This window comes from Diabrotica virgifera, chromosome 1, assembly GCF_917563875.1.
Source record: "Diabrotica virgifera virgifera chromosome 1, PGI_DIABVI_V3a".
Classification (NCBI taxonomy): Eukaryota; Metazoa; Arthropoda; class Insecta; order Coleoptera; family Chrysomelidae; genus Diabrotica; species Diabrotica virgifera.
Genome location: NC_065443.1, coordinates 93,420,982 through 93,565,160, shown reverse-complemented (window position 1 = coordinate 93,565,160; position 144,179 = coordinate 93,420,982). Strand labels below are relative to the sequence as shown.

At 33.3% G+C, this 144,179-nt stretch overlaps 1 protein-coding gene across 2 annotated transcripts; it reads left to right on the top strand.

The window, feature by feature from the left end:
* Positions 1–42,302: 42,302 nt before the first annotated feature.
* On the top strand, positions 42,303–103,813 carry LOC126879417 (myogenesis-regulating glycosidase-like). 2 transcript variants are annotated; one of them, XM_050642428.1, is made up of 12 exons: positions 42,303–42,542; positions 45,385–45,504; positions 50,482–50,939; positions 60,853–60,940; positions 67,661–67,815; positions 76,003–76,159; positions 82,041–82,231; positions 82,462–82,583; positions 86,287–86,406; positions 90,828–90,969; positions 98,737–98,899; positions 103,566–103,813. In XM_050642428.1, the coding sequence occupies exons 1-12, from the start codon at positions 42,530–42,532 to the stop codon at positions 103,751–103,753; spliced, it is 1,917 nt and encodes a 638-aa protein (XP_050498385.1). In that variant the 5' UTR covers positions 42,303–42,529; the 3' UTR covers positions 103,754–103,813. The 2 variants fall into 2 exon arrangements, with proteins under 2 accessions (XP_050498385.1, XP_050498391.1); XM_050642434.1 differs by having other exon boundaries at positions 42,514–42,542; positions 82,041–82,235; positions 82,466–82,583.
* The last annotated feature ends 40,366 nt before the right edge of the window (positions 103,814–144,179 follow it).

Below are 144,179 nucleotides of genomic sequence, written 5' to 3'. Positions count from 1 at the left end.
CGATCGCTCGACTTGCATCCTCACCCATTTGTAATGCCTTCTTCTGTAAGGTCAGTCAGCTCCACCCGGTCGCTTCGTCCTCGGACGACGACCTCGACAAGCGTTGCCACCACCACCACCACCACTACAGCCACCACTACTGCCAACCAGTTCTCTTCCTTACATCAGGAAGGCACTGTACCCCCATCCAGAGGTTACAACCGGCTCACGGCGGAGCTGGACCTCGAGACGCTTAGCGCGGAGATGGAAATCGTCCGCGACAAGTATCGCGAGGCCTACCTTCGCATCGAGCAGGACGACGCCTCCAACCCCCTCCTGCAGCGATATGCTAACGATTTTCCGCCTCTAAGAACACCAGCACAGGCTGGTCCTCAGCGACAGAGCGCTCGGAATATTCACGGTGCCATACCAAAAGTCCCAACTCAACCTTCAAAACAAGCACCCAAACAATCGAAACAACAATCTTCTCAACAGCAACCCTCCTCTCAACCACAAGCAACCATCAGCACTGAAAACAATCCTGAACCGAACGATTTCGTCTTCCAAAGAAGACAAATAAGACAAATGTCTTACGCCAATGCCGCAGCCAATCCACGCCCCAAAACCCAAGCCAGAAATCAAAACGTCATCAACGCCATAAACGATCCCACACTGTTCGAATATCTAATCAAGGATCTCCCAAAAGATCTCTGTAACAAACGTACCTTCTTTCGGCAAATAAATGCCACCACTCTTTTGTCCAACAAAATTCATTCTTGTAAAGTTCTCTCACATGGAATCGCACATCTTCGACTTTTTAATCCTATAAATGCAGGGGATATCGAGAAAGCTATCCACACAGCAACTGGCCAAACCATGGTTACGGTCCATAGCCGTAGCAGAAATGCAAACACTTCCGCTAAAGAGCCTACCTATCTCCTCTGCATAACCGGAATCGACGTAGATTACTCCGAGCAGGAGGTCACCGACTTGCTCACAGAACAGCAATTCCCGGTCGAAAGACTGTGGAGAGTCAAAGCCTATAAAACAGGCAAAGACTCTAAAGTGATCAAGGTGGTGACCAAATCCTTGGAGAGATTTACGTCAGCACTGAGCCGAGGCATAACTCTAGATGGCGAAATCTACAATGCCGAACTCCCTCATGGCTCCGACCCTACAATCCCCACCCCAAAATATTGCAGCAAATGTTGCATCAACGGACATTCCATCGACGAATGCCCTCAAAAAGCATTCGTCTGCCCCCACTGCGGCGGTAACCACAAGTCCAGCGCCTGCACCAAACAGCAGGCACCCAAATGCCCGAATTGCGGCGGTGACCACCCCGCATACTCAAACAAGTGTCCACAAAGACACACCATCCCCTCCGCCCAACACGAAATACAGCCACTTACGATCGAAAGATCATTCCCCCCTTTCGAACTCCCTACTGAAACAAAGAACATCTTGTCTATTCAGACTGCTCTGTTGCTTAACTTGTTGCCTGAACTTCGCGAGCATATCGCTGCAATCACGGCTAATCTGATTAGCCAAGTCTACGACCACTCCACAGTGGTCCACGGGTACGGGAGCAATGTCACGGTGACATTCCGCCCCAACCACTAAACACCCTCCCTTTATGGATTTCACCCTAGGCACAGTCAACTGTCAGGGTCTCTCCAAAAAGAGACCCCTCATCAAGAATATCCTGTCGAAGCATAACATCCAGATCCTCGCACTCACAGATACTCTGTCGAAAAACGATCCACACTTCGCAGGATATTCGATCATCCATCGAAGCCGCTGTCAGGTTTCACGTGGGAATGGTATTCTCGTGAAACACGGAATACCGCACAACATACACACATTCCCACAAAATTTTCGTCCACCTGACGTGGACTTCCTGGCAATTGACGTGCACATCCCCAATAACGAAACCCTCACGATAGTCTCTTACTACAAACACCCGGATCAACCACTCAACAGGCATTTGCTAGAGTACTTTTCGAGGCTCGGCAAGGCTGTGTTGATGGGCGATCTAAATTGTAGACACACACAGTTTGGTGATCATCGTCAAAACCCAGAAGGCATCCGCCTCACGGATTATCTACTAGACCTTCCTATTTCAAGAATCACCAACACTGAATTCACGTTTTTGAACGCCAATGGGGCTTCTATTGTCGACCACATCCTAGTTACTAGTAACATTCTGGATCGGTTCGGGGATAGGTGCCACATAGGCGATTCGATTACGTCAGACCACTTACCTCTTCTTGTCGACACCGACATACTCACTCCAAAACAACCAAACCCTCCAAGATCTATAAGAGACTATCGTCACGCTAACTGGACTGAATTCCAAAACTTTATCACACAAAATCTCCCAATGTTAGGCGAACTCGATACTAACGATAGTATCGACACAAGTGCAACCGATATCGAGAACCTCATCACTGAGGCGATCACGCACGCAATTCCACTCAAACAAATAACTTATACATCACCGGCACTTCCACAATACATCATTGCCAAAATTCAACAAAAACGACGTCTTCTACGTCAATACAAGGCCAACAGAAACCCACTAATCAAAACAGAGTACAACCGGATCTGTGCCAGGATAAAGAGGGAGATATCTGTCCTAACGGCTCGCCGATGGGAAGATGCTACCTCAAAACTGGACTACAGAGACGGAGGTAAATTCTGGCAAAAATTCAAAGTCCTAACAAAACAAAAATTATCTCAACCTTCTCATCTGTTGGTCAACAATCACATAGTCAATTCCCCAGAAGGGAAAGCCGAAGCATTCAGAAATTCGCTTCAAAACAATTTTCAAACGCCAGATAACCCGAACTTTGATCGCATATTTAAATTCAACACAGAATACATAGTAAATGTTACTCTCAACCACTACATTCCAGTCTATGATCCTATCATGGACCCCCTCACCGACAGGGAAACGGAGAGCTTTTGCCAAATCGGCAAAAACAGCGCTCCCGGACCTGATGGCATCAACCGAAGGTGCCTCAAAAAACTTCCAGAGAGTATCATTCCTCTTCTAACTAAAATATTCAATGCATGTCTCAAAAACAGCCACTTTCCTACTCCTTGGAAAGTGGCCAACACCATCATGCTTTTGAAAAAAGGCAAACCCCCAACCGACGTGGAATCCTATAGACCAATCTCACTAATCAATACTCTGGGTAAGGTTCTTGAGCTAATCCTAAAAGAAAGGCTCAATAACTTTCTCGAAAACCACAATATCATACCAAAATTTCAATATGGATTCCAGTCAGGTAAATCTACTAAACATGCATTAATAGATTTCACTACCAAAGTTACTCAAACCATCAACGATGGTTCAATCGCCATAGCCACATTTCTGGATGTGCAGAAGGCTTTCGACCAGGTCTGGCACGACGGGCTTGTTCGGAAACTTCTGGACATCGGGCTACCATTGCAATTTACCAAAATTGTACACTCCTACCTCCACAACCGTACTGTCAGAGTTAAAATAGGCGATCAAAAGTCCACCCCCTTCACTCCACAAGCTGGAGTTCCCCAGGGTTCAGTCCTAGCGCCGCTGTTGTACATTATCTACAACAGCGACATCACTAACCAAAATATCCCAGGTACTCGGCTGTTTCTCTATGCGGACGACACGACTCTGCTCTCAACTACCTCTCGATACAACCCAAGACTCCTCTTCAGAAGAGCCCAGGCTCTGTTGGACGGCGTCGGCGAATGGTGTTGTAAGTGGAGAGTCACGCTGAATGCGAACAAAACAACAACAATTGTGTTTCGCGCCCCTTCTGTGTCAAATAGAATCATTTGTAATGATGACGACCAACATCCTCTGAGTCTGTTGGGAGAAAGGCTTGTTGTTAGCCCGACTGTGAACTATTTGGGAGTACTGTTTACCAGGACTCTCAATTGGGACGCAGATCTAAAGGCAACTTTAGATAGGGTAAGGAACAGGGCCAGACTTCTTAACGCTCTCTCGGGAAAAATTGGCAAGACACACAAGAAGACTCTCATTCACACTTACAAGACCTTTATTCGACCCGTCATGGAGTACAAATCATGTATCTACTCTCTTTGCTCAAGACAAAAACAAGAGAGGTTGTTGAGGACAGAGCGGAGAATCTTGCGTAGATGTAACTATGAGCACTGGCGATATCCCTCAAACGAAATCCATAACATCTCGAACACCCCCAAAATCACCGAGAGAATAAACTCTCTGAACAGGAACTTCACAATCAAAGTAATCAACGGCCCCCCTTCCGACACACAAGAATCTCTCAAATGTTCCTGTTCATCTTCCGGCCACGTACTCCACCGAAAGCCCAAACGCAAAAAGATTCATGTACCGTCCGCTCTAATGCAAACATGCACTGACGAACTCCCGGTGGAGTACGAAAACATCCTTGAGGCTACCCCGCTAGCCTACCGTACCCACCTCTAACATTTCCTCTTCCCTACCCCGAACAGGGAGAAGTTGGTTTTTTGCGGTTTCCCAACTTCATTGCACAATTATACCTGTTCGACCCAAGAAAATAGCCGCAACTATTTTCTCCACTCGAACGCTCACTGTCCACGCTGCGCTCAAAGCCACCTCCTGACCGCCGACGAGGGACGCAGGTTCGCCTGTCGTTGTACAATGGTTTCTAGGGAGACTGGTCGAGAGCAAAGCACGGACAGTACACGTAAATGTCTATGGAACCAACAACAACCCACCAAACTTTCTTCTCTGTTGTCTTCTTAGCCTTCTGGACACCACCGTCCGGCATAACCAAGGATCCAAGAACACCAGGACACGGCGCTTGCCCCAGTGTGTTTTTCGGACTGTTTGCTTTTGCTGCCAACACTAAACATTCACCACAAACCCTGAAGAGGACAAAATCCTAAACAGGGACACACATTGTTCGCATTTCTTCTAAGCATTTTTTCTAGACAAGCAAATCAAAACAATGGGATGATGATGGATGATGATTGAGAGTTTTTGTCTCATTAGTGCTGTCAATATTTTGTAGCAGCTATTTAACAGTGTAACTCCTCTATAGTTGTTGCATTTTGTAGTGTCCCCTTTCTTTAGAATCGGAAATATCCACCCAGTTTTCCATCCTTCGGGCATTCTTTCTTCTTCCCAAATCCTTGTTATTAGCTCGTATATTTTCCGTTGTAGTTCTTCTCCTCCTCGTTTTATTAGCTCGTTTGGGATTTCATCTGGGCCTGCTGCTTTCGGCCTGCTAGTTCCACCTAAAAAGTTTTCATATGAAGGCTTTTCGATTTCGATTTCATCATCAAGGTCTGTATCCTCTGTATATTCAAGAGAACTTTCTCTCGCCTTAAATAACTCTTCGTAGTATTTCTTCCATACTTTGGCATCAATCTTAACTGTTGGTTTCTTCTTATTTTGTGATTTTATATATTTGTAAATCTTTACATTATTCTTGCTATTTACTTCCAACTCTTCTATAACTTCATCAATCCATATCTTTTTTTTTGTTTGTACAGCATCTGTCTGAGTCTTTCTTTTTTCTCCTATACTCATCCAAATCTTCTTCTCTACCTGTCTTCAGCTATTTTTTTCGAGCTAGATTTTTTTCCGTGGTTGCTGTTTCGTAGTCTTCGTCATACCATTATTTTTGCCTTTTTATTTCTTTGTATCCTATTACTTTTTCTGCTGCTATCGAAGTGAACTTTATATTTTTATGAGCCAATGTATACATTTTTATTTGCCAAATATTGTAGTTCTCTTATTTGATGGAATCCAGTATCTCCTTGCTGTTCTCTATTCTTCTTAGTCTAACCATTGATACTGGTCAATTGCTCAGCTACTTTGTTTGCTTGTCCTAAATTAACTGATGTCTAGAAGTTGGCGAATAAAATATTACGTAAGTAATATATAAGTATAAAAAAAGGGGTCTGTCTACATCAAGATTAATCTTGATTAATGTATTTATTGCAACGTTTCGCAACGGAGAGGCAGGTTCGGCGAAGTAGGTCAAGCTGACTGCGAATATTTTCAAATTCTTCTTCACAGCAAGAAATCACAGGGTGTCAGGTCACCTGACCGTGTGGGCCATTCGACGATTCCTCGCCTGCCTATCCATTCTCCAAAATGAACATTAAGGTACTTCCGCACACATGCCAGGTAGCTCGACACCCACGTAATACCATGACACTGACACAACTGTCTGAAGCACGAACATGCTTCGTTTTAATCTTTTTCGATAGCTTTGTCAGACTTATGAGTAGTTATGAGCGTTGCCGGACTTCTGCGGTTTTTAGAGAGAGTTGCTTGACTTGTACCAATCCCGTATTAACCGATACGAGACATCTCCTAATGTGGCAGTTCGTAACCCAACAAATGGTAACGGACAATTCGTAACGTGGGAAATTCGTAACGACGACACTTCACAACATCGACAGTTCGTAACTATAACTACTCGTAACGGTATAATTCGTAACGTCAAAACTGAATTATTCTGTTTATTTTGGTTATCGTGGAAATACATTTTTATTATACTAAAATATAAACTAAAATAGGATAAAGATTTTTAACACATTTCATATTTCGCAGTGAAGAATATTTAGAAAATTGTGTCTCAAAAACAAGTGAATTAAGCAAACAGCCCCAGGTTGCCTGAATGAAATAACATGGAGAAATAAAAATATCGGAAAAGAAGTGAAAGGCAGAATTTACAAAACAGCCATCAGACCAATAATAACATCCGCAGAAGAAACACGACCTGATACAGAAAGGACAAGAAATGTTAGAAAAAATAGAGATGATACTGAATATATCATGAAGTACAGGACAACATATCTAAAACTTGACAGGTCAGCTAAAAAAGCCTATTATCAAAATCGTCTGGGAAGCTCTAAAAGTGTTGCAAAAGAGACTTGGTCTATAATAAACGATCTTCGAAATAAAACTCACACAGCTCAATCATTTTCCCTTCCAAATCCTGAAAGTCTAAACGACTACTTCGTTAATGTGATTAAAAATATAACATCAACAATTTTGCCGCAACAAGATCCCATTTCCTATCTTCCTAATTCAAGACAGGTCTCGAATTCATTCTTTTTACGACCAGTCGATAATTCTGAACTTATCCAAACAATCAATTGTATCAAAAGCAAATCATCCTGTAGTACTGATGGACTATCTATAAAAATTTTCTCTAATCTCACAGAAAATGTGTTGGAAATCCTCCTCTCACTAATTAATGATTCCTTCGAAAAAGGTAAATTTCCAGAGTGCCTAAAGACAGCCATTATTATTATTCTTCATAAGGGTGGCGAAAAATCTGATGCCTGCAACTATAGACCTATTGCCTTACTACCGGTACTCTCCAAAATTATTGAGTGACTCATTAAAACTCGACTTATGTCATTTATCGTTGATAACAACATTTTATCACAAAATCAGTTCGGCTTTTTAACAAATAAATGTACCACTGATGCCATGTTTTCTGTACTACATGAGGTTTACCAAACACTAAACAATAATCTTTATACTGCCACTGTTTTCTGCGACTATGCCAAAGCTTTTGATTGTGTAAATCACGACATCTTGATTACAAAACTAAATTTCTATGGAATTCGAGGTACTTCTTTGAATTGGTTCCAATCCTACTTGAATAATCGGAAACAACTAGTTAGAGTAAATGATACTGACTCTAGTATCAAAAACACAGTATGTGGAGTACCACAAGGTTCAGTATTGGGTCCTATACTGTTCTTTATCTTTATAAATGACATCACTAATTTAAAAATCAATGGGAAAATTTTTCTTTTTGCTGATGATACCAGTATCACTTGGAGCAACTCAACTATTGCATCTCTTCATGAAACTACAACTTCGGATCTACTGACGATAAAGACCTGGTCTGACTCTAATTTACTCTCTTTTAACGTAAATAAAACAGTAGCATTATCCTATAAAGGAGCTCTTCAACCTTTGCCACTTCATAACAGCCAGATCAGTACCGTTGATTCTGTAAAATTTCTTGGTATTTTTTTAGACAGCAACCTCAAATGGTCACTTCATATCGATTCGTTAAGTAAGAAACTAGCCTCAGCTTGCTATGCAATACGATCCGTCTCAAGGGAACTCAATTTAGCATCTTCTAAAATAACATATTTTTCGTTGTTCGAGTCTTATCTTCGATATGGTCTTCCTTTTTGGGGTTCTAGTACAGCTGCTCAATTTGATGTCATTTTTAGATTGCAAAAAAGAGCAATAAGATATTTGTTTGGCCTCAGAAGATCTACACATTGCAGAAGTTACTTCAGAGATCACGAAATCTTAACACTTCCATCTTTATATATTCTAGAAACGGTTTGTTTAATTCGTAAACACCTTCATGTCTTTCCATCGAGGCCCAATCATCTTTACTCCACCAGAAATTCAATCTTTGATATTTATTTACCGATTCCATCCACTGAGTTAGTAAAGAAATCTATATTATATTCCGCAAAGAAACTGTACAATCATCTTCCGTTACAATTTAAATCTGCAACATCTTTCCCTAAGTTCCGAAAAATGACAAAAGCCTATCTATCCAAAAGACCATATTATTCAATAGAAGAATTTCTTAATGAATAACTAAGAAAATTGGGTTCCATGCGCAGTAGCATAAACTTGTCAGTTCCTCATGTTGTACCTATTTTATTTTATTTGTTGTATGTTCAATTTGCAATTTATATATATTTTGCAATAAATTGTTTTGTCTTGGCTTTTATATCTTATACTGTACATTATTGACGATTTATCTAATTTTAGTAAATTGTAGTTGTTATTTGTTTTTTATATTATGTTTTTCTTTTGACTGTATGTAAGCTTTGTCCATAAAATTGTAAAAATTTTCAGTGGCAATAAAGCATATTTTTCTATCTATCTATTAACACTTCGAAAAATCGATGGTAAGACACTGTGAGATAGAGCTAGAAGTGCAGGTATGTGACGGAGATGCAAGGCGGACAACATTAATAACTGGGTAAAAAACAGAAGAGTAAAACGAAACGACTACATAAGCCGAATGACGACAAATAGAGTAGTAAGATAAGGACGGCTAGAGACAGTTCCCAATAGGAAGACGATCAGTAGGAAGACCTCAATATCGATGAAATGACAATGAAAAACAGACAGAGTCATGTCCACAAAAAAAGAAGAAGAAGAAGTATTGAAATTGTAATAATTGATATATTAAAGTATGAGATAGACAAAAGCCGTTAGAATTCCATAATCTGGTGACGCATTTATGTATATAATGGTGGTAATTTATAAAAAAGCAGGCTGGCGTCCATTCGTTTATTTGTTTTATACGTTTTGTCGTCGCTTTATATCGTGTACATTATTTCTATTGTATTTTTAAATTCTCGAATTTTCTACAATGACAAAATTCCCTGGTCTAAAAAGGAAAAAGGCCTCCACCGCCTCCTACGTAACGCCGCCAGTGCGCCGTCGAGCTCAGCAGTTGCGGTCGGAGGTCACACTGGGCAATAAAGAAGTTGCCTAGCTGGTCATTCGGGCTTAACTTACCTAAGCTCAAATTATGGTGGAGCGCCGTGGTCTCTGTTTTCTGCTCTACTCGACACGACGTACACCAACTGACTTTTATTTTACGCCCGTTCAGCCCTGCCTCGCGAATATCAATTACTAGGCCAGTCGGATCCGTTCCTTATGTTTTTAAATACATACATCGATGAACAATTTATTATTAACCGAAAATATATTGACATAAAAACATAATAAAAATAATTGTTGGATTTCTACTACATACACAGAGTAAGTTTTATAAAATAGCCAAACAGAGAGCAAAAAAAGCAAGAGATTTTAATCAGATTAGATGTATCCGAGATGAAAATAATAAAATACTAATTCACGAAAAGGATGTTAAAAAGAGATGGAGAAAGTATTTTGACAGTTTATTAAATGAAGAATTTGACAGACAGCCTGTGGAGTTAACGGAGACAGTAACAGCAATGGTTACCAGAATAACAAACGAGGAAGTGGCTCAAGCGCTTCAAAAAATAAAGAAAGGAAAAGCAGTCCGAACAGATGATATTCCTCGGGAAGTATGGACAGCATTGGCAGAGACAGGTGTAAGTTGGCTAGCAGGTCTATTTAATAGAATTATGGAAGTTGGACAAATGCCAGACGAATAGAGAAGCAGTATATTAGTACCTGTCTACAAAAACAAGGGAGACATACAACAATGCACAAACTACAGGGCTATAAAACTACTTAGCCACACCATGAAAATATGGGAGAGAGTAATAGACGGATACGTGAAGAAACCGAAATATCCGATAATCAATTTGGCTTTATGCAGGGCAGATCAACAACAGATGCAATTTTTATTGTAAGGTAACTGATGGACAAATACAGGAATAAAGAGACCAACGCTCATATGGTATTCATTGATCTTGAGAAAGCATATGATAGAGTTCCTCGAGAGATTCTGTGGTGGGCACTCAATAAGAAATGAGTCCCTGTCGAAGATGTAAAGATTGTGAGAGATATGTATGAGGCAGTAACGACTAGTGTTAGTATAGGTGTGGGAGAGACTGATAAATTTCAGGTGAAAGTAGGATTACACCAAGGCTCGGTGCTTAGTCCTTATTTATTCTCATTAGTTTTGGACTAGATAACAGCGAAAATACAGGGTAGCATTCCATGGTGCCGAATATATGCTGATGATGTAGTGTTAACAGGAAATAGTGAAAGAGACTTAGAACAAAAACTGGAACAGTGGAGACAAGCTCTGGAGGAAAAAGGTTTAAAACTTAGTAGGACAAAAACAGAGTATTTGAAATGTTCATTTAAAGATAGAGTTACTACAAATAAAATGGTATCTTTGGATGGTGAAATGATTCTGAAAAGCAATAGTTTTAACTACCTAGGATCGGTATTACAGAGTAATGGAGAAATATATGGAGATGCATGCAGTAGAATTAGAGCTGGATGGATGAAGTGAGAAAAAGCGAGTGGTGTGTTGTGTGACAGAAAAATTCCAATGAAGCTGAAGGGAAAATTCTATAAAAGAGCCATAAGACCGGCTATGATGTACGGAACTGAATGTTGGGCAGTGAAAAAGAAAGAGGAACAACGAATGCATGTGGCGGAAATGAGAATGCTTAGATGGATGAGTGAAGTGACAAAGAAGGACAAAATTAGAAATGTGTATATTAGGGGAAGTCTAGGTGTGGCACCAATTGATGCCAAAATGAGAGAGCATAGGTTAAGATGGTTTGGTCATGTTCAACGTCGAGACGTTAATCACCCAATACGAAGAATAGCTGAAGAGCAGATTCCTGGAAGGAGTAGGAGAGGAAGACCAAAGAAGACCTGGGGGGAGACGATAAGGCAGGACATGTTGGTAAAGAGGATTAACATTGATATGACCCAAGATAGAATTGTGTGGAGAAATGCAATTAGGGAAGCCGACCCCGCATAGAAATAAGGCAAAGAGAATGATGACACAGAGTAAGTTTTATATAGGGAACACCTCAATTATCTCGGAAACGGCTTGCACGATTTTTATAGTTTTCGACAATTTTTTTTGACGGTTCTTGTTTTTATAATTTTGCACGATATTATGTAGGTGTTTACAGTGTTGTCAGATCTTCCCTTTTTCTGGGAATCTAATAAACTTTCTTATTTCAAATGGAGATTATTCGTTGCCTATCTTCGAGATATAGGCAACTAATACATAATATATATGAAAATGTTACTATGATTGTACAAGTAGACGAAAATACCAATCTCCTCCACATTAAGATAGGAGTGAGACAAGGACACGTAATATCGCCGAAGCTTTTCAACTTAGCCCTAGAAGCATGGCCCCCACATTCCATTGCGGGCCCTGTAACCAGGATCAGGCTCGGGCCCCCCTATGTTCGCGTGCTATGCTATGTTTCAACAATTTACATGGTAATTTTTTAGTTTACAAATTTTATTTAAACTGATGATTATTGATATTAAGGAATAATTAAGGCTATTATTTTAATCTAAAAACCAAACTTTATTGACAAAATTGTTGCAAACATAAAGTAAATCATTTATATTTTACTGAAAGTACAGTACATTTCCTTACTAAGTATTTGGATCAGCACTAGCACATTCGTCATTACTTCCCTCACATACAGTAGACGTAGAAGCATTTTGGATTGAAGCTGAAGAAGGTTGGGTCTGTGAGGCTGATGTAGGTTCTGGATTGAAATCCGGTTGAAATTCTTGCAACTCTTCTTTTTCATTACTCTTAAAAAACTTCTTAATATCCTGGCGACCTTTAGCAGATTGTTCTAATTTTTCTTTCTGGAGCTTTCTTTTCAAAGCTCCAGACTTATGTTTATAGCTTGACATCTTAACTTTTTTTTTTTTTTTTTTTTTTTGGGAGGTGAGAATCTTCAAAAGACCGTCTGGGAAGGTGTCCCAGGTGTGTCGGATTCGATCCGTCACGCTTCACCGTGCCGAACCGCCTACCGACTAAACTCACCTCCTCTTCCGCTCTTGGCGAGCATGTCTGACCCGTCGACCTTACTCATAACTCCCTCCGGGCACCCTCTGCGTGCACTCCGTAGATTAAGCGGCCACCCAGCCGCCCCGTCCCGCACAAAGACCGGTCGGTGAAGACGACCGTCCCGTGCAGCCCATGTGCGGGTGGGGCGACCGGGGTGCCCCCAATCAAACATGAACTAGCAAAAGGATACCAGTCGACAGTTACGAGCAACTCCAAACATTCGTGCTTTCATCAATTCGCACTCACACTCATACCCATTCATTCTACAGTTAACAGGAAGCAGTCAGTGAGGTTGGGTGTAGAAATCCTCCCCCACTACCTGATACAAAACCAAAAACAGACTAAAACAAGACAAAACAGAAACTAAACAAAACAATACAAAGGCGGTCAGCATGGGTTAGATGTAAAAGGTCCTCCCCCTGCTGACTACCGCTTACAACACGCAACACATTTGAGTAATAAAATTGATTTAAAATGATAAATATTGTATAAATAAGATTGAAGAAGTAAATAAGAAGATAAAACAAGATAAAATAAATAAATAAGTAAAACTAGTTAAAATAAGACAGACAGCGCAGGTTGGATGTAAAGGATCCTCCCCCCACTGGCTGCCATCTGCGACACAAAATTAAAAACGTTAAAAAAATAAATAAATAGACGGTCATCCCGCTTGCAGTCGCCTCTCTTTCTCCTCTTTGTGCTTCATTGTCTTCGTGACAAAAGCAATGATCAGGTCGAAGTCTCTGACATCTTAACCTGAAACAAAACACGACGGATAAAATCATAATAAGATCAATGGTTTTCGATCCTAAGCATAAGCATATAAATATTTGGATCTTTTACCGTTACCTAAAGTAAAGTTATGTGCTTTCCCATTGTATACAAACAAAACAATTGATTAGGTTACATGTTTAAGTTGAAAAAGATACAACTATTGTTTTCCTTTAAATTTGCTTTTTTACACTATTGTGACGATCGGCTTTCTCAAAATGTATTAAAATTAATTATTATTTTTGTTTCGGGACGGCAAGAAAGCCAGATTACAGTACATATACAGTATGTCTAAACACTAATCTCTTGAATACCGTAACAAAAAACCAAGACGGCTTTAATTGTAAACAAACACAATTTTACTGTTTAAGAACATTTTAAACAAAGATACATTCAACTATATAATTACCTGTCAATAGTAATAGTAGAGCAGAGCACAACAATTAAACAATTCCGCCCATATCAAACGGAGTCAACAGACGAACTGACGAACTGATGAGAAGTGTTTATTTTTAGAACAAAGCGGAGAGACAAAGATGGACTGGCCGCGGAAGTGGGGGCGGGGCAGCTAGGCGCCTGGGGGAAGGGGAAGGTAGAGAGAGTGTGTGGGGCCCGAGCAGGCTGTTGTACACTAATATACAAACAACAGTAACTAGCATGTACGGTACGCACCTAATTCCTAATTATATCGTAAATAACCAATAACCTAGAATTAATAATTATTTCACAACACTCTGACTTTGTAATAATTATATAGGCCTATTTGAGTTTTTAATCTATGATCCCCTGTAAATATTCTGCAATTAAAAAAAAACAGGGCTAGGCCTGGGCCCCCCAGGAGCCCGGGCCCTGTGACCAGAGTTGCACCAGCCCCACCCTTGTGGGGGCCATGCCTAGAAGACGTCTTCAAAACTACAATTGGTCAATTGATTTTAACGTTAATTAGACCGGGCCCTGGAAGTATTTGAGTATGCAAAACCTGAAGATCGGCAACTATGTTCAGATTATTTTACCTGAGACCTTGAACAATGAAAAACTGAATCTTGGCAGAAGGTGCGATGGTGCTTTGTTACCCCCTCACTCCCCCCTATGTTACGGACTGATAAAAAGCGATTTTTTGCAAAAAAAGTATTTTTTGTATTTTTTGGGTCATTCTAAGCAAAAAATATTCTTATAAGCTTTTTCGTAAAATGCATATTTTTCGAGATAAACGCTGTTAAACTTGAAAAAAGTAGAAAAATTGCAATTTTTGAGCCCGAACAACTTTTGATTAAAAAACAAAATAGCAATTCCGCTTGCAGCATTTGAAAGTTGAGGTCAAATTATATCGGTTTTGATTATTTGTATTGCGAAAAATTAATTTTTTTATTGTTAAACAAAGCTATAAACAAACAGTGTTTGAGCGTTTTGTCGCATGTCCGCAACGCGCCAAGGATTAAAACCGAACGGAACCGGCCATAAAAACGACCAGTTAGGGCTTCCTTGGCGCGGTGCGGACATGCGACAAAACGCTCAAACACTGTTTGTTTATAGCTTTGTTTAACAATATAAAAATTAATGTTTAGCAATGCAAATAATCAAAACCGGTATAATTTGGCCTGAACTTTCAAATGCTGGAAGCACAATTGCTATTTTATTTTTTAATCAAAAGTTATTCGGTTTCAAAAATTGCAATTTTTCGATTTTTTAAGTTTAACCGCGTTTATCTCGAAAATTATAGATTTTATGAAAAAACTTATAAGAATATTTTTTGCTTAAAATGACTCAAACAATACAAAAACATATTTTTTTTGCGAAAAATCGCTTTTTATCTGCCCGTAACATAGGGGGAGGTAGGGGGTAACAGTCACCATCGCACCTTCCGGCAAGATTCAGTTTTTCATTGTTCAAAGTCTTAGGTAAAAAAATCCGAACATAGTTGCCGGTCCTCAGGTTTTGTATACTCAAATACTTCCAGGGCCTGCTGTTATGTTGGTATTGTTACGTTGTTAGATTGCCATGATAATCTTGCGGGGGTTGAATGTCGAGTTGAAACACTGACTCTAACTTCATAACTTTATTTACGATTTACAATATCAATCAACATAAGGTTACTAAGATGTTGTTTCGCGGGGTAGTCCTTTAGGACACCCTTCTCGCAGGACAGCTCACTAGCATAGTAACGATCTGAATAATAACAATACTACAATGATTCTATCTCAATCCCTCTGTGAGCTACTTATATCTCCTTATAATTTGAACTTTGAAAAGTAAAACTATACGTGATCGTCTACGAGGTTACACAAACAAAGCTGTCTTAATAAGCCTTCGTTTTGTTTGCATATTTAGAAACAATATCTTTTGTAACAACTGAAATTATTTAAAATTATATACATCTTTTGATACATAATATATTATACAGTAAAGAGTTTTTTTCCTTTACTGTACACTGCACTAAATGGCAACAAATTAAACCACCTCAGATTCGCTGACCACATTGTGATTATAGACAGCAAATTCGAGGAACTGCAAACTATTATGATAGAGAGGAACTCGCAGGCAGCACCCAATACGTCGGCCTAAAAATGAATATGAGAAAAACAAAAATAATGACCAACACAGATGATCCATAAAGTATAATTATAAATGGCAGTGAGATGGCAGAAAAAGTCCAGGAATATATCTACTTAGGCAAAATCCTAAAATTTGACAAAGAGAACCAAAGGGCGGAAATTACTAGGAGATCAAGACTAACATAGACAGGCTTTGGCAAACTTAGTTGGATATTTAAGAACCGCAAAATACCCCAATACTTGCGAAGTGTTCAACCAGTGCATCCTATCATGACATATAGATGTCAAACCTGGAGCCTAACCAAGGCAACTATGAATAAACTGGCCACAACAGAAAGAGAAATGGAAAGAGCAATGTTATGTAGACAATTGTCAGATAAAAAGAGGAACGACTGGGTAAGCTCAAAAACAAAAGTCGAGGACAAAACAACAAAAGTTGCCAAACTTAAATGGAGCTTCGTAGACCACATTGCTAGACAAAAAGACCAACGTTGGAATGCAACAATGCAACATTGGACACTTTACCAAAGTAAACGACCGAGAGGAAGACCACACACATGAGATAGGTTGATGATATAAAAAGAGTAGCCGGAACAAATTGGAAATATGTTGCTCAGGATAGACACCGATGGAAGGAGTTGGGAGAGAACTGTGTCCAAACCTAGACGATAGAAGGCTAAGAAGAAGAAAACCATTTCAAATGGAACTCCCTATAAACTTTTTAAGTTTTGAAATCCTTAAGAAATACTGATTATTTTTCATGTAGTGTTCACTCTACCTATTATTAAAATCAATTTTTTCGACCCGAGCAGCTATTCTTTTCAATGTTAATTGTATAAAATTGCGTCTATTAGTTGTAATTTATACAAATTTTTTATACTATACTATATAGGTACTATTTTTTATAGCCTTTCTTCTCTGTCAGGCCGTCCCCTTCTTCTTCTTTCGGTTGTTAGTCATATAGAACGAAGCAATATTTTAGCAAAGATTTGGAAGCGGAGGAGTCTAAAATTAAGGATGAATTATACTAAAGATGTCGGGGAAGTCGAACACTGCCAATTGAGCAGACAAAAGTGTTCAAATGGAGAGGCGGCGGTGTCAGATGGGGATGCGGTGGTGGCCAGATTTGATGGGGAGGCAGTGGTGGCCAGATGAGACACGGAGAGTCTAACATTGTCAGATGCGGAGGCTGAATAGCCAGATGGGGAGGCATGGTCTAACACGGTGAATTGGTGAAGCAGGTGGGTCTTACCTGGGCAAGGGTGTAGCATCTAAACGTCTTAACGTATTGAGAGGTGCAAGGTGTCACGTGATACAACAAATGGAATACGATTACATAGAAAAATTTAACATATTAGTAGATATGCCAAAGAGTTTGACTTTGATATGTATATTTGCTTCTATTGGCCCAATTTGCCGCCGAATCTGACATTTATTTTACATTTGGTACAAAACGCGACATTTTATATAAAAAACGCAACATCAGTTCGCGATCGTAGCGCAGTATGCCAAAGAAAAACGGAGCAATAAACTACATAATATTGAGAGTTGTCTATTAGAGACTATATGTTTGCTGATTTGGACATAATGAAAGATCCGTGTACTCCAGTACAAAAAATTGAATATCTATGTTGAGCAATGGATATTAAATTGGATAATATTAAAATGGATAATATCCATTTCAACGTATTCATTCTACACCATGGTACCATGGATGTGACATTTAATACCCATTGGTCAACATATGTATAATTTTTTGTACTGGAGTACACGGATCTTTCATTATGTCCAAATCAGCAAACATCTAGTCTCTAATATACAACTCTCAATATTTACATTCTCTCCCTATGTCTCAATTAACAACTGACTTATCGATTGAAGAAGATAATACGTATCTGGAGTCATATCGGCAAGATTCAGAATCTACTTATGGTAGGGGAGCCCAAGCGGGGATTTTTGCAGTTACTCGAGCGCGTCAGATTAGCATATGGGAGAAACATGGTACCCTGCAGATGTACCTCTACCATATATTGGCTCTTAACACAGGGGAGTTCGTTAAGGGGGACCCGAAAAAAAAATCTATCCTTAAAAAAACTCGAAATTGTCAGATTAAGATAAGGTAAGTTAAGTACATGCAAAAGAGTGTATATTTCAAAAATCTGACGATTTGAGCCGGGCGTAAGGAAATGGGTGAGTCCCAAAGTTTCACAAGAAAAAAGCGAATATTTCGCGAAATGAATTAGAGATCGAAAAACTAAAAAATATATGCCCAATATTTTTTTAAAATCTATCGAATGATACCAAACACGACTTCCCACGGAGAGGGGTGGGGGGTAAATTTAATATTTTAAATACGAATCCCGCGATATTTCGCGAAATAAACATCCGATCGAAAAACTGTAAAATACACTTATCAATATTTTGAAAAATCTATCGAATGGTACCAAACATGACCCCCAAGGATGTGGGGTGGGGGGTTACTTTAAAATCTTAAATAGGAGCCCTCATTTTTATTGCAGATTTGGATTCCTTACGTAAAAATAAGTAACTTTTATTCGAAACATTTTTTCGAGTTATGGATAGATGGCGTTATAATCGGAAAAAACGATGTTGGAAATGGAAAATTAAATTAAAAAATGGCAAGCGCCCACTAAAATGGAAAAATTTACTTAACTTTTTTTGGTTTTAGGACCTACTCTTCACAACCCAATAGGTCTCCAAAGCGCTCGAGTGACTGCACATTTAGCATACTTTGCTCCCCTACAGAACTAGAGATGATATACTTATTTTAAATCCTCAAGACAGCGCCCAAATATAAAAAAAAAATCGGAAAACTGACAGGTTTGTTGTCCAATTGATATTTAAAACACATTTTAATCATAATACCTACCTACCTTATAGTCCAAAATTTATCTGAATTTACTAAAGCTAGTTATTTCACAGTTGATTACTGTGAGTGTGTAGAGAAACATACTGCGGTCGGTCAAGCGAAACGTAGAACAGGTGGTACTGAGAGCTTATCAAAGTTGCTTACCTGCGGAGGTAATTAAATCTATGTACTAAGGCTGAAAGTCAGTACACACATTCTAAATTGAATATAAATAAAAGTTATTATAGTCGGTCAGCTGTATGACGGGACAGAGCCGTTCGGTCGGCCCCAATGGATGTACAGGGTTATTCACTATATTTTCATTATACAGTGGAACCTCGATTATCCGTCTCTCTATTAACCGTCACCTCTGTTAACCGTCAGGGTACGTACATAAGTTATATTGACTACATAAGTAAAAATTTAGTCATCAATTCATTTTGCCTGTATTACGTGCAGTTATGCCACCACCGCATTTTTTATGTAAATAATTTTTGTTTTTATTCACAGGGCTCTGGATTAAATTTCAATTTAAATAGGTAATGATAAACGATACCCTGCTTTTAGAGTACCATTTTTAGAATCTCAAGCCGAAAATGAAGGGCACAATAATTATTAGATTTGATGATTATTTTACGTCGATTAAGAAATTCAGCTGTAACAAAATGTGAAGTAATAATAAAACTATAAAACAAAGAAAGTTTTCGCAATATTTTAAATCAAATTTATTCGACTGTACTAACATTAATCCCTCTAATATTGTCAAATATAACATACAAATAAAATTTGAGAGTTATATGTACTATGAATTTTTATTTTTTTCATTATTCTGTTAACCGTCTTTTCGATTATCCGTCATACCCTTGGCCCGGTGCCCTGGCGGATAATCGAGGTTCCACTGTATTAAATTAATTGTTTAATTAATAATTCAAAAATTTTTTTGGACACCCTGTATAAATAATGATCTTAATGTTTATATTACTGCATAGACTTGAATAACCTTTCAAATGAGCTAGCACACGACCTCTATTCTCATTTAAAAAATAGTCGTTTACGTTATCACGCCCAGATGGATGACGTTATTAAGTACGATATATCGACGCTGCCAAGCCAAAACGGCATAAACGCCAAAATGACCACTTTTTAGTTAGCTGCACTAAAAAATAGGATTTTAATTTCCGCACCAGACAGTCAACACGAAATAACCGCAGAAAAAGTGAAATAGGTGTAATATAGGTTTAAAATTTTTATAAACGCCAGTCTAGTCACGCACGTGAACATCGACGTGAACACCGATTGACATAATCACCAGTGCCCGTAAGATTATCATTGTGTACATTTCGGTCCAGTAATAATAGTAAAGGTATGTATTTTTACAATTTTTATGGATAAGTAATATGGTATTATCTACCTTTGCAATATTTTCAATTTGTATTGATTTTTGAAGCGTAAACACACTGAATTTCTTTAAAAACTATGAGGCGTTTATGCCAAAACCACATATTTACATCGTGGTTGACACAAATGCCATTCCTCAATGGTATTCTTATGCAGGTTTCTTATTTAAAAATTGCGCAAATAAAAAGTTTATTTTAAAATATTCTATTGTAACTTTGTACTAGTGTGATGAACAATTCTTTTTGTATTACAGCATAGAGTTCAAATCAATTTTATATAGCTAAAAATGGCGATCGATTTTTGGCGTTTATGCCATTTTTTTGTTGCACATGAATAGCAGAAGTAAAAAAATAATGGCCTTACTAAATGAAAATAAAACATATACCGAATCAGTACAAAATGATATACTGACTGACAATAATCCCCCTATATTTCCCTTAGAGGTTTATGACATTTATAATGCCAATATTGCAGAAGCTTTTAGCAATGACATTATCATCTTTGAGGAACCACCAGACGTGGCAGTAGAAGAAGAAATATTTAGTCACGATCTCACATCATGTTTCAACTTAGCAGCAGATAATGGTTTGGATGCCAGTATAAGTAGTGATCAAAATAAGGAAAATACAAGCAATAAAATCAATACGGATGTTGAACCAAATATTGACAGTGATTATGAATTAAAATCCACTACCTATTATTAGATATCCACTTTTAAGTATTTCATCCTAGCACCAAAACATGTTTAAATAATTTAAGGTTTTGTTTTTAACTTAGAATGTATTTTTGAATAATAAAAAATAATCCCTATCAAAAATCTTCGTAATTTCATCATTTTTCTTGTTGGCATAAACGACAATTTTTGATTTTCGTTTCTTTTTTCATTAATGGCATATATCCCTTTTAAGCGCCATTTTGGCTAACCTTACAACAATGCGATCGACACAAACGCCAGAGGTAAGTTTGGCATATTCACCAATGTTATATCTTTATTGGACATAAGCGCCATTTTATAGTTTTTAATTTATTTCAGACAGTATTTTCAGCCACATTAATGTTCACAATATATTAAAATTTGAAAGAAAAATCACCAATTTTTTTGAATCGCTGTGCAGATAAGCAGAATTGGTAAAAATAAAAATAATCAGTTTTTTGTGTTTCCTGAAAAATCAAGTTAATGTCGTTTATGCCATTTTGGCTTGACAGCGTCGATATATGGCAAAAAATCACAATTAAAAAATCGAATAACTTTTGTATTTTACATTTTTTTCTAATTCTGTACATAAAGCAGTTTACAAGGAGGTCAAAACATAGTGAATAACCATAACATTCATTGGGGCCGACCGACCGGCTCTGTCCCGTCATACAGCTGACCGACTATAATAACTTATATTTATATTCAATTTAGAATGTGTGTACCGATTTTCAGCTTTAGTAAATTAATTTAATTACCTCCGCAGGTAAGAAACTTTGACAAGCTGTCAGAACCACCTGTTTTACGTTTCGTTTGACCGACCGCAGTATTTTTCTCTACACAATCACGGTAATCAACTGTGAAAAAACTAGCTTTAGTAAATTCAGAGAGATTTTTCGGAGCTGCCTCTCCGTCTATTATAGAAAAAAAAATAACGGAATCAAAGTCCACAACACGTCGACGCACTACAACAATCGGTAGATCCTGATAACAATAATCTGGAGAGAGAAGTTCAATAAAAACTGACCCGAAATTTATTTTTAAAATACAAAAATGTATACTAAAATCACAATAAAGATACACTAGAAATAAACAAACCAAGACACTTGGAATGTTACAAGGAGCACTCCCAAATCATGATTTACAATGTATTTACTTTGTAAATCATAATTCGAGAGTGGTCGCCGTAACATTCAACATGTCTTGGTTTGTTTATTTCTAGTGCATCTTTATTGTGATTGTTGTATAGTTCAAGTCATTATATTAATTTAAATATTAAAAATTGCTATTTGCAGTTTGTATACCTAAAATTAAATTGTAACTACGACGAAGCACAAAATCTCGGGTATCTCGGATTACTAATAGGAAATCGACGGTACAAGTTTATTAAAATTATAATCGATACAAATGTCAAGGATAAACATAAAATAAGGAAGAGCAAACGGAGCTTGAAAATCTATCGGTGCTTGGGAAGATAGAAGTTCCAGAAAATCACCTCAATTATTCAATTCATTAACCGGACTGATAGCGAGTACACCCCTACATTATTCGGCTTTGGTCAGCATTAATTTCGGACTAAATGCCTAGAACTTTGGAATATAAATGTTTAATTATTGCTATTATTAGTAACCTTTGTTTAAAGTTAAAAGCGAATAATCGAATTAGAAATAATTTCGAAAAGCCGTTGCGGTTTTACTAGACGTTTTAGTGCAATTTTATATAAAACTCAACTGGAAATATACACTCACCTGCACAAAATTCCGCAACCAAAAATTTTTTAAGTTTGATAATTTATAACTTTATTATTTGTAGTCCGATTTTCAAGATTCTTGCATCAGTTTCTAGGTACATGTATTGATATCTTTTTTTATTATACCGGTAACAAAAATTTTTTGCTTACATGGCATTATACTATGTTTATGAGGGTGAATGAAAGTGTTGTATTTTCTCCTAACTTTAAAACATTCTGTGGAAAAATTGAATAGTTGATTTTGTTTTATACTACTCTTGTGTTATCTCGGAGGTTTCCCTAATTTGTGCTTTGAATTATCCGAATATCTCTTTTCTTATAAAAGCTATAAATAAAAGTACTGCTTTTGAGGTTTATTTAATAAAAAACATCAAACGCACTAAAATTAACAACATAATAGTAGATTATACCACGAGTCAATAATGATGGCTATTATTTCCGAGGAATATTTACGAACCGAGCCGCGTTAGCGGCGAGGGAGTAACATTCCGAGGGAATGAGAGCCATTATTGCGAGTAGTATACTATACTTTATCTACGACAAATTAATTAATTTAAGATTTTTAATGAACAACTTTATTTGTTAAAAACATTAAAATTAGTAATAGTACAATTAATAAACTGAATTGGTTGAGAATCATCATTAACTTTAGTAGAGTTTTTAATACAAATATTTGGGATCTCGATTGCTGTAGAACAAGAAGATGGTACATTACTGTTTATCTCTTTAGCGATAGTATCTGCTGTAGTTGCCTTGTTTCTCATAGACTGATCAATGTATCCTTCAGCTGCCTGTGTTGACTTCCAGCCCCCATGACGCTTTAATCCAGTTAAATCGCCTGCTCCATCAATATACAGAGTGGCAGATGATCTGCGATAACAATGGCCGGTATAACTTTGAGGATTTGGCAAGTTTAAATATTTGGCAATCTGCCTACCAATATCTGCAAATTTGTTCTTTCCTATACGTTGTATTGTACATTTAGAATTTTGATAATTTAGAAAGAATGAATTTATTTTCACATGTGACGGACGGAGATCGATGTATTTCTTCACAATATTGTAAAACGTACTGTTTATGGTAAATTTTCGTACAATTTTGGTTTTAGACTTGGGGATTGTTATTAATAAATCTGTTTGGAGATCTTTCACGTCTTGTATATTCATTTGATAAAGTTCGTTTGAGCGGCATGCACCCATAATTCCAATGATCAATATTACCTGAAGCAAATAAGCATATGAGTTTTTGAATAAATCAAATTAAATATGTATATTTACCTTATGTAAAAGATAAATTTCATCAGGAGCTTTGTCAATAAATTTCCTAATTTGCTCTGGGGTTAGAGTGGAAGACTTTTTTGCTTGAAATCCTTCCGATTTTCTCTTTAGAAACGCTCTTAGTTTGCCGTATTTTTCCAGATCAACGTCATGGTTTATTCTCAACATAGATTTAATCATTGAATAGAATGACCATAATGAAGACGGTTTATATTTTGCACTTAATTCAGCGAAATAGGCCAGCAGAACATTTTCGGAAAATGATTTCGCGTTGTTTCGAATACGCCATTCGTTGAAGGTTGCGTACGTTTTATTATAAATGGATTTCGATGTTTCAGGTATTAAGGTAGATGCTGTTGCTGTAGCTAGTTCTACAATTTCTGGTGGTGTACAATTAAAAGAATCTTCATTTTCGTCCATCTCAACACAAACTCTCAAATATACTATTCGTTTGACAGTGACACTTTTTGAGGTTGATTATTTTGTTTCCGTGGTGAATTTTGTGATTGTTGTGCCAGAGGGATTAATCCACAGAGAACGACAGTTCTCACCAGTGGCGCACAACACCCCTACAAGCGACACTATATATACACGAAATTTTCGATTTTCTAAACCTGACTGAATTGAAAATTGGGCCAAATCCCATCTTAAAGTTTAGGAAAAGACTCGTCCATCCATATGTTACCTCTCCATTTTGGTCCAAGGGTGTGGATTTTACGGCCCTTCCCATTTAAAGCCTGTTTTTCGTTCTCGTCCCCAAAACTCCCAAAAATTTCAAAAATTTAAGCCCGATCTTGGCGGCTTCTGATAGTACAGATCATTACCTTTCCAACGCATGTTTAATTTTGAAAATCGGTTATACCATTCAAAAGTTATCGAGCTCAGAAATATGACTCAATTTTTATTAAAAAAATGGAAAATGTTTGTGGATATGTATGTATGTATGTATGTATGTATGTATGTGTGTGGAAAAGTTACACCGATTTGAATTTTTTTTTCTGTGTTTCAAGAAGGTGTGGGGGCCGATTCAGAACCGGTCTAATTTTTGACTTCTGACTACCCGTAAGCCAGCTAGAGGACTAGGTAGATACAAAATAGCATATTTTTTGGGCGTATATATCTTAGGTTCAAGGAAAGACAGGAAAACCGCAAATACACCAAATCAATAGGGTTGAGTTAAGCTTTCAAGTGGCGCCTAAGCGATCAAGCTGAGACATACACACTGCTCGCCATAGCCAAAAAACTGAAAAATTAAACTTTGAAAATTTTGGTTTTTCGACAATTACTCAAAATTTCAATCTACGAATTGCACCAATAACTGAGCGTTTGTAGAAGGACTCAGGACGCGTCTAACGGTGTATACCTCATATCTGGGAAAATTCGAATTTTTAAGTTATAGGCTTCATAAGTATAATCAAATCTATTTCTTACGGGAAAAACGGTTTTTCAAGCTCAATAATTCCTGTAATACGTTCAGTTATCATACTCGATCTTGGATGCTGGTCAGATACTACTTGTCAATACGTTTCAAATTCATGTTTAGTGATCAACATCAGGTAAACCGTTCAGAAGTTATAGAGCTCCAAAAGTATAATTAGTCCAGGAACTGAAATTTTTCACTTCGCAATTTTTACAGAATGGATAGATTTGCTTGAAAATTTGACAATAAGTAGTGGATAGTCCAAGGATCAAAATCTATATGATGCCGAAAGACGCTTTTACCATGGGGTTGTTGCTACTTCATCTCTAGTGTGGAAATTTTTTATTATATTTTGACCGCAAATGCTGGTAAAAATATTAATTATAAGCAAAAAAATGTCCATTATACATTTTTTTGATAAAATTAATAGTTTTCGATTTATTGGTTATCGAAGCTGTTAGTTTTATATCGAAAAAATTACCAGAGAACGGCAGTTCTCGCCAGTGGCGCAGAAATACGCCCCCCTACACGCGACACTATTATATACACGAAATTTTCAATTTTCTAAATCTGACTGAATTTAAAATTGTGCCAACTCCCATCTTCAAGTTCAGAAAAAGATTTACCCATTTATATGTCAACCATCCATTTTGGTCAAAGGGTGTCGATTTTACGGCCCTTCCTATTTAGGTCTGTTTTTCGTTCTGGCCCCCAAAACTCCCAAAAACTTCAAAAATTTAAGTCCGACCTTTGCGGCTTCTAACAGTACTGATCATTACCTTTCCAACGCATGTCTAATTTTGAAAATCGGTTATACCATTCAAAAGTTATAGAGCTTAGAAATGTGACTTAATTTTTATTTAAAAAAGGGAAAATGTTTGTGGATATATATGTATGTGTGTTTGAAAGTTAAACCGATTTGATATTTTTCCTCTGTGTTTGAAGAGGGGGTCAGGGCCGATTTAGAACCGGTGTAGTTTGTGACTTTTGACCACCCATAAGCCAGCTATAGGACTTGGTAGGTACAAAACGGCATATGTTTTGGGGGTATATATATTCGGATCAAGAAGAGCCCGGAGAACCGTCAATACATCAAATTAATAGTATAGCCGAAAAACTGAAAAACTAAACTTTAAAACTGAAAATTTTGGTTTTTCGACAATTACTCAACATTTCAACCTACAAATTGCGCCAATAACTTAGCGTTTATAGAAGTACATGAGACGAATTTAACGGTGTATACCTCATATCCCGGAAAATTTGAATTTTTTAGGTTATAGACTTCATAAGTATGATAAAATCTATTTCCTGTGGGAAAAACGGTTTCTCAAGCTCAATAATTCCTGTAGTAGCTTCAATTTTCATACTTGACCTTAGATCCATCAGATACTACTGGTCAATACGTTTCAAACTCATGTTTACTGATCAAAATCGGTTAAGCCGTTTAGAAGTTTTTAAGCTACAGAAGTATAATCCAATTTACGATTATTCCCGAAATGGTTTATGTAGTTGTAGTGGTTACGACGCTAAATTTGATCTGGCAACGGGTAATCCGACTTTATTTACCGGCCATCTCAATTTTTTTTCAATCTATTTCGAATAAAAAAAAATTTAGTGTATATTCGATGGACACTAGATCATTTGGGAGATAATGCAACAAAGGTGACCATTTATAAAGCTTGACGTGTAATAGAGGAACATTGCATTTAATTTCATACATTTAATTTATAGATAACTTTGAAAAACTCCTGATACAAGAATAAAAAACCGCTAAACGCCGTATAAATGAGTGGCGCATAAAATATTCCAGCTACAAAATATCTGATATGAATATTACGTGGCGCGAAAATGGATTTTCATTTGATGCAAAACAAAATTCTAGTTTTATTTTAAAAGATTTTTCCATAATATTTGCTAAATTTGAAGTAAACGCGCCACAAAAGAGTTTCAAAATTCAAAATGTATCAAAGTTACTCTTTTGTGGCGCGTTTACTTCAAATTTAGCAAATATTATGGAAAAATCTTTTAAAATAAAACTAGAATTTTGTTTTGCATCAAATGAAAATCCATTTTCGCGCCACGTAATATTCATATCAGATATTTTGTAGCTGGAATATTTTATGCGCCACTCATTTATACGGCGTTTAGCGGTTTTTTATTCTTGTAGCTATTAATCCCGCAGTATTAATCCCTAAGGGATTATTATATGGCATTATATTTCAAACACCACAAGTATAATACATATATTATGTATCAGTCCTAGATAAAACAAAATAAACATCAAAACAGAACAATTAGCATCGAAAAAATAAGGTGTTATCATTGCTTGGAGAATAGCCCGATATTATTCTACCAGGGCCATAACTGTACCAAATTTTCTAGAGGCCTAGGATGACGGTGAATAGCTATTTTTCTTTCATCCCATAAATGCTCGATAGGATTGAAATCTGGGCTGCATGCGGGCCATTCTAATCTTATCAATCCAACTTCTAAGATATATAAAACATGTTAATGAGTCAATCATTGTTTTTATTTCCAAAATATTGTGCAGCTCTTATAAGAAAAGATATATTCGCATATTTTCAAAAACAAAATCTTAGTGATGCCTTCATGATAATATGAAAGGACTATGAAACAAAATCAGCTCTTCAATTTTACCACAGAATTTTTTAAAGTTAGTAGAAAATACAACGCTTCCGTTCACCCCCGTATAATGCCATCTAAGCAAAAATTTTTTGTTACCAGAACAATAATAAACGATATCAATACATGTACCTACAAACTGATGCAAGAATCTTGAAAATCGGAGTACAAATAAAAAAGTTATAAATTGTCAAACTTAATCAAAAATTTCTGGTGGCGGTATTTTGTGCCGGTGAGTGTATTAAATATATACAGATAAAATATTAAATATAAACATTAACATGTGAACAATTATTAAAATAACTCAAATTTGAAAACACATATTGAAAATTACACATTTTTTTTGACCGAATCTAAACCTAGGGTTATTAATAAATAAATAAATAAATGAATAGTTTATTCAACTTTTTTGTCATACATTTATAAAGGTAAGTCAATATATGTATAGCATTACATAATGGTATGGGAGAGAAAGCGGGGATTTTTGCGGTTACTCGAGTGCGACAGATTATCACATGGGGAGAAACCTTGTACCCTGTAAGTGTAAATGTACCTCTACCATATATTGGCTCTTAATTCATGCGAGCTAGTTAAGGGGGTCCGAAAAAAATATATATCCTTAGAAAAACTCGAAATCGTCAGATTAAGATAAGGTAAGTTAAGTACATACAATACAGTGTGTATTTCAAAAAGTAAACGATTTGAGCGGGAAATGGACGAGCCACAAATTTTCACAAAAAAAGCGAATATTTCGCGAAATGAACGTCAAATCAAATAACCAAAAAAATACTTGTTCAATGTTTTTCAAAATCTATCGGATGATACCAAATGGACCCCCACGGAGAGGGATGCGGAGTAAATTTTAAATTTTTATACGAACCCGCGATATTTCGCGAAATGAACATCAGATCGAAAAACACACGTATTCAATATTTTTGAAAAATTTATCGAATGATATCAAACACGACCCCACACGTAGGTGAGATGGGGGGTTACTTTAAAATCTTAAATAGGAGCCCCCATCTTAAATAGGGCCCCCAAATAATATATTTTCATATCCGCGACTACTCACTGTCTCTTGAATAAATTCTTCCAAGGAGTAAAATGCATTACTCAACAAAAACTCTTTCAGCTCTTTTTGGAGTTTTCTTAAATTTTTTGATTTTTTAAACTTAGCGGTAGTCTATTATATAGAGAAGGGCCAGTATAGTAAGAGGATTTTTTAAAACCGGCATGGTTACATTTCATCAAACGAATTTTGTAACAGTTCCTCGTAAAGTGTGAATTAGTGAAATTATTAGTGGGGCGGTTTATTTTTATTTTAGCTATGATCTGCAAAAGGAAATATGGCGCTTTGTATTATAAGAGCTTAAAGAATGGAGGTAAAGTTACTAATAGGACCAAAATACATATAAAAAGATACATGGATTGACTTTCTAAAAGAGCTGTATGCAGAGAAAGAACAAATGACGCTAGAACCGGAAACACAAGAAATTACCACAAACCAAGAAGTTAATATAAGTATACAGAACGTTCGAAAAACTCTTGAAAAGCTGCAGAACCGAAAAGCTGCAGGTAAAGGCGAAACACCAAACGAATTACTGAAATATTGTGGAGCACCAATGACAAAACAATTAAAAACATTTTTTGATGAAAGCATTTGACAGAGTAAGACTCATAGATGTAATCCATCTTCTTTATCATAGAGAAGTTCTCTTAGATATCATAAAAACTATTGAAAACATTTACCAAAATAACAAGATAGGAGTCAGAATATATCGCCGCTTCGCAAGAACGTAGGCTTAAGTCAAAATTTGACAAAATTAACTTATTAATGCAGATCTACTAAAAATTAAAGTATATTTTGCGTGAATAAAGACCTATGACGTTAATAATAATAGTCGCTAAGAGATGGCACCAAGTGTCTATATTTGTTTAGCATTTTCGTATGAATACAGACCCAAGTTAGTTACGGCGCAGAATAGCGCAGAATGTGCAGCAATTTGTGTGTTTACTTCTCGTCAAGGACGACCGATCTTATACTTACGATTAGTTTTTGTGAAAATTCTCTCTAAAATAAGGACCCTTTTTTAGTTAGGTCAGCGTTTTAACAAAGTTGAAGTAAATGTTTTTGAGGAAAAAAGACTCAAATGTAATAGGGCTTAACAAAAACACTTTATAAATTTATCTAGTTATCACAGTTTGTATTTAGATATATTTCTAACAAAATTGTATAGGTAATTTCTTTAAAGTAACAACTTATTCGGAGTTATTGTCATATTCATATCCATACAATTTTAAAATGCCTCTCCTTTAAATCGTCTTTTTTGACTTAAGCCAACGTTCTTGCGAAGAGGCGATACGGACAACTTACAGAACCTATAGACATAGGCAGCAGAAATAGACAGAGAGACTCATTGAGCCCTACATATCGCCGCTTCGCAAGAACGTAGGCTTAGGTCAAAAAAGACGAATTTAGAGGAGAGACATTTTAAAATTTTATGGATATGATTATGAGCATAACTCCTAATAAGTTATCACTTTAAAGAAATTACCTATACAAGTTTGTTAGAAATATATTTTTATCTAAATACAAACTGTGATAACTAGATAAATTTATAAAGTTAACCTCTGTTACATTTGAGTCTTTTTTCCTCAGAAACATTTACTTCAACTTTGTTAAAACGCTGACCTAACTAAAAAAGGGTCCTTATTTTAGAGAGAATTTTCACAAAAACTAATCGTAAATATAAGATCGGTCGTCCTTGACGAGAAATACACACACAAATTGCTTCACATTCTGCGCTATTCTGCGGCGTAACTAACTTGGGTCTGTATTCATACGAAAATGTTACGTAGTTAACTAATTTCGCGCCAAACAAATATAGACACTTGGTGCCATCTTTTAGCGACTATTATTATTAACGTCATAAGTCTTTATTCACGCGATAGATACTTTTATTTTTAGTAGATCTGCATTAAAAGTCAATTTCGTCAAATTTTGACTTAAGCCTACGTTCTTGCGAAGCGGCTCTTCAATTTAATCTTGGATGAAATCAGTCCAAATACTCTGTTACGCAGACGACGTAATATTGATGCCCCAAGATGAAGATAGTCTGCAAAGATTAGTCCGCAGATTTAACATAAGAGACAAAGAATTCAATTTGACAATTTCATCTCAGAAAACTAAAACAATATTAATCAGTAAAGAACCAATCAGATGTAAAATAGAAATTTATGGCATCAATTTTGAACAAGTATTGGAAATAAAATACCTTGGAATTACATTGTCCAGCTACGTAAATTTGGACAAAGAATTGAGAAATCAACTACAAAAAGTAAATAGACTGCAGGATGCCTTAATAACACTATATGGCGAAACCAGCATATAACACTGAAGCCAAGAATTTATGAAGCCAGTGCAAGACCAATAATGGCATTGTCATCAGAAACAAGACCCGATACAGCCACAACACAAAGACTACTAAAAAACGGCAGAGATCGAAAGAGGAGTGATGACATTAGCAGAAAAGGTAACGTACAGTTTATATACGAATTTACACTAAATAGAAAAAAATAATGGAATAACTACGTAAGCAGAATGAGGGAGGAGCAAAAGATGGAGCCTTCCATAGAGGTATCAATCCGCCAATGCACAAGAAGAATTGCTTATAAAGAGAAAGAAGAAGTGTATTACATTTGCTTAGCAGTTTTGAAAAATAGAAACTGTGAAATCTCAGTTTCTTATACCGTTTACAATTTCTGAGAAAGTTTGTTGTTTTACTAATATCTTCTAATAGAGCTTCTTTCAGATTATGTTGTATTTTCAGAGTGTAACAAAAATACAGGTCATAAATTAAATCACATGTTCTGAGACCAAAAACAGTTCGATTGAACCTAATTTATTTTAGTACAAATGTGCACATAAAAAAGTTATAGCCCCTTGAAGTTACAAATTAAAAATCGATTTTTTCCAATATATTCAAAACTATTAGAGATTTTTTATTGAAAATGGACATGTGACATTATTATGGCAGGAACATCTTAAAAAAAAATAAAAGTGAAATTTGTGCACCCCATAAAAATTTTATGGGAGTTTTGTTCCCTTAAACCCACCCAAATATTTGTGTACGCTCCAATTAAATTATTATTGTAGTACCATTAGTTAAACAATATATTTTTAAATCTTTTTTGTCTCTTTCTAATTTTTCGATAAGCCAGTTCTTATCGAGATATTTTGAACATTTGTAAAAACCAACACAAATTTTTACATGATAAGCAAGATTATAGACCTGGTAACACTATGAAAACTTTATTATAATATGTGAATTTACATTTGTTAAGTATGTATATTTTGAAACATATTCGAAACATATCTCGATAAAAAATCGTTTATCGAAAAAATACCAAGAGGCAAAAAAGATTTAGAAACATTGTGTTTAACTAATGGTACCGTAGTAATAATTTAATTGGAACGTACACAAACATTTGGGGTGTTTAAGGGAACAAAACCCCCATAAAATTTTTATGTAAACATATTAAAAAAGAAGCCGCATCTCGATAAAAACTGGCTTATCGAAAAAATATCAAGAGGCAAAAAAGTTTTAAAAACATTGTGTTTAACTAATGGTACTACAGTAATAATTTAAAAATATCACAAGGAAAAATTCCTGTACTGGCTGTATACCATAAATCACAAAAAATAAAAACCTTATTTTGTAAAAGGTATATGTATTTAAAATCCCTAAAAAGGGCTGTATCACAAAACGTTTTCGGAATCAATATTTCATCATCAGTGTTATCACAGGTTTACATGCTTTAATCCACCAAAATGTACGGGTAAAAACCCTTAAATTTATTTTAAACAGTTGGGGTTACATTATGTTATCTTATTTTGAAGGATGTTAAAAATATTTCGGGATTAACCCCTGGCATCACATGACATCAACCATATTGGTTGGAAAATTGTAGGTAGAACCTTACATGGCAGAGTTTAGGTGACAACTCAGCGATACAGCCCTTTTTAGGGGTTTTAAATACATATACCTTTTACAAAATAAGGTTTTTATTTTTAGTAATAATTTAATTGGAACGTACACAAAAGTTTGGGGGGTAAGGGAACAAAATGACCATAAAATTTTAATGAGGAGTACAAATTTCACTGTTATTATTTTTTTGAGATGTCCCTACCACAAGAATACCACATGTCCATTTTCAATAAAAAATCTCTAATATTTTTCGATATATTGGAAAAAATTGATTTTCATTTTATAACTTCAAAGATTTGTAACTTTTTTTGAGTTCACATTTGTACTAAGTTAAGTTAGGTTCAATCTAACTATTTTTAGTCTCAGATTATGTGATTTAATTTATGACCTGGTCGTAAATAACAAAATAATAGAACAAGTGATGGAAACGGAATACTTGGAAATAAAACTGTCAAGCTACGGAAAAGTGGAAGAAGAAGTACAAAAACAAGTGAACATGGCGAACAGAGCAGCAGGACGTCTTAACAACACAATCTGGAGAAACAAATACCTCAATGGATAATGACGTACACAGCGGAAACAAGAGCAGATACGGCGAAAACACAAAGACTGTTGGAAACAGCAGAAATGAAAGTCTTACGAAAAATAACAAACCAAACTTTAACAAACAGAGTAAGAAGAAAGGAAATACGAGCAAGATGTGGTATGTATAGAGGAAATAAACATGTGGACCAAAAGAAGAAAAAATTGAAAGGAATCAACACATAGAAAGAATGACAGAAAATAGAATAATACGAATAACAAGAGACAAATCGCCAAATGGAAGAATATTATTGGAACGACCGAAAAAAAGATGGCCAGACAACGTCAATTGAGGCTAAAATCCGACGTAAAACAGGCATGAGCCTATGTATAAAGTAGGAAAAAGAAGAAGAAGAAATTTATATTGTTGCTGGTACATTGGGTGCGTTCGGACGACCACAGCGGCTGGACAGCTGAGCCAGCAGTAGCTGTCAGACGTCACCGCTGGAAGCCAGCCGCTGAGAGATTTACTAAGCTTTCCCTATCACGGCTGGATTCAACCACTCAGCCGACTTCTGCTGACAGCCAGCCGCTATGGTCGTCCGAACGCACCCATTGATTCAACGCATTGGAGATTGCTTGTAGTGCTCCGAAATATATGCTTTTCCATGACAGATTTTATTTAATATTTACTGCTTGTTGAAAAAAAAATCTAAGTAAGTTGTTTTGTACAAACAAATATCTTAGTAACACTTAAAATAAAAATATTATTTATTATTTGTTTGCCTTACAATCTTATCGAATTAAGTGCATTATCTTTAATATTATATTCTAAACTTCACCTATTATTGACGTTATTCAATGAGTTGTTTGTTCCTGAGTGTGGCCAATATAGTCCAGGCTAATAAGACAAAAATATATACTCCATCTAATTTACTTACCGGTGCACGTCATCCGCGTCATAGCCCGTGACGTCACAGGATACCAACACGAAATATTTAGGCGGTAGGTGTGTTCTTTTTTAGAATCGCTTTGCCGAGTACACTGGCATTACAGCCACTAGACATATTTTATTATATACGCGCAGAAATAATATTTAAAGATTTCTATTAATCTTAACTTAAAGAAATACACAATAATATGTTTCATTTAATTTGTATAAATGGATTATAAAGCGTTTTTATGAAGCAGATTTGTTCGGATTACACTGTAACTATAATCGAACGAAGGTGATATTTTGGCATAAATTGGTAACATTTATTTGACAGTTGCGGTGATGACACTTCATATTTGTTTATATTCTTTATTATAAGTATTTGATTTATTATATTTACTCTTTTTATTATTTGCTTTAACGTAAGATTATAACTTAATTCTTGTTTTCTATTTTTAAAGTTTTTATTTATTTACACTGAATATTAATTTGTTTTGCTGTATAATCCAATTCCGCAAAAATTATGTGATGTATTTGATTTAAACTGAATTCAAGAATGTTTTGTAATTGGGCAACAATGTCAACTTAAATCTCTAACGTACATAATGACGTGCAACGGTAATTAAATTAGACGGACTGTACCCTGTTTGTGACTCTTCAGCAGCCAGGGTATTGAAGCATCTTTTCGACAGGTAATACCTATTCGCTCTGAGCGTTAACAAAGTGTCAAAGCAAAATCGACCGACCTGCTCATGGTGGCGGTTTTTTGAAATTTTATCAGGACGCTTTGTGTATGTTTAAATGAGACATTTAAAAAAAATGCCGTGTCCCGCTAGTGATATTATGTATTAATATAAACAGAAAATAAAAACGCACTTAATCTGATATAAATTCTTCTATTTCCAATATTAATTATCAGTTTGATTTTGTATACATAACCTCACTATCGCAGTTTATGTCAATAAATCTTTATTAACGAAAACGAAAATATTTTTGTTGCACTATAAATTACAGTATAAATTAATAACTAATGAATTCTAACAATTGTATTCGGTTATTATCACTACAAAATAAAATATTCAAGTTTAACAAAATAATCCCATAAGACTCAATGTTAAAACGTCCTGACAAAATCTGACAGCGTGTCACGTGACTATAAGTAGAGGGGGACGCACGGAGCCAATAAGAACAAATTGTATTTAACTATTTCCTCCGTAGGTTCTGGCGGCCATTTTTATTTATAAACAATGTAGTGTCAAAATCAGAGATATGTAAAGAAAATAGATCAGGCTAGTCATATGCCACTCAATGCATCGGGGTGTAACGCCGATATCAAGTATGGTGGTCTAGCTATCTTTGTCTGTCGTGCGAGTGTGAGCGTATCTACCAAGAGGTGGGAATAACGGAACGACAGTGACACACAGGCGGCGGCCATCATATGCTAGAGAGAGAAAGCTAAGCGCCGGTAGAGAGAGACAGATAGACCACCGACCCGAACTGTTCCGCGTTACGCTATTTTTCGAACTGGCCTAATCTATTCTGTTATATCTATGGTCAAAATACCACCTTTTTTCCTGTTTTTTCAAATCAATGGAAAACATTAAGACTTATGGTTTTCCTAGTACAAACATCTTCAAGAGAATGAAAAAAGCTTTAAAACGGCGTATTAAATAGTTTGATATACTCATTTATTGTTAATATAACTGCGAAAAAAGTCGAAATTGCAAAAAAATTAATTTTACAATAATTATTTTAAAACTAAGTGTACAGCTTTGAAATCTTTGTTAAATGAGGATTCTTTAGTGCTTAATACGTGATAAAAATTTCAAAGCGATTCATTCAATTGTTTAAATTTTATTCAAATTGTTTATCCCAGAGAGCTTTTTTTTGCAATAACATAAGTCAAAAAAAAAAATGATTCTAGAACCATTCTATAGGTGTCAAATGAAAGAGCATGAGCTAAACTTTTAAATGGGTTTAAAAAAGTAAATAAAAAATGCATTTATTAGTAATAAATAATTCAAAAGTATCGTCAATTTTTCCTTATAAACTTTTTGAATAAATTTTTTCAAAAATATCTATATTTTTACCGTATTTTAAGTGCCCAACTACAAAGTATTGTTATTTATAATATGATAATTGATGAAAAAGTGTAATAAATATATATACAAAATATAAAAAATAAAAAGTTTATAAAGAATAATTATTGAGCATACTTTTGCATAATTATTTTTTACTAATAAATGCATTTGTTATTTAATTTTTATAAACCAATCTGAAAATATATCTCATGATCTTTCATTTACACACCTGTAGAATGGTTCTAAAATCATTTTTTTCTGACTTATGTTATTGCAAAAAAAGTTCTCTGGGATAAACAATTTGACTAAAATTTAAACAACTGAATGAATCGCTTTGAACTTCTTGTCACATATTAAGCACCACATAAACCTTATTTGACAAAAATTTCGAAGCTCTACACTTATTTTTACAATAGTTATTAGGGAGTTTTTGTTGCTACGTAACGTAACGCATCTCCGTATACGTAAAGCAACTAACGTGTCGTAGAGGATGAATGTTGAAATAGGTAGTTTTTGTAACTGCCTTAACGTAACGTAAAGCAAATCGTAAAGTCATTTTTAAATTCCGTTGACATTAAAAAAATAAAACAATGTTCACACAATATACAATTACAGTCGAACCCGCTTATTAGAATCCCTGTTATAGGAATATCCCGGTTTATGGAATATAAATTCAAGTTCCCGAAACATTTCCAATTACTCCTTAATAAATTTATCTGTTTATTGGAATAGGATCTAACTAGATAATACCGCTTATTAGCATATTTTGCAGGTCAAAGAATATTTTTTTTTACAATTTACTAAAAATTTAAATTATGTTTGGTATTATGGTTTGTCGTCAACGGCCGGTAGTGCTGGATTAGATATTATTAGGGTAATAAATATTTATTACTTTGTTAGGAATACCAATTCGATCTTTAGCATAGCCGACAAATGCATGGGTCATAAAATAATTTTTATTTGTCTACACAAAGGCACTGTTGCCTGTTATAAAATTGTTAGAAGCAGTTTAGTTAGAATTCACTCAGAGAGTACCTACTTGTTTGCAAGATGGAATTATGGCTTTGTTAAATTCGAAAAGAAGAGAAAAGAACAAGAATGTAACAATCCATTTCTTGACGCCAATAAAACTTCTATTCAACCAATGGATTAAGGATGACCACACGGATTAACAACGAAAAAGCTATAATTACCAATAATTTCTCAAGAAAAAAAAAGTAATTTTGTTATATAGGTATGCATTTTAATATGAAAATATTTACATATCTACATATTGCATACATTTCATATTAATTATATAATGTATTCATTCACATACATGTAATGTAATTTGGTATTTAACACATACATAGATAAGTACTAGTTACACTACTGTATTATTGACGTAAAAAGACCTAAAACCATTTACATACACTGAATATGTAGGTACATATAATATGATATACATATTGGCATAGTATGTAATAAAACTACATATTGGTATAGTATGTAAAACTACACATTGGCACAGTATGTAAATAATATTATTACGTATATTCGGTAACACTTATTTCGACTAGCCACCAATGATCGGTTATTAGAATATCCCGGTTATAAGAATATTTTTGCCTTGCACAAAGGCTATTCCAATAAGCGGGTTCGACTGTAATATACAAATGTAAAAAAAGATAAATGAATGATGAAATTGTATGGTTTTAATTGATTCTATATAAAAAATTAATTATTCTATATAAAAATATTATTTTTCCTTGGGTTAAAACTTTTTTATTTTTATTTATACCTACTTTTTAGTTGTAAATTATTGTACCTACATCAGAATTCCAGTATAATGTAAATAGTTTGGTAATATTTATTTGAAAATTTTACTGAACTAGGTCATTAGTTTATCTAGTTATTAATTGTGGTGATCACTGTATTTCTTAAATTAATACAAGATTTGTTTGTTTTGCTTTATTAATAGACAAAGACAACTTAAAAACAATAAAATTTTAAATCTATTATGAAGTTCCAATTTCCAATTAAAAAAAAAAAAAAAAGAATAATTTTACTCAAATAGACTAAACCAATAACCAATATAACCTTAAAATGTTTATAAACGGGTAGTACGCTGATGAAATGTTCATTTGGTAGGTAATCGGGCAAGATCCTCGTGTACATTCGGTGACTTTCGTCTCGATAGGGATGCGTTCTCACGTACGTATCAGAGCGTTACTTTAGGTAATACGTATAGAGATACGGGAGTTCAACCATTAATGCGCAAGCGTATATGTCAAAAAGATGCGTTACGTTTACGTATTCAGGGCCCCCGCAAGGCTGATTGGCGCCCGCGTGCGGGACATATTTTAGCGTCCTTTAAATCTACTATACAGGGTGAGTGGGGAAGAACGCAGCAAGTTTTAAGACTGTGTAATATACGTAAAAATAACTCATATGTTATTCGATTTTTATTGTATTCCGAGATATGGGGTGTTAAAATTTTTCTTAGGCTACGGCTCCACGGGCTGGAAATTGACGCTAGCAGTAGCCGCAAAACGAACTTAAGGTTCCACGGAACGGAATAGGAATAGCCGAACTGAACCGACTGCGCACAAGTCCTGTAGTCGGTACAGTTCGGCTATTCCTATTCCGTTCTGCGGAACCTTAAGTTCGTTTTGCGGCTACTGCTAGCGTCAATTTCCAGCCCGTGGAGCCGTAGCCTTACAAAGTGATGATTTATTTATTACTCTAAAACCAGTTGAGGTGTGCAAATGAAATTTGTTGGGTTTTAAGACATAGTTGGTGCACATGTTTTGACACACAATTAAGAATTTTATATTTACCATTGGCGCGCGTAATAGTCTAAAATTTTTGAAACAAGAAAAAAATAGTACGCCACTGAGATATTTCAAATTAAAAAATATTTTTGAATTCCCTGTTCAATTGAAGTCCCTGAAGATATATTTTTTGTCACAAATTGAACGAGGAATTCAAGAAAGATTTTTAATTTGAAATATTTCAGTGGCGTACCATTTTTATCTTTAAAAAATTTCAGACTATTACCCACACGCGCGCCAATGGTGAATATAAAATTCTTAATTGTATGTCAAGACATGCGCAATAACTATGTCTTGAAACCCACCAAATTTCATTTGCACACCTCAACCGGTTTTAAGAGCAATAAATAAATCGTCAGTTTGTAAGTAACATTTTAACACCCCGTATCGCGGAAACAAATGAAAATCGAATAACAACATATGAGTTATTTTCGATTATTTTTACGTATCTTATACAGTCTAAAGTTTGGTGCGTTCCTCCCCACTCACCTGTATAAAACTAATAAATATTTTTGAAAAATTGAAACCCAGAATGAAAGACTTCATTATTACTGAGGCCTAAAGTCCCTGAAAACTTCTATAATGTTTATTTTAATAAGTTACAGGGGTGAAAATATAAAAGAAAATTTAGTGTGGTTTTTAATAAATGCAAAGATTTTATTCAAAAAAAAAACATTTTATTTATTTTTAGGGACTGTCGGCCCTCGGCAATAACGTTATCTTTTATTCTGCGTTTAAATTTTTTTAAAATAGGTACCTTTTAGTTTTCTCAGGATTCGAAAAAAATGAATACATTTAAATTAATACATTCCCCTTAAATTTTTGCAACATTAATGAAGCATATTAAATTAAAAATATATATTTAAGTAAATAAACAATAATATTTTGGTCATTTCAAAGTTTTCAAACAAATTTTATACGGGGTGTCTACATAACTAGGAACCATAATATGGGAAACTGTTTTATTACCTATTAATTTTACGAGAAAAAGTTATTCTTCATAAAAAGTTCTGCATTGTCTAAAACTCAGAATGCAACCATCAAATATCAAGTTTTATGAATCTTATACGAGGTATGTAAAAAAATATGAATTTCGGTCAAGAGCAAAGTATGTTTAGTTTTCACAATATTGAAAAGTTATTATGAAAAGTTGTTCAGCATTAAAAACTATGTTTCTATATGCAATTACATCCTTCTAATTGAAATATATTGTGATCTAGAAAGGCACTTCACTTTTGATCGAAACTCATAATTTTTACATATACATATCTCATATAAAATTGAAAAAATTTGATAGGATTTGATGGTTCATCTTAGACTTTAGACCATGCAAAGCTTTTTAGAAAGAACTTTTTATCGTGCACGTACATTAATTGTAACTTTCAACAACGCCCTTTTCATTCATTAGAAATAATGTGATAAGTCTTTTATTATTAATAATTAGCCCTTTTCAGTTATTACAAATAATGTGATAACTCTTTTATTATTAATTAATTAATTAATTAATCAATAACAATAAAAGAGTTATCGCATTATGTCTAATAAATGAAAAGGGCGTTGGGTATCTGTAATTTGAGAAAAAAAATTCCAATTAAAAGGATGTACTTGCACATTAAAACATAGTTTTTAATTGCATAATTCCAAACAACTTTTCATACTAATAATTTTCGATATTGTGAAATATAAGGTAACTCTTGATCGAAATTTTTATTTTTCATACTCATAAATAAGATTGACACAATTTTATATTTTTGGTGGGTTTGGTTTTTGGTATATTTTAGTTTTTAAGACTATGCAAAGCATTTTATGAAGAATAAATTTGTTCCGTAAAATTAATAATAAAAAAGTTTTTCATATGGTTCCAAGGTACGTAGACACAATGTCCTAATTATTTTCTTGTTTTTTTTTTCAAAATAAATTGTAATTTGTGAATTTTATTATAGGAAACCCGATAACTAGTTAAAATGAATTATTATTATTCTATGCAATGATTATGATACTTACCATTTGCACAATTAATTTAATTTCCACAACCACTTCAAATAACAACAAATAAAAAAGATTGTCCAATATTTTTTACACGAAAACAAAAGTTTAAAATCAGGGCAGAACAAACCCAATGCATATTGCAATAATAGTCGTAGGTAATTATTAACACCAATATAAAATAAAATTTTAAACCTTTCACTGCAGGAAACCACCCATTCACCAGTAACAGTAAATAATGTTTGTGCCTAATAAACGCATAGACGAGAAGGGAAAAGATACTCAAGTCAATTACATATTCATAATTCATAGAGTATAATTTGTTTACTTAAGGGTAATTATCATAAATTAGAGTAAAATATTCACTTTATACAAGTAAAACTGCTTGATCAAGCAAGTTGTGTTTTTGTTGAAGTAAGTTGCGTTTCATGGGTGTTAATTTATGTTTCTACTCGTCAAGGAGTGTAATTTATTGATGTTTATTTGACTATTTTGAGTGTCGCTTTAGTTTACAACATAAAATCGATTGGTTGGTATGCCAAGCGTAATTCAATCTACTTCAAAGAAAAAAATTAGGAAGGAACAACAAAATGTATCACGCTTATATATATTATATTTTTGAGGGAGTAAGTTCAACATTTTAGGACGGGAATAATTATTTTTTCAGTAAACACAATATTTGATTTTTGAGATTTCTCTAGCTGTTCATGAAATAATTAAAATTGTATATAAAAAATGATTATCTCTTTTAAAATAAATATTTCTTATTTACCAAACCTTCGGTTTGGCGCCCCTTTGGGGTTACGCCCGCGTGCGCCGCACGCGTTGAACGCCCGGTTACGGGGGCCCTGTACGTATTTGTGTGCACAAAAACTCCCCATTGTAAAATTATTTTTTTTTTAAATTTCGACCTTTTTTCGCAATTCTATTAACAATAAATGAGTATATTAATCTTTGTAATATTCCATTTGAAAGCTTTTTCCATTCTCTCGAAGATGTTTTTACTAAGAAAACCATACGTCTTACTGTTTTCCATTAATTAAAAAAAAAGAAAAAGGCCGTTTTTTTACACTAAATTGTTTATAAATAAAAATGGCTGCCAGATCCCACGCAGGAAATAGTTAAAATTTGTTCTTGTAGGTATTACCTGTCGAACAAACGCTTCAGTATGCTGGCTGTTGAAGTGTCATGGGAAAAACCTTATTATTACCCTGGACTAATAATTACTAAATATCGATATCTTCAAGTACACACTTAAATTTTTGTTTTATTAATAAAAATGAAGATTGTTTTAAAAATCATTTAGTAAATTTGTGAATATGATACTAAAATGTAAGTACTACATTAATTTATTTCAACTTTTTAGTTTCTGATGGAATTAACAGCACATCTTATATTTTCTTCCAGCTTTCTTCAAACTCTTTTGATAGAATAACTTTCTCTCTTGCTATGCTACTAGTAGAATCAAGTTAATTTTTTTCTGACTTATTATTGCAAAAAAATATTTGCCATAAACAAATTGGATACCTTTTAAACTAATAATTGATGAATAAGTTTGAAATTTTAACTGCACTTTTAATCCAGACTCTCAACGCAATGTCAAGATTGTAGATTCACTTTGACAATAGTTATTATAGTACGGGATCCGAATAGGAAGTCGAAATGTACTCATCTGCTTGCTGGATGAAACATTTTCAACGAAAACTTTTCGTTTATAAATTCGCAAAAGTGTGTGTGTTATTGCGTTGCCGCTCCTGAAATATCTAAAGGCCACCTCGCGATGGATTTCTATGTAGTTTTGTCTTCTGAATCCAAATCTGAAAACGGCATTTCGCTATCTCTAACCATCTTCGAGATATCCGACCTCAAAGTCGTCATTGTGATGTCACAAGCCTCCTTTAAATTGTCATTTTCTTCCGACATAGAAACGTCAACTCTACTTTGTTTTCGTTTGACGCAACTAAACGTCAACATAAAATTGAAATGTCAGAGAAACAAATTTTATTTATTTTCAAGGAAAACTGTTTATTTTGTATTTATTCATTTTTATTAGATATCAAATCTATATTATACAAGGTATGTCAAAAAATATGAAGTTCGATCAAGATTAAAGTGTCTTTATTTTTCACAATATTGAAAAGTGTTATTATAAAAAGTTGTTTGGAATTAAAAACTATGTTCTAATATGCAATTACTTGTACATCCTTCTAAAGATAAAAAAAATATTTGAAAATTTTTCTCAAATTACGAATACCAATATCATTTTCATTCATAACTCTTTTATTATTAATTTTACGAAGAAAAGTTATTCTTCATAAAAAGATTTGCATGGTCTAAAATCTAAGATGCATAATATCAAATTTTATCAATTTTATTTGAGGTATGTCAAAAAATATGAATTTCGCTCGAGAGTAGAGTACCTTTATAGTTCACAATATTTAAATTAGGATAAAATTGCATACTAAAACATAGCATTTAATACTAAACAACTTTACATAATAGAAATTATCTATATTATGATATTAAATACGTAAATAAACAAAGCTTTCGTTATGATATTGCTCGCATTTTCAGCTTGTTTTTATTAAATTTCATACATAGACAAATACGACCAGCATGGGCTGCCTATGAAAATTGTATCATATCTATCCTTAACCTTCCGTTACTCGCGCCAATTTTTTGTGATCGAATACTCGCGCACGGTGCAGAAGACCGGGTCCAAAAATATGGGTCAACAATATTTGAAAATTTTTTTTTGCGAAATTTTGTGCAATTATATTATTTAATGTGTATACTATCATATAATTTTGTAGATATGCGTTTATGTCAACATTATATTACTTTAATAAAAAGTAACTTCATTCATCATCATCTTCATACGTTTCCTCATCAGTCGATACTTCCTCAAATTATTTTAATAATTTTTGCTTCTCGTTCTCGTAATCCATATCTAAATATAAATAAATAAATATATAAACATTGAAAAAAGAAAAATATCTTAAATTACCTTACTAATTAAAACTATCGATGTCTGATTTAAACACAAAAATTCGTGCATAAATACTCGCATCGGTGTGGCGCACCGTGTTGCCTAGTAAGAAAATTATAATACATACTCTTTTTTACACTACACGTGGACTTTACCCATAGTAGACTGACGACTGAAGAGGTATATGCAGCAGCAATTCAAAATCTCCACTACAATCCGAGTTACAGGAAGTTATTTATTGGGCCGGTCTCACACACCGTGTTCAAGTAACGGAGGGTTAGGGGGGCGTAGGGGTTGAAATCAATATTTAAACACATTTTTTTTTGAAAGCATGGTAGAATTATTTTATTTTTAAATTAAATAGGAATATTCAGTATAACTCATAGATTACTCAAGAAAAAATTCAAGGAAAAATACTGAAAAATAAGCCAACGGTGGCAAATTTTTAAAAGACATCTCAAAATATAATTAATTTTGCGGTGGACGCATCAGAACGCATCATTGGATTATGGTAAACAAAAAATTCAAAAAGATTTTATTAGTTTAGGTATGAATTTCTCGAGGTAATTCTGTCTTGTTTTTTAGTTTTATCTAATTTTGACTTTTTGATATCAATCAGAAGTCAAAACAACGATTTTTTTGCAAAAAAGGTGAAAATTAACATATTTATTAATGTTAAACATAAAAAAAGCATGCAACCGAAAATATCTCGACAGCGTTACCTCAAGGAATGTCCAAAGAAAATATATACAAAATTCCAGGTGGGTCGGTCAAGTAGTTTTTTAGTTGCAATGTCTACAGCCTTTGAAAAAAACAGTTTTGAGGAAAACGCGTTTAAAGTATTGTCAACTTTTATTTTCAATTTCTTTTTTGTCTTTCACATCGTAAAATGATGCAGACTGGAATATCTTTTTAAATCGCGGAGTAATTTACTAAAGAAAATGAGAACAGCTGTTGACCGTTGTTCACTACGTTCAAGCGCGCTGGCGTGAATTTGCTGCAAATCGAATCGAAGGTAGGGCTATTCAACACTATCTCCCTACCTCCCCATAGGCTGATCAGACACCAGCATATTCCAGTTTAAGCCTCAGATTCATATTAGAATTTTAAACTGCTGCGTTAAACTTTGTGTTTTTCCGTGATATGATGGTATGAATGATATATAATATTTTTGTTTCTTTTCAGATTTATTAGCCATTGCAATAGCAATAAATTTTGCTACTGCCAAATATACATATAAGCTAGGAGACACAGAAATAGATTTTACAGCAACTAGCAATGGAATAGAAATATACATCCGAGACGGTAAGTGACTATTCTTCCTGAGTTGGTAGCTAAAAGTACACCGATTTAAAATGTAAATAAATAAAAAATATAATTCAGTTTTAAAAAGTTTTGTTTAGCCTTTTTTAAGAAAAGAAACTCTTTCTGACTCTTAACATTTCTTATTTATCTTTAGCTACCATTGTATTACTGATCAAAACGAAAAAGGAGTCACTAACTTAATTTAATGTAAATTGTTTATTGCATTAGGTAGGAAAATATGTACGTCCACCCAGTTTTTTTAAATGAAAGAAAAAAAAACGAATATGTTATCTTCGTTTTTCTTGTATTCAATAAAAAAAAAAACTTGATAACATGTACATAACAAATGCTTGAATAAGATTTACAAAATTAAAAACTGACGTCTCGCATCCTTTTTTCATTGTGTATTAAACCGTAATAAGAGCTTTTCCCACCTACCTCTATTCTATCCAAAGTATACATTTCCTGGCCTCATTGTAGGGAGCAAAGTTGTACTTTTTGTATCTAGGGAGACAAAGTACTTTTATTCCCTAGGGAGTAATAGTAAAAGTAAAAGTAAAAGTGACGTCATGGTATGTCATCGATGAAATAACTTCTTGGCGCCCTATCTATACTTCGTCTAATTTACTAACCGTTGCACGTTATCCGCGTCATAGCCTGTGACGTCGCATGATACCAACACGAAATATTTGGCGGTAGGTGTGTTCTTTTTTAGAATCATTTTGCCGAGTACACTGGAATTACAGCCACTAGACATATTTTATTATACAGTCGAACCCGCTTATTGGAATAGCCTTCGTGCCAAGCAAATCTATTCCTATTACAGGGATATTCTAATAACCGATCATATGTGCATAGTAAAAACGTTTTGGACCTCAAATTTTTTATTCCTTAAACTGGGATATTCCTTTAGCCGGTATTCTAATAAGCGGGTTCGACTGTATACGCGAAGAAATAATATTTGAAGATTTCTATTAATGTTAACCTAAAGCAATACACAATAATATGTTTCATTTAATTTGTATAAATGGATTATAAAGCGTTTTTATGAAGCACATTTGTTTGGAACACACTGTAACTGTAATCGAACGAAGGTGACATTTTAGAATAAATTGGTAACATTTATTTGACAGTTGCGGTGATGACACTTCATATTTGTTTATATTCTTTACTATAAGTATCTGTTTTATTATATTTACTGTTTTTATTATTTACTTTACTATAAAAAGATCCTCTACTATAAAAATATAAATTTCACCTAATTTTATCACGACTTGGAATAATCGAGGTATCTGACAACTTTTTTAGTTGTTATTGTAGACATATATACAAAGAAACCTATCGGCTTCTCCCAAGAGTTCGGAGCCGTTTTATAATAATTATTATTAACAATGCAGTGCAAAAACGCTTGCACTGCACAAATCTTAAATGATTATAACTTAATTCTTGTTCTCTATTTCTTAAATTTTTTATTTATTTACATTGAATATTAATTTGTTTTGTTGTATAATCGACGTTTACAATAATTATGTGATCTATTTGATTTAAAATGGATCAGGATTTTTTTATACTTTGGCAACTATGTAAACTTAGATCTCTGGCGTAGATAATGACGTGCAACGGTAAGTAAATTAGACGGACTGTATACTATATTCTATTCTCTATTACGTAAGTATCTATACTTTTTAACGTTTATTTATAGAACACCCTGTATTTTGTAAAATGGCGAAAAACAGTAAATTGTTATTTTGATTTAACATTTTTTACATTAATACTTTGACTTATATTTGGCAGTTACCTATATACTTTTACAGTTATAATGTACCTACTTGTTGGTAGTTAGTTATATGTGGTTAGTTAGTTATATAAGTAAATTATTTAAAAATAAAAAATTACTTGTTATTTGAGTAAGGTGGAAAAATTATATGTAACATGGGAGTAAATTGCCTTCTCTTCCCTTGAATGATTACTGCCCTTGAATGATTACGCGTCGGGCAGTAAACTTCATTCTCGGGAGGAACAGTAGCACTTTGCTCTCTTGTTATACAATTAGCTATACACTTAGTTTTTTTTTTATTTTTTTTTATTTATTAAATTAACAATGCACCTAATCATAAGACTAACCAGCATTTTACATTTAACTTAATCTACTACTGTACTGTCCTAGGTATTCCCAACGGTTCACCTTAGAATTTAATAATTATTGTTGCACACATCACTGTTGTGGCTAGGTTCACTGCCCGAATTTAAACTGTCACTGACATTTATAGATTTATCACTATCACACAAGTTCAAAAGGTTTGGTGCGTTTGAGCCTGCGGATTAGGTTTTAATTATCAAAAAGTTCTAACACTTCCCTGTTTGTATGGTTGTGGAGTCGTTTTTCGTGACCCTTGGCAATCTTCTTTATTTCTTCTTTGATTGTTGCTATACGAAGTTCCCGATGTAGGTTTTTGTTGCGGACATACCATGGAGCGTTGACTATGTTTCTTAGTATTCGGTTTTGGACTCTTTGAAGGCAAGCATAGTTACTCTCACTAGTACAGCCCCATAACTGTAAACCATCCTGGTTGGAGCATTTGTTTGTAAACTAATACTTTTTTTTTGATTGTAAGTTGTGAGCTTCTACCTAATAGCCAATATAACTTCTTGTACTTCAGTTTTAGTTCTTCAGTTTTCTTTCTGATATGTCTAGATATTTAACTGTTTTCTTGCACGGAACGATTTTATTGTTTCTTCTAACTGGTTGAGTATTTATTTTTTTGTAAGTGAAATCGATATGGACAGATTTCCCTTCATTGATTTTTATACGCCATTTATTATTCCAAGTGTTTACTTTGTTCACTGCATTTTGGAGGTGTCTAGTTGTTTCTTCAAATGTTTCATCGACTGCTAGTATTGCAGTGTCATCTGCAAATGTTGCCAGTTTAATATTTTCTGTAACAGGTATGTCACAAGTATATAATAAATATAGTATGGGTCCCAGAACACCGCCCTGTGGGATTCCTGCTTTAATTGGTGGTAGTTCTGAATTTTCGCCTTCCTGTTTAACTCTAAAAGTTCTATCTTCCAAATATGATTGTATTAGATGTACATATTGGATGGGAAGATAATTTTTTAATTTTAATAACAAGCCTTTTTCAGTGCCACACTTTGTCAAATGCTTTTGCTATGTCTAGAAAAATAGCTGAGCATATTTTATTCTCCTCCAGAGATCTCTCTATAATATCTGTTATTCGATGAATTTGGTCTATTGTTGAATGTTTATTGCAAAATCCAAATTGGTGGGAAGGAACAATTTCCCTGTGGTCGAGTATAGGATGCATTCGTGCTAGCAATATCCTCTCAAATAATTTAGATATAATTGGTAGCAGAGATATTGGTCTGTATGATTCTACATTATTGATTGGTTTCCCTGGTTTGGGAATCACGATTAATTCAGATGTTTTCCACGTTATTGGTACATATTGCAACCTGAATACTGCATTTATAAGGTTTGTGACTTTTACGATGGACTTTCTAGGTAACTGTTGTAGTATTTCTCCTGTTATTAAGTCAAATCCTGGAGCCTTTTTGGGATTGATATTGTTTTTGGCTACGTTGGTTACTTCTTTAGAAGTAGTAGGTTTTATTATGTCTTGATCAGTATTGTTCAAATCAATTTCAGTACTTTCATCATCTTCGTTTTCGGCTTGATTATTATTTCCCCTTTCGTTATTTTGGAATACATTCTCCAAGTATAAAGCGAAAAGATTTAATTTTTGTTTTCCATCTCTTGCCCATGATCCATTTTCTTTTCTAATCGGCGGAATCTGTTGCGTTGGTCTATTTATTCTTTTATTAATTTCCACAACGAGTAGTCAGTGGTTTGGCCATCTGTCAGATCGTTAAAGTATTGGTTTACTGATTCATTTTTGATTAAATCTATTTCCCTTCTCAACTGTTGGGTGAAGTTGTTTCATACATTTTTATTTTCTGCAGTTCTGCTTTTTTGTCATGTCTTCCTGGTTTTTCTTTTTCCTTGCACCAGTTCTCGAATTTCTTTGGGATAATTTTGTCCTTTGGGTTTTCTTATAATTTGTTTGGTATTATTCCAGGCTGCTTGTTGTATATTTATGGTTAGTGTCTCTGTTTCTTCATCAAGTTGTTCATTTAGTTTTGATTGATAAATTAAGGTCAATTCTGTCACTTAACTCCTGTCTAAAGCTAGCCCAGTCCGTTCTGTTATTGGTTAATGTTGGGTTATTTTCTCTTAGTATTATATACTCACTGATTGTGAGTAGTATTAGAGAGTGATCAGAACTGGGACCATCAACTTCTTCTATTTTCATAAAATTTGTTGCAACTTTTCTTGAAATGAAAAAGTCAATTAAGTCGGGTGTTTTATTTTGATCAGTTGGCTAATATGTTGATTTTCCAGTTGAGTGCCATTTGCCGTTTATCTTTTCTATTGTTGCATGTAATTCTCTACCCTTTTTATTGGTTAACCTTGAACCCCATACAGTGTTTTAGCATTAAAGTCTGCACCAATAATAAATTTTTCTCCAAGCGTGTTAAGCAAATGGACCTAATTTTCTTTTTTTAGATTATGTTTGGGTGGAAAATATGCAGCTGCTATTGTTACTTCATATCTTTTTGTTTTGACACTTATACTATCTGCCTGGATGGCTTCAGTCTCGATATTTTCTCTTTCGAAGTGAATTAGATTATTCTTTACGATTATTGCTGCTCCTTCACTAGCTGTGTTTCTAGGGTGAAGAGCTTGATATATTTGATATCCTCTCAGTTTAATATATGTTTGTTTTGTGAAGTGTGTCTCTGATATTAAACATATATCGATTTTTTGGTTGTTAAAGGTAAACAGCATCTCCTGCTGATGTTGAAAGAGCCCGTTTGCGTTCCAATGTAATATTCTTAAGTTTTGTACACTAAGTATCTAACAATATAATTCTTATATCGCTTCTTCTTTGATTGCAGCTGAAATAGGAAGCCAACTCTACGGTACAATTGGCGTTGGTAAAAATGCCAGTTGTATCGATTTTCCCCGATGCAAAGTAGGAGATAATGATGTCGCTTTTAGATTCCTGCCTGGTACTTCACTGTCAGTCATATCGACCACCAACAACACGCAAGAGGTGCTTAAAGACTGTTTCTTCACGGCGTTTCCAAGTGCCTCCACACAATGGTATGGAGGGCCAGAAAGGAGGGTCCAAACGTGGCCGTTACAGCACATGAGGATTTCTCAATCAAGTCCTTATATCAGCAGAAAGGACGACAATCATGCTGTAGCTGAGAGATACTGGTTAAATTCTTTGGGTATTTATATTTATTTAAGTGAAGAGAATCCGTTGTTTGTGAGTCAAAATGAGGACGATTCAAAAGATCAAGTGTGTTTTATATCAAAAGTTCAATCGCCGTATATCAATAGAGATCAGGTAAGATTATTATTTAATGCATTACATAGAATACTTACACAGTACATAAGACAATATTGTTAACATTAAAGTATATTATCATAAAAAAAACTCAAACATGAAGTAAAAACCACTTCTATGTAATTGGTATATTTATTAAAACTTTTAAAAATCCCAATGGATTGAAAAAATGTGTCCAATTCAAAACGTTTTCGGACCTATCGGTCCATCATCAGTGAATTTGATTTAGCAAGTATTCGAATTCACTGATGATGGACCGATAGGTCCGAAAACGTTTTGAATTGGACACATTTTTTCAATCCATTGGGATTTTTAAAATTTTTAATAAATATACCAATTACATAGAAGTGGTTTTTACTTCATGGTTGAGTTTTTTAACTATATGGTATACAGCCAACCTAGGGAACTACCCCTTTTTAGTTTATATTATCATAATTTTCGATTATTTATATCTTTACCAATTTGTATATAAATTTATATCCATGCGGGGTCCACTTCCCAAATTACATTTCTCCATAAGTTTCTCACTTACACCACTTATATCCTTCCATTTTATCTGTAACACTCTACTACTATATGCATGCATCTTAATCTATTTCTCCATTACTCTGTAGTACCGATCCTAGATACTTTTAAAAAATTACGTTTCCCATTTAGTTCACCATTCAAGTTATTATCTAATTATTTGTGGAAGTAACTGCATCTCTAAATAAACATTCTACATACCCTGTTTTTCTCCCATTATGTTTTAAACGTTTTTTGACATGAGTTTATCTTTATCCTTTGAGTCTTTTATCTATATTCTATTCAGCATTTACTACTACCTAATACCTAATACTAGGTACTATCAGGATACAACAAGCACCAGGAAATGATATAAATTAATTTTTTATGGTGTAAGGATTGGCTTCTCAAAAGAAAGTGATACTCTCACCTAAAGTTATTAAATGTATTAATTTTTTTTCAAAAGATTGGCATAATTATTTAAGGATGAATGAAGAATCGTAATCAATGGAGAGGTTATAAATAATATTCGATACGCGCATGGGCGCCCGCAGGATTTTTTTTCAGGGGGGGCAAAATAAAAAACTGTTGTATGTAATACTTATATTTTTAAAACGTTAAGAAAACAAAATATTGCAACTTCTTTTAGGAACAAATAACAAAACCACGAAAGCAACTCTTAAAAAATACAAAACAAAATATTATAATAAATGTTATTAATGCTAAAAGGTAATAAAAGTAATACCTAAAAGTAATACAAAATAGCATGCAATTTTATTCTTAACTAAAAACCAGTCTTCTGTTATTTTGACAAAATTCGTCTAGTATTTTAGTGGAAAAATTGGAAATATTTAATAGACGATTTCGATGGATACTCAACAATGCTACCCCAACAAGTCTATCTTGTCCCATTGTAGCTCTTATCCACGTTTTAATCCTGCGTAAGGTGCTAAAACTCCGTTCAATTGTGCAGGTAGTACACGGCAAAGTAAGTAGAAGAATGCAGCTATCTTTGATAGCAGGAAAAAATTTACAGTGCTGAATAAGATCTTCAATGGTTATGTTCTCAGCTATTTGAGATTGAGATAAATACTCTCTCCAAATATTTAATTCGCTTTCCAAATTCTCAATGTTGTATAGATTTCCTACCTTAATTGCGAAAGATTTAACATCTAAAGATTTTATATTTTTTGGTAAAATATTAAACAAAGAGAAGGCGACTTCATGTTCTTTAGAAAATCTTGTTTTTAAGGCAAGAATCAGATGATCTAAATATGGTATAAATATAGATTTTCTAAAATAATCTTCTGCTGAATCAGATTCATAGTTAGATCTATGAATTTGTCGACCGCAAATTCGTGGTTTTCCCACTTCTATGTTGAGGGTCTCACAGATAGATAATGCATAGGAAAAAATGTCTGCAAAATTTGAATCAACCTCTGAGCGCTGTTTTTCACAAGTCCTGGTAATTAAATTTATGTGGTGATGAACATCTACAAAATTAATTGAAATACCTTGTAGCGTATTTGCAATGGGCTCTAAAATATTTGAATATTTACTTGCCACAACTAGACAAATAACAAACGTAAAGGAATTTAAGGCAGCCCATAACTGAGCTGCTCTTTTTGTAGTAGAAGAGTTCATTAAAATTTGCCCAGTTTTTATATCAAAAAGTGTTTTAAATATTATTTTAAAATTTTCAGCAAAAATCCGCCAAGATTTATATTTAGCTGACCAACGAGTTTCACAAAACAAAGGTATATTGGGAATTAGGTTTCTTCTTAGAGTACTCTCTCTAAAAAATACTATTACGTCTTTAACAGTACCTATGGTATTTCGAATTTCAACTATTTTACTAATGTCGTTTATGACTAAATTTAACCTATGGGAGGCACAATGAAAATATAATGCTTTTTTATACTTATCTTGTACTATCTTCTGAACCCCGTGAATTTCACCAGCCATTGTTGAGCATCCATCATAGCCCTGCCCTACAAGTTTGTCCATGTTTAAACCTGATGTTTCCAAAAACTCCAAAATAGAATAAGCTATGCTATCAGCGTTTAGTTTATCTAATTTCACAAAACCAAGAAACTCTTCTTTCACCGTAAAATTTTCATTTTCTTTGTATACATACCGTATACCAACAGATAACTGTTCATGTCCCGAAATGTCCGCAGTCTCATCAGCCATAACACTAAAATATTTGGAAGAATTTGCTTCTTCGACAATATTTTTTAATATTACATGTCCTGCCAATGAAATGATTTCATTTTGGATCCTGTGAGAAGTGTATTTAGAGTTACCACCTGCGTTCAACAAGTGATTCTCTAAAGTTGTATCACCAGCGTCTATCCTGAATTTTAAGAGATCCAAAAAATTTCCAGAATTTTTGCTGCTTTCTCTTAAAGGCATATCATGAGTTCCACAAAAAACTATTGTTTTTATAATTGGAAGAATTTTTTTTCTATTTTCCGCTACATTTATTTGCTTTCCCTCATCAATCAGAGACAATATATCTAGTTTTTTATTGGACATCACATCAATAAAATTTTTGGAACGGATAATTGAATCTTTATGCCAGGCAGAATTAGAATGGTTCTTGGCCTGCGTGTGGAAATCCCTGTATTTTATAAATGGCCTTGTTATAAATGCGTCTAAGGTACTACCGTGTGTCACAACAGGTGGGAAAACCACACAATACTTACAAAGGGCACCTTTAAGAACTTTGGAATAAACCAACCAGTCATATTGTTGAAGCCATTTGTGTACAAACGGCCGTTTATTTGGATCAACATCTTGCTTAAAATCATAGGTAGGGGACGGCGTATACGGACTTCTTAATATATCGTATTGGTATTTTTGTTTATCTTGAATCGACGAGGAATTTACAAAATTTCCAATGTCTTCTGATTGACCGTCTGGAAATATTCGGGCAATGGTTTCTTGTACATCAGGCTGATCTGCTGTCTCCGCTAAAGTATTTCTATTCGAAGAAGTGCTAGGCTCTGCTTCCTTTACTGCATGTTCATGTTCCCCTTCTTCTTCGCGTGCTATGTCACTACTTGTGCTAGGGATAGGGCTACGAGTTGAAGCCTTATTCTTTTTGGAATCGGTAACTTCCTCGAGGGCGGTTGTTTTTCTTTTAAAGAATGTTCGAATGTCCATTTTTTTCTAAAGAATAAACCAGCAAAACTATAGTCATGCAGTTTAAGGAAAATGTTAATAAATCAAATTACCTGATAAGGGTTGTGTTTGTATTAAATGATAGAAACCGGAAACCGCCCGTAAGGCTAACACGATAATAATAAAATAAAATACACTGCGAATCTCAACGCAAAGAAGATAAACAACTGAGCGGCTTGACGAAAACAGGTAGAATGGTGTGGTGCGTGGCCGGATTATCTATCACCATCACCACCACCACCATGTGATTGTGCTTGTGCTACGACGTTGCCGGTTGCATTCAAAAGGCGCGTAGGTTCGTAGGTATTCGACGTATTATATTTAATATCTTAGACCATGGTCTAAGTTTAATATAATATTATCTCCATAATTTTGTTTTTGGTTTATATACTTGTATAATATACCTTTTATGTCAACGTAAAGGTATTAACTTTTTAGGTTTGAGTACAGAAAAATATACAAAATAGTAAAATCTCAGGGGGGGCCACGGCCCCCCCTGGCCCCTCTCTGCGGGCGCCCATGGATACGCGGAGGACACTGTACAAGTTGCAAGAACAGTAGTAGGAGAATTACGATTACTTACAAACATAAATATTGCTTGCAATAATAATTATGGCATAAATATCAAAATCAAAAAAGCCAAGTACAGGGTGATTGATTAGTGGGGTAAAGCTCAATAGATCCGCTATAGTAATAGATAGAAATAAAAGTTAATAACAAAAATTGTAGCCAACTTTGAGCTTCACATTACAAAATTAGTTAGAATGTTACTAGCCTAATAAAATAAAAAAAAGTCAAAATGTAAATTCGTACAGGTTAAAACAAATTTTATATCAAAGTTTAGGTGGGTACAAAAGATATTTTCAAGAAAGTATCCAAATCATACAAGGGGATCATTGTTTAAATAATTAAAAAGGGGTCATTTTTGCAAAAAAAAAACTTTTTTAACTGCTGAGGTAATTCACTTATCAATGAAGGTCTATGGGATTTTTTTCTACAAAGCTGAAGGGTAAATCTTTCACATAAGACTTACTAAATTAAATTTGACCCCCTATTTATTTAAATAATTGTATATAAAACTTAAAAAACAAATTCGCAAATAATTATTTTTAGCATTTTAAATAAGCACTATAAAATATCTTATTTTACAGACTAAGTTGCGCTATGTTACAAGTATTAAACAAAAAAAATTGGTCAAAAAATATTTAATATTTTTTGAGATATTGAAGTTTTTTATTAAATGTTACTATATTTTCAATTGCAAAAACGCGGTTGTTGCCAAAGAAATATTCACCTGCTTAAGATCTCATTATTTTTATTTTTATATATATCGTCGATAATTGTATGGATACATTCAAATTTCAATTAAACTCCCCCCTAAAATGGCATTTGAAAATCATACAAATTTGTTTATAATTTGTTTTTTTAATAACGTCGCGGGGATTAAGTATTTTAAAATGCCGTTTCGATAATTGGGTTCCTGGGAATTTTTTACTAATTAACACAATTTTTTTGTCGTTTTTTCTTCTTCTTTTTTTCCTTGGAGTTATATTACTACGGGCCCTTTTAGGGTTAAATTTTATTAAGAATGTCGAGTCTATGAGATCTAGATTGTAGACCTAAAAATATTAAGATTTAACTAAAATCTCTTGAATAAAATGTGGCTACTTACTGAGTTACGGGGTGTTTTATTTAAAAATTTAAAAATTATTGTTACCAAGTACTTTAAAACTATTTAACGTATCCTTATCATACTTGGCAGAAAGTGTGGCTATTATACACCCTACTAAATTGTAATTAATAAACGTTTCTAGCTAGTGCCAGAGGCGTACGACAGGGGATAGTGAATGATTGACCCTTCCTAAATTCTACGCCACTGAGTGAATTACTATTTTAACAAAATTTTTCGATTCTCCAATACTTTGTATGTAAATAACTTTATTGGTATCGATAAAGTCATCAGTTTGAGAGATATTGGAAGTTTAAAATGAATAAATTAATGAATCAAAATAACTATGTCGTTTCATTTTTAACGTCCAATATCTCGAAAACTAATGACTTAATCGTTACCAGTAAAGAGTATATTATTTACATATAAAGTATTGGAGAATCGAAAAATTTCACTAAAATAGTAATTCCCTCAGTGGCGTAGAATTTGGAAAGGGTCAACCATTAACTATCCCCTGTCGTACGCCTCTGGTAGTAGCTAGAAACTTTTATTTGTCACAATTTAGTAGACTGTATGGTACCCACACTTTCTGACAAGTATGATAAGGATGCGTCAAATAGTTTGAAAGTACTTGGTAAAAATAATTTTTAATTTTTAAATTAAACACCCTCTAACTCAGTAACCAGCCACATTTTATTTAAGTGATTTTAGACCAATCTTAATATTTTTAGGTCTAGAATCTATAACTTAGAGATTCGATATTCTTAATGAAACTTAACCCTAAAAGGGCCCGTAGTAATATAACTCCAAGAAAAAAAAAAGTAGAGGAAAAAAAGACAAAAAAATTTGTTAATTAGTGAAAAATTCCCAGAAACCCAATTATCGAAACGGCATTTCAAAATATTTAATCCCCGCGACGTTATTAAAAAAACAAATTATAAACAAATTTGAATAATTTTCAAATGTCATTTTAGGGGAAGTTTAATTGAAATTTGAATTTATCAATACATTTATCGAAAATATACATAAAAATTAAACTAATAAGATTTAATACAGGTGAATATTTCTTTGGCAACAACCGCGTTTTTGCAATTGAAAATAGAGTAACATTTAATAAACAAATTCAATATCTCAAAAAATATTAAATATTTTTGGACTAATTTTTTTTTATTAATACTGATAACATAGTGCAACTTCTCCTGTAAAATAAGATATTTGATAGTGCTTATTTAAAACGCTAAAAATAATTTTTTGCAAATTTGTTTGTAAAGTTTCATGTATAATTATTTAAATAAATAGGGGGTCAAATTAAATTTAGTAAGTTATATGTGAAAGATTAACCCTTCAACTTTGCAGAAAATAAGCCTATAGACCTTCATTAGTAATTGAATGACCTCAGCAGTTAAAAAAGTAATTTTTTTTGCAAAAATGACCCCTTTTTAATTATTTAAAGAATGATCCCCTTGTGTGATTTGGATACTTTCTTGAAAATATCTTTTGTACCCACCTAAACTTTGATATAAAATTTGTTTCAACCTGTACGAATTTACATTTTGTTTTACATGTAGTGAAATTTTATTTTACTAGACTATACAGGTTGTTCGATAACACAGTGGCAGACCAAACATATGTTTTTTTAATTGGAACACCCTATATTTTATTATATATTCGAAGTCATGTTAACCTCTCCATCACAAAAATATAAAGGTTTGTTATGTTATACAGGGTATTTACAAAGTTATAACCAATTTTGTATGGAAATATTAACAAGTTCAACTCCCTGTATAATTAAAAATAAGCACAACAGCAATGGTTTATTAATGCCATATTTTTTTATTTATTTTCAAAATTTTCAAGAATTATTGACATTTCTAATTTTCTTTATATTAAATACAGGGTGAGTCAAAACGCAAGTACATTATTTTCTCAGTAATGTTAAATGGAACACCCTGTATTTTATATCACTATTGAAAAGCACATTTGTACACATCCGACATTTCGGAAAGAGAAAAATCCAACTGGCCACATTTGCTGATGATACAGCAGTCCTGACAATAGGAGCAACTATAGAGGAATCTACGATTAACTTACAAAATGCAATTAATGGCATAGAAGGCTGGTCAAAAAAATGGCGTATAAAGTTTAATGAACATAAGTCAGTTCATATTAACTTCACTAACAAGAAAATCAATAATCTTCCAATTATCCTAAACAACAACGTTGTTCCTAATAAAAAACAGCGAACTACCTGGGTTTAAATCTCGACGTCAAACTAAAATAGAAGGAGCACGTTAAAAAGAAGTTGAAGATAAAGTACAAAAATAAGTATTGGCTAATAGGTAGGTACTCTCAACTTTCCATCCAGAACAAAGTACTAATTTACCAACAGATATTGAAACCGGTGTGGACCTATGGCCTACAATTATGGGGCTGAACCAAAAAAAGCAAATACCGAAATTTAGAGACGCTCCAGAACCGAATATTAAGGAATATTGTATGTGCTCCTTGGTATGTTTGGAATGACGATTTGCGTAGAGATCTTAAAATCGAATCTATTCTATCTAAATTTTTGTTATTAATTTTTATTGCTATCTATTCCTATAGCGGATCTATTGAGCTTTACCCCACTAATCAATCACCCTGTATATGGTCTTCAGTAAAAACAGGACACAACCAGTACATATTAGTATATGCGACGTTCAAATTGAAAAAATATTAAGTTACAAACACTTGGAAACTTTAATAAACGAAACTGGAGACCAAAACAATGAAATAAAAAGACGTATTGAAATTGCCAGGGCCACCTTCATTTGATGAGAAAATTCTTCTGCAACAGAGATATAAGCATTCCTCTACGATTAAGAATGCTGAGAGGCTACGTATTTAACACTATTATACGGTGTAGAGGCCTGGACTCTCGAACAGAACAACATAAAAAATATTGAAAGTTTCGAGATGTGGCGCACTGTCGAATGCTGAAGATAAGTTTGGTTGAAAGAGTCACAAACTTTGAAGTTATACGAAGGATAGCAAAAGACCCAGAAATTATGTTAACGATAAAACGAAGAAAACTGAAATATTTGGGACAGCTTATTATAGGACATAAATATGTATTACTTTGAAATATAATGCAAGCAAAACTAGAAGTAAAACGGAATTCAGGCAGTAGAAGAATGTCATGGTTGCCGAATTTGAGAGAGTGGTTTGGCTCCACCACTAGTGAACTCTTTAGGTCAGCTGTAAAGAAGGTCAGGATAGCCTTGATGATTTTTAATCTCCGATAGGAGTGGCACAAGAACAAGAAGGAAGAAATTTACTTATACCTCCTGTCTTTAGTTACCACCGCTAATACAAAAAAAAACGTGACTAAAGAAGCAATAGGTCCTCATGAAAGATTATCTGCATTGGGATCAGTAGGTTTGTATTTAAACCTTGCGTAGGCAGCATTTTTACTTTTTTATTCCACAAGCAAACTTCATTTCTATAGCATTGGATAAACTCTTCCAAGTTCTAACGAATTCCGCTAAAATTTTCTTGCGATATTTTGACGTGCGCAGATGCGACCGACTACAGCAAGACTTGTAAATGACTTAATAATTGGCCCAACTTCCGTCTGCAGTGTACACACTTCCAAAACTACGACAAAACTGTTGATCGACAACTATTTATCGAATAAATTTTGTTCCTACCTGCCAATCTTTTGCACCCACCTAAAATTTGCGCCAATTTTCAAACACACTATCGATAAATTTTCACAAACGAACTGAGCAATAACATCGCTACGATAATTCGTTGTCGTGTAAACCAGGCATTGGAAGGAAGCCTGTACGATATAAAAATTACCGAATAAATACCAGTAAAAAAATTTGTTGAGGTCTGATTTAATTATTTAGCGTATGGCTCTATCACAGTTTTTGTATAAAAATAAAGATCACAATACATTAAAAAATAATAATAATTGATTTTTATAAACGAAAATTTAGTTGATAAATAGATATTGCCGATTTTCACAGTTACCTCGTGGATGTTGTTCTTGGTAGAAGTAGAAATCAAGGCTGCATTTTCTATGTCTGTACGTACGTAAGTTGCTATACCATAGGCTCTGTCGTAGGTAGCACCCAGTAGATCATAGCCGGGATTTTTCCTCTTGAACTCAATTGAAATTCGTTTTCTGTATGCGTTTCTTGTAATGCCACCAGATCAATATCGTTATCTTTTAATAGTTTGTGTAGAATTTGACATTTGGCTCTACTTATACCTTCTATATTTAATTGGCAAACTCTTACATTGGGTCCAATTTCTTTTGTAAATTCTTCTTTGGAAACTCCATTCAATAACTGTGTCATCTTTAATAATAATTATTCTAAAATAACTGTGATAGCTGCCAGGAGATCTTTAGGAAAGATTGTCTGGCGCCTCTTGTGCTAGTTCTTTAGTTTACCCAGGGTGCACGTGCAGTATTACCTGCGGACGCGAACTAACATTACACCCCATTGAGGTCTGAGAAACATACTGTTCATAAACTGTACATTTTTAATATAAAATATTTTTTAGAACATTTTGGAATATGTGATATATTTTAGTGACGATCCTAAAACAGCCCATTTAAATGCTGTAAATACTTATTTAGGAAAACCAAATGGTAAGCTCAATTTCATTTAATATTATTTTATTTTTTCCAGAATTAAGTTTAATAAAAGGATGTATTACCAAAAAATAGGTTATATTTCATTAAATAAATTTGCATAATAAAATCACTTAAAAGACAACCATTGTATTTATTTACTAAGCTCAACAGGCCTTGAAGGCCTGGGGCTAGAAATAAACTTGATATAACACCAGAATATAATACATACTTAGGTATATATTACAAAACTTGTATCAAGTGGGGTGGCTTCTTACCAAATCATGCTCCTTGCCTACTAAATTAACTTACTATTGTCCTCCATTCATCCCAACTTGTTGTCCTTTCTTCCCAATCAATAATTCCCTCATTTCTGAGACCTTCATGTACGCTGCCAAAACATCTCTATCTGGGTCTTCCTTTCCTTCTTTTCGTGATGGATCCCCGTTTTAGGATCATCTTTGACATCCTCTTCCTTTCCATTACCATCACGTTTGCCATCCATCTCACTCTCTGTGTCTTTATGAGGCGACTGATGCTTGTTTCTTTATACTGTTACTCTAGCTTCCTCTTTGTTCGTCCACCCAACCTTCTACCGTGTTTTTGCCTCAATATAATAGCTTGTGCATTTTTCTTTCCCATCTTTCCAATTTCTCCGTATTTGCTTTTTTCATTGTCCGTACTTTGCTACTACACGTCACTGTGGGCCTTATTACCGTTTTGTTTGTAGCTTTAAGTTGTTCTGAAGCTATTTCCTTGTGGCATTTTTATAATCAACTATTTTCAATGGGAGATAAGCCACAATTTTACCAAAAAATGATTTTATTAACGTTTCGAACCCCAAATCGGGTTTCGTTGTCAAAATACAAAATATTATTAAAATAAACAAAAATGTTGTTGCTAAGTAAAAAAATTCTTCTACTAATTTATTTAATCTGACTCATTTATATTGGCAATTTCGACGTATATTATACATTTTAAAGTCGAAGACTTTAAAATAATATCTCTAATATGTAATCGAATGAACTATCTTTTAGTAAAGTCGTCCCAGGAACGCAACTCATAAATATTGGCGATATCATTTTAAAGTCTTCTACTTTAAAATGTATAATATACGTCTAAATTGCCAATATAAATGAGTCAGATTAAATAAATTATTAGAAGAATTTCTTTACTTAGCAACAACATTTTTGTTTATTTTAGTAGTATTTTGTATTTTGACAACGAAACCCGATTTGGGCTTCGTAACGTTAATAAAATCATTTTTTTGGTAAAATTGTGGCTTATTTCCCATTGAAAATAGTTGTTTGTAGCTTTGTTTTCCTCGATGAATATTTAGATTTCATCAGTGGTCTTACTCTTCCCATCTTTTTATTTCCCTTTGCCAATCTGGCATTCAGTTCCCCAGTTACGTAAAACGGATCACTCTGTCGAAATTATATTCCTTGCTTCGTTATTATGAAGCTATTTATTTGTGGAATTTTTGACAACGAAGTCCGAAGTGGAAGTCGAAATGCTAATAAAATTGTTTTTTCAAGTTAAATTGTGGCTTATTTCCCAATTAAAATAGTTATTTACTTGCTTCATTAGATATGAAAGTAAACTGTCCCTCTTCTTTTGCTCTATATTTGCAAGTATCATGTACCTTGACTTTTCCTGGTTTATTTCTAGATCAAAATATTTTGCCTCCTTACCTGATCTTTCCATAATATTTCTTATTTTAAATTTTTTTTTTCATTAGAACAGTAAGATCATCAGCGAAGGGCAAACATTGATGCTCATTGTTGAAGATAGATCTGGTTCATGAAGATGGAACGATTTTAGATATTTGAGTTAAAACGATGTTGTGGTGCCATTTTTAAAAAGCTTTAGCTCACATTTTTCGATCAGATGATTTACGTGAAATCTATATAAATTAGTTTCCGAATTTGTCGATTTCCTTTTCCTTTGTAATTTGTGTATTATACACGACCACGGACATCCTGTAATAGACCATGGAACTTCAAAAGGAAAAGAGAAAGACTTTACATAATTAATATAAAGTGACGATTTTAAAAAATATTGATATTGTTATATATTAATTAAAAATGTCTAAATGTGAATAAAATCGGGCCCCAGATAGACTCAAAATATTAAAATACTCTCTTTTTATCTTTAATTTTAATCATTTACATATTATTTATATTTTATACAGAGTAGGGAGAAAGTATGGAAACACGTTAATTTCTCGGAAACCGCTTGAACGATTTTTATATATTTTGGTAAGTAACTCTGATCTAATGCGGCCGATATTATAGTGGTAATTACATTGTTGTCAAATCTTATATTTTTCTCGAAATCTGATGAACTTTCTTATTTTAAATAGAACACCCTATATATTTTTCCGTATTGAAGTCCATAAGAAATACTAATTATTTTTAATGTTATATTCCCTATACCTAAATGCCTTAATTTCGGAGTTATTGCTACATATATTAAAAAAAATGTTTTAACAAATTATAAAAATTAATTTTTTCGGCCCGGGTATATTATTTTAAGTTCCTTGGATCATTAGGAACAAAAAAGGTCTTCTTAATTTTCATCAAAAGTTAATTGTTTTCGAGTTATAAACAATTAAATATCTGAAAAAAATCAAAAAATTACGATTTCCTAGGTTCAAAAACACTTTAAAAAAATACTATTTTTGAAACTACGCAGTGCCTACATTTAAGTTCCAACCTTATTGTATCAAATACTGTTAAGTGATTTTGTCTTATTTCATTTTAAAACATTATTTCTTAGTTGTTAATGCAGCCCGATCGCGCGTCCTCTTATATGAGCTTCATTAACAATTAGAAAAACAATACTTTAGAATAAAACATGCCAACAATTCTTATAGGGATCTGATAGAAAAAGGTTTGAGCTTGCATTTAGGCACTTCCTAACTTTAACAATGATTTTTTTACTACAGTGTTTTTAAACCTTGAAAATCGTAGTTTTTCGATTTTTTTGTCTTAAATTGTTTCATCATCATTCTCTTTGCCTTATCCCTATGCGGGGTCGGCTTCCCTAATTGCATTTCTCCACACAATTCTGTCTTGGGTCATATCAATGTTAATCCCCTTTACCAACATGTCCTGCCTTATCGCCTCCCCCCAGGTCTTCTTTGGTCTTCCTCTCCTACTCCTTCCAGGAATCTGCACTTCAGCTATTCTTCGTATTGGGTGATTAACGTCTCGACGCTGAACATGACCGAACCATCTTAACCTATGCTCTCTCATTTTGGCATCAATTGGTGCCACACCTAGACTTCCCCTAATACACTCATTTCTAATTTTATCCTTCTTTGTCACTCCACTCATCCATCTAAGCATTCTCATTTCCGCCACATGCATTCGTTGTTCCTCTTTCTTTTTCACTGCCCAACATTCAGTTCCGTACATCATAGCCGGTCTTATGGCTGTTTTATAGAATTTTCCCTTCAGCTTCATTGGAATTTTTCTGTCACACAACACACCACTTGCTTCTTTCCACTTCATCCATCCAGCCCTAATTCTACTGCATGCATCTCCATCTATTTCTCCATTACTCTGTAATACCGATCCTAGGTACTTAAAACTATTGCTTTTCACAATCATTTCACCATCCAAAGATACCATTTTATTTGTAGTAGCTCCATCTTTAAATGAACATTCCAAATACTCTGTTTTTGTCCTACTAAGTTTTAAACCTTTTTCCTCCAGAACTTGTCTCCACTGTTCCAGTTTTTGTTCTAAGTCTCTTTCACTATTTCCTACTAACACGACATCATCAGCATACATTAAGCACCATGGAATGTTACCCTGTAGTTTCGCTGTTATCTGGTCCAAAACTAATGAGAATAAATACGGACTAAGCACAGAACCTTGGTGCAATCCTACTTTCACATGAAATTTATCAGTCTCTCCCACACCTGTCCTAACACTAGTCGTTACTCCCTCATACATATCCCTCACAATCTTTACATATTCACCAGGGACTCCTTTCTTATTGAGTGCCCACCACAGAATCTCTCGAGGAACTCTATCATATGCTTTCTCAAGATCAATGAATACCATATGAGCGTTTGTTTCTTTACTCCTGTATTTTTCCATCAACTGCCTTATAATGAAAATTGCATCTGTTGTTGATCTACCCTGCATAAAGCCAAATTGATTCTCGGATATTTCGGTCTCTTCACGTATCCGTCTGTCAATTACTCTTTCCCATATTTTCATGGTGTGGCTAAGCAGTTTTATAGCCCTGTAGTTTGTACATTGTTGTATATCTCCCTTGTTTTTGTAAACAGGTACCAGTATACTGCTTCTCCATTTGTCTGGCATTTGTCCGACTTCCATAATTCTATTAAATAGACCTGCTAGCCACCTTGTTCCTGTCTCTCCCAATGCTCTCCATACTTCCCCAGGAATATCATCTGGTCCTACCGCTTTTCCTTTCTTCATTTTTTGAAGCGCTTGAGCCACTTCCTCGTTGGTTATTTTGGTGACCATTGCTGCTACTGTCTCCGTTGACTCTACAGGCTGTCTGTCAAATTCTTCATTTAATAAGCTGTCAAAGTACTTTCTCCATCTCTTTTTGACTTCCCTTTCGTGAACTAGTATTTTATTATTTTCATCTCGGATACATCTAATCTGATTAAAATCTTTTGCTTTCCTTGCTCTCTGTTTGGCTATTTTATATATCTTCGTTTCGCCTTCCCTGGTATCAAGTTGATCATATAGGTTTGAATACGCTTCTGCTTTGGCTTTTGCTACTGCTACTTTCGCTTCCTTTTTCGCCACCATATAGTTTTGAAGATCTGTGTCGGATCTGGTTTCTTGCCACTTTTTATATAATTTTCTCTTCTCTTTTATTTTTCCTTGTACTTCGTTTGACCACCACCAAGTCTCTTTATCCTCAAACTTTTTTCCTGACGTTTTCCCAAGTATTTCAATAGCAGTCTCTCTAATACTACTGGCCATTTTTCTCCAAATTGTATTAGGGCTTCCTTTCATGTTCCAACATATTTCTTCTACTATTCTTCTCCTGAATAGACCTTCTTTCTCATCTTTCAGCAGCCACCATTTGATTTTTTGTGGTCCTCTCCGATATTTTTGTTTAGTTTCGCTTTTTACTTCGATGTCCAGAACAAGCAGCTTATGTTGTTGGCTTACTGTCTCACTCACTATTACCTTGCAGTCCTTGCATTCACGTATGTCTTCTTTCCTTATCATGAAGTAGTCTATTTGGGATTGATGTTGTCCACTTTTGTAGGTAATAAGTTGAGTTTCTCTCTTTTTAAAGAATGTGTTAACAATCGCCATATCCAATGCTGTTGCTAATTCAAGCATGTCATCTCCAGCTTCATTTCTAGTTCCAAAGCCTAATCCCCCATGTATTGTTTCATATCCTGTCTTGGTTTGGCCCACATGTGCATTGAAATCACCTCCTATTATAACTTTCTCCTCTGCTGGAATATCACTCAGTACGTCTCCTAATTGATCATAGAAAGCTCTTCTTTCATTCTCACCCAGACCTGTTTGGGGAGCATACACACAAACAACATTCAATACCTCTTTATCAATTACGAATTTCACTGACATCATTCTATCACTCGTTCTTACAACTTCTACTACGTTACCTTTCATTTCACTATCAGCAATTATACCAACTCCATTTCTAGTGTTACTACTCCCTACATACCACAATTTGTATCCTTCACCTAGTTCTTTCGCCCTTTGTCCTTTCCACCTAGTTTCTTGAATACAAGCAATTTGAACTCTTCTTCGTTTGAGCGCATCCACTAACTCCAGACTCTTACCTGTAAGACTACCAAGATTCCAAGACCCTATCCTGATTTTTCTAACCTGCAATGGTGTTCCCCCTGAGATAGTCCTCACCCGGAGATCCGAACGGAGGCTCATTTTACTTCCGGAACATTTTACCTCAGGAGATGCCATCATTTCAGTATAAGTTTTTACTGCGTTTGGAGAAGGTCTTTTCATTATTATGGCCTGAAAAGATTTTTGGATATTTGATGCCTGAATGCCTTTTCTATCAGCACCATACCCTGCCCTGCACGTTTAGCCAATACACCACCAATGCAACCAAAGTGCAGTATTACCCCACACCCGCCTGCATTTTTCTATATAGGCCAGGATCCCTACTGTAAGGACTGCCCTATAAGCCAATGTATTGTTGCCCGTATCCCGCCGCTAGGAGGCACGTACTTTGGTTATTTCGGGATACTATCTTAAATTGTTTATAACTCAAAAATGACTAACTTTAGAGGAACCTTACAAAAGACTGTTTTTTTGTTTTCAATGATACAAGAACCGAAAATAATGTCTATTCTGGCTGAAAAAATTAATTTTTATAATTTGTTTAATTTTTTTTTAATAAATGTAGCAATAATTCCGAAATTATGGCATTTAGGTATAGGGAATATAACATAAATAATCAGTATTTCTGAAGGACTTCAAAACGCAAAAAATATACAGGGAGTTCTATTTAAAATAAGAGAGTTCATTAGATTTCCAGAAAAACGGAAGATTTGACAACAATGTAATTACCACTATAATATCGACCGTATTAGAACACCCTTACCTACCAAAACATATAAAAATCGTTGAAGCGATTTCCGAGAAATTAACGTGTTTCCATACTTTCTCGCTACCCTGTATAGCACATTGTGTAAATAAATATGTAAATGTGACAACTGTATATTAAAATTTTAACTAGGCTATCCAAATCCAAAAATGATCAAGGAACCAATCTGGACTACTTGGGCTAAATATAAAGCTCCAATCACAGATGACATAGTGATCGAGTTTGCAAAAAGCATCAGAGAAAATGGGTTCGAAAATGGACAGCTTGAGATAGACGATGCATGGGAGGTAAGTTATTTTTTTAAATAGTGTGAAACAAAAAGGAAGGTGTGTGTACTCAGTACGCACGTAAGAAGGTATACTTCTATTATATGATTTCAACGAAATAAATATACTTTAAACAGTTTATTTTAATTTTATTTAAATATTAAACTAATTTTAATGCTTACCGCTTTCCAAAAATAAAAAAAAAGAATAGGAATGGTCCGGATTTGAACCCAAGACCTCTCGATCTCTAGCCGAATGCTATACCAACAACGCTACGAGCTCTCTGTTTTTATAGTCTCGGACTTAATGACAATTCACGGTAACAAACAGACCAAGTGAAGTATAATAAATACAAATGTTTAAATAATACTTATCTTAGTCCCGAGGAAGCCTAATACAAAAACACAAAAGTTATAATAAATATATTTACTAAAAACACTAATATATTCTTTTCACACCTTTTTTGCACTGATATATTTATACATAACGTGAAAGATTTAGCAACTAACGCCATACTGTCTGTGTGCGCATGCCCGCAGAATAATGAAAATTCACTCCCAATCGCCCCTAAAGAAGTATAACTTTAGTTTATACCCCAGTTTAGTTTTATGTAAGGAAAACCAACAAAAAACGTAATTTTTATTACAAGTAAGCTAATGGAAAAATAGAGGAATAAAGATACAAATGCTTATATGGAATTCATTGATCTTAAGGAAACATAATAGAGATACTGTGGTAGGCTCTTAATAAGAAAGGAGATCCCACTGAGTACCTATGTTGGAATTAACTATAGGCTAATCTCCCTGCTGTTCCAAATGTACAAACTGTTTAAGAGACTAATAACTAATAGCTTGATAGCCATCAACCGGTAAAGCAGGCAGGATTCCGAAAGGGTTCTAAGGGTACAGTGGATTATCTTCTCACAGTCAGAACACTAATAGAGAAAGCCAATGAATTATATATATAAACCTTGAACTTATATATTTCCTTCGTTGATTATGAAAAGGCATTCAACTCCATAGACCTTTGGGCAATAGATAGAGCTATGAACAACTGCAGGACAGATTCCCGATACATAATGCTAATACATAATATTTACAAGAAAGTTACAAGGAAAATAGAAATAGATGAGAAAACCTAAGATATACCAATCAACAGATGAGTTCGACAGGGAGACGTTATCTCATCAAAGCTATTCCCACTGGGACTGAAAGACGTGTTCAAAGACATTAACTGGGCAGATAAAGGAATAAATGTTAATGGAAGAAAACTGAGTCATTTCAGATACTGACGATATTGTCATATTTGCTACAAGTTTCGAAGAATTACAGACCATGATAACGCAACTTATTTCAGGCTTCAGAAAATGTAGGTCTTAAACCGAACATTAGAAAATAACGTTAAACGATATAAATTTATAAACAGCAAGCGAATACATCTACCTGGAACAGATAATAAAAGTGAACAAAGAAAATCAAACTGCCGAAATTCCCAGAAGAAAAAGGTTAGCATGGGCAGGATTTGGAAAACTGAGTTGGACCTTGAAAAACTCTAAAATAGAACAGTATTTGAAAACCAGAGTTTACGATCAGTGTATCCTCCCTATAGTCACGTATGGCTCACAGACGTGGACACGCACCAAGGCCAATATGGATAAAATAGTAAAGGCACAAAGAACGATGGAAAGATCAATGCTCGATGTGAGACGTACAAACAAAAAAAAAAACAAACAAAAATGGATTAGAAGCAAAACCAAAGTAAAATACGCAGCAGAACATGCTGCCACTCGATCTTGAGTTACAGCTACATAGATTGCCACCATAACCTACTTTAACAAGACTCAGCTACTACAGTTGCCGCATGCCAGTTTAAAGAAAGGTCCAGACCAATTTATCGTGCTCAAAATAAAATGATGTCGTTGTATCATAAAATAGAGTATTTTTAATGCGCATAGTAAAAAATAACTGTGGAGCATGAATAAAATGGAAACAACTAGATTATTTATTGAAGTGTAAACATTTTGGGTTTTCCACCTTTAATTACTTGATGAAATGGTCGTTACCGATTTTGCGTTTTTTTTTTGTTAACTAAAAAAAGATAAATTTACAGGAAGTAGTTATACAGTATAATACAAGTCTGTACCCCTTTACAATTAGTGGATAATAGTGGATTCAAATTATAGGTGTCAGAAATTGCCATAATAGAACCTTTTTGTATCATGAAATTAATAATATTATGTAGGCTATTGATTATGTTTAAAATTAAAGAGCTAAAAGGAACTACAACGTTAACGGAGTTTTATTATTTCATATGGTCAATGGGCCTCTAAATATGAAAAAACCGTGGAGTGTTACCATTTAAAAGGGTGCGTTTTGGAGAAAGTCGTGAATTAGTCCCTAGGCACCAGGTGAATTAGGGAGAGTTATTTACCCTTTTGGTACAAACACGTCTACAGAAAAATTGTTCCAAGTTAAATTTCACCTTTAAAAAAAGTCAAAAATATTTTTTTTACAAAAATATATTAAAAAAAGAGCCAAAAAAAAAAACACGAAAGAAAGTAATTTTGTCTTTTGTCCCATAACTTTTTTCCACGGGGATATAGGTATAGAGATTTCGTCACCGAAAAGAAACTTTCATCCTTCCTTTTTAAAATGGGGTTTAGTAAAAGTTTCTAGGATTTATAGTTTCCGAAATATAATTTTTCAAATTTCGCCACATACAGCGATGTTGGGCCATTTTCCTTATTATTTAGCAAACGTGTTCTGTAACTTTTTTCTACGCCGCTTTAGGTAAACTTCTCGTCAAAAGTTAGGGATATACAAAATTCTGCTGAATTTTCATAGTAGATTTTTTCGTGAACAGATTAACGGATTCCGCTAATTTTTATTTTATTATTTTAGAGTTTTCTTTAGTATTTACACAGTTATGCAAAGGTTTACTCAAACTTTTTTTTTGTACTTATACCGGGTGGAAAAAAAGAAACGTTTTTCTTATGTTAAGTTTGAGACGCCCTGTAGAGAGGACGAGGTACAAATGTTAGTATACATCGAAATAGTATTGTAGTCTTAGGTTTTGTGAACATTTTGTTTTTTGAATGTCCCTGATATCTTTAGAAACAAAAAAAAATAGACGGATTTGTAATTTAACATGTGTTTTAACCGAAACAGAAGTTTGAGACACCTTGTAGGGAGAAAAAGGCACAAAGGTGAGTATACCTCGATATTATGTTGTAGTCACATATTTTGTGAATATTTTATTTTTTTAATTTCTCTAATATCTTTAATAACAAAGAAACTAGACGGTATTGCTCTTTAATATGTGTTTCAACTGACGACATGCATCACATCACACATGCAAAACATAGAAACACGTATTAAAGAGTAATACCGTCTAGTTTCATTGTTATTAAAGATATCAGAGAAATTAAAAAAATAAAATATTCACAAAATACGAGGCTACAACATAATATCGAGGTATCCTTATACTCACCTTTGTGCCTTTTTCTCCCTACAAGGTGTCTCAAACTTTTGTTTCGGTTAAAACACATGTTAAATTAAAAAACCGTCTTTTTTTTTGTTTCTAAAGATATCAGGGACATTCAAACAACAACATGTTTACAAAATATAAGACTACAATACGATTCTGATGTATACTCACATTTGTACCTCGTTCTCCCTACAGGGTGTCTCAAACTTAACACAAGAAAAACATTTCTTTTCTTCCACCCGGTATAAGTACAAAAAATAAGTTTGAGTGAACCTTTTTACAATTGTGTAAATACTAAAGAAAGATCTAAAATAAAAAAAATAGCGGAATCCGTCTGTTCGCGAAAAAATCAACTATGAAAATCAGCATAATCTTCTATATCCCTAACTTTTGACGAGCAGTTTGTATGCAATACATTTGATAGAAAGAAAAGTCAATTATCTTTAAAATAGTCTATTGTAAAAGGCTGTATGAGTATTTTTAAGCAAGATGTGGTTTTTAAAATTTTACACTTTTAATGAATTTTGATATTTTTTACGATTATTTTTTAAATATCTCATTATAACTTATTTTCTTGTACATTCAGGTATATCCATTGTACAATAAAAAAGAAAGATTATTTTCTTTACTTTAAAATGATGTATTGTAAAAAATTCTAGGTCTATTTTTAAACTAGATATCCATAGGATATCCAAAAGTATCCGTAATTTGAGAAAAATTTTGAATTTATTTTGAATTTTTTTCAATTAGAAGAATATAATTGCACAGTATAACATATTTTTTAATTCTAAATAACTTTTATTAATAACACTTTTCGATATTGTGAAATATAAAGGTACTATATTCTTGAGCGAAATTCATATTTTTTAACATTGGCTATAATTGTATACTGTTGATAAAATTTTATATCTGATAATTGCATAGTAGGTCGTAGACTATGCTGGGCATATTATAGAGAATATTTTTTTTTCATAAAGTTAATCATAAAAAAGTTTTCCATATTTATGGTTCTCACTTAGTGGGATATATTGCATGTGTATATGTCATATTTTGAAAAAGCATATCTTTAAAGTAAAGAAAATAAGCTTTCTATTCTATTGTGTATCTATATATACAATGTATATATCTAAATGTACAAGAAAAACAGTTATAATGAGAAATTTAAAATTAATCGTAAAATATGTACATAAAAATCATTAAAAGTATAAAATTTTTAAAAACCATATATTGCTTAAAAATAGTCATACAGCCTTCTAAAATAGACCATTTTAAAGGAAATTGATTTTTCTTCCTATTAAATGTACCATTGCATATTTATACATAAAGCTGCGTAGAAACAAGTTACAGAACAATGTTTGCGAAATAATAAAGAAAATGACCCAAAATCACGGTAAGTGACGAAATTTGAAAAATCATATTTCGGAAACTATCAATCATAGATACTTTTACCACACGCCATTTTAAAGGGTAAAGACGGAAGTTTCTTTTTTGTAAAGCAATGCCTATACCTATATCCCGGTGGAAAAAACTTATGAGGCAAAAACAAAATGGCTTTCTTTCGCGTTTGTTTTTCTTTTTGTTTAGAATATATTTTTGTAAAATAAATTATTTTTGACTTTGAAAATGTGATATTTCAATAGTAAAGTTAACCTTAAACAATTTTTCTGTAGACGTGTTTGTACCAAAAATGCATAGAACTCGACCCAATTCGCCCTGTGCCCAGGGACTAATTCACCCATTTCTCAAAAACGCACCCATTTAAATGGTAGTACTCCGCGGTTTTTCATATTTAGAGATCCATTGACCATATGAAACAATAAAACCCCGTTAACGTTGTAGTTCCTTTCTAAAGTACATAATCAATAGCCTAATAGTATAAGAATGTTAATTGATTAAAATTAAAAATATTTTTTTTATTACCAAGTGGGTTACTGAAAAAGGTCTCCCTAATATTTGGTAATGTATATTATATCTTTTCTGATAATATTCTGTTACACGTCAATTTTTCTTCCAAAAGTGGATACATATTAGCGATATATTAGGCGTATAATCATTTGTCAATACTCTCCCTTACAGTTCTACAACCCCTAATTCTAAATGGTAAATACATCATGTGGTATATAATAGGCACTTCGAGTATTTCGGTTTACTTGCTTTATTACATATTTTATCAACTAAAGTTTTGGGGGAAAATATTAATTTTTACACCTCTTAAGAGGTGCATAGGAGAAGAACTATTTAAAATAATAGACAACGAATCAATAGAACTAAGATAATTTACAATCTCTGTGAAAATTAAACCTCCAATCAGTTGGGATTCATAAATGTTCAATCTCTACTCTGAAACAATATTTTTTTTCGAAGCTTTGCACGAAACTGAGAAAGGCATCCTACTAATACCGACTATAACATACCGGAAAGTATACTATAACATCATAAGTATATCAGAAGTAACATCAGATAATATGTACACTAAAATCACAATAAAGATGCACTAGAAATAAACAAACCAAGACACGCTGAATGTTACGAGAAGCCCTCCAGAATCATGATTTACAATGTATAAACTTTGTAAATTGTGCTTTGGGATTTACAGTGTATATACATTATAAACTATGATTTGGGAGTGCTCCTCGTAGCATTCACCATGTCTTGATTTGTTTGTTACTAGTGCATCTTTATTATGATTGTAGTATAAAGGACACCATAGTATTTGCCAACAACCTAGAAGACCTACAAATAATTATGAACAAAATTATGTACCACAGTAAACAACATTGACTCAATATAAACGCAACTAAGAAGAAGCTCATGATAATTAGCAAGAAATGGATAACAGAAGGTTAAATCTACTCCAATCAAACCGCAGTAGAAAGAGTGATGCACTACAGCTAGCAGCATTGCAACTACAAATCTTCGGTCTAATAAGCAAATTGATTAAGTTAATTTTTTGCGAAAATTGTTTTTTGGTGTCATCCAGTAGTAGACGATAAAAGCTACAGCCCGACAATTCCCAAGACCGCCATATTCGCGCCTTTTTAGCTAAACAAATTTTGCTGAAGTCCAACGTTCTGTTCACATTCATACGAATATTGCCTATGTTCATTGTTTGGTCACGTGTTCACTTGCATGTAACAGTGTTTCTAAAGTTGTTTTGATTAAAAATGTTAGAAAATGTAAGTACATAAATATATTTTGATATTGTTATTAATTTGGATATACTATAATAAGTAAAAAGTTTGTGTAAATATCTTGTTTAATTAATTTTGGTCAATTAAGTATTGCATGGAGTTAGACAATTTTCTCTTTTATTACTTTTGATGTCTTTTGGACATAGGTAAGTTCCACAGTTTTTTGTCTCTCCTGTAAAATTTTTGATTTGTGACTTAAGCAATTTGCTTATTACTCCGACGAAATGGGTCACCGAGTCACGAATGACGAGGTTCTCAAAATAATGAAGAAGAACCGAGAGGTAGTGCCCACCATCAAATTTTACAATTGACGATACTCAGACACATTTATATAATATGCGTACTTAAGGCCTTCCTACAAGCTATCCTGCAATGCAAAATATTTGGAAAGGGAGGTCAAGGAAGGAGAATATCCTGGTTAAAAAACCTTAGAATCTGGTTCAACACAACATCTGTGCAGCTTTTCCGCGCTACATAAGATAATATAAAGATTGCCATGAAAATGGAAAATATTCGTCATGTATACGCTATAATAGCAATAATGAAATAAAATACACAGTATTAATTGAATAGGGAATTTGCATACAACTTTAAATTCTAAAAAAATGTTATAAATTACAACAGAAGATAATTAAAAACAGGTATCAAAGATAAAAAAGTTGTTTTTGTGTTCCGTTTGGCCCCTAAAGACGATTCTAAATTCAAATTATTGCAGCTAGCCCAAAACGCGTCGTGACGTCATATGGTTGTGTGTTTACATTCTGCATCAACAAGTAAACAAAATTGTATATAATTTTAAATTAGACATTATAAACGTCAGTATAAAATACAATTATGTGACGTCACAAGTGTTTTTGATCGTTTGAACTATTTTAAATCATAGAAAACTTATACTTTTACAAAATGGCACTAAACAGCACTTATAGTGTTTTCTTTTATTTTGCATAGCAATCCTTTCCTCTAAAAACTGTATTAAAATCCAATCTCAACAAACTGGTTTATATTATTACAATGACATGCGATAAATATCATTAAAATATAAATATTTTTCCCTTATTTCGCGACAATGAGCTGGCCAGATACCCAAGTAGATGGAGGCCAATAAACTAAAGAAAAAGAAGAAAAATATACCTAAATATAACCATAAACATAACCATATAGTTCAACTATGTGACGTCGCGGGTCGTTTGAACTATTTCAAATCACAGCAGATTTTAAATTTGTACTTCTAAGTTATTATGAGTTTTTGAAGCGTGAAATTTTGGAAATCTCATTTTTAAACAAAACTGAATATTATTATGTTATAAAAAAATGTGCAAGTTCCCTATTTATGAAATATAATATTTATATAATCCATAAATATGTCAGGAAGATATTTATATAATCCATAAATATCCCAGATCAAAGAAGATTTTAGACATTGAATTTATACAAACTATTTCCACGTTACCAGTGTCTCTTCTAATCCTCTTTATTCTTATTTATATATTTTTTAATTGTATTTATGCTACAAATAATATTTTTTGTGCAGAAATGTTACGGTGCCCAAGAATTTTCAGAAGAAAAATTTTCCAAAATTTCTGACACTGTTAAACAACTGAAAGATATGGACTTTAGAGTGACATTATGGGTTCATCCATTCGTTAACGAAGACTGCAAGTATCGATCTGATGAGGGCATCCAAGGCGGTAAGTAGTGTACAAATATACCCACCCACAGACAAAAATATATTTTATCATCAATCATTATTTTTTGTTTATTTGTTAACTTTGAAATATTCTGTATATTTTTATTCCTGAATATGTTAAGCTGAAATGTTTTACATACATATGTTACAAGTGATTAGAGATAAAAATATGCTTACACACAAGCATATGTGTGAAAAAATAACGACAAAATAACGACAAATATTAAAACAAACGACACCACTACGGAAAACATACCAACACCAAGAGGAATCAAGCAGGGAGACAGCCTCAGTCCATTTCTATTCAATATGCTAATGGATGAAATAATAGAAGATGTGGAATCGCTACAACTAGGATACAGACTCGGCCACAGTAGAATCAGTATAGTGTGTTATGCGGATGATGAAGCCCTGATTGCAGAAGATGAGGATAAACTATAAAGACACTTTTATCGATTCTATCAAGCATGTCGACGACTCAACAAAAACGTATCCTCGCAGAAAACAAAATGCATTACCATTGCGAAAGACCCAATTAGATGCAAGCTCGTTGTAGAGGGGAAACCCATTAAACAGCTACACCAGTTCAAATTTCTAGGTGTAGACTTATCAAGTTATCATGACCCAGCCAGAGACCTAAGAGGACAAATTAACAAGGTCACTGTCTTGTCCGGATGTTTGAGAGATGTGGTCATATATGAGAATGGATAGCAAAGTTAGAATTTATAAAACTTGAATCAGGCCTGTTATGACCTATGGCATTGAATTAAGAGAAGATACCAATAAAACCAAAAGTATGCTACGAACAGCCGAAATGAAGACACTAAGAGCAATAGCAGGGAAGACAAGAAGAGACAGAATACGAAACAACATCATCAGGGAACAATGTGGCGTGCAAGATGCAGTCAGATGGGACAGGCAAAGACGAACAGAATGGTTCAGTCATGTAAAAATAATGGAGGAGCACAGACTACCAAGAATTGCTCTAGAAGGAAAACCAGCATGCAAGCGTCCACCGGGGAGACCACCAAAAAGATGGAGAGATAGCTGGCAGTCTACCTCTCAAGAAATACTTCAACGTCGAAATTAACAGATCAACAGATCTACAACAAGTATAAGAAGAAGAAGAAGAAAATAAATGAAAGGCAGTTGATGTTTCATTTCGGTTCAGAGGCGATCGTCATCCACTTACGTACGTTTCACCTTCTCAGGGATCGTCAGAGAGGCCAAACTATGAACTACTCTGTACATCTCGACTATAATATGATCTACTCTGTAGAGTACATGATATCTGACAGATCTGACAGAGTTACACGAGCCATGGAACGTGCAATGCTGAACGTGAGCCTTCGAGATCACATAACAAATCAACAAATCAGGCAAAGATGAGGAGTTCAGGAGTCATCGAAAGAATCACGACGCTTAAGTGGAACTGGGCAGAACACTCAGCTAGAACAAAAGATGTACGGTGGACAAGGCGAATCATGGAACGGAGCCCAGGAAACTAAAATAGAAGCCGAGGACGACCATCGACTAGATGGACCGACGGCATAAAAAGAGTAGCGGAAAAGTAGCTATAGGCAGCCCAGTGTAGAGAACACCGGAAAGAACTGAGGGAGGCCTATGTCCAGCAATGGATGCGATTGGGTGATTGATGATGATGATTGCTATTTTTATTTGAACTACTTACTTACTTACTTAAGCCGTCCTCTTGTACCTTACGGTGTCGAGGTAAGTGGAGAAATCAGACGTCTCTATGCCTTTCGGTCAGTAGCTAGTCTTTCTGCTTCTCTCCACCCAATATTTCTTCTTGCGCAAGCCTTTCCAATATTTACATCCCACGTTCTTGCTGGTCTGCCTCTTCGTCGTTTGTTGTCAGATGTCGCTTTCCATACCCTCTTTACTGTTCTACCTTCACTCATTCTCGCCCTATGTCCGTACCACGATAACTGTTTCCTTTCAAGTCTGTCTAAGGTCCTTCCAACACCGCACCTTTCACGTATGTCTTCATTTCTTATACGATCACGTCTGGTCACCCCGGATACCGCACGTAAATATAGCATTTCGCATGCTTGAATTTTACTACTGATGTTGTCGTTCACTGTCCACGTTTCACTACCGTAGAGTGCACCGGCTCGTATACAGTTTGAAATACTTTCATTTTTGTTTTCAGGCTTACTTCTTTCTTCCTAATAAAACTTTTATTCAGTGCATAGTATAATTTTGTTGCACTCATTACCCTGCTGTTTATTTCTGGTTCTATATTTTCTTGCAGATTCATTGTTGATCCTAGATACTTGAAGTCCTCTACTTGTGTAATGGTCTCATTATTCAGCTTTACATTTATATTTTCTTGAGTTTTCGATATTATTAAAGCTTCTGTTTTTCAATATTTATTTTCATCTCGAATTTCTTAAAGGCTTCATTCCAAACATTCACATTCACTTGCAAGTCTTTTTCGATTTTGCCACAATCACCAGGTCATCGGCATATATCAACTCTGACACGTAAACTTGTTGAAGTTTATACACCCCAACCTTAGTTTTTTTTTACCTTACCCCTGCATTCTTTTGCAATTTCGTCCATAAGAGTGATGAATAACAAAGGACTCAGAACACCACCTTGTTTTACACCTGTCCTTTTGTAGAATTGTAGAAATGAGCGATTGTTCGTTCTTACATTATTACGTGTACATTTATATATAATTTTTATTGCTTGGATCAACTTCGGCTTCACATTTCTACGGTTTAATATTTCCCAGATCTTGTTACGTGGCGCCCGATCAAATGCTTTTTCCAAGTCCACAAAACAGAGAAACAACTTACTGTTATGCTCTAGGGCTTCTTCTGATAACTGTCCCACCATGAATATGAGATCGGTTGTACCTCACCTAAAGCCGCATTGGCTGTCATCCAGTGTGGCCTCGATATTTTCTCGCAGCTGCGAGAATTATTTGAACTAATATTTTGAAAATGTAAAGACTGAAATATTTTGAAGTTCAATTACATTGTATTTTTTATATTTGTGTCACAGTTTTAATTTTATAAATCAGGAATCGACGATACGTATGAATTCATGTAGGTACGGAATGTTTTCTAATACAGGGATGAAGTACATTATCCTCTTGATTTATCTGTAATTTCAACTAATGGTTATGGACTATTAAATTTCCTTTATATTGAAATTAACGGTCTTTTCAACAAAGTGAAACAAATTTCTGTAGGTTATATGGGGCGGTGTATCACACAATTATGTACCAGAAAGTAGTAATGCCTCTCTTTTTTTTCTAACTATGTCTTCGTCTATAGTAGAACTTAATTCTATTAGCATTAGAACCGTTAGATATTTTGGGGTAGGTATTTGAGGCAATATGAAAAATTTTCAGGTAACTTTTCCATAATAAAAAATAATTAAAAGGGAAAAGCATATAGTTGGCGGTATACCATCGGTTACGTGCTTTAACAATGTAACTAAAAGGTTTTCAAACCTTTAAACGTAGCTAGTTTTAACTACTGCACACTGGACGTAAGTACGTAACCACATTTTCAAAATTTTCAACCGTCAACCTTTTACACTTTGCTTTAAAATTAAATGGTTTACTTATTTCTAGGTTTCACGCTGAGGATGGTCAGTTTTGACCAAAAGCGTTTTGTGATAATCCATTTGGATAATTTTTAAAATTTTTAATCAATTTATATACCAATATACAACAGAAGTATTCACTTCATTATTACGTTCTTCTTCTTCTTCTTCACGTTGTCCTTATGCCCTATAAGAGCGTCGGACTTTGGTATCACCTATCCATCTTTTACCCATTACTTCCACGCATTCCGGTCTCCTGCCATTTGCTTCATCTGTTGCACTGTTTTCCCTCTCTTTGTCCCGATTTTCTCGATTTGTTCCATCCACCCCTTTCTAGGTCTGCCCCTTCTTCTTTTCCCCTGTCATTCTGTCACATTCTTTACTAGTCTGTTCTCGTTCATTCTAGTTATATGTCCAAACCAATTCAGTTTTTCTTTTTTAATTTTTTTTCTCTATTGGTTCCTAACTTAGCACGTTTCTGATGTTTTCGTTCCTTTCCCTGTCCATCTTCGTCTTTCCAGCTATTTTTCTCAGCTGCTTCATTTGTGCTGCATTTATGGCGCTTTCATGTCTTTTATTTGTGACCCATGTATCGCTTGCATATAGAAGAGTTGTGATTGTATTATAGACATGTATTTTTGTTTCCTGGCTGATTTCCCTTTTTCCCGGTGTCGTATTGTTAATCGCATAATATATTTTTGTAGCTTTCTTTGTCCTATTTGCAATTTCTAGGTATAGCTTTCCGTCAATTGATATTATCGTGTCATTATTACGTTGTTCTTCCATAATAGCCTAATACAAAAATGCAGGCCTGGCTTAAGGGTAGCGGTCATTTATTCCAAACATTACCCCCTAAGTTAAAAAATGTGTAAGAAATATCTTTTAGTCCTCTCGCCAGTGGGGGTACAACGGTCTCCTTAATTCAGATGGACTTACCACCCAAGTTTTTTTTATGTATTTTGACACATAGAACACGAATGTTTTGGGTAACATTCGATATGGATGTCGATAAGATTGTTATAAACAAAGAACTTGATTAATCACATAACAGCGATTTTTTGCAAAACAAAACATTTTTTTGTATTTTTGGGTCATTATAAGCAAAAAAATTTTTACAAGTTTTTTCGTAGGATGCATAGTTTTCGACAGAAAGGCGGTTGAACTTTCAAAAAAATGAAAAATTGCAATTTTTGAACCCGAATAACTTTTGATTGAAAAATAAAATAGCAATTCTCTTACCGCATTTGAAAGTTGAAGTCAAATTCTATCGGTTTTGATTACTTTCATTGTTAAAAATTATGTTTTTTAGTGTTAAACAAAGCTATAAACACATAGCAATTGAATGATGTTTTCAATGCATTTCCCATTTGAAATCGAACTAGTAGGCTCGCATACAGACAATTTCTACGTACATTACGTACATTAAAATGCATGCAATGGGCACGGGAAACACTATGTGTTTATGGCTTTGTTTAACAAATAAAAACTTAATTTTTGGCAATTCAAATAATCAAAACCGATAGAATTTGTCTTGAGCTTCTTTCAAATGCAGTAAGCAGAATTGCTATTTTATTTTTTAATCAAAAGTTATTCGGGTTCAAAAATTGCACTTTTTCGATTTTTTGAAAGTTCAACCGCGTTTATCTCGAAAACTATGCATCCTACGAAAAAACTTGTGAGATCATTTTTTGCTGAGAATCACCCAAAAAATACAAAAAAATGTTTTGTTTTGCAAAAAATCGCTGTTATCTAATTCCTCAAGTTCTTTGTTTATAACAATCTTATCGACATCCGGATCAACTGTTACCCAAAAAATTCGTGTTCTACGGGTCAAAATACATAAAAAACTTGGGTAAGTCCATCTGAATTAAGGAGGCCGTTGTACCCCCCCTGGCGACAGGACTAATTTGGGCAACTTGTAATTTTTTTTAAAGTGAATTTAAATATTCAAAAATAAACAAAAAAATACAAGCCAGGCGATTTGCGAGAGATTTGAACTCTGTACGATGCTTACTAGGTCGTTCCCAGGATTATTTGCAGGGGGTGCATCTGAACTTCAAGGGCTTGCATCTGAATCTATACATAGTATTCACCAATATAAAATATACATATACATTGACAGAGGGGTGCAATTGCTATTTTGACAGGGTATTTTTTAATATTTAATATATCTGAATGTTGAGTAAGCATTCGAATATGTATATTAAAATTTTAAATGTTTTTTTGCGAAAAAATTTACTTTTTTGTCAGACGACATAGTTATCGAAACATTTTCATAATGTTAGATAATTATCTTCTAGATTTCTTCGTTAAAGGAGTTAACGGTCTAAACAATGCTACTTGGTGGAATGGAAATGGGAATGGCCACCAAATCGATTTTACAAATCCAAAAGCTGCTGAGTGGTACACAGATAGACTAAAAAAATTACAAACCAATCCTGGAATTGATAGTTTTAAATTTGACGCAGGTGAAGCAGACTACGCTGAACAGGCAAGTTTTTGGATTAGGCTATTTCTTTTCATTATTGATTTTTCTTTTTTATATTTGAAAAAAAAAATACACGAACACACCATTTTAGAACAGTATAAGTATATTTTTAATTTGAAAATTTATCTAAATATTTTATTTAAACATTTTTGAAGATTTATTTTAACTCTAAGTTCTTTTATTGCTATATTTTTCTTCCTTTGCGACAAATAAAGACCTTTTTGTACTTTTAGCCAGCTGTTTTCCCCTACGTATCACGAGCCGAACAAAATCTCTTGCCAAATTTACTCACCACTGAATACATAAAAACTTGTGCTAATTTTGGAGATTTGATTGAAGTTAGATCAGCATTTAGGTAAGACATAAAAATATTTCAACTTACATAATTTTTTTAACAAGTTTTCTTTGTTTACGAGATAGTCTAAGATCCGATATAAGAAAGACTTTCAGCGAAATGTTTAATGGATAAAAATTATTTGATATGTAATTTAATATGTTAAAAATTATAAAAAACAAGGGGTGCCCGATATAACTGTGACCACAATATAATTAATTAATCATAAAAAATGACTTTTTTTTTTATAAATTCTACTAAAATTTTTTCGGTCCGGGAAGATATTTTAGATTTTCTGGATCATTCGAAACAAAAATAATCTTTTGCAATTTTTCTCTTAAGTTGATCGTTTTCGGGCTACAAACAATTTAAAAAAAAAGAAAAATTACGATTTTAATTTATTTACAAAATTATTTTGGACCCAAAGAGCATTGGGAATTTTTCAAAATTACGGTGGTGAGAGTAACCTCTTCGCGCGCCCAGCAAAAAGTGAATTGGCTCTACGTGCGTAGGAACTACCCCCACCACCACTTTAAAAATGTCCCCAGACCCTCCTAGTTGACCGATTTCAATTTTACAAAGTACTAGGCCAGGGTAATAAGACAAAAATATACGCTGTTCGTGACGTTTCAACAGCCAGGGTACTGAAGCGTTTTTTCGACAGGTAATACCTATAAGAACAAATTGTAACTATTTCCTGCGTAGGATCTGGCGGCCATTTTTATTTGTAAACAATTTAGTGTTAAAAACAAGTCCCTTTTTACTTATTTTTTTAAATTAATGGAAAACAGAAAGACATATGGTTTTCTTAGTACAGACATCTTTGAGAGAATGGAAAAATCTTTAAAATGGCGTATTACAAACTTTAATACACTCATTTATTGTTAATATAATTGCGAAAAAGGTCGAAATTTCAAAAATAGTTATTTATGAAACAGTTCGTGAAGTATGCTTTTTTACGAACGCACGTGATTTTTAGAGCACGAGCGACAACGGAGCGAGTGCTATACATCGCGTAAGTTCGCAAAAAGTACTTCACGCACAATTTCATACAATATTTTACCTACGATAAACAAATAAAAAAACTGTAAATCTTCGTCACTGGAATTCATTTCTATTCTACAATTTTTAGAATTTTGACATTTAAAAATCCTAACTGCTTTCAAACCACAAAACTGTCAAAAATTTTGTTGTAAGTCATTGGTCATATTGTCATCACCATGACAACGCGAAAATTAAGCATATTTGATTATATGAAAGTGTGCCAAAAAACCCATTGAAATGTGCCAAAAAGTAAATCCCATTTAAAGTACACTGTTACTTCACGCACACTTTAAACCCTTCACCCACTGCTATCCATAATGACAGTTTTCACAAACTAAAAACTTATACATAATATGACATAGAGTAGATAAAATTAATTTCGCAATAACTATTGTAAAAATAAGTGTTAAGCTTTGAAATTTTTGTCACATGAGGGTTCTTTGGTGCTTAATATATGTGACAAAAATTTCAAAGAGATTCATTCAATTGTTTAAATTTTATTCAAATTGTTTATCCCAGAGAGCTTTTTTTTGCAATAACATAAGCCAGAAAAAAATAATGTTAAAACCATTCTACAAGTGTCAAATGAAAGAGAATGGACTAAAATTTAGAGTTGGTTTAAAAAAAGTGAATAAAAAAATGTATTTATTAGTCATAAATAATTATGCAAAAGTATTGCCAATTTTTCCTTATAAACGGGCTGGCTGGATGGCTGGAATGGTGCATCTTTTTAGCACTCACCATTGACGGCCGCCTAATACGCACTTAGCGCTCATTGTTAATAATTAAAGATAAAGCTTAGCAATAAAATAGTGACAAAAATTTCTGCTGGATCTTGTAGAGGGGGCTATAAACTTTGATTTGGTCACTTTCTGACTTTCATAATAATGGATTTTAACCGAGTTATTAAGCCTCGAAAATGGCTATTTTCGCATTTTTCAAATTTTAAATCGCGTATAACTTGACAACAATCTTAGAGAATTTTTAATTTCAATTTTAGAGAAAAATCACAAAATACCTTTTTTGCTCAGAATAACCCAAATGATCTAATAAAAAATTGTTCGAAGTGAAAAAATTATTTTTGTGAATTTGTCTAAAAAAATTGTTTAAAAAACAATTTATCGATCAAGGTACTGCCTGGCACCCATTAGATTTGTTATAAGAACCTCTTTTTGAGTAAGTTTGTGCAAAAAATTCGAATCGGAGTAATTTACCTAACGGGGGCGACGATACAGCCTAGACTAATTTGAACATATTCAGTAACATTTAATTTCTAGAATCGGCTGTTTGTGTGAATCAGAATCAACTTTTACTAACTGGCACTGGGAAGAGTATACTTTTCCTAGTTGGAGTCTACTTTTACTAGTAAATGTTGAATATAAATCTTCATTTTATATTTTTATAATCAACTTTTACTGAAACCAGCCGTTAGAGTTGACTACAACTAGTTGGAGTCAACTCCAACTGGATAATCAACTTGAACTGTAACATATTTATAATAATTGATGAAAAATTGTAATAAATATATATAATTTATTATATAAAAAAATAAAAAGGTTATAAAAAAAAATTGAACATACTTTTGCCTAATTACAGTAGGAAAAATGAAAGAATACTCATGACCGAACATATAAAACACGCTGTATTTTCCTGTCGCCGTGTCACACAAAAAATTGGCCAGCGCAAGTACATGTAATAATTATTGTTACATGTACTTGCACTGGACAATTTTGTTTGTGACACGGCGACAGGAAAATACAGCACGTTTTATATGTTCGTTCATGGGTATTCTTTCATTTTTCCGACTGTATTTATTACTAATAAATGCATTTTTTATTTACTTTTTTGAAACCAATTTGAAAGTTTAGCTCATGCTCTTTCATTTAACACCTGTAGAATGGTTCTAACATTATTTTATTCTGACTTATGTTATTGCAAAAAAGCTCTCTGGGAAAAACAATTTGAATAAAATTTAAACAATTGAATCAATCGCTTTGAAATTTTTGTCACATATTAAGCACTAAAGAACCCTCATTTGACAAAAATTTCAAAGCTGTACACTTATTACAATAGTTATTGCGAAATTAATTTTTTTGAAATTTCGACCTTTTTTCGCAATTATAGTAACAATAAATGAGTGTATTAAACTTTGTAATACGCCATTTTAAAGCTTTTTCCATAATATCGAAGTTGTTTGTACTAAAAACCATAAGTCTTACTGTTTTCCATTAATTTGAAAAAGGAAAAAAGACCATTTTTTGACACTAAATTGTTTATAAATAAAAATGGCAGCAAGATCCTACGCAGGAAATAGTTACAATTTGCTCTTATAGTCATTACCTGTCGAAAAAAACGCTTCAGTACCCTGGCTGTTGAAGTGTCATGGGAAAAACCTTATTACCCTGGACTATACGTTTGAAAGCGTGAGCGATTCTTTATATGTAAAAAAATTTAGACTGTTTAAAGTGCTTATTTTGGGCACAGCATAATTTTGCAAATATGCAATTTTTTTTGCAGCCCGGGATTGCAAAATTATTACGCAAAAAAACTATTAAACCGACCCTATCGAAATTTAGCTCAGCTTTCGTCGTATTATAGAGTTTCCCTAGGCGAAAAATGAAGGTTGTATAAGTTATGTTTTTAAGATAGTTCAACAATTTTTGTTTTTATATGTTTTTAGAAATCAAAATTCTTCCAATTTTGTGCGGATGTTGGACAAGGATAGCAGATGGGACATGCAGAATGGTTTACCAACGTTGGTTACCACTTTGTTTCAGTTGAACTTAAATGGTTATCCATTGTAAGTAGAACAATATAATATACATAATATAAGATATTTTTAAAAATGAATAACCATTTTCAATTTCGTTTCAACACGAAACTACAGCCGCATTATCATTCCAGTTCAATTAGAGAGTGCAGCAAGCGCCTCTACCGGCTTCAAAACTTATTAGTCAGGTAGGACGTAAAGTAACATTTTTGGATGTTGTTTCATGTGCTATTAGATTGAAAACTTAGTGTTTTGCTAGCAGTTGCCGCTAGGTCATCCCTGCCATTTCGTTAGTTGCAATCCGTGACTGCACGCCGGGGTTTGTCCTAGTTGGGTCAGAGAGAGCAGCATATGTGCCTCCTGAAGAGAGACTAATAAGTTTCGAAACCAGTAGAGGTGCTTGCTGCACTCTCTGATTGAACTAGAATGATGATGCGGCTGTAGTTTCGTGTTACAACGAAATTGAAAATGGTTATTCATTTTTGATTTACATGTTTACTCTGATTGGAGTACGAAGGGAACCATTCTCGTTGGAACTTTACCGCGCTGAGCAGATTGGACGTGAATTATAAACTGAAAAATTCCCTCATCTTTAGTCTCAGCATCCGTTATGGCTTGCAAATTGTAGAAGCCTCGGAGGTGTTACCAGAGAAGGTTCCCATTGTTTTCAATCTGGTAGGATGTAGAGTAACATTTTTTGGTGTTGTTTTATGTGCTATTAGATTAGAGTTTTTTTTTCGTTTTTTTTATAATATATTTTAATACGAGCATCATAATTTGAAATATATTATGTTAAAATAAAAAAAATATTATTTGATATTGAAAATGTAACACTCAATAAAACATTACAAAGCCTATATTCAACTTATACGCATAAAGCTGGCTGAAGAAGGCTAAAGAATGACCGAATCACAAAGCAAAAGTAACATCATGCTGAGGTACTGTTAAAAAAGCTATATATCTTGACGAAAGCCCATTTAATATCCAAGTAGATTCTTGGAGAATTTACTCTAAAGAAAGAAGGATTTTCTACCTCTAGATCGGTGTCGGAGCAATTGGTTGTAATATCCTTTTGATATTGTAAATTCATTTAAATTCATTTATAAATTAAAACGTTTTCTTCTTCTTCTTCTTATCTTTGTGTAGACATAACTCCTAGTTATGTAGTTCCTAGTTCTCAAAAATCTTCTTATTCTTCTTCTTCTTTTTATGTAGACATGACTCTACCAGTTTTCCAATGTGCCCCCAGTAAGTTGTCGTTCCATCGTTTTCGTGGTCTTCACACTGATCGTCTTCCTATTGGGGAACCATCTCTCGCCAATTCTTGTACTCTAATTATTGTCATTCGACTTATGTGGTCATTCTATTCTACTTTTCTGTTTCTTACCTAGTTATTAACGTTGTCAACCTTGAATTTTCGTCGTATATCTGCACTTCTAGCTCTATCCCATAGTGGCTTACCATCGATTTTTCGAAGGGTTCCCATCTCTGCTGTTTCTAGCATTATTTTTGTTCTCCGGTATCAGGTCGTGTTTCTGCATCGTATGCCATTATTGGTCTGGTGACTGCTTGTAAATTCTGTCTTTCATTTCTTTTCCGATATTTTTATTTCTGCATAATGTTTCATTCAGACAACCTGCAGGTTTGTTTGCTTTATTCACTTGATCTTCCACTTTTGTTTCGAGCTTTCCATGGTGTGATGCCAAGATATTTAAACTCCATGACTTGTTCTTTTATTTGACCCTCCAGCTCTAATTTACATCTCAGCCGATTTGCTGTTATAACCATGCATTTGGTTTTTTTGGGGAAATTAACATGTTAAATTTTCTAGCGGTTATATTAAATTGGAGGAGCATACGTTGTAAATCATCTTCGCTTTGAGAGATTGTCGTTGCATCGTCTGCAAAGCAGATTATTTTAAGTTGTTTTTCTCATTTGGTATTGTTTGTAGTTCTTACCCTTTTTATTATTTTTCATCCATGATCAGATTGAATAATAGGGGACTCAGTGAATACCCCTGTCCTATCATATTGTCAGCTTCAATTGCGTCAGTTAGTTCTTTTTCTTTTACTTTTTTGTGTGGTTCTGGTAGATATTTTCCATCGTTTTAGTTATTCCTAACTCCTATTTCCTAATTAAAATGTAAAGTAATTAATATTATTCTACAAAAATGTAAAAAATATAAGCCTAATAAATACAAACCAAGAGAATTTACATTTCACAACCTACTCAAATTTGATTGTCATCGACTGCTCGATACCTGTGCTGCATTAGTCTCAATCAAAGCATATTCGAAAATATCAGACCCTCATAAAAAATAAAACTCATTCCTAATGGATTTACAATGTATAAAGGTAAAAAAGGATATTGTCTATATTCTGCTGTCTATTCTGACTGATTCCGCAATTGATAATCAATCCTTTTATCCATTTATATAAAAAGAACACTATATACCTAATAGTGCACTACAAGTTGATAAAGATGCAATGTGTTTTTTGTCTACTAGTGAAAAATGTTAATACTTATCCGGTGGTCTGATAATTAAGCTCCTTCGCCCATTAGGGTACTGAAATCTCAGAAAAACATTGGTTCGAGAAGGCCTTAACTTTTTTAGGGATACATGTTAAATTTTAGCGTGATGTGGTCATTAGTATATTTTTGACAGCTGAATAAAATTTACGTGTTTGGAAAAATGACGCATATGGAGAAAAACGATTTTTAATCTCTCATTAAACATCATTTACTTGAGAAATATGGTGAACGACCCGAAGGTACTGGCTTCATAAGCCAGAGCCCACAAGTTCGATCCTAGGCACCAACAACGACATTTTTATTTCTAAAAAAAATACGAGCCGTTCACTTTGCTTCGGAGGACGGGTCCCCTTGGGCTAGTTGTGCATCGACACTAGATACTTCAAATAGGGTTAAAGATGCAGTGGCGCCGGAACAATCCGAAAAGGATCTTCCTAGCAAAAATGCATTACGATATTATTATTATTATTTGGATAATAAAACGGCGAACGAAACGAAAGAAATGCTGGATAAATATTATGGGAGTAATGCTCTATCAGACAACACTGTCAAATTTTGGTTCCGTGAATTTCGTAGCGGTCGAAGTTTTCACAAGGGTTTTGTTTGCTGATAACTTGAGATTGCCCTATTTTGCCGTATCATCAATAAGATTTTCAGATTGTTATATTTATCTTGATTTTCTTCTAGGGATGCCCTTTTGCACCTTTAATGCATTTGTTTCCCCTTACTTCTCCATCTTTATGCCGTTGACCACAATTTGGTTTATCCCCCTTTAGCACCAATTCTAGATCCTATGCAAAAAAGTGCGCCTTTTGATTCTATACAAGTCTTAAAACTAGAGCGATATCACCTCCGACCTACACACCATTGTGTGTCCTTTTTTTCCTCCATGAATTCTGTTGTGGATGGACTTCATCCGTGACCCTCGACAAGGGGGTTTTAGTAGTTACTAGTTGATCAGGTCAGGAAATACCGGGAATTTGTGGACATCAGGAATTTGTTTACTTCTTCTGATAGAACTATCCAAAAGTAGTTCTTACCCGCTATCTACTGATACTTTACAGATTATAAAAACAGAAAGGGACGCAGTACTAAGTTTATAATATGTTTCATAAAGCAGCAAAAAATACTTCCTAAGTACCATGGTCATCTACACGTTGTAGTTTTTTTATTGATAAAGATCAGTTTAAAAAGAAAACGACTTCTTTAATTGAACTTCATCCATCCATCCAATAGCACTAAAGCCTAAACCGGGCCTTGGCCTCATTTATCAAGCTTCTCCAATCATCTCGATTTACTGTTGTTATATTCCATGAACGCGTTTTTAGGAGATTTTGGCATCCTTATCTACTTCGAGATCCCATCTCTTTTTTGGTCTTCCAACAGGTCTTTTTCCTTGCATTTAGCAATTTTCTGGGGATCCTGTTCTCATACGTGTGGATCATGTGCCCTGCCCACGGTAATCTGTGCAGTTTAGTGCATTGTGCCAGTAGTGGTTTGCTATATTGTTCGTATATTTCTTTGTTATATCTAATTCGCCAGTTGTTATTTTGACTTATTGGGCCCAGTAACCTGGAAGATTTCTGTTTTATAACCCATGTTTCACACCAATAACTTACTATGGGTCTGATTATTGTTTTATAGACCTGAAGGTTTCTTTCATGGTGTACGTCTCGCGATTTGAATATTAGGTGGTTCATCGCGAAATAGGCTTTATTTTCCAGCATAAGCCTTCAATTTATTTCCTATTCTTCTTCATTATTTGCGACCAGGTCCATTTCAAAGTTGTGAACTATGCAATGCAAATATGCTATGCAAATAAATGCAATCTTTAGTTTTTAATTACTTACTGAGCACGTCTTTTATTTCATTATTTTTACCATATTTACCATATTTAGTAATATTTTACCTTTGCTTAGGGTACTACCTGATATGATAGGAGGCAATGGATATGGGGGGAACGTACCAACTGCTGAATTAATTGTAAGATGGACGCAGGCCAATACGTTTATGCCATCAATGCAGTTTAGTTATTTACCATGGGAGTTTAATTCAGATGAGGTAAGAATATATAAAATTAAATTAAAAACTTAAATTTATTAAATTAAATTAAAGGTCATGGTTACAGAATGGGGAATAAAGAAATCAAAGTATTGTGTTATGCAGACGACGCCGCATTAATCGCCGAGACAGAAGACGATCTCCAAAGATTAACACACATCTTTAATACAACAGCCAAGAAATACAATATGATAATATCAGCAGCAAAAACCAAATGTATGACAACATCTAAATACCCACTACGATGTAAAATCGAAATTGATGGGAAAATAATACAGCAGGAAGCAAGGTTTAGATATCTGGGAATAGATATAACCAGTTACGGAGATGTTGAAGAGGAAGTACGACAACAAAGCTTAAAAGCAAGTAAAGCGGCGGGATCTCTTAATGACACAATCTGGAAGAACAAACACTTAAGACAAGACACAAAAGCAAGAATCTATAAAGCAGCAATTAGACCTATATTAACATACACGGCGGAGACAAGGCCTGACACATCTAAAACGAGACGACTACTAGAAACAACAGAGATGAAAATACTCCGACGATTATCAGGGAAAAGTCTGTTGGATAGGGAGAGGAGCGAAAACATAAGAAGATCATGCAATATAGAAAACATAAATGGATGGGTGACAAAACGGAAACAGGAGTGGAACGAACAAATTAGTAGAATGGCAGAGGATAGGATAGTACGAATAGCACGAGATAAGTCACCAAATGGACAAAGAAGTATTGGCAGACCAAGAAAAAGGTGGTGCGATAACCTAAACAATTTAGGAGGATAATATTGAAGAAGAAACAGGCTTTAAAGCCTACATACAAGAAGGAAGAAGAAGAAGAAGAAATTAAAAACCTTATTGGGACCATATTTCTGGTTACACCTCCGTAGAATAGAATAAAGTAGAAATATGCTTTATTGTCATGAAAAATTTAAAAATTTTATAGACAAAGCTTACAAGAATCATAAATAAAAACAATAGCAAATACAATTTACTAAAATTATATAAATCGTCAATATAAATAAAACATAATAAAGTGAAATAAAAATCAGTAACAATCTATTGCAAAATTAAAAAACATTTTGCAAATTGCGTAATCTACCTTAAGAAATTTAATAAGTTAAGCTGCTGCATATGACACTCAAAGATAGATTAAGATTCTACTTATACAGCGTGTCTACTTGAGTTGGAAACATATGGGAAACTTTTTTATTATTCATTTTACGAAAAAAAGTTATTCTTTATAAAAAGTTCTGCATGCCCCAAAACCTAAGATTCAATCATCAGATATCAAATTTTCTGAATATTATACGAGGTATGTCAAAAAATATGAATTTCGGTCAAGGGTAAAGTACCTTTATTTCTCTCAATATCGAAAATTCTTATGATAAAAAGTTGTTTGGAATTAAAAACTAAGATCAAATATGCAATTACATGCTTTTTATTGAAAAAAAAATTTTTTTCTCAAATTTAAGGATACCCAACATTGTTTTTAATTATTACAAATATGATAACTCGTTTATTATTCATTTTACGAAAAAAAGTTATTCTTCGTAAAAAGCTTTGCATGGTCTAAAATCTAAGACACAACCATGATATATCAACTTTTATTAATTTTATACGAGGTGTGTCAAAAAATATGAAATTCGCTCAATATTATAGCACCTTTATATTTCACAGTATTTCAATTAGAAGGATGTAATTGCATATTGACACATAGTTTTTAAAATATAAAGGAAAAGATTCCTCTCATTGGCTGTATACCATAATAAAAACTTACTAATGAAGTAAAAACCTCACATGTAGGTAGGTGGTATATAATTTATTAAAAAATTTTTTCTAAAAATGATCCAAGATGGATAAAATCACAAACGTTTTCGGACCAATCAGTCCATCATCAGGTGGTAGAAACTTCAGATCCAAAGTAGTTGGAACTAGCTACATATTTAGGTCAAAAGACCTTAATGTAATAATAATTATGCCATTTAGGCTACAAAAATGTCGACAATAAGTTGATGTCACAAGAAATTAAATTGCAACGGTATTACAAAGTGGTCTTCATCTTGGCCTCAAACTGACAGACTAATGAAGTCTAAATGGCATAATTATTATTACATTAAGGTCTTTTAACCTAAATATGTAGCTAGTTCCAACTACTTTGGATCTGAAGTTTCTACCACCTGATGATGAACTGATTGGTCCGAAAACGTTTGTGATTTTATCCATCTTGGATCATTTTTAGAAAAATTTTTTTAATAAATTATATACCACCTACCTACATGTGAGGTTTTTACTTCATTAGTAAGACATAGTTTTCAGTTCTAAACAACTTTTTTAATAACTGTTTTCAATATTGTGAAAAATAAAGGTACTTTACTCTTGAGTGAAATTCATATTTTTTGACATATCTCGTATAAAATTAATAAAATGTGATATCTGTTGGTTGCATCTTCGGCCTTATGACCTACAGAGCTTTTTATAAAGAATACCTTTTTTTCGTAAAAGTAATAATAAAAGAGTTATCGTATGTGTAATGAATCAAAACGAAGTTAGTATCAATAAATTTGAGAAAAATTTGGAAAATATTTTTTTCCAATTAGAAGCATGTAATTGCATATTTGAGCTTAGTTTTTATTTCCAAACAACTTTTCAGAATAAGCATTTTCGATATTGAGAGAAATAAAGGTACTTTACTCTTGAACGAAGTTCATATTTTTTGACATACCTCGTATAATATTCAGAAAATTTGATATCTGATGATTGAATCTTAGGTTTTGGGGCATGCAGAACTTTTTATAAAGAATAACTTTTTTTCGTAAAATTAATAATAAAAAAGTTTCCCATATGTTTCCAACTCAAGTAGACACGCTGTATATAAGAATACTGTAATTTCTTAGTTATTGGTTAAGAAACTCTGCTATTGAATAATATGGTCTTTCAGATAAATAGACTTTTGTCATTTTACGGAACTTGGGGAAATATGTTGCAGATTTAAGTTGTAGAGGGAGATGGTTGTATAGTTTTTTTGCAGAATATAATATAGATTTCTTTACTAACTCACTGGACGGGATCGGTAAATAGATGTCAAAGGTAGAAATTCTGGTGGAATAGTCATGTCTAGGTCTTGCTGGAAAGACATGTAGATGTTTACGAATTAAGCAAACAGTTTCTAAAATATATAAAGAAGGTAGTGTTAGAATCCTGTGATCTTTGAAGTAGCTTCTGCAATGTGTTGTTCTTCTGAGGCCAAACAGATATCTTATTGCTCTTTTTTGCAATTTAAAAATAACATCGGATTGGGCAGCTGTACCAGAACCCCAAAAAGGAAGACCATATCGAAGATGGGACTCGAACAAAGAAAAATATGTTATTTTGGAAGAGGCTAAATTCATTTACTTCGAAACAAATCTTATTGCAAAGCAAGCTGAGGATAGTTTCTTGCTTAACACATCGATATGAAGGGACCATTTAAGGTTGCTATCTAAAAAAATACCAAGAAACTTTACAGAATCAACGATACTGATCTGGCTGTTATGAAGAGGTAAAGGTTGAAGAGTCCTTTATAGGATAATGCTACTGTTTTATCTACGTTAAAAGAGAGTAAATTAGAATCGGACCAGGATTTTATTGTCAGTAGATCAGAAGTTATAGTAGCATGAAGAGTTGCGATATTTGAGTTGCTCCAAGTGATACTGGTATCGTCAGCAAAAAGAAAATCGTAGCTTCTAAAAATCCAAGCCAAGCGGATGCTGGAGCAAAAGAAGCGTAGGGAATTCTGTGATTTGCAATTCACATCCCATCTGTCCAGCGCGCAGAAATTCCTACGAAATTCCAACCAAGTGAAAATGGTTATTGATATTTAGGTATTATAATTCTCCCTGTGTTTGGGCCATACCATTATTAATCCGCGAAACCGACCAGACTTGTTTAACCATTTTCCACCATGCCCTCTTTGATCTTCCTCTCCTACTACATTCAGAAAGTTTTTTATTAATGGCATGGACTGTATGTCAATCAGCCAGGATCAGAAACTTACTACAACTAGGCTTGACCTGATACCTGATAATTTTGTCCGGACTTGGAGATTTTCAGGTTTTCGGTATCTCTAATATTTCGTTGTTTATCTTGTCCTCCATACTTAAGTTCTAGTGATTCACATATGTTTACAAATTTAAATTCGTCCTTTCTTTCGTTCGTGGTGTGAATAGAGCACACAACGGGCCGTTCTGAGGGTTCCAAAAGTATGGAATGTATCGGGTGTCCCAATAAGAATGGCTCTCGGCCATATCTCAGGAACCGTTTATAGTACAGCTTTGAGAAAAAAATATTTAATAAAAAAAGTTGCCTCGGGAAAAGCCTGGAAATTATTTTCGTAATTATAGGTCCACCGCTAGAGGGCGTAATTGAATAGCAAAAATTAAAAAATCAAAATTTTACAAAATTTGCCTAATAAAAGGGTACTAAAAATCCAATCATCGTATTCTTCATAAAATTCTGCGCATATCTGATTTCACAAGTTTAAGTCTACCTTTACAAATAAGAGGTGGGAGTGAATGGGAACCTTGTTATGAAAAAATGGCCGTAAATCCGGTTCTGCTAAATCGAATTTTGCAAACTTGGTCTTATTGAAAACATCTCATTTTTGTCAACGTAAGAATTATAATTTCGAAACAAACTATTGAGTAATATGCCAGCTAGAAGGCGTTATTTAATTATTTTCAGAAACCTAGTTTTCTTTGGAAAATATTAAATACAAGTATGCATTTTTAATCCTGTATTATAAAATTAGATCAAATTAGCAACAGAATAGCGAAAACCGCAATACCATCTCAGAGACCACCACCATTTGTTTATATACCGGGTGTACCAATAAGAATGGCTCTCGGCCATATGTCAGGAACCGTGTATAGTACAACTTTGAGAAAAAAATATTTATAACAAAAGTTGCCTCGGGAAAAGCCTGGAAATTATTTTCATAATTGTAGGTTCACCGCTAGAGGGCGTAATTGAATATCAAAAATTAAAAAATCAAAATTTTAAAAATTTGCCTAACGAAAGGGCACTGGAAATACGATCATCGTATTCTTCATAAAATTCTGCGCATATTTGATTTCACAAGTTTACGTCTACCTTTGCAAATAAGAGGTGGGAGTGAGTGGGAACCTTGTTATGAAAAAATGGCTGTAAGTTCGGTTCTGCTAAATCGAATTTTGCAAACTTGGTCTTGTTGAAAACAGATCTTTTTCGACAATGTATGAGTTGTAATTTAGAAACAGCCTATCAAGTAATATGCCAGCTAGGAGGTGTTATTTAATTATTTTTAGAAATCTACTTTTCTTTGGAAAATATTAAATACAAGTAGGCATTTTTAATACTGTATTACAAAATTAGATCAAATTAGCAACAGAATAGCGAAAACCGCATGCCGATACCTTTTTTTTGTCTCGAGATATCTTGTGTAAATTTTAAACCTAACTGTTACTGTCACCGGTAAACGAAGTTAAGAGAAGGTAGTATGCGAAAACCGCATGTCGATACCTTTTTTTGTCTCGAGATATCTTAAGAAACGTGTAAATTTTAAACCTAACTGTAACTGTCACCGGTAAATGAAGTTAAGAGAAGGTAGTGTGCTGTGGAAAAAACAAAGAAACATTTTCCAGATCTCAACCTATATAATTGATTAAAACAACACAATAAAAATAAAATATAACAAAAATAAAAACAACTACTTGGTGACGACTTAAATGTTCATCATTTATCATATTGCCCATCATTTTTGATTCAAGCATTTACTCTTTCAAGAGTAGATTGAACAGGAAGTTCAAGCTCAGTTAGAGTCTTAGTTTCTGCTCTCGAAATGCTTTGAATGGGGTTTCGTATTCTCGGATCATTTTTTCTTCAGTACGTCTAGCTGCCAAAAAAAAGGTCTTTAATCCGTCTCCATACCTAAATAAAAGTGAAATACTAAACCGTCCCCACACCAAACAGTTAAATCTGGTGATAGTTAGATAATTGGACCCTTTGTTTTCGATAATGCTATTATTGGTGAACGCTATCTAATTTTTTTAAGGAATGAATTGCCTCTTCTTATGAAAGATGTGCCACTAGCAGTTCGTAGGTCTATGTTGTTTCAGCACGATGGTTGTTCAGCGCATTTTCCAGAGTAGTAAGAGATTTTTTAGATGAGTCATTCGCTGATAGATGGATAAGACGTAGAAGCTTATTTTTTGGCTAGCCAAATCACCAGATTTAACTGTTTTAGACTTTTATTTATAGGGCAGATTAAAGACCTTGTTTTTGCCGCTAGGTCCACTACTCGAGAAAACATGATCCACAGTGTAGGAAACGCCATGCAATGCATTGCGAGAGCAGAAATTGAGACTGCTCTTCAATATACTCTTAAAGTGTAAATACTTGCATCGAAAATGATGGGCAATAATTTGAACGGTTAAGTCGTCACTAAGTAGTTGTTTTTATTTCTTTGTTATATTTTATAGTGTTGTTTGTCATATTGCTGTTTTAATTAATACACGTTGACATCTAAAAAATATTCCTTTGTTTTTTCCACAACACACTACCTTTCCTTTACTTCGTTTACCGGTGAAAGTAACAGTTATGCTTAAAATTTACACGTTTGTTAAGATATATCGAGATAGAAAAAAGATATCGACATGCGGTTTTTGCTATTATGTTGCTAATTTGATCTAATTTTGTAATACAGGATTAAAAATGCCTACTTGCATTTAATATTTTCCAAAGAAAAGTAGATTTCTGAAAATAATTAAATAACGCCTCCTAGCTGGCATATTACTTGATAGGCTGTTTCTAAATTACAACTCTTACATTGTCGAAAAAGATCTGTTTTCAACAAGACCAAGTTTGCAAAATTCGATTTAGCAGAACCGAACTTACAGCCATTTTTTCATAACAAGGTTCCCACTCACTCACACCTCTTATTTGCAAAGGTAGACGTAAACTTGTGAAATCAAATAGGCGCAGAATTTTATGAAGAATACGATGATCGTATTTCCAGTGCCCTTTCGTTAGGCAAATTTTTAAAATTTTGATTTTTTAATTTTTGATATTCAATTACGCCCTCTAGCTGTGAACCTACAATTATGAAAATAATTTCCAGGCTTTTCCCGAGGCAACTTTTGTTATAAATATTTTTTTCTCAAAGTTGTACTATACACGGTTCCTGACATATGGCCGAGAGCCATTCTTATTGGTACACCCGGTATATAAACAAATGGTGGTGGTCTCTGAGATTATATTAAATCTTAAACTGTCTTTTATTACCTTTGTTTACTCACAAATTTTCTTGTCGTGGAATGCATATTGTAGATTCTCCATATCTATCCATTTATCGTCCGTTTGCTTGTAAATTGCAGAAGACTTGGATTTAGGTGTATTCAGAATTTGCTTTCCAGCATAAGAAATCTTTAGTTCTCTGGATTAGTTTTTGATTGCTATTAAAGACATAACTAATTTAGAATATCGTTGTAAACAGTATATTGAGGTAGACAAAGATAAAACAATTTAAAAAAAATTGCCTTTGTTTATTAGACCTTCGAGAGACCCTCGAGAGAAAAAATATCGAGACACCCTCGTACTTCGTATGTTTTTTAAGATTTACGCTCCTTTTCTTATCTATTATGTCTTTCTATTTATTACGGATATAATTTATTTTTACCTCTAATATTTTTCTAGTTTTTAATGTTTTAATAAAAATGCTTAATTAAAAGATTTACCTACCTACCGTTTCCAGTTCAACACGTTAGAAATCGTGAAAAAATATGTAAGCCTTCATGAACAATATTCCGATGTTATAATCAAAGCAATGGAAAGGAGCGTCAGTGACGGTAGTCCTGTAAATCCTCCAATATGGTGGATTGATCCAACTGATCCTGTAGCTTTGGCTTGTAATGATGGTAAGTGAAATTAATATTGTAATATAACGTATAACTCGATTCTAATAGACAAAGAGCCGCTATAGGTGAAATTTCTTAATCATTTTAGGCACGATGGGACTCTATAACTTAAATAGTAGAACCAAAAAGAAAACGTTTGAACAGTGTGCCGTCACTTTTCAGTGGCACATGCGTCGACAGTGGCGCATCAAACTTTCCACTTATGGACGGGATAAATAAATTAAAATTACCCTCCCTTACTAACAGAATTAATTTTTTTTTTATTTTTTTAAGTTCTATGTTATTAACACATAGGATTCAGCGTGATTTTAACCCACCACCCCCTTTCCCCTGCCCCCACCATCAAAAACTTCATTTTTCGTTTTTATTTTTTTTTTGGTGGGATGCAATCAATTCTAAAATATCAAAAAATTCACACGCATAGCTGAGGCTTTTATAAAACATGCCTATTTTTTATAGACCCATAGGTAGAGTGTACATAGCCTCAAAAAATTATAAGAAATTTTTTTTTCCAAAAAAGCATATAACTTTTTTTGAGGAATAGCTGCAGGTCTAATTTTTTCTTAATCTTGTGTGTTTTATCAAACACTATATTTTTAATTTTTTCCAGATTTTTCCGTAAGGCTCCCCACCTTCAAAAATCCGAAAAACTGTTTTTTGGGGGGTTTTGGGGGATTTTCCCTATTTTATAGACTTCATAATATATCAAATCAATTTTGTTTTTATAGATTATATGTAACTTGAAGTAACTGAGTCCTTTAGAATATTTAAAAATTAGAGAAACACGTTCAAACCCCCTAAAACCCCCTTAAAAACAGTTTTTTGGATTTTTGAAGGTGACCAGCGTTACAGAAAAATCTGAAAAAAATTATAAATATAGTGTTTGATAAAATACACAAGACTAAGAAAAAATTAGATCTGCAGCTATCCCCAAAAAAAAGTTATATACTTTTTTCCAAAAAAAAAATTTTAAAAATTTTTTGACGTTATGTACACTCAACCTACAGGTCTATAAAAAATAGACGTGTTTTATAAAAGCCTTAACTATATATGTGAATTTTTTGAAATTTTTAAATTGATTGCATCCCACCAAAAAAAAAATAAAATTGAAAAATAAAGATTTTGATGGTGGGAGCAGGGAGAAGGGGGTGGTGGGTTAAAATTACGATGAATGTTATGTCTTAATCACATAGAACCTAAAAAAATGAAAAAAATTAAATTTTGGTAATGAGGGAGGGTATTTTTTAATTTATGTATCCCGTCCATATGTGGAAAGTTTGATGCGCCACTGTAAACGCATGTGCCACTGAAAAGTGAGGCACAGTGCTCAAACGTTTTCTTTTACTATTTAAGTTATAGGGTCCCGTCGTGCCTGAAATGATTAAGAAATTTCATCTATAGCGGCTCTTAGTCTATAAACATAATACTCTCTCTGATATCCCAATTTAAATTTTTCGTAACACGTGAGATTTTTTCATACGTTCTTGTCACCGATTGGCTTCAAAAGCTTTAATACGAAAAACAGTTGTATTTTTCCGCATTAATAAATTATATCGTATTTAACAAAAAAACACTTTGATCTGAAGGTGATGTGCGTTCGTCCAATCTGTTTTTCTGTTATTGAAAACCCTTTTATGTTCCGCCATATGTTTGTCAAAGTTTCTGATAGTTTGACCGATGTAAGTTTTCGGACAGTCACCACATGTCAGTTTATTCTTGTTCTCATGATCATTTTTCAGTGCGTCATTAATTATGACGTCATATACTGTATTGGGTGTGTCAAGACTTATTTCATGTAATTATTGACGAATCTGACAGATGCCCGAATCGTACTTAGCCATAGGTGAAAAGCTTGTGGAATTAAACTAATTAGTAATTTAGTAGATTTAATTTTTACACAATATGTTAACATGTAGGTATTTTTTATAAAGGGGAATAAAATTAAGAAGTAAACAATATTGTTAATTAAATTTATAAATATGGAAACATTAAAAAATGACACAAAACTATCCATAAATTGTGTTTTTATCTTCTTCTCTAGGTGCTGTATCCGCTTCAAAAGTTGGTAATCATCAGAGCGATTTTTATTTCTGAAACCCCGGCTCTAAATAATTCATTGTTATTACATCCAAACCAGTTCCTAAGGTTCTTCAGCCATGAGTTACGTCTCCTTACTATGAATATTTTTCTTGCATAATGACCTGGAGTATAAACTAACTTCTAACGAATTAAATTCTAAACCAAAATACAAAACTAACTTTTAACGAACTAAATTCTAAAGCAAAACACAAAATAATGCACAAAAACGTTGTGAAACACAAGGGAAGTCGAATTCGACATTTCAAAATGACAGGTACATAAAATACTGACCTGAATAATAACCGTCACTGACTCTTTGACACTTCTAAAAAATGGCCAAAATGGACGAAGTTTTCGTCAAATGTTCGTAATACGTGTATTTGATTGGCTAGAAATAACGCGCATTCTAAATATCAACGAATCAAACGTAGGTTAGGAATAGACATCTTATGTATATAACCATTGTAATGCTGCATTATTTTTGTGTTTAATTGTTTAATCACGGAGCTACCGCTTTTTCCGTCTCATCAAACTTAATGCATTAGAGAGAAATTGAAAAACTGTGACGCACTGAAAAATGATCATGAGAACAAGTTTATATAGACTACGCTGTAATTACTTTTTCTTCTGGGTCTTTTTGTTCTTAATGTATTTGTCTCAATCACTGTTTGTTCTGAAAACTGGTGTTATTCCTTCATTGTTTATGTGTTTGGCTATTTTTGTTGATATCTTCTTTATCTTCTCTGTATATGTGATAGAGTAGAAAGTACTGGGTTTTTGCTGTTATGATGGGAAGACTGATTTCAGGGTATTCTTATGCCGTTTTTGGTTTAAAATTTTGGTAATTGTTTGTTCCTTATATCAAAGTTATTTTTTTACATGGGAATTTCTGTCAAGCTAGCTAATGCTATGGTAGGGTGCTAAATTATGTTGTGTAAAACGGGATGAATTGCGTATATCTGCGTCAGTATGGGTAGGTTTATGAAATATGGAAAACTCATGTTTATTTTGCAATCTGATATTTTTTAAATCTAGAAAATTTATGGAATGAGTCCGTTCTGTTTCTATTGTAAATTCCACATTAATGGTTAAGTTGCTGTTAGGTAAATCCACGTACCTACCTTCACCAATATAAGAACTTTTTGAATACGGTGTGTTTTGAAATCGTTGTTTCTAGATGGTCCATAAATATATCTGGTAGCAATGGGATTAGAGAATTGCCATGATAAGTCCTGCATTGTTGTTGTGTATTTGACTATTAAATTCAACGTATCTAGTCCTGATCTATGAAAATTTCAAGGGGGTGTAAAACTTCAGATGTAATGATTAGATTTGTAATACAGGGTGTTTTTTTGTTACACTTGTTACACATTTTGTTTAAAACTTGTTTGACTCTTAGTATTTTTTCGAAAATCTAGTTTTTATCGAGATGCAGCTTCTTTTTTAATATATTTACATAAAAATTTTATGGGGATTTTGTTCTTTTAAACCCCTCAAATATTTTTGTATACGTTCCAATTAAACTATTATTGTGGTACCATTAGTTTAACACAGTGTTTTTAAAACTTTTTTGCCACTTACGATTTTTTCGATAAGGTATCTTTTATCGATATGAGACTTGTTTTTTAAATTGATTCAAAACATACCTAAAAATGTAAATTTTCATGTTATTACCAGGTCTTACCCAGTCATACGTAACCATATACAAAAATGTGGTGGATTTGACAAATATTCAAAATATCTCGATAAAAACTGGCTTTACGAAAAAGTACTAAGAAGCAAAAAGTTTTAAAAACATTGTGTTTAACTAATGGTACCACAATAATAATTTAATTGGGACGTACGCAAAAGTTTGGGGGGGGGGGTTTGAACGAACAAAAACCCCATAAAGTTTTATAAGGTGCACAACTTTCACTATAATTTTTTAAAAGATTCTCCTTCCATAAGAATACCACATGTCCATTTTCAATAAAAAATCTCGAGTAGTTTTCGATATATTGGAAAAAAATCGATTTTAATTTTGTAACTTCAAAGAGCTGTAACTTTTTTATGTGCACATTTGTACTAAGGTAAGTTAGGTTCAGTCGAACTATTTTTGGTACCAGAATATGTGGTATAATTTAAGACCTGTATTTTTATTACACCCTGTATTATGGTCTAAAAGATTTTTTACTAGAACAACAGTTTTTGTAGGAGGAATACTAGGAAAAAAATTTTTACGTCAAATAAAATTAGTCTGGACTTGCTGGGTAATTGAAAATTTTGTATTTTATTAGGGAGCATCCATAAACAACGTCGTAAAATACGTCATAAAAAAAAGTCAAATAAAAAAAGTATATTTAGGAGGTTGTGGGATCATAATATTAAGGTATTTCTGTTATGTTGAATTTAGTATTGATTTTGAATTTTATATGATCAGTTTAATTTGTTTTTGATACTTTTCCGAGGGATCTTTGTTTATTGTTATATTATTTTGGTTTCTTAAATCGAATGACGGTCGAATCCATAAATTATTTCATATTTTACCAATATGTTTATACTCAGTTACAAAATTTTCTGAATCATAACTTAATTTTTTTTTTTTTAGAATACTTGGTAGGGGAAGATATATTGGTGGCTCCAGTATTGGAGGAAAAGAGTAGGTCCAGAAACGTTTACCTGCCACGTGGTAGATGGCGTGATGGTCAGAATGGAACGGTTTACGAAGGTCCTTTATCCTTCGACTATCCAGCTGATATTGACATTTTACCTTATTTTATTAAAGAAGATTCTTAAATAGTAGCTATTTGTAATTGTTGTTATGTTTAAAAATATAAATATATGATGTGAAATTGGTGTGTTGATTTAATTTTAATTAATTAAAAAAGAATAAAAATGATAAACAAGCTAAAAATGCGAGCATTATTATAACGAAAACTTTGTTTATTTATATATTTAAATTCCTAATATGGAAAATTGCTATTATGAAAAGTTGTTTAGAATTAAAAACTATGTTTTCGTGTGAAGTTATATCCTTATAATTTAAATATCTTTAACTATAAAGGTACTTTACTCTTGAGCAAAATTCATATTTTTTGACATACCTCGTATAAAATTGATAAAATTTGATGGTTTCATCTTAGACTTTAGACAATGCAAAGCTTGTTATGAGGAATACTGTCTCTTTTTAAAATTAATAATAAAAAGAGTAGAAAAGATTAAAGAGTCTATCAGAATAGAAAAAGCTAGAGCTACTTTTACCAAAATGAAAACAGTTTTATGCGGAAGAGAGCTAAGTTTAAATCTTAAAATTCGCCTAATGAGATGTTACGTGATGCCAGTTCTTTTCTATGGAATGGAAGCTTGGACACTGAAAAAGATCGATACAAGGAAAATAGAAGCATTCGAGATGTGGATGTACCGCAGGATACTGAGAATATCGTGGACAGAGAGAGTGACAAACATGGAAGTGTTGCGAAGGATGCAGAAAGAAAAAGAACTTGCGCTTACTATTAAAAAGCGCAAACTGCAATACTTGGGACATATAATGAGGGGACAAAAGTACCAGCTACTACAATTAATTATTCAGGGAAAAATAATAGGTAAAAGATCCATTGGCAGAAGAAAACATTCATGGTTGAAGAATTTAAGAGATTGGTACAAGTGCAGCAGCTGCCAATTATTTAGATCTACGGTATCAAAGATACGCATAGCCTTGATGATAGCCAAACTTCGGATCGAGGACGGCACCTGAAGAAGAAGAAGAATAAAAAGAGTTATTATAAATGTAAATCCGGGGCACCCGTAATTTGAGATTGGGTATCCGTAATTTGAGAAAATTTTCAATAATATTTTTTATAATTCGATGGATGAATTCCATATTTATTAGAACATAGTTTTAGAAGGCTGTAATTCCATATATATGTATTAGAACATAGTTTTTAATTCCAAACAACTTTTTATAATAACAATTCTCAGTATTATGAAAAATAAAGGTACTTTACTCTTAAGCAAAACTCATATTTTTTGACATACCTCGTATAATATAGATGCAATTTAATATCCGGTGGTTCAATCTTAGGCGGTGGTCTCCAATACACCCTGTACGCAGCCTATGACGTCTATTGGATACCACTGGCTAAGTCGGTGGTCACTACAATTCACCCCGTAATTTGAATTTGTATTAGAATTACTCCTTTTAACATATCTTTGGTTGTAAGATAGTTTTTTGTTCTTCTTCTTCTTTACGTGCCATCTCCGCGACAAAAGTTGGCAATTATCATTGCTATTCTAACTTTTGACACTACAGCCCGAAAGAGTTTAGTTCAGCTGCATCCAAACCATTTTCTGAGATTTGGAGCCAGGACATTTTTTGTCCTTCAAAGTTTAAAGTAGTTAACTAAAATGCACAATTTTCCTACGGCATGACGTGGTACGCGTTTCGTACGGCATGACTACAGCGTTTATTGGAGACCACAACTTTACGTTTTAGATCATTCAGAACTTTTTATGAAGAATAACTTTTTTCGTAAAATTAAAAATAAAAAACTTCTCCATAATATTATGTACTTATCCAACTTAAGTAGACACGCTGTTCTTCTTCTTCTACGGCACTACAGCCCAAATTGAGCCTTGGCCTCCTTTATTTTTTGCCTCCACCCTTGCCTGTCTGTGGCTGCTCTTCTCCATACACGGACTCCTAAAAGGGCTTGTGCGTCGCTGTTTACTGTGTCTTCCCAGCGCTTTCGTGGCTTCCCAACCGCTGTTTCCAGACACGCTGTTACCTATACATAAATACAGGGTTGCGAAAAAGTCTGGCAACACGTTATTTTCTCGGAAACCGATAGAACGATTTTTATAGATTTTGGTGGGTAAGGGTCTTTTAATGCGGCCGATATAATAGTGGTAATTACATTGTTGTCAAATTGTCCGTTTTTCTGGAAATCTACTGAACTTTCTTATTTCAAATGGAGCTCCATGTATAATGTTAAGTTTTGGAAACTTTTAAGCGATATTGATTATTTTTCGTATGATATCCCCTATACCTAAATGCCATAATTTCCGAGTTATTGCTACATTTATTAAAAAAAAATTTTAAACAATTTATAAAAATCAATTTTTTCGGCCCGGCTAGACAATATTGTAGGTTCTTTAGATGATAGGAACAAAAAAGGTCTTTTGTAATTTTTCTCTAAAGTTAATCCTTTTCGAGTTATAAACAATTTAAAACTAAAAAAACGAAAAATGACGATTTGCAATATTCAAAAACACAAGTAAATTTTTTTTTTTTTGAAATTACAAACTACCTAAATTCAAGATCTAACCTTCTTCTATCAGATACCTATAAGAATTTTTGGCACGTTTTATTCTAAAATATTGTTTTTTTAATCATAATTATTAATGAAGCGCATATGAGAGAACGGGCGATCGGGCTGCATTAACAACTAAAAAATAATATTTTAAAATGGAACAAGACCAAATAACTGATAAAATAAGGCTTCAACTTGAATTTAGGCAGTAGTTTAAAAATAATATTTTTTACTTGTGTTTTTGAACCTAGACAATCATCATTTTTCGATTTTTTCAGTTTTAATTATAACTCGGACACGATTAACTTTAGAGGAAAATTAAAAAAAGACCTTTTCTGTTAACAATGATCCAATGAACCTAAAATAATGTCTAGCCGGGCCGAAAAAATTGATTTTTATAAATTGTATAAAAAATTTTTTTTAATAGGTAAATGTAGTAACAACTCCGAAATTATGGCATTTATGTATAGGGAATATTATACGAAAAATAATCAGTATCCATCAAGAATTCCAAAACGCAAAAATTATACAGGGTGTTTATTTAAAATAAGAAAGTTCGTTAGATTTCCAGAAAAACGGAAGATTTGACAACAATGTAATTACCACTATAATATCGGCCGTATTAAAAGACCCTCACCCACCAAAATCCATAAAAATCGTTTTAGCGGTTTTCGAGAAATTACCGTGTTGCCAGACTTTCTCGCAACCCTGTATATCTAATACATATCATTGTGTAGACAGCTCAAATAAAAAAATAGTAAGCTCTCATTTAACATTACATTAACATTAGTAAATAAAATTTATTGATTTGACATTTCAATCTGACGTTTATTTGTGTAAGCTGAAAAAAGACTTGCATCTCGGGACAGCAATTTAGGGTCCCGATCACAGATCCTGATTTAGATACGTCTAAAGGTGGGAAACTATCAATATAATGTAAATGTATGGGTTTCTATTGATAACTTTCCACCTCTACAAGTTTTATCCCTTTTTATTTCACAACCTATAATGTTTTCCGTCTTTGGCGTTATTTTTCTGTTCTTAGTGCACTGATAACTGCATATTACTCGGCGCGCCTTAGCAAGAGGAGAATAAAATACATAGCTACTTCTGGTTTTTATATCACTTCCGGTTTTGATGTCATTTCTGGTAAAGCTATGACCGGAAGTTTGGCAAAAATGATTAAAAATTAGTGAAGTCGTATATCAATCGAAGCAATGTTACACGAAGAGTTCAAATATCGACTCACAGTGCTACTTCCGGCCTCATTGGGTGGAAACCTATGACTTTTGAAGTGCAATTGCTTTAATAATTAATTTAACTAATAATAATTATATTGCAGTGCTAGATTAACTAACGTATAACAACTCAAAATCAAACTGCTTTAATAATTTATTACATGATGGAATTAGGCTATTGATTATGTTTAAAATAAGAGAGCTAAAAGGAACTACAACGATAATGGGATTTTATTGTCTCATATGGTGAATGGACCTCTAAATAAAAAAAACCGTGGAGTGCTACCATTTAAATGGGTGCGTTTTTAAGAAAGGGGTGAATTAGTCCCTAGACATAGAGTGGATTAGGATGAGTTCTATGCACTTTTGGTACAAACACGTTTATAGGAAAATTGTTCGAGGTTAATTTTTCTATCGAAATATTACATTTTAAAGTCAAAAATATTTTTTGTTACAAAAATATATTCAAAAGAAAAGTAAAAAAACACGAAAGAAAGCAATTTTGTTTTTTGCCCCATAACTTGTTTCCACAGGGATATAGGTATTGGCATTTTTTCAGCAAAAAATAACTTCCATCCTTCTTCTTTAAAATGAAGTTTGGTAAGAGTCTCTAGGATTTATAGTTTCCGAAACAGAATTTTTCAAAGTTCGCCGCTCACAGCATTTTTGGACCATTTTAGCCATTATTTAGCAAACATTGTTCTGTAACTTTCTTCTACGCATTTCTAGGTATATGCAATTGTACATTTAGTAGAAAAAAAAAGTCAATTACCTTTAAAATGGTCTACCGTATAAGATTATACGGCTCTTTTTAAGCATGTTATGCTTTTTCAAGATTTTATACTTTTAATGGTTTTGATATTTTTAATGACTATTATTTTTTAAATTTCCCAATATGACTTTTTTTCTTGTTCATTTAGGTATATACATTTTGGAATAAAAAAAGCTTATTTTCTTTACTTTAAAGTGGTGTAGTGCAAAAAATTCTAGGACTATTTTTAAAGATATCCGTAGGATACAAGGGTATCCGTAATTTGTGAAAAAATTTTTATTTTTATTTTATTTTTTTAATTAGAAGAATATAATTGCATATTATAACATAATTTTTAATTCCAAATATCTTTCCATAATAACACTTTTCGATATTGTGAAATATAAAGGTACTTAACTCTTGAGCGAAATTCATATTTTTTAACATACCTCGTACACTATTGATAGAATTTTATATTTGATGATTGCATCTTAGGTTTTAGACGGTGGAGAGCATTTTATAAATAATATTTTTTTCATAAAGTTAATAATAAAAAAAATTCCATATGGTTTCAACTTAGTGGGACCTATTGCATGTGTATATGTAACATTTTTAAAAAGCATATCTTGTTTAAAAAGAGTTCTAGAACTTTTCACTATACACAATTTTAAAGTAAAGAAAATAAGCTTTTTTTATTATACAATGTACAGTATGTCCCTGTAAGTTGTATCCATCTGGAAAACTTTTTTATTATTAATTTTACGAAAAAAAAGTTATTCTTTATAAAAAACGTTGCATGGTCCAAAACCTAATATTTAACCATCAATTATCAAATTTTTTGAATATTATACGAGGTACCTATGTCAAAAAGTTTGAATTTCACTCAAGAGTAAAGTAGCTTTATTTTTCACAATATTGAAAATTGCTATTATGAAAAGTTGTTTGGAATTAAAAACTGTATTCTAGTATGCAATTACATCCTTCTAATTGAAATTTTTTTTTGAAAAATTATGGATAACTAACATTATTTTCAGTTATTTTAATTCAGATAACTCTTTTATTATTAATTTTACGAAAAAAAAGTGATTCTTAATAAAAAGTTGTGCATGGTCTAAAATCTAAAATACAACCATCTTTTGTCAAATTTTATCAATTTAATACGAGGCATGTCAAAAAATATGAATTTCGCTCAAGAGTAAAATACGTTTATTTTTCACAATATCGAAAATTGTTATAATGAAGTTATTTAGAATTAAAAACTATGTTTCAGTATATAATTACATCCTTCTAATTGAAATATTCTGAACTATAAAGGTATTTTACTTTTGATCTAAATTTATCTTTTTTGACATACCTCATATAAAATTGATAAAATTTGATATAAGATGGTTGTATTTTAAGTTTTAGACTATCCAGAACTTTTTATTAAGAATCACTTTTTTTCGTAAAATTAATAATAAAAGACTTATCAGAATTGAAATAACTGAAAAAATAATGATAGTTATCCATAATTTCTCAAAAATAATTTTTTTTAATTAGAAGGATGTAATTGCATATGAGAATATAGTTTTTAATTCCAAGCAACTTTTCACAATAGCAATTTCCAATATTACGAAAAATAAAGCTACTTTACTCTTGAGTGAAATTCAAACTTTTTGACATACCTCGTATAATATTCAAAAAATTTGATATTTGACATTTAAATCTTAGGTGTTGGACCATGTAGAGCTTTTCATAAAGAATAACTTTTTTCGTAAAATTAATAATAAAAAAGTTTTCCATATGGATACAACTTACAGGGACATACTGTATATACAATAAAAAAGTTATAATGAGAAATTTAAAAATAATCGTAAAATATATCAAAAGTCATTAAAAGTATAAAATTTTGAACAACCACATCTTGCTTAAAAATAGCCCTACAGCCTTCCACAATAGACCAATTTAAAGGTAAATGTCACTGCATATATCTAAATCTACGCAGCAAAAAAGTTACAGAACAATGTTTGACAAATAACAAGGAAAATGGCTCAAAATCGCTGTGTGTGGCGAACTTTGAAAAATCATATTTTAAAAAATAGAGACTTCTACTAAACGTCATTTTAAATAGGAAGGATGGAAGTTTTTGAAGTTATACTTCTTTAGGCGCGATAGGGAGGGAATTTTTATTATTCTGTGCGCATACGCACAGAGACAGTATGTTGTTCGTTGCTAAATCTTTTAAGTTATATATATAAAACTTATAAAGATAAAACTTACTTTATACCATTTTCAATATATAAAAATAATTTACCCGAATTCATGGAATTAAATCTAAACTATAATAAGGCGTACATTAAAATAAATAGGAAAGAATACATAAAATATTTAGGCGTTTATATAGATTGTCACTTGAAATGGGATATACATATTGATATGGTATGTAAAACTCTAAGAATGATACTATACAGATTTAGATATCTCAGCAACATTCTTGATTTATCTTTCTTAAAGATGGTATACTATTCCTTAATAGAATCACGTCTTAGATATGCCATTATAGCATGGGGTGGAACATATTCCTCACATTTGATTAAACTCGAAATACTTCAAAGGAGATTTTTAAAAATAATGTTAAAAAAAACTCGCTTATATTCATCAGAACTTCTTTATCAGCAAGCTGGTGTTTTTAAAATTAGACAATTATATTTATTAAACATAATTTTGCATACATACAAAAATAAACAAATATTGAAATCAATAGATCATAATTACGACACTAGAAGAAAACTTCATGACTATGTAAAAATTATTAGTAATTTTAAATCAATTGGTAAACATAATTTCACATACTATATTCCTAAAATATTTAATTATTTACCCGAAATTTATAAAATATATTTGAGAAAAATAAACTCATTCAACATGATTAAATCCATTTTTAAAAAATTTATTAAGAACACTGGAACTGAATTTTTGAATGCGATCTTTAATTAAATTTATAATATAACTACTAATATATAATATATTTGTTATGCATTATGAGTTGTTATGAGTTATGTATTGTTAATTTTTAATATTTGTTATGCGTTTTTGTATTGTTAATGTTTAATATTTGAATAATGTAATCCCTGAGCACAACCTCTGGTTCTTCAGGGAATTTCTTCTTTTGGTTTATTTACTATTTATTTATATGTGAAAATATTTAACTTAAAATTAATTTGTAATTATGTTAGTATTGAATTATTCTATTATAATATTGTTATATATGAGAGCATAATGAGAAGTAAATAAACATTATTATTATTATTATTATTATTATATATATCAGTTCAAAAAAGGCGTGGAAAAAATATAATAGTGTTTTTAGTAAATACATTTATTATAATTTTTGTGTCTTTGGATTTGTCTTCCTCGGGAGTAAGGTAATATGTATTATTAAAACATTTTTATTTAATACTTCACTTCGTCAATTTATTACCGTGTTTTGTCATAATGTCCGAGAAACCGTCAAAATAATGCCTTCGTAGCCTCGTTGGTACAGCATTCGACTACGGATCGAGAGGTCCCGGGTTCAAATGCGGACAATTGCTGTTTTTTTTTTAATTTTTGGATTTTTGGAAAGTGGTAAGTACCTATTAAACTCAGTTTAATATTTAATAAAATAAAAATAAACTGTTAAAAATATTTTATTTCGCTGAAATCATATAATAGAAGTGTAACTTCTTACGTGCGTACAAGGTACACACACATTCTTTTTTTTTTTCTGTAAAGCAATGTCTATACTTATATCCCCGTGGAAAAAAGTTATGAAAAAAAAAACAAAATTGCTATCTTTCGTGTTTTTTTCTTTCTTTTCTTTTAAATATATTTTTGTTAATTTCATATTGAGAGGTATTTCATATTTTTGGTATTTCATATATAGAGGTCCATTGACTATATGAAACAATAAAACCCTGTTAACGTTGTAGTTCCTTTATAAAATACGTAATCAATAACCTAAATATTTTAATATTAAATAATGAATTATTTTTATATAGAAACGTTAAGACAAAGTAAGAACCAACCAACGAGATATTTTGTAGACATTCTTAAAATAAAACGCAAATTAAATCGTTAAAGATGTTGTGGCGAACTAACATTCCTCCGGGCAGAAATGCATATTGATACTGTTTATCAAGGAGATAATGGAGGATAGATCCGAGGAGTGACAGAGACGAAGAGATGGGGGAGGCCTTTGTAACCAAATTCCCACCTCCTAGAGAGTTATTGCTTATTCTACACCAGAAGCTTTCTGAACTCTAATGAACTCGAGGCCAGGCACGTAAAATGGGAGGACTAATGTATGCTAATATATCTACTTATCCTCTGTACTGTGATCGCTCTATATCCTGTATCGAGACTTAATTGCATCTTTTACTGGGACGCTTCGAATTTATTTCACAAAAGTTGGGAACTTGTTGGACGGAATATCTATTAATAGTATGAATATATTTAAGGAGGACGACGCCGTATTGCAGACTCTTTAAATTTTATAGCAATTTATAAGCTCTCTGTTTAATCTCTAGAGATCGGAGGTAACACCATTAACTTTTTTTCTCAAAACTCTTATCTATTGACTGGTGACGTACCAAAAATGTCGCGTAATTGGCGACTGCTGTAATATTTTGGTATATTCCAAATTTTTATAAAAAATATTAAATTTGTTTTACGTAATAACCCTGAATATTAGGTATTTTAAGTATAAGAATTCCAGGAAACTAGATATTTAAAAAAGCAAATTGTATATATTATATACCCCTCAACGGGCTTTAAAGGCCCATACCTTGGAACTTCTCCACTGTTTCCTTTTCCTCCATTTCCTTCTGTCCGTGGCAGCATGAATTTCTCCGATTTGTTGTCCCGATTGTTTCCAGGTCTTCCTTACACGCCTATAGCCACTTTTCCCGTGTTCGTCCTCTTCTATCCTTTTGTTCCCCTCTCAGCAGTGAGTCCTTTGCTCACCTTCCTTCAACCAATCTCACAAGATGCCCCAACCAAGCAAGTATCTTTTTTCTGAGAGTACTGGCTAATTTCTGGTTTCCAGTGCAGTTCTCTGATATTTGTCATTGTCCGTCTCCTCCAAACGCCTTCATCGTTTGTTACTTCCCCGAATATCTTCATTAGGACAATCCGCTCCCTGATGTTCAGCATATTTTCTTGATTTTTGTTCGTGGCCCATGTTTCGCTTCGGTAAAGGACTGTGGGTTGGATTACTGTTCGGTATAAATGGTCTCAATTTTATTTCTCTGGAGATGTTTTTTGCTCTTAGTAGTTTATGTAGGGCTACGTTAGTCTTCCTTTCTTCTTGCGTCTCAATTTCTTGGGTAGCTTCCCCTTTACTTATCAGAGTTACTCCCAGATACGCAAATACCGTCACTTTTTTGAAACAATACTCTTTACTCAATACTCAATGCAAGAAAGGAATTCAAACGAAGGCTAAAACTATGTAAGGATAAGAAGGGGCACATACTCAATACAAAAGAAGAAATATTGAAAAGGTGGGTGGAACACTATAAAGAACTACTTACCATCGAAGTAGAAGATCCAAATCAACCAAACCCAAGAGCAACCAACAATAGACTATTAGAGCCCCCATCAATTCAAGAAGTACGGGATGCAATAAAACACCTAAAAAATAATAAATCTCCAGGAAGTGATGGTATATCCGCGGAACTTATTAAATATGGAGGTGCTACTCTGACTAATCAAATATATAAAATAATACTAAGAGCCTGGAATCAGGAACAAATTCCGGAAGAGTTGTGTATTGGAATCGTTTGCCCGCTACACAAAAAGGGTGATCAAATGGAATTTAGAAACTATAGGGGAATAACCCTCTTAATACAGCTTACAAAATATTTTAGAGTATCTTATATGGTCGCCTAAGTGCATATTCAGAGAAGCTGCTTGGAGAATATCAAAGTGGTTTTAGGCCTGGTCGATCAACAACAGACCAGCTCTTTGTGCTAAGGCATATACTGGAAAAACCAATGAATTCAATATCGACACATACCATCTTTTCGCAGATTTTATATCGGCCTATGATAGTGTCCTAAAAAATAAATTGTATGAAGCCATGGATGAATTCCACATCCCTGATAAACTGATAAGATTGGTTAAGGCTACAATGCGTAAAGTCGTTTGCAAAGTCGAAATACATGGCGAACAATCACAGGCGTTTGAAACAAATGTTGGGCTGCGACAGGGAGATGCACTGCCTTGTCTCCTCTTCAACATAGCTCTGGAAAAGGCGGTCAGAGATGCACGAATAGACAACAGAGAAAATATTTTTAATAAATCATCCCAAATTTTGGCATATGCAAATGACGTGGACCTAGTTGCCCGCACAACACGCAAACTAGAAGAAATGTACACCACCTTCTCAAATGCCTCAAAAAATATGGGCCGGAAAGCAAACGAGGAGAAAACTAAGATGTTGGCATCAACACCCAACAATAGAGCCAGAAACATCGGTCACCAAGTCACTGTTGATAACTCTACAGATAACTCTATAGAAAGGCAGATGAAAACTTTCTGCTTATATTTGGACGAAGGATCCTGAGAGGAATATTCGGTGGCATCTGTGAAAATGGTATTTGGAGAAGGAGGTACAACTACGAGGTATACCACAGATATAAACATATATTTGGTGGTAAAGACGTAGTATCTCTTATAAGAGTAGGAAGACTATGATGGGCAGGACATCTAGCAAGATCACAGCATAACAACCCTCCTAGAAGAATCCTTATGTCACAACCTGTGGGAAGTAGAAATAGGGGTAGGCCAAAACGTAGATGGAACGATGGTGTAGATGAGGATGGGAGAAAAATAGGCGCAGCAAACTGGCAATGGTTGGCAATGGATAGGACTGACTGGCGTAATAAACTTGGGAAGGTCGAGGCTCTTTCATAGGGCTGTAGCACCATTGATGATGATGACTCTTTACTCTAGTTGTTTTTGGTAATCTTAAATTGTGTGTCTTCATAAGAGCTCTGTCCCATTTCCATATAATTTGCTTTTTATTCATTAATACACAGTCCATACTGATTACACTTCACTTCAAAGAGCTTAAAAATCCTCAGCAGTTCCCTTTCAGTTCTTGTCATTAACACTACATCATCCGCAAAGGACAGAACCTAGTTGCTTAAATTGTATATTGTCATATATTGTGCCTTTGGTTTGTATTCCACTCTCTCTTTATATTGCCTTCAGCCAATGAAGAGTACTGTGGATAGCGAAACTCCCTGCTTTAATCCTCTCTTACCACATTTTTCTGTTAGGATTTCTTCTATCCTTACTCTATTATCGGTCTTTATTGATCATTTTTACAAGTCTGGTCATCTTTTCCGGAATTCCAAGTATTCTTAGGGCCTGGTACAGATACCTTCTTATTACAGAACCGTAAGCTTATTTAAAAGCTGTAAAGATGAGGTTTATCTTTAAATGTTGCTCGCACGTACCGATCTGAATCATTCTCAACAGGTATATGTGATCTACGGTGGATGTGCCCTTTTTGAATCCTCACCAACTTGTTCGTTTAAGAACCTTTCCAGTCTGCTTCTTATGATCCTCTGTACTGTGATCGCTCTATATCCTGTATCGAGGCTTAATTGCATCTTTTACTGGGATGCTTCGAATTTATTTCACGAAAGTTCGGAACTTGTTGGACGGAATATCAATTATTAATCGTATGATATTTAATTAGTTTCAACTCTTGTTAGAGTTTCTTCAGAGAGAACATATTTAATTCTCTCTAAACCACCAAAATTCTGGCCGTCATGCGTCAGCTCGAACCACAAACAAAAGATTATCACGACATGGTTGCCGTGGCGACATCTGCTAAACACTAACGTAAGTTTCACTTTTAATATTAACAATATTAAAAATAAAACTTTATCAGAACTAATCTTACGGTTACACCATTCATGGATTCTAAAATTTGCAAGCCAACGAATCGCCGGAACAAAAAAGGCCGAGGGAGATCTATGAAGTTGCATCTCACAACTCGCCTGTCCAGCACGGTAAAATTCCAACAAAGATTAGTTCCCAACACTCAGAATAGGAGTAAAACTAATAAACATAATATGTATATAATCATTTCGCTGTCAATCTAAACAGTATTTTAGTTAGTTTAGTTTCAACTAAATTCAACTCTTCTTAGAGTTTCTTCAGAGAGCACATATTTGATTCTCTCTTAACCACCAAAAATTCTGGCCATCAACTCGATCCACAAACGAAAGATTATCATGACATGGATGCCGTGGCGGCATCTACTAAAGACTAACTTTAAGGGGTAATTCTGCATGAAAAAATAATGACCATTTGCTTTATAAACATATTAATGTCCGCAAATGCTTCGTTTTCGAGATACGGGATGTTGAACTTTTTCTTACAAACTGACGATTTATTTATCGCTCTAAAACCGGTTGAGATATGCAAATACAATTTAGTAGGTTTTTAGAGGTAGTTATTGCGCATTTTTTGACATACAATTAAGAATTTTATATTCACCATTGGCGTTCATACGGGTCATATTACCCGGTCATGTCACCCGTATGCACGTCAATGGTGAATATAAAATTCTTAATTTTATGCCAAAAATTGCGCAATAACTACCTCTTAAAACCTACTAAATTTTATTTGCATATCTCAACCGGTTTTAGAGCAATAAATAAATCGTCAGAAAATTCAACATCCCGTATCTCGAAAACGAAGCATTTGCGGACATATTTTTATAAAGCAAATGGTCATTATTTTTTCATGGAGAATTACCCCTTAAAGTTCTTCTTCTTCTTCTTTTTATATAGACATTACTCTGTCTGTTTTTCAATGTACCTCCAGTAAGTTGTCATTCCATCTTTTTCGTGGTCTTCCCACTGATCGTCTTCCTATTGGGGAACCGTCTCTCGCCGTCCTTACTACTCTATTTGTTGTCATTCGGCTTATGTGGTCGTTCCATTCTACTCTTCTGCTTTTCACCCAGTTATTAATGTTGTCCACCTTGCATCTCCTTCGTATATTTGCAATTCTAGCTCTATCTCACAGCGTCTTACCATCGATTTTTCGCAATGTTTTCATCTCTGCTGTTTCTAGCATTCTTTTTGTCCTTTCTGTATCAGGTCGTGTTTCTGCCGCTTATGTCATTATTGGTCTGATGACTGTTTTGTAAATTCTGCCTTTCACTTCTTTTCCGATGTTTTTATTTCTCCATATTGTTTCATTCAGGCAACCTGCGGCTCTGTTTGCTTTATTCACCTGATATTCCACTTCTGTTTCGAGCTTTCCGTAACTGCATAGTGTGATGCCTAGATATTTAAACTCCATGACTTGTTCTATTATTTGACCCTCGAGCTCTAATTTACACCTTATTAGATCTGCTGTTATAACCTTGAATTTAGTATTTTTTGGGGAAAGTAACATGTTCAATTCTTTAGCGGTTATATTAAATTCGTGCAGCATACGTTGTAAATCATCTTCACTTTGAGAGATTAGTATTGCGTCGTCTGCATACCAGATTATTTTAAGTTATTTTTCTCCCATTTGGTATTCTTTTTTTGTTCTTACTTTTTTTATTAATTCGTCCATGATCAGGTTGAACAACAGAGGACTCAGAGAATCTCCCTGTCTTATCCCATTACCAGCTTCAATTGGGTCAGTTAGTTCTTCATCTACTTTTACTTTTATTGTGTTGTTCTGGTAGATATTTTCGATCGTTTTAATTATTCGTAGAGGTACCTCTCTTGCGTACAATAAATGGATAACGTCCTTTAATTTGACCCTGTCAAATGCATTCTTAAGGTCCACGAAACATAAGTATGCCGGTTTGTTGTATTCTAACGATTTTTCTTGAATCTGCCTCATTATAAATATAGCGTCGGTACATGATCTTCCGACCTAAAACCTTGTTGTTCTTCTGCTGATGTTATAATTTTATTCAGCTTAAAGTTTGTCGCACTTATTTAGAAACACCCTGTATTGATGAAGAACGTTGCCAGTTGTTACCTGGTACCTAAACAGTACCTAACTTTTTTATAATCCAACGTAAGCGAATGAATCAAAAAGCATAATGTTAAGAAAGCCTAAGGCTACAATTAAGTTTTAATTTCAATACTTTATATACGCCAGAATATTCCACAGGGTGTTCCAAACTTTGAGGAAAAAACACACTATCATTGTTACACTCGGTATACAATGACACTTATCTGTTTAGTAACAATCGATATTCTTGAAGAATAAAGCTATAATATATTAAAAAAATCACTAAAATTGGACAACAGGTTTAGGAAATACAAGACATCAAAAATGTCCCATTTTTAAGGTGGTGCGTTAATTTTGATGCTTAGTGTATCAGGTCTTAGTTTAAAATCTAGAGATCCGAGGTAACACCATTAACCTTTTTCTTCAAACATTAGGGATGGTAAAAATCTACTGGTTATATCCTAAAATCGATTGTTTTAGATTAGAATGGAGTATCGCAAACTAAAGAGCTATTAATCATTTTTTAGTTCTGAACAGACTTTGTATAATTACTAATTTCTACTGCTATCAATCAACATATTATGTAAATACACATTAAATGTCGTTAATCGTTCTACCATTATCAATACAATCGTTTCAACAAAAAAAAAAAAACGACATTAATTTATTTATTTTGTCCGTAAGTTTATTCTTACAAATAATTACAGCTCTTCAATATACCTTTTAAGTTGTTTGATATAAATGACCACAAAAAGGTCGAATTTTTCTCATCGGCAGCGAGAAACAGAGCTTCTATTCGGTGTGAACGCAAAAACGTGAGGTCAGCTGTCTTTAATACCCAAACATATTTTACTTTAATGCACTGTATGTTAGTCTAAAATAGAGGTTTTTAAAATACGGAGGATTTTTAAAAATGCTAAGGCATTTGTTTTCCTTGAGTGTATTTTATTTTACCGGATTTTTATGTAACATAGTGAAACAAATTTCAAAATGAATTATTGGTTAAGTTATATTCAATACATCGCCGGTCCGGAAGAAGAATGATGTAACTGCAAATTTTGTCAATTCCTAATTGAAGAGTCTCAGATGCAGAATCCACCATTAAAATGGTAAATAGTAATTTAAATCTGAGACTTTTCATGTTGAAAATTCTTTCTGGTACATCCTTAATCTGCGACTTTAACAATTTATAAGACGACAGACGACGAATATAGAAAACAAAAAGGATTTCTTGTATGGTATTATAATATCACCCTGTACAAAAGATGTTTAAAACTCATTCAAAGTCATTAATCCATGTAGTATCTGTTCTTGGATTCAATAACCGCAAGTAACATTGAATTGTCATGTTTTGTTATTATTTAAATGTGTATATAAACATTAACTCGGTCGAGAAAGATTATTATGATTATCTATGTAGTTGGAAGGTATTCACGTATAGGATAGGTCAAGTTAATATTGTAAACAACTTATGTAGTGAATCATCGGCTTCGAATTAAATATAATGTTATCGAAAAACCTGAGTTTTAATTAATTGGGACCAGAAGGCATAACATCACACTATTTAATACATTGCTGATCCTGCAGACTAGAGGAGGTCTTCTGAAAGGAGCAGAGATGGTGGCGCCAGCGTGGAAATACCGACGACGAAAATGGGAGTTGGACCAGGACCCAGGAAGACGATCAACCCAGTGAGCGACAGTGTAAAGACAAAGTGGAAATAAAATGTGAGTAAGAAATTTAGTCTATCTTTATTGAAAATGCTTCCCTCGGTTTTTATATACATATTATTATTGAACATTGAATATTTATCTTTGCTGATTTTTGAATAATTTATGAAGTATCGATTTTTTTTTAAGAATATCTATGAATTTTGAAACATGAAGTGATTTTTGAATTGAATATTTTTATCGAAGTTTATTATATATGCTATTCTTGAATTGTTATTGAATTTTGAATCTTTATTGAATTTATTTGAAAAATCTCTATCCGATTTCGATTTTTAGTACGGTTATTTTTGAATATTTTATGGAATATCGAATTTTTTCCAAAAATTTCTATCGAAGTTTGAGATATAAACTTATTTTGAATATTTTTATCTAACTCTTGCATATGCTATTTTTTTTATTGACGAATATGTATACTATTATTGAATTTTTATTAGCCAGTTGTTTTTATTATTGATATTTATTGATTCTATAGATACATTTTAATCGATTTTGTGTTAAATTTTGTATGATATGAACCTGAATTAATATTTTTTGAGTGATAAATGATATTTTTTTAATAAATATTGATTAGTGATGACATACGATAAACATTGCTATAAGCAAGATCTATATTTTTAACGAACCGACCTGATGTGTCGAGATAAGGAATTTGGAGAAGAACTATATAGATAAGAAGAAGAACTAACAATATTATAAGCTAAATATTATGAGGCAACTTGAGACAATAAGAAACCCACGGCTCTTGTCAAATTAGGAAGGTACTAAGTGATTTATAGAAGCTTGAACGCTTATTAGAGACCCACTCTGTGTTTTGAAGGGTACCTATTTTATTCATGATTATTCGTGAATAAACAACGGCCTCAAGCAAGGGATTGAGGTTGTGATATTTTTAGAAGAATTTGAACCGCATAAAATACCTATTTCGTGTTTTGAGTTAACTATACCACCTAAATGATGCGTACAGATCAGGGCGAAAATTCGGGTTAATATTGGCGGAGAACTAAGACATCCGAGTGAAACCTCTTTTATTAAGGTAAAACGAAGGTATCGGAGCTAGTATATGAAGTGATGATTATGATGTTATATGAAATGATATATGAGATAAATGATATATGATTGTTATATGAAATATGTATATGAAGATGAATTATATACACTGTAGAAGTGCTATTATATGAAGAAAAATTAATTATATGAGTTGTAGTACCAGACAAGAAGAAAAGAAAGAAAAAAGATAATTTTTTTATTAAAATATGTGGGAAAATGAAAGAAGACACATAAAAATTGCAAGAAAAGAAGCAAAATTAAGAAGATACTAAGCAAATACGTAGCTAATCATTGAATTATGTCTAAGAATTAAAGTTGTAAATTTTTTTTTCTCTAAAGTAACGTAAATTATAAATAACTTATTTTTAAATGTAGATAATGAATTCAGGTTAAATTTTCGCGGAAAATGGAAGTGTTTGAATTAAGGATAGACAATATCTTACAATAGTGTTAGTAGATAGTAAGCAAAGGGACACAAAAAGTGAAGTTCTTAGAGATATTACATTTTTATTATAGGTACATTATTTTAAAATTAGTAAGACATATATAAATAAATCAAAAGAAGACTGAAATAGGAATTATTAGTACAGTAAAGGATACATTTTTTTTACTTATTCGAGTAATATTAGCTTAGCTTAGGACTTTTAGTTAGATACGAGATTTTTAGTTAGGTAGATTAGATTATTCCCCTGCTTATAGGAGATACATATAGGCACTAAAAGACTATATTAAAAATCCCGATAGGTGTAGTCACTGTTTTTATGTGGACACTGTTTTGTGAATGGAGAAAAGACTAAAAAGCAAGACGGAACAGAAAGTGAATTAGTGATAATAATAAACAATTTTTAGGATTAAAAAAAAAAACTCTGAAACGTACCATGTTACAGTTAGTTAGGATAGTTAGGAAATTTAATTTTTGAAAATAGTATTAGGTAACCATAAACATTTTTGTAAAAGGGAAAGAGGAGCATCACATTTTAAAAATATGTAATTTTAACAAAACGGGGAGGTATGGTATTATAATATCACCCTGTACAAAAGATGTTTAAAACTCATTCAAAGTCATTAATCCATGTAGTATCTGTTCTTGGATTCAATAACCGCAAGTAACATTGAATTGTCATGTTTTGTTATTATTTAAATGTGTATATAAACATTAACTCGGTCGAGAAAGATTATTATGATTATCGATGTAGTTGGAAGGTATTCACGTATAGGATAGGTCAAGTTAATATTGTAAACAACTTATGTAGTGAATCATCGGCTTCGAATTAAATATAATGTTATCGGAAAACCTGAGTTTTAATTAATTGGGACCAGAAGGCATAACATCACACTATTTAATACACTTGCAATCACATTCTGTCTTCATTCGTCTAGGAAAAGGACAGAAGAGGAACTTTCTAGTACTCAAATCTGAGTAAAGATAGAAAAGTAAATGATGGTTTTGCTTGTTTTTGATTCAGAGGGATGCACAATCGCCGGACAGCTGTTTCCACCGTTTCAGGCTTCTTCGACAGCGCTAGCCTGAAACGGTGGAAACAGCTGTCCGGCGATTGTACATCCCTCTGAATCAAAAACAAGCAAAACCATCATTTACTTTTCTATCTTTACTCAGATTTGAGTACTAGAAAGTTCATCTTCTGTCCTTTTCCGAGACGAATGAAAACGAAATGTGATTGCAAGGAATCCTTTTTGTTTTCTATATTCGTCGTCTGCGGTCTTATAAATTGTTAAAGTCGCAGATTAAGGATGTACCAGAAAGAACTTTCAACATGAAAAGTCTCAGATTTAAATTACTATTTACCATTTTAATGGTAGATTCTGCATCTGAGACTCTTCAATTGGTTAAGAGATATCGTTGGATCGCGTCCCAATGGAAATTTGAATGATCTTTCAAATTCCCCTTAAATTGATGGTTGAGCTGTTTTTAGATTCAGAGGAGTGCACGCTAGCGCTGTTGAAAAAGCCTGAAACGGTGGAAACAGCTGTCCGGCGATTGTGCATCCCTCTGAATCAAAAACAAGCAAAACCATCATTTACTTTGTCAATTCCTGTTTATTGCGTAATTAACTTCTAAAATGCGGTGTACAGATGATACAAAAGCGACAGAACTGTAACTATGGGCTGAGCCACTACAGGGTAGTTGCGTCGTTATTGAAATAAGCAGCATTTTAGATCTTGTTTCAGATGAATAATGACGCAACTGTTAATAGGGTTGAAAATGGGGGGACTTAATTAAGATAATCAAGGACCAATATGAATAAAAATTAAAGCCATCGCTGTAAGAATAATCGGTATACATATTTAAAAATTGTTTTTTTGTACAGAAAAATTGGAAGATAAACGCCATACACCGCCATACCAATGCTCCTGAACGGTTACTCCTTATAGTAGAGGATACGATATAAGGTCGAACTGCACCTATCTGTTTAATGGAAAAAATATTTTACATATATGTAAATTAGTATGTTAAACATTATAAAAAACAAGGGGTGCCTGATATAATCCTGTTTTGACTATAATTAATTAATAATTAAAAAATGATTTTTTTTTCATAAATTTGACTGACCTGTTTACCAAAAAAAAAATAACACTATCGGTAAGTGCAAAGCCTATAGGATATGTAAACATAGGGGTGCCTATTTTTATCCTGTCAAAACGATTGGGTTGCCAGATTTAAACAGGTGTCTTGTTCATAGGTATTTGCACCTATTTGTTTAATCTATCAACCAAACACAAAAATAAGCACTGTTTAATTGCAAATACAATGATATAGGGTTGCCCGTAAAAAGCCTGTTCTAAATGAGGGTTGCCAAATTTTTAAAATTTTACAGCGTCTACCTATGGATAATTGAACATATGTAAAACTTTGTTATTACTAATTTTACGAAAAAAGTTATTCTTTATAACAATTTCTGCATGATGTAAATCGTATGATTCAACCATCAGATGTCAAATTTTGTCAATTTTATACGAGTTATGTCAAAAAATATTAATTTCGGTCAAGAGTGAGTTCGACCTTTATTTTTTAAAAATCGAAAATTGTTATTATGAAAAGGTATTAATAATCGAAAAACATGTTTTAGTGCGCAATTAAATCATTATAATTGGAAAAAAACTGCAAATTTTTCTGAAATTAGATTCCAAACTTCATTTTTGTTTCTTACAAGTAGGATAACTTTTTATTATTAATATTGCGAAAAATATCAATTGTTCGTAAAGAGCTTTGAATTGTCTAAAACCTAAGTTGCAACCATCATCAATTTTATAAATTTTATACGAGGTATGTCAAAAAATATGAATTTCGCTCCGGAGAAAGGAATGCAGCATTAAAAATATGTTGCAATATAGAATTATATCTTTATAATTGGAATATTCTTAAATATAAAGGTATAAAAAATCTCTTGAGCGAAATTCATTGGCAAAATTGGCAAAAAAAGGAAAATCACTGGCAAAAACTCGCAATATAACTTATGTATATTTATGTTGCAAGTATGTTGCAACTATTACAAGTATAATAGGTAGCATGAAATATCCATTTATATATCCATGATATCCATGAAAATATCCAATATCCAATATCCGATATCCAATATCCATGAAATACCAATTTATTTATATTAAATTAATTTACAAAAACTGTAAACATTAAATATTTAAATATATTATAATATATTATTCAATATAAATGCAGCTGTTAAATGTCGTTATAAATTGCAACCAGAAAGCAACACATAGTTACTTGAAACTTTTATGTTTTTTCAAGAATGTAAATAAAAATGAACAAAGTGAGTCTTCGAAAATGCTGAATTAAAAAATAAAAAAAAAACCATTAGGTACTAAAGGTATTTTTCCGAAAATCGGTCAGGAATTTGGAAATGTTATGGAAATATTATTTTCTTACTGTAAGAAATAGTATATTGTACAACAAGTGAGAAATATATCGTTTTCTCATTTATTGTACACTGTACTTTTTCTATGGATGCGGTTTTGTCAAGAGTTCAAGCTTCAAAATTAAATATTTTAGGTGCTTTTAGGTATATTATATGCATAAATTATTATATGCATATGATATGCATAAATTATGGAAATAAAATATATACGCATGTAGGTATTTAATATTGTTTAAATAGTCCATTCTTTCACGGGTTTTGCTCTAAATTTTAAAGAACCGCTTGGATTGACATGAAATTTGGCATACGTATAGCTTACATGTCAAAGAAATAAAGTGATATTGTGCCGATGTGTGCTTTTGCCCTGGGGTGACTTTCACCCCCTCTTGGGAATGAAAAAATATATGTCCAAAATAAGTCCGGAAATGGGTAAACTGACTAATTTTAAGTAACTTTTGTTCTATAGAGCTTTTTCTCCAAGTCAACACTTTTCGAGTTATTTTTTTTACTTACTTAGTCCTAAGCCTTTCTACCTTTAGGTGTAAGGCTGGTGGAGTTGAGTTTGGCATTGTAGTCTCCATGCTTTCCGATCTTGCGTTAGGTTTCTTGCACTTTCCAATGTCAATCCCTTCTTCTCGACTTCTTTCCTGATTTCATCTACCCACATAACTCTTGGTCTCCCTCTTTTGTTTTTCCCCTGCACTCTCGTTTCGAACACTCGTTTTGTTAGCCTCTCGTTCGACATTATACACACGTGCCCGAACCATCTAAGTTGTCCTTCTACTATTTTTTCATTGATTGGTTCTCGTTTTAGGTTTTGTCTAATTGTTTCGTTTCGTATTTTGTCTGTCCTCTTTCTGTTTGCTATTTTCCTCAGGAACCTCATTTCCATAGCATTGACTCTGGATTTTTGTCTCCCCGTCAATGTCCATGTCTCGCTGCTATACATGATTGTTGGTCTAACTACTGATTTAACGACTGCCGTTTTTACTTTTTCCGGTATCTCTTTTTTCCCAAAAAATGTTGTTTTCATAGTGTTAAATAAGCTTCCTGTTCGTCCCATTCTCTCGTTTATTTCCATGTCTTGTTTACCATTTGATTCGATTATTACTCCTAGGTATTTAAAATATTCCACTTGCTCTAGTTGTTTCCCGTCTAATTCTATTGCGTGTGTCTTCCTCGTATTTGAAATTATCATTGTTTTTGTTTTCTCTGTATTAATTTTCATATTTATGTTTGATAGTTCTTCTTATAGGATTTCAAGATTGTTCTGTAAGTATTCTCTGTTTTATGCTATCAATACCATGTCGTCTGCAAATAGTAGCTCCGATAGTTGAGTCTGTTTCATTTGCCAGTATCCTAATGTTAGTTTTCTCATTCTTCTCTTGGCTTTCTTTATCGCTTCATCCAGTACCACTGAGAATAGCAGTGGACTCAGCACGCATCCCTGTTTGACGCCTTGACTTGTAGAAAATTCTCTGGATTCCTTTTTATTGGTTCTTACTGTATTTGTATTATTTTTGTACATATCCTTTATTACTTCTATTATGTGTCTGTCGACTCCCCTTTCTGTTAGTGTCTTCCAAACGTTCTTTCTTCGGATTCTGTCAAACGCCTTTTCCAGGTCAATGAAGCACATATGTATCTCTCTATTTTTCTTGATTACCTTCTCACTTACTTGTCTTAATGTGAATATTAGGTCTTGCGTGCTTCAGTCCTTCCTGAATCCACACTGTGTGTCTTCCATAGTTGTTTCTATTTGGGTTTTTATTCTTGTCTCTATTATTCTTGCTAATACCTTCCCAGGGATACTTGATATGGTGATACCTCGGTAATTATTACAGTTTCTCTTGTCTCCCTTTTTGTGTATTGGTAATATAATGTCTTTCTTCCAGTCCTTTGGTAATTCTGCTCTATTTATGATATCATTCATTAGTTCTTTCATGCTATCCATTCCCTCTGTCCCCATGAATTTTATCATTTCCGGGGTGATATGATCCTTGCCTGGTGCTTTGCCCAGTTTTACTCGTTCTATTGCTTTCTCTAATTCCTCTCTTGTTATGGATTCCACTTGTTGTTCTTCATTCCTTTCTTGTATCTCCCCTATGTTGTCCTTGTCTACATGAGTTAGCTCTTTGAAATGTTCTCTCCATCTTTCCATTATTTGTTTTTCTTCTGTTAGTACGTTTCCATTCTTGTCTTTTATATTCGGCATAATGTGTTATTTCTTTTTTCTGAGTTGTTTTAATGCACCGTAGAAGAGTTTTTGGTTTTCCCTATAATTTTTTGTCATTTTTTGTCCAAATCTCTCCCATGACCTTTCCTGCTTTCACCGCTATTTTAACCTCTTTCCTTTTTTCTTTATATGCTTCGTAATCTTCCAAGTGTTTTGTGCTTAGGTATCTCTTCCATTTGTCTTTTTTGTTCTTTATTTTCTCTCGTATTTCTTCCGTCCACCATTCTGTTCTCCTCATGTTAGTATTTGCTATTTTTGCTTTCCCGCAAGTTTCCTCAGCTGCTTTGATTATGCTGGTTTTTAGATATTCCCATTTTTTTTTTCTATATTTGTATTTTTTTCCCTACCTTTCAAAGTATTATCTAATTTTTCTTGGAATATCTTCTTATATATTTCCTCTTTTAATTTGTAACTTTTTATTTTTTCATTTACTACCTTTCTTCTCTTTTCTTCTTTTTCCTCTGTTGTTCTCATTCTCATTTTTACTAGATGGTGGTCACTGCCAATCTCCGAGCCTCTTTTCACTTTCGTATCCTGTACTCTTTTCCATTTGTTGCTGCTTACCAAAAAGTAATCTATGATTGATTTTTCGTTTCTGCTGTCTTGTACTCTTGTGTATTTGTGTACTTCTTTATGTTTAAATTTTGTATTTGTTATAACTAGTTTGTTCTCCATACATATTTCTATTATTCTTTCACCATTTTTGTTTAGCATTCCTTCTCCTTCTTTTCCCATGCACTCCTCTATTCCGCTGTTGTTGTTTCCGACTCTACCGTTTAGATCTCCCATTACAATTATGTTTTCTTCCCCATTATCAATTTGCATTTGGAGCTCCTCGAAAAATTTATCTTTCTTTTCCTTTCTTGCATCTTCATTTACTCCGTAGGCTGTTATTATTGTCCATATTTCTTCGTCCATCAGTTTAATTTTCACCGATAATATTCTCTGGTTAACATATGTTTCTTCTATAACGTGTTGTAGTCTATTCGGTGCAATTATTATCCCGACTCCTTCTTTTGCTCTCTTTTTTGTATCCGCTCCTACCCAAAGTAGCCAATATCCTTTGTGTATTTTCTTAAGGCCTTTTCCTTTCATCTTCGTTTCTGTTATTCCTAGTATTTCTATTTTTTGTCTTATCATATCTTCTACCAGTTCTTCCTCTTTTCCATTGATGCTTCTCACATTCCATGTTCCCATTTTTATCTCTCCTTTTTTCTGCAATCTAGCTTTCCCCTTTTTCCTATTTTCATCCTTGTTTACCTTTGCATCATCTTTTTCCCTATCGCTTTTCCCATTCATTGCCTTGGTCGTCATTATTGTGGGTCCGGTCTCATTATTTTCTTCTAGTTTTTTGAAGTCCCATTTTTTAAAATTTTTTACAGGCTATATTTTTGCTAAAAATGTTTTTTCGACAAAATACTTACTATTTGAGTTATTTGCGAAAAACCGTCTAAAAGCGTGGTTATTTTGTTGAAAAAATGAACATATTCACTGCCAAATAACTCAAAAAGTATTGACTTAGTGAAAAAACTCTATAGAACAAAAGTTACTTAAAATTAGCCAGTTTATCCATTTCCTGACTTTTTTTGGACGAATACTTTTTGAAAACCACCCCCAGGGCAAAAGCACATATCGGCACAATATCACTTTTTTTCTTTGACTTATTAGCTATGTGTATGCCAAATTTCATGTCAATCCAAGCGGTTCTTTAAAATTTAGAGGTTTTGCAATATTTTACCGTTAAAGAACGGACTAAAAATTTCTATACGTTATTTATTTGAAATTCTAATTAACAGTTATTTTTAAGCAGTTTTGAAAGGTGATTCCTGGTAAGTTTTGCTTCAACACATTTTGTTTGACAACATTAATTGTGTTTGTATTGTACATGTTACCATGGAATCGGCGATCATATATATGTAAACCGTAGGAGAACCCCTGAGAAAAAATATTTCTCACTACAATGGCTGACTTTTCTCACTGCATGAGAAATTGTTCGTTTTGAACTTGTGTAAGTAGTGAGAAGTTGCACATTGTATTATAGCATCCATACGAAAATATTTTTTTCTATGGATGCTATAAAATGTGCAACTTCTCTCACTACTTACATACATTCAAAACGAACAATTTCTCAGGCAGTGAGAAAAGTCGGCCATTGCAGTGAGAAATATTTTTTCTCACGTGTTCACCGCTGGTTTACATACATATGATCGCCATTTCCATGGTAACATGCACAATACAAATACAATTATTATTTTTGTTAAACAAAATGTCAAACAACTTGTCAAAACTTATCAAAAATTACCTTTTAAGACTGTTTAACTGTGGATTATAATTTTAAATAAATAAAGTATATAAATATTAAGAATGTTAAATACCTATGTGTATATATGTATTTTATTTCAATTTAGGCATATAATATACCTAAAAGCACCTAAATTATTTAATTTTGAAGTTTTAACTCTTGACAAAAACGCATCCATAGAAAAAGTACAGTGTATAACACGGGAGAAAATGACATATTTCTCTCTCGCTCGATTTTCTGCGCTTGTGAGAAATATGTCTTTTGTCTCTCTTGTTGTACAATATACTATTTCCTTACAGCAGATTCGAAACACTGCCAAAAATAAGCAAATGCGTCAAAGACAATTCAATATTTTTGTTTCTATAGTTACAAAACCTTTATTTTGTGGTATCACGAATATTTGAGTCAAAAAAATAATATGTCTATTTAGAATGTTCAATTTTCGGAAAAATAGTATATGTGTACCTTGTGTGAAAAGACATATTCCCGGACTCTGTATTGCCTTGTCTCGGCTTGCGCCTCGACGGCAATATTTACATCGTCCGGGAATGTTAAGCTTTTCCTACTAGGTATACAATGTACTATTTTCTTCAAACGTCAAATAATGATACCATTACTTATCTAACTTGATCCTGTCAAAGTTTGATGTCTCCGCCGGCAGCAGTTTTTTTTCCCGTTTCTTTACGGCGGAGGGAAAAATGTTGTCATGGCAACAATATGAAACATGTCACAAAGCAACAATACAAATGTCATTAACAACAATTAAACATCATTTTTATCTATAGTAATATTAAAAGTACAATTAGTTAATGAGGCATTTTCAAAATTGAAACCGTGCAAAAATGTTCCCGACTCTTGATACGCATTGGTAATTGTTGATGATACTGATGGTCGAGCACAACTTTCAGCAATCATTCCCGATGTTGGCGAATCATGAGGGTTTAAAATTTTTTGAGCATTATCGTTCTTATTTCTTATTGAATCCTCTATATATCCTTCGGCAACCGTGCTTGATTTCCAGCCCCCATGTCGTTTGAGGCATTCTAGATTTCCGCCTCCATCAATTAAAAGTGTTGCTGAAGTTCGTCGTAAAGAGTGACCCGTGTATGCGCTTGCATCGTTTAAATTGAAATAACTAGCTACTTTTTGGGCTACTGCGCTGATCGAATGTATTCCCATGACGCTTCGGTAACACTTTCCATTTTGGTACTTAATAAAAAATTGGTTTTCTGTGAAATTTTCAGGCAGCAGTGATGCATACTTTTTATACAATTTAATGTAATTTTGACCAATTATCGTAAAAGATCTAATTTGTCGTATTTTACTGTCTGGGATTTTGATAATTATTACATTTTCTTTATCCTCAATGTCCACAGTCTTCATTTTTACCATTTCGTTGCATCGATAAGCGCCGGTAACCCCAATTAACAAAACAATCTGAAATATTTTTATAATTTAGTAGAGTATACTACATGCTTTGCAATATAATTTTTTTTACCTTTAATCCTAAATACAACTTATCTGGCGCTTCAAACAAAAATTTATCAAACTCGTCTTTAGTGAAAACTTTAGACTTCTTTGCAGTATATCCTTCGCTTGTCTTTTTCAGAAAAGCACGTAACTTTAAAAATTTGCTTATATCCACATTTTTTCTAATAACTAACTCGGATTTTATCATAGAGTATCGTGACCACATTGTAGAAGATTTCCATTTATTTTCATTTTCCATTATATTAAAATATGCCAGTAAACCGTCTTCGGTAACTTGCCGTACTCCTCTTGTATCGCACCACTCTTGGAAGTGCTTGTACGCTAACCGATACTTTATTCCGGACTTGGAGGGCCCCAGACGTGCTACTGCATCATTACCGGCGGACTCAATTTCGTTTAGGTTTTCCATTTTCGCACTAAATTTGCCCTTGCGGTTGCAACAACAATAAGCTGTCTTTAATAATTGCAAACAACTGTCAAACAACTGTAACCAGGGAGACGCAAATCCCACCGACGACTTAATTATTTTAATTTTTAACATCTAGACGACTTTGATAGTTGTCACAGTTAATTTCGAGTACAAATAGCGTATGAATTGTACTATTTATGGTTGAAAATTGCTACGTTTGAAGAAAAAATAGTATACTTTATTCGGCAAAGAAGCGACTTTTCTTGACTTGCCCTCTATTACGCGCCTCACTTCGTTCGGCGCGTAATATCGGGCGCGTCAAGAAAAGTCATGCTTCTCCGCCTCATAAAGTAATATACTATTATTTCAGCTTCTATTTCCGTTCAGATCGGATTTAAGTTGTTTCTTTAAATTAAATGGTTCTTTATTGAGGTTCCACAATAATGATTTTCCACGGTAAACATCAATAAGTTAGATATTTCCTTCCGACAGTTCCGACCATTCCATTTCTAACAAATATTCAACTCATGCGCGCCAAAACCAACAAACCACTCGCAAACCCATCCAAATACGTATTGCGAACCATCAAAGCGTTTGTTGAAAAACCGACAGAATTTAGATCGTGGTGCGCCGTGTGCGTGCCGTTTGTGCGTCACTTGAAAACACGTACTAATCTGACGAATACGCTGCGCGCGAGCGGCTCGCACACCGAGCAGAGCGCATATGTATATCCGCCTTTACATACAATGTTGTAAACATGCAACGGTTAAAAATAGTGCAGCGACGGCTTGAATAGCAATTAAAAAACAATGGGGTTTTCGATACTGTATTGCAAAAAGCTCTTCATGACTTCATCAAACGATGTACCTTGGTATCATTGAAATTTTCGGTGTTTTACATAGTTTTTGAGGGTTAAAAATGGCCCATTTTGCGTTTTTTTAAATTTTCAATCCCTTATATCTCGAAAACTATCACATTTACAGAAAAGTCACTAAAGATATTTTCTATTTGGAATGATCCAAAAAACCTTAAAAATATTTGTCTGATGGAAAAAAAATAGTTTTAGGAAAAAAACAAAAACAAAAAACAAAGGTTTAAACAATTTTTTGACTTTTTGATCCTGGCAACATACAAATTTTTTAAGAGGATATTTATTTTCAAGCAAGATGGTGAAAAAAAATTGAGTCGAAATATTTTTCCGCACATATGTGTATTTATGCATGTTATATATATGTACATGCAACGGTTGCCAATCAAGCGCCCGCTTGATTGGCAATTAAAAAACAAAGGGGTTTTCGATATTGTATTGCAAAAAACTCTTCGGGATTTCATCAATCGATGTTCAAAGAATATCATCTTAGCTTGGCAACATCGAAATTTTCAGCTTTTCACATAGTTTCTAAGGGTTAAAAATGGCCGATTTCGCAATTTTTAATCGCTTTTATGTCAAAAACTATCAACTTTAGAGAAAAGTCACTGAAGACCTTTTCTGTTTGAAATGATCCAGAAAACCTAAAAAACTTTGTTCGATGCAAATAAAAATAATTTTAGGAAAAAACAAAAAAAAAAACGTTTAAAAAAGTTTTGACCCACTTTTGGACCTGGCAACATGCAAATTTGTTAAAAGGGGTCCTTTTTGAGTAAGATTGTGCAAAAAATCCGAATCGGAATATTTTTCCTAGCAGATGCGCAGTGGCTTTCTGGACTATATGATTTTGTTTTGAAAATATCTTACTCCGGAATAAAAATAAAAAAGAGGAACAAAGAAAAGATGTCGCTATGGAGAATGTAACAGTGTACCAATGTAACAACCGGTTTATGTTGACATTCACCGGTGAATGTCGACACACACCAAATGCATTGGTGAAAGACTGAATATTTATAAATTTTGCTATAGTTTCGGACAATCACGGATAATAAGCGGTTGTAACTAGCTTTAGATGATATAGGGTGGTGTGGTAAGTGGTTAGTGGTTATTCAATTCGTCAAAAACACAACTTATTACGAAGGAATACGCCAGAGTCCATATGACATGTTTGGCGTTAAACCAAAAAGAGGCTTAGCGTCATCATCTCACCTTTACGGTGAAATTGAAAATATTGAAACTGAGGAGCAGCTAGAGGCCTATTTGAATACTTTTCAAGAAAATTCGATTTGAACTCCCGCACTCTCATAGCGTGGGAGTCATGTGTTGCCCTAAGGCCATATCCATAGAAATTATATCCATCCTTTGGATTTAATAACGTATTTATTTATGTAAGACATTTAGGATTTTTCTAAAAGGTTTTAAAAACCTTTGTATTTTTGGTTGGCTTAGCATATTCTTGTAACACCCATAATGTTCTTTTTACAGAGCGAAACGTTTTGTTGTGATATTTGTGACCCTTTTATGGGTTTTTTTTACATAAATATACCTAATTGATGGATTCGACCGTTACTTGATGGAAGTTCATTTTATATAACAATAAAACACTGAAAACATTTGTTTTCTATACTTCCCCAAAATTTATTATAACTGACTACAGCTGTTTCGGCAGAGTGCCTTTCTCAAGTGATTTAGTTTACTATGTGTTTGCCTTTTTAAAGTCATTAACTGAAGAGGTTGAGGAGTGGGGAGCTATTTGTCTCGAGTTGGTAATTCAGAATTATATCTGTGTTTTTTAATTTAATAATTTCCATAGATTCTAATAAAGATAGCTTAAGGCATTTATTTTGAATATGCAGAATTTGAAACTCTTCATTAAAGGAATGATTATGATCTAGAAGGTGAAGTGCATATGTAGAAGTGTCTGTTTTTATATTGTTGAAAGCTCTTTTGTGTTCTGCTATCCGTTTGTCAAATGTTCTGCCAGTTTGACCGATGTAAGTTTTCGGACAGTCCCCACAAGTTAGTTTGTAGATATAACTCTGTAGTTGTTTTCTCTTTCGGCTCTTATTGTTCTTAATATGTTTGCTATTAGTTCTGAAAATTGTTGTTAGTTCTGAAAGCTGGTGTTATTCCTTTCTTTTTTATGTATCTGGCTATTTTTGTTGATATCTTGCCAGTATATGTGATACAGAAGAAGGTTCTGGGTTTTTTCTGTGGTGGTGGATAGACCAATTTCAGGGCTTTCTTAAGGAGTTTTTGGTTTAAAATTTTATTAACTGTTTGTTGGCTATAGCCATTGTTTACTGCTATTTGTTTAATGATATTTAGTTCTATTTCAAAGTTATTTTTTGACATGGGAATTTCTGTCAGTCTATGTATCATGCTATAGTAGGCAGCTAATTTGTGTTGTGTAGGATAGGATGATGAATTGTGTACAGTTGTGTCAGTATGGGTAGGTTTATGATATACGGAGAACTCATCTTTGTTGTGTAGTCTGGTAATTATTATATCTAGCAAGTTTATGGACTTATTCTGTTCTGTTTCTATTGTAAACTTAATATTACTATGATGTGAATTAATGTATGATAAAAATTGGTCAAGTTGCCTGTTAGTTCCTGTAAACAGTAAAAGTTTAAACAATTCTTATATTGGTGGAGATACGTGGATGATACATTAGTATGCTTTACAGGAACTAACAGGCAACTATAGACTGACAAAAATTCTCATGTCAAAAAATAACTCCGAAATAGAACTAAATATCATTAAACAAATAGAAGTAAACAATGGCTATAACGAACAAACAATTAATAAAATTTTAAGCCAAAAACTGCTTAACCTTCGGATGACCAAGCGGGGGAAATTGTGACCCCAGCGTATGTTTTTCTTTAATAAATTCAAAGGTATTTTCAATTTTTAACTCAATATTTTTTTATTTGACTTTAATATCATTCTAGATATCCTCATATTTTGAAATAAAAAAATTCCCTATATTTTACGAATAAGAAATATATTCTGAAGTTGATGTTTAGTAAAATACCGTCTATTATGTGTAACTCCAAGTAGTTTTACGCTAATGACGTCGACTTTGCAAAGTAACAAGACACTTACTCAACATACACATTACACATGACACTAATACTCATGTTGTGACTGGCTGAATGACATAAAGTTCATGCCATTACAAAAAATAAGAAAAAAAAACTTCATTTTTTGTTAATTGTCATTTTTGACATTTTTGACCAGGGGTCATTTTTCCCCCCTTGGTCATCCGTGTAACAAACAAAAGGTTGGTCATCGGAAGGTTAAGAAAGCCTTGAAATTAGTCTATCCACCACCACAGAAAGAACCCAGTACCTTCTGCTCTATCACATACACTGGCAAGTTATCAAAAAAATAGCCAGATACATAAAAAAGAAACGAATAGCACCAGCTTTCAGAACTAACAACAACTTAAGCAACTGAAGTAAAATGTATTTCGAATTAATTAAATTATATACATTCTTCTTTTTATCTCAATAATTAATTTAATAAAAATTTTTTGTGTGCACCCTGTATAAATAATTATGTTAATGTTTATACAAGTGAATAATTAAATAACTTTTCGAATGAGCTATCACACAACCCCTATTCTCATTTAAAAAAATCATCGATTACGTCATCACGATCAGATGGATGACATCACTAGTATGATATATATGCCAAAAAATTATAATTTAAAAATAAAAATCGACGTGATTCGGGATTTATTTTCGGAGTCTTTCATTCTCGAGAAAATGAATTTATTTCAACTCAAACGTCTTCACTGTCTGGTATATCCTCAGAGGCTTATATCTTAAAACCATGATTTTTTGGAGCTATGGGCTCATTGAGCCTTTTATTCTACACTTAAAGGACTACCAGAACCTAAAGTTTCAGAGTATTTTACAGAGAGCCATTTCCCATAAAGTTTCTGCGGGGTCCTTGTATGACTCTTTATGATGCGCGCTCCTCTCCAATCACAGCAAAGATATGGACTAATGAAATGTATACCCTTACAGCTGATTTTTCCAGATATCAAAAAAATAGCCAGATACATAAAAAAACGAATAGCACCAGCTTTCAGAACTAACAACAACTTAAGCAAATATATTAAGAACAATAAGAGCCGAAAAGAAAACAACTACAGAGTGGTGTCTACAAACTAACTTGTGGGGACTCTCCGAAAACTTACATCGGTCAAACTGGGAGAACATTTGACAATCAGATAGCAGAATACAAAAGGGCTTTCAACAATAGAAAAACAGACACTTCTACATACGCACTTCACCTTCTAGATCATAATCATTCCTTTAATGAAGAGTTTTAAATTCTGCATATGCAAAATAAAGGCCTTAAGCTATCTTTATTAGAACCTATGGAAATTAATAAATTAAAAAATACAGATATAATTCTGAATGAACAACTCGAGACAAACAACTCCCCACTCCTCAACCTCTTCAGTTAAAGACTTTAAAAAGGCAAACACATAGTAAACTAAATCACTTGAAAAAGGCACTCTGCCCAAACAGCTGTAGTCACATAGTTATATTAAATTTTGTGGAAGTATAGAAAACAAACATTTTCAGTGTTTTATAGTGCGGCAGATTCGTGCGAATATTGATAAGAATTGCACATTTAATGATACAAGCATATAATTTGGTCCACATATACTGCACATATAAAGGTTCAAATTTAGATATGAGGCCATCTCAGATTTTGCCTTTTAAAAAAATGGCCTGCATTCAAAATGGGCGACTATACATATGTGACTAATAACACAATATCTTTTGAATAAATAGTCCGATTTGAACAAAATTTGGTACATAGGTTCTTTTTGTGATTTACAAGATAGATGTCGTAAACTGGAAGAATCGGTTTACCAGAAGTTGTATTTTTTCTGTTTTTTATGTAAAAGTATTTTATATTATGTAAATAATTTATTTTCAATTTTTTCACCCTGTATATATTAATTTTTCAAAATGGTAATACCACCATTGAAAAGAGCGTAAGAATATGTTTTAGGAAATATTTTGAACTTTTTAGTTATGTTAATTACCATTTAATAAATGCATAACCTATCTTCACATGTACCTATTTGTGGCAGATTCGTGCAAATATTATAATAATTATTGTGCATTTAATGGTAGAAGCATATAATTTGGACCACCTATACTACACATACAAAAGTTTAAATTTAGATATGAGGCCACCTCAGATTTTGCCTTTTACAAAAATGGCGAGCATTCAAAATGGCGGCAACACATATGTGAATAATAGCACGATAACTTTTGAACGAAAAGTCCGATTTGAGCCAAAATTGGCATCAAGGTTTTTTTTTTTTTTGATGAATAAGATCGAGATCTTGAACCAGAAGAATCGGTTTACCAGAAGCTGTGTTTTTACTGTTTTTTATGTAAAAATATGTTGATTTTTTTTCAATTTTTTCACCCTGTATATATTAAGTTTTCAAAAAGGTAATACCGCCATTGAAGAGGGTGTAAAAATATTTTTTAGGAAAGGTTCTGAAATTTTTAGTTATGTTAGTTACCATTTAATAAATGCATATCGTATCTTCACATGTACCTATGTGCGCAAATTAATTTTGAAAGCCCGCCATTTTTGTAAAAGAAAAAATCTGAGATGGCCTCATATCTAAATTTGAATCCTTGTATGTGTAGTGTGTGTGGGCCATATTATATGCTTTAACCATTAAATGTACAATAATTCTTATATTATTTGCACGAATCTGCCGAACATGGGTTCATAGGTACATATGAAGATACGTTATGCATTTATTAATTGGTAATTACCATAACTAAAGAGTTCAAAATATTTCTTAAAAAATACTTTTATACTCTTTTCAATGCCGATATTAACTTTTTGAAAAATTAATACATACAGGGTGAAAGAATTAGTAAAAAACAACATGTTTTTACATAAAAATCAGGAAAAACACAATTTCTTGTAAATTCATTCTTCTCGTTCAGGACCTTGGTCTTACACATCAAAAAAAGAACGAACATACCAAATTTGGTTGACGTCGGACTTTTCGTTCAAGAGTTATCGTGCTATTAGTCACATATGTACAGTCGCCATTTTGAATGCCCGCCATTTTTGTAAAAGGTAAAATTTGAGATGGAATTATATCTGAATTTGAACCTTGATGGGTGTAGTATACGTGGTCCAAATTATGTGCTTCTACCATTAAATGCACAATAATTCTTATAATATTTGCACGAATCTGCCACACACAGGTACATGTGAAGATACGTTATGCATTTATTAAATGGTAATTAACACAACTAAAAAGTTCAAAATATTTTTTACAAAATATTTTTACGCTCTTTTCAATTGAGGTATTACCATTTTGAAAAATTAATATATACAGAGGGAAAAAATTGAAAAAAAAACATATTTTTACATAAACAACCAGTAAAAACACAACTTCTAGTAAACTGATTCTTTTGTTTCACCATATCCATCTTTTAAATCAAAAAGAGAACCTATATACCAAATTTGGTTGAAATCGGACTTTTCGTTCAAAAGTTATGGTACTATTAAACACATATGTATAGGGGCCATTTTGAATGCCCGCCATTTTTGTAAAAGGCAAAATCTGAGATGGCCTTATATCTTAATTTGAACCTTTATATGTGTAGTATATGTGGTCCAAATTATATGCTTGTATCATTAAATGTGCAATTGTTTCACATATCGGCCGCACTATTATTGTTTTATGGTTATATAAATATACCTTTTACCAAGAAAAATTTTTCAATAAATTTACTTGTAATTAAAGGTATACAGCCAGCTACAGGAAATTCTTCCTTGTGGATTGGAGAAGCTTGCTGAAGGAGGTCAAGGCCCGGATTGACGGGAAATTGGATGGATGGGTATATAGTTACAACCTTTATTTTTATCAGAAAATTACCCGCACATGTGTAAAGCTGGGATCCGATGGAGTGTGGCGTAGCACGCTTCACCAGTTTACGTCGGGAAAGAGAAAAATAAAATATATAACAATGAAAAGAAAAGAGAGCCCACTTGGCACACCACCTTACTGTGAAAATAATAAATATTTACTTTTTGATAAAATAGGTAGCTCCCTCAGGGAGCGGTGTACACCACCAGTGTTGGCCATAGAAAATTTACTAAGTTGATTAATTTATACAATGATAAAACTAAAACACAACGTTGTTAGACCAAAAAATTACTACGGCACTAACCGTACTAGTCCCTATTCCAGTCGGAAGGGCCTGTGACAGCTTCGACTTCCTTTGAACCGTGTTAATTTACCCACAAACGACGAGAGAGTTCACGCCGATCCGCGTCAACCATAAATACTTGGTTTGGTCTTAGTTTTTATCGTTTTCTACTACATACTTTCTATATCTCAAGGCATACCACGCCATGTTCCGTAGGGTCACACCTTAATAAATCTACCACTTGCAACATGCCAATAAACATAATATTATTTGATATATAAATAATAATAATCAATATTTTCTAATTTGATTGCTCTCTGTATATTTTTATATACTATTACTGTGCTATTACAAATACCAATTACTTTTTTTTGATGACGTTTCTTTCCTATTATTTATTTATAGATCAATACAAAGTTATACATTGTTTTGTTGTTACCAATAATTAATGTTGGTTTGTTTTTCGGTTATACGTTTTTTGAATAACATTAACGATCCAATTATTTAAAAAATATTGTGAATTTCCTTTGTGAACTTCAATAATATGCTCAACGAATATAACGTTCTGTTACTTTTTTTTATACCAATTACACTTATCGACAAAATTAAATTTTTTGTCTCTTACTTTAACTACAATGGCTGTTTGCTATGGAATAGTATCTTCTGATTAATTATTTGAAGGATTTTTTTGTAAAGAGGCTTGATTTTTCTGTAAAATTAAATTAAACGTTTGGTGTTGTTTATTAATTACAACATATTATTTGAATGAATGGAAAACAAGTATTTTAAAAGTGTGTAAAATATTTTTTCTACGAGCGTGAAAAAATGTCTACTTCCGCGCACGCGTTTTAGTTTAGAAAGTTTTACTTTTCCGCACGCGTTTTACTTTTCCGCACGCGTTTTACTTTTCCGCACACGTGGTAATTTAGATTTGTTAATATGGCCTTAAAGTAATTATAATACATGCAATAAACTAATATTTAGATATTATTTACTAATTTTTCAAAATATATCTTATTGTGTTCATGTTTTAATGAAATTAACGCGAGAATTCGATGATATAAAATAATTTTGACATAATATTCCAAATAAATTAATAGTCTAAGAGCTAGTGAACCCTCCGACTAACGGTCGTCCTGTAAGGCTAGAAATTTTTCTAGTGATAATAATTAATAGCACACCAAGGCTAAAAACCATGACCTGGCAGGCCTCAGTGGTGCACGTGTATCTACCAGGTGAATCGAAAAGTGCAAATTTAGGGGGTAAAATAAAGTTTCTCCTGTAAGGTTTAAATTTAAGTATGTGTTTGAGTAAGTCATTCAGAAGAAATGTGTACAATGACAGGCGATTCTGAAGAGCATAAGACTTTGCCAGGCGAGGGGAAAGATTAGGGGTTTTTCCTAAAATTATTCTTTTTGCATCGAACAAATTTTTTTTAGGTTTTTTGAATCATTCCAAACAGAAAACGTCTTTAGTAATTTTTCTCTTAAGTTAATAGTTTTTGTTATATAAGCGATTGAAAATTTTGAAAATTGTGAAATCGGCCATTTTTAACCCTAAATCGGACATTTATCTACAAATTTCAATGTTGCCAAGATACGTAGATATTCTTTAAGCACTGATTGATGAAATCCTGAAGAGTTTTTTGCAATAAAATATCGAAAACCACTTTGTTTTTTTAATTGCTAATCAAGCAGGTGCGACACTGTAGTAAAAGTGAGGACGTTTGAGTTTGCATAAATTCATTATCTCAAGAATGGGCAAATTTCAAGAGAAATCCTCAGACAGGTCGAGTTTCATTTACAAATTAGGATTTTTTGGCAGATATATAATACTAGCGACGTCATCCATCTGAGCGTGATGACGTAATCGATGATTTTTTTAAATGAGAGTAGAGGTTGTGTGATAGCTCATTTGAAAGGTTATTGAACTTTCTATTCACTAACATAAACATTAACATAATTATTTATACAGGGTGTACAAAATTTTTTTTTATTAAATTAACTTGGATCAAATTTGACAAATAGAAGAAAATCTTTTTGTGTACACCCTGCATAAATAATTATGTTAATGTTTATATTACTGAATAGAGAATTAAATAACCTTTCAAATGAGCTATCACACAACCCCTACTCTTATTTAAAAAAATCATCGATTACGTCATCACGCCCAGATGGATGACGTCACTAGTATTATATATATGCCAAAAAGTCCTAAGTCGAAAATAAAAATTGACCTGTCTGAGGATTTCTCTTGAAATTTGCCCATTCTCGAGATAATGAATTTATGCAAACTCAAACGTCCTCACTTATACTACAGTGTCGCACACGCTTGATTAGCAATTAAAAAAACAAAGGGGTTTTCGATATTTTATTGCAAAAAACTCTTCGAGATTTCATCAATCAATGTTAATAGAATATCTACGTACCTTGGAAACATTGAAATTTTTAGATAGATGTCCGATTTAGGGTTAAAAATGGCCTATTTCTCAATTTTCAAAATTTTCAATCGCTCATATAACAAAAACTATTAACTTAAAAGAAAAATCACTAAAGACGTTTTCTGTTTGAAATGATTCAAAAAACCTAAAAAAAATGTTCGATGCAAAAAGAATAATTTTAGGAAAAACCCCTAATCTTTCCCCTCGCCTGGCAAGGTCTTATGCTCTTCAGAATCGCCTGTCATTGTACACATTTCTTCTAAATGACTTACTCAAACACATACTTAAATTTGAACCTTACAGGAGAAAGTTTATTTACCCCCTAAATTTGCACTTTTCGATTCACCTGGTAGATACACGTGCACCGCTAAGGCCTGCCAGGTCATGGTTTTTAGCCTTGTTGTGCTATGAATTATCACTAGAAAATTTTTTAGCCTTACAGGACGACCGTTAGTCGGAGGGTTCACTAGCTCTTAGACTAAAAGTCAAATCAGTAGACAATAACAGTGGTTTTGAATCGTCGTCGTGGAAACCAAGATCGTAGTCATACTAACCAATTATGCTGAAAGTTTGGTTCTGACAACCTTGACAAACAATTAATTTGTGTATGTATTTTCATATTAATTAAATTAATTGATTAAGATTTGATCATTTTTTAAAGACTCGTAAAAAATATTGTTCCTAACGCTTGCAGAAAGTCTCTTTTCCGCTTCGCGTCGTTCGGCAAACTGCAGTCGCGTGCGGAAAAGTATGACTTCTGCACTTGCTAGGAAAATAACTATAGTTCCTAGCTGAGCGTTTTCGGCTAACAAAACCATCTTCTGAACTTTGCTATAATAGATTAGGTTAATATAAGTAACTAACTTAAGTGTTACAATGTTTAACTTACGTTAAAGTTTAAAAAATACCATTACTAAACAGGGATCTCATTAGTGAAAAAATACAAACATTTTTTTCTTCAAAAATTAAAATACTTCTATCCATTCTCAAAAAAAAACATTCAACATTTTTTTTATGATACAGGTGTAAGCACCAAATCGTCTGGATGGGTTGGAGCGATAGACATAATAGGTCCTGGGCCCACATGAGGTTTCTAAACTTTGGTGTGTCCGACAACTGGAGCACCCTTTAAAATTTCTAGGAAAACATTACCAGTTAATTGTAAATATCTTATCAAACAATCGTGCGAAAATCATCTGTGAGGGTAAAAAGGACCCTACAGAAACCTCATGGGAAATGGCTCTCTGTCAAATGCTCTGAAACTTTGGTAGTCCTTGATCATCATCACGTAGCGATACAACCCTGGGTGGGTCCTGGCTAACTGTACAACTTTCTTCCAATTTGTTCGTTCTTCTATCAACCTATGGTCAAATGGAATGTTCATTTTTCGGAGATCTGCTTGGATGTTATCTCTCCATCGCATTCTGGGACGTCCGAGTGGCCTTTTGCCTGTCGGAATCTCCTCCCATACCAGTCCTACAGTTTCCCGTTATGAAGTCTGTGCACGTGGCCTGCCCATCTTAGTCGCTGTGATTTAATTTCTTGGACAATATCGTTGTCATTGTAGAGTGCTTTTAATTCGATGTTGGTTGTAATCCTATACTGGTTTGTGTTAATGTCGTGGTGAGGTCCGAAAATTTTTCTAAGTAATTTTAGTTGTAAATGTCTGAGCTTCTCTTCGTTTGATTTGGTCATGGTCCACGTTTCGCATCCATATGTTAGTACAGGTCTGACGATGGATTTTTTATTTTGATCTTGGAACTTCTTGTAAGACTTTTTGATTTTATAAGCTTATCCAGTGCGAATAGACAGCGATTTTCCGATTGCATTCTGTCTTTTATTTCTTCAGCAACATCGTTGTCAGCTGTGATTTCGGCCCCAGATACTTAAAACGTTGTATTATTTCAAAATTGAAGGTGTTGTCCGTCACATTTTGTCCTATCCTGTCTCTTCGTGTCGTTCTATTTATACACTTATATTTCGTCTTCTCTTCATTATTCCTCAGCCCTACTTTGCTTATTGCTCCTTCCATCTTTTTCAAAATGGCTTTTGTGGATAGGATGACGTCTCCAACGAGATCAATGTCATGTGCGTATGTTAGTAATAACTTGGGACTTTGAACCTATAGCAGTTCTGTTTTTATTTCGGCCGACCTCATGGATTTCTCTAATACAAAGTTAAAAAGTAGTGGAGATAAGGCATCACCATGTTTGAGTCCACTGTTAATTTCAAAGCTGCCAGATAGTTTATTATTTTCACGTATTTTTGATATTCCACCCCCCA

Bases quoted from the DNA above. Each gene is read 5' to 3' on its own strand.
- LOC126879417 (XM_050642428.1), top strand. The intron at 82,584-86,286 runs GTAAGACATAAA...ATATGTTTTTAG, and splicing joins GAAGTTAGATCAGCATTTAG to AAATCAAAATTCTTCCAATT. The intron at 98,900-103,565 runs GTAAGTGAAATT...TTTTTTTTTTAG, and splicing joins AGCTTTGGCTTGTAATGATG to AATACTTGGTAGGGGAAGAT.